At 45.1% G+C, this 144179-nt stretch overlaps 6 protein-coding genes across 12 annotated transcripts in view; 3 read left to right on the top strand and 3 right to left on the bottom strand.

Moving 5' to 3' along the window:
- LOC138769106 (E3 SUMO-protein ligase ZBED1-like) overlaps window positions 1–16487 on the bottom strand; it is a 19993-nt gene extending 3506 nt beyond the window's left edge. The window contains exons 1-6 of one of the 3 annotated variants that reach the window (XM_069947330.1): window positions 16314–16487; window positions 5852–5921; window positions 4132–4394; window positions 2927–2991; window positions 1535–1692; window positions 1–102 (exon numbers count right to left, since the gene is read on the bottom strand). The exon at window positions 1–102 is cut by the window's left edge and continues 3506 nt beyond it. In XM_069947330.1, coding sequence (XP_069803431.1) covers window positions 1–102; window positions 1535–1692; window positions 2927–2991; window positions 4132–4394; window positions 5852–5921; window positions 16314–16331 — 676 coding nt within the window. In that variant the 5' untranslated portion in view covers window positions 16332–16487. Of the gene's footprint in view, window positions 103–1534; window positions 1693–2926; window positions 2992–4131; window positions 4395–5851; window positions 5922–8650; window positions 8728–13282; window positions 13753–16313 lie in introns of those variants that run through there. The other 2 variants (XM_069947331.1, XM_069947332.1) reach the window with 2 other exon arrangements.
- An 11668-nt stretch (window positions 16488–28155) lies between these two features.
- Window positions 28156–52161, top strand: LOC138769584 (ETS homologous factor-like). Of its 3 annotated transcripts, XM_069948153.1 has the most exons (7): window positions 28156–28430; window positions 28531–28748; window positions 35410–35583; window positions 38142–38228; window positions 39827–39916; window positions 40469–40661; window positions 51190–52161. In XM_069948153.1, exons 2-7 carry the CDS (start codon window positions 28667–28669, stop codon window positions 51296–51298), a joined length of 735 nt encoding a protein of 244 aa, XP_069804254.1. In that variant the 5' UTR covers window positions 28156–28430; window positions 28531–28666; the 3' UTR covers window positions 51299–52161. The 3 variants fall into 3 exon arrangements, with proteins under 3 accessions (XP_069804254.1, XP_069804253.1, XP_069804256.1); XM_069948152.1 differs by having other exon boundaries at window positions 28156–28748; XM_069948155.1 differs by having other exon boundaries at window positions 28159–28748; window positions 39827–39907.
- Window positions 52162–55441: 3280 nt separating this feature from the next.
- On the bottom strand, window positions 55442–68288 carry EMC10 (ER membrane protein complex subunit 10). 2 transcript variants are annotated; one of them, XM_069947051.1, is made up of 8 exons: window positions 68104–68288; window positions 67486–67552; window positions 65630–65742; window positions 65437–65535; window positions 65061–65242; window positions 63471–63564; window positions 62902–62994; window positions 55663–55753 (listed from the first exon to the last, which is right to left on the bottom strand). In XM_069947051.1, exons 1-7 carry the CDS (start codon window positions 68263–68265, stop codon window positions 62911–62913), a joined length of 801 nt encoding a protein of 266 aa, XP_069803152.1. In that variant the 5' UTR covers window positions 68266–68288; the 3' UTR covers window positions 55663–55753; window positions 62902–62910. The 2 variants fall into 2 exon arrangements, with proteins under 2 accessions (XP_069803151.1, XP_069803152.1); XM_069947050.1 differs by lacking the exon at window positions 62902–62994 and having other exon boundaries at window positions 55442–55753; window positions 68104–68287.
- An 8295-nt stretch (window positions 68289–76583) lies between these two features.
- Window positions 76584–81442, top strand: LOC138768745 (prolactin-like). Its single transcript, XM_069946700.1, has 5 exons — window positions 76584–76614; window positions 77707–77876; window positions 78517–78624; window positions 80804–80965; window positions 81260–81442. Exons 1-5 carry the CDS (start codon window positions 76584–76586, stop codon window positions 81440–81442), a joined length of 654 nt encoding a protein of 217 aa, XP_069802801.1.
- Window positions 81443–85353: 3911 nt separating this feature from the next.
- Window positions 85354–97679, bottom strand: PIH1D1 (PIH1 domain containing 1). Of its 2 annotated transcripts, XM_069948813.1 has the most exons (11): window positions 97413–97677; window positions 95476–95610; window positions 94550–94616; window positions 92959–93144; window positions 92318–92379; window positions 90895–90976; window positions 90068–90164; window positions 88798–88845; window positions 88604–88694; window positions 87909–88052; window positions 85354–85531 (listed from the first exon to the last, which is right to left on the bottom strand). In XM_069948813.1, exons 2-11 carry the CDS (start codon window positions 95554–95556, stop codon window positions 85496–85498), a joined length of 894 nt encoding a protein of 297 aa, XP_069804914.1. In that variant the 5' UTR covers window positions 95557–95610; window positions 97413–97677; the 3' UTR covers window positions 85354–85495. The 2 variants fall into 2 exon arrangements, with proteins under 2 accessions (XP_069804914.1, XP_069804915.1); XM_069948814.1 differs by lacking the exon at window positions 87909–88052 and having other exon boundaries at window positions 97413–97679.
- ALDH16A1 (aldehyde dehydrogenase 16 family member A1) lies at window positions 97326–143811 on the top strand. Its single transcript, XM_069948811.1, has 17 exons — window positions 97326–97860; window positions 102670–102772; window positions 108403–108529; window positions 109269–109447; window positions 109529–109606; window positions 111672–111856; window positions 112983–113135; window positions 116573–116770; window positions 117040–117138; window positions 117228–117364; window positions 118111–118216; window positions 124458–124627; window positions 129300–129467; window positions 132882–133086; window positions 133611–133796; window positions 138157–138282; window positions 143012–143811. The coding sequence occupies exons 1-17, from the start codon at window positions 97696–97698 to the stop codon at window positions 143183–143185; spliced, it is 2559 nt and encodes an 852-aa protein (XP_069804912.1). The 5' UTR covers window positions 97326–97695; the 3' UTR covers window positions 143186–143811.
- Window positions 143812–144179: the final 368 nt, after the last annotated feature.

Here is a 144179-nt window from a genome sequence, read left to right as displayed (position 1 = left end):
GCGATACGTGATTCGGCAAAGAATCGGGAGTCTTCAGATGGAGGTCTTGGAAAAGTTTCATTAGAAGTTCCTTCTCACCAAACTCATATTTAAAATGCTCACCTGAGGATAAAGGAGAACAATGTCAGTATAATCTGTGCACCTGTGTACTGAAGACTGAGGACATCTAGGGGTAAGTGGCAGGAAATCCACCATGTATCCTGACACAAATCCATACAGAATCAACTGCAGGGGTGTTATAGTACCTCTGAGGATTTCACCTCTTGTTGCGAGAATGTCACAGGCTCCATCTACAGGAAGAATAGCAAAGAGTGCACAACTACTCTCATGCAATGCAAGTCTATGGAACTTCAAGCAACTCTGCTGGCCCGGAGTTGCTGGGAAGTCTGATGCATATCCTGATGCTGCAGCTGTATAGTTACACTTTATACACCACACCATTTTGGATCGGCACCTAGTATTCGGTCTTATGTGTCTCCATGGTAACAGACTACAAACAACAAATCCTGTGCAGTCTAGTACTGCAGTCATGTGCTACTTTACCTTCTCTTCTTGTTACTCTACAGGAGGTAAGTAAGGAAGCAGATAACTAGAGTAACACAACTGAAGTATCAGGCTACACATGATGTGCTTTCTATTCATAAAAAATCATGCATATCCACTATGTTTCTTTAAGTCCCATAGACTCTAAGAGTGACCACTTCCCTATTCATTCTCATTCTGGAGGAGTTTAGTGCCGGCTGCCTAATCTCACGGAACTGCAAGTTAATGATGAGCGAATTTGCTCGGCATTTGACTCCCGGCATCTGGAGAAGTGAGATGCAGCCCTAGGGCTGCCAGAAAACATGGATACAGCCTATGGCTCCCTAGTCTGAACATGAACACTTGGTATTTGACTCACAGCAGCTGGAGAATCAGCTCTAAGGAGTCTTGGAAAACATGAATACCACTATATTCATGTTTTCCAGAACTCCCTAGGGCGGCACCCAACTTCTCCAGATGCCAGGAGTCCAATCCCGAGCGTTTAGGTTTAGACGAATGTTGCCGAACCAGAACTTTTGGCAAGTTTACTCATCACTACTGCCAGTAGGTAAATGTCCAGGGTAAGATCCTGTGATCTAGTACATGCCTAATAAATTTTGGCTGGCAGGAACACTCACTGCTTATAACTGTCCAGTGCAAAAGGACCAGTGATCGGCCAATGATCAGGATATCTCTTATTTGTCGGTTGATCTCATCTTTTGAGCGGCCATTTAAATCATCGTTAGTCAGCCGCCCATCTTCCTGTGTAAATGATGAAGTTAATTGGCAGCATGAATGGTTCAGCACTCATTGGTGCAGCCCATCCTCACAAATGATTGGGCCTTGTTGGTTCTGCAAACAAGCACTGATCTCACCAATGGGCACTCAGTGTTGGGCTGTGTACAATGGTCCACTTACAGTACATGAACAGCCACCAATTAATGATTTTCCTTTCAAAGTCTATCTGCTCCTTGTGTTCCTAACATCATAGTGACAATGCGGTTACATTTACCTAGCTTGAGTCCTAGGGTCCTAGCGTACTCCTCCCCGATCCAAACCAGCAGCTCGGAGCCTGAAGGAATAGGCTGACATGCACGATAGTAAATTTTCCCCCGGTACTGGAACACTGTCAGGTTGTGTTCCTCCTCTGTTGATGCACAAGCCACATACCTAGGAGGAAGGGATGAAGCAAATGTTATGCACACTGTCCTCTAGAAGAGATGGCGGGTAACAAAATGGGATTATAATAGTTTAGTTGTGTAACAAAGACAATAAAATAAATAAATCAGAATGTGGCATTAAAGTTATAGTTAGAAATTGGGGGTTGGCTTTTATGGGGAGCAACTCATTCACTAAAGTTTTTTTCTCGTTAGAGCAGTAGTGATGGACAGCATCTTAGGTCGTGTTTATCTAAGGCCTTATTCACACGGCCGCATAGGTTCTCAGTATTTGCGGATCCGCAAATATAGAGTACTTTGTAACCTATTTATTCCTATTGTGCAATTCCTCCATTTTTGTGGATTTGTAATTTGCAATGTAAAAAATTACTGTGTTCCCCCCCCCCAAAAGACTATGTTTTATATTATTTTTTGCCCCCAAAGATGCGCTAGGTCTTGCAGGGGATGTCTCATTTTTCCATGAAGAATTGACAAGTCACATGCACAACAGGGACAGAGAGTACAATATGGCGGCTTCCGGGCACAGAGGGAGCTCACCACAGCACACTCGTACAGCACAGCAGGGACAGCGTACAGTATAGTGGCAGGCGACAGGATAATGGCCGACTGTGTGCAGCTCTACATCTGGCAGAAGGAAACATCAGGGGTTGGCGGCTGGTTATGGTATTCATGTCCTGCGTACAGCTGCTCTGCAACGGACGGTGAAGGTAGAGGACAATGGCAGCGGGATGAAAAGAATCACAGCTGCATGCCCTGGTGTTCTGTTCGGCGGGAATGCTTCTAAACAAAAACTACTAGGTCTTATTTTCGGGGAAACAGGGTAGGACAGGTTGTAATGCGGTCCGCTATTGTGGTACAGACACTCCAATAGAAGTCTATGGGAGCCTATGCATTTTGCGGAGAATACCTTAGTACTCCACAGAACTATGCACAATTGTGTTCTGGTATTCTGTGACATCTCCAATAAAGCTCCCCCTGGCTGGTTCGGACGGCTAGTGGCGTCATTTTAAGGCATCCCCTTTTTACGGATAGCGATAAGTAGCACAATATGGATGCATTACGGACGATATTTTGCGGATTGCGGAGGAAAAATGCTGATCATGAATTTTTATCTTTGAAAATATAGTGACGTGTGACTGAAGCCTCAGAGCCAATAACATGTGCACGGGAATACAGAGCATGCTGCAATAGGAGATAGTAGTTCCCTCCTCTACATCAGGGCTTACCTCATCCAGCTGCTTTTGGAGTCATCACTGGCATCAATATAAAAATAGGAGCCATTGTCTCTAATCTGCAGGAGCAATAATAATAATCTATTAGAGGGAAAACTATTGATTTCTGATATCCAGACTGGTTACATATCAGATATGGAGTCACAGCAGGTAATATTATATCATATCACCCTTCTCCCTGTATGCCCTTCATAGATGTCAACACCCTCCAAAGAGAGGTGATGACATCACTACTTTACAAACTGTGGTGATGATATCATTCATCTCAAAATATAATATGCAGTTCATGGCAATGATATTACTACTCTACACAGACAATACGTATACTTCATATTTATCACCACTTTCCAAAAAGTATTTTGTACAATGTAGCGTAGCGTCACTATTATCTATAATACAAAGGCTACTTTCCAGTCATTAAAAGAGAGAGCAATGGCGTCACTAGTCTCCCATTGGGTGGGTTGGCCACTTTATAATAAAATAGTGTATAGTAATAGTAACTGTACTCACTGTATATACTGACAGCAGTTCCCTGTGTACTCACTGTATATACTGACAGCAGCTCCCTGTGTGTCTTATATAACTAATATCACACTCCCCTCCTCCAGGCTGTGCTGCCCTGCTCTGTGGTGAGTCTGACCATAAGATGGCCGACATGGAGGAACAAGTTGCCATGCCCTGCCCCAGTGTCCTCCATAGGCATAGTGGTGGACACTGGGGGGAGGGGCATGGTCACATGCTCCTCCATGTCGACCATCTTATGGACAGAATCACCACAGAGCAGGACAGCACAGCCTGGAGTCTGTTTTTAGCTCCGAGGTACACAGGAAGTTGCTGTCAGTAAGTGCAGTGAGAACTTGGCCAACCCCTTTAAGGATGATGACATCACCACACCTCAAGCACAAGCTGTTGTTCACGTGGATGTTCTCTGAATTCAAATAATGACATCACTATTAGTAGAGTACAAGTGATGACATCATTATTCCTCAAATAAGACTGATGACATCACCACCCTCCATATATCAGCACTGACTACTTTTAGGCTTTCTGGCCTTGTGCATTTTGTAACACTGGTCTAATATTAGCACAGTGCGACCCCTGCACCACCCCTCCCCCATACTATTCATGATATTAGTGAGATGTAGAAAAGAATATTCCTTAAAAAAATGTAGTAATAAAGAGATAAGAAGACGCCATACCGCCCAGGAGTAGACGGTACATTCGCTCCTATCTGCTAATATGTCGCCTTCATATGGGCCAAAGATACAGCCCCGAGGAATGATGGGAATGGTGCACCATACACCAAAGCCTCCTTGAGATCTCTCTTTGACTACCAGTCCTTCTGGTAGAGAAAGTAAAGCGCGAGACGGTACATTTTCCGGAACTGGTGTGTCCAATATAAAAGTTGGCGCTCCGTGTTGTGGACAGGAGTCTCGGAAGTACAAGCGGCAATCTTCACAAACTACAATGAAAGACAAGAAAGGGAGAAACTATATAACTGAGCTTACATTACATTACAGAGGTCATGACGCATACAAAACTTACGAGGAGCTGTTTGGTGGTGGGCTCATACTGCACAAATGCTTAAAGGGGTACTCCAGAGGGAAAAAAGAATGCTTTTAAATCAACTGGTGTCACAAAGTTATACAGATTTGTAAATGACTTCTATTTAAAAATCCCAAGTCTTCCAGTACTTATCGGTTGCTGTATGTCCTGTAGGAAGTGGAGTATTCTTTCAGGTCGGACACAGTGCTCCCTGCTGCCACCTCTGTCCATGTCAGGAATTGTCTAGAGCAAGAGAGGTTTTCTATGGGGATTTGCTGCTCTGGACAGTTCCTGACATGGACAGAGGTGGCAGCAGAGAGCACTGTGTAAGACTGGAAAGAATACACCACTTCCTGCAGGACATACAGCAGCTGATAAGTACTGGAAGACTGCAGATTTTTAAACTTACATTTACGAATGTGTATATCTTTCTGACATCAGTTGATTTAAAAAAATAAATAAAAAATCACGTGTCACATGCACAGAGGCAACAACATCAGCGTTGCAGTTTGAGACTACCACCACTAGACCCTATCTACCTGGACTCCTGGGACTGAACCTAGGTATACTGGATTTTGTGAATACAGTACAATCATAGACTGTATGATATGGATGTATAAGTGAATATGAGCACAGCCCCTACCTAACCTCTCAGAGGAGTTACTGTAGGTTAAACTTAAAGTGACACTGTCAGCCCCTTTTTGCATTATGACTTCCCTACACAGGTGTAAAGGGTAAATTTAGCAGTTTTCATACCTTATTTTATATCATACGTCATGGTGCTTGTTCCAGTAAAAGTGATCTTTTATCATCTGTGGATTGGGCTATCTGGGTGGCCCACAACAGCGCCGTAAACCCACTCCAGTCAAAGGCCCCGCCCTTAGACAGCCATTGGAATGGGCCAGCCTAAAGGTCTAAGCTCCACCCCCTCTAGGTTGGCCCATACCAATGGCCGCAGAGGGTAGGGGCCTATGCGCTAATGACTTCACGGAGGAGGGGGGGCCTATAGTGGCATTGTGGGCGAGGCTAAGTGACGCTGCAACGGTGAAGCACAATCCACAGATGATAAAAGATCACTTTTTGCTGGAACAAGCACCATGACGTATGATATAAAATAAGGTATGAAAACTGCTAAATTTACCCATTACACCTGTGTAGAGAAGTCAGAATGCACAAAGGGGGTGACAGTGTCACTTTAATGAACTCTTGTCTTTTTTCCACCCTACTGACTATGTAACTATATGTACAACTTTTTTTTTTTTGCTGCTTATAAAACTTTTGGAGGAGAGAGATCACTGCCACCCATATAGGAGAGTTCCATTTTAGGCAGTGTTCTTGCTATGATTGACATGAGAAATAACAGTATGGACTCACATAGTAACTCATCCTCCAGCTGGGCACAGGCCTCCTCCGCGGCCTGCATTGTCTGCTGACGTCCAGGCACCTGAGGAAGTAAGAAAAGACAACTGTATACAGTCCTGTGCATGAAACAGCGGCCATTGTGTGAGACAAACGCCAATCAGACCGAGGATGAGAATCACAAGCCTGGTGATTGCCACACAATTGTCTATTGTTTCCCTCAATGCGCAGCAGCCACAAAGCGACACCCAATGCTGAAAATGTGATGTGTTAATGGGCTTATTAATGATCGGCTTTGTGGTGATACGTGCTGAGGACTACACCATGTGTCAGATGTTCATAGAAAGAAATATTTGAAGAGGAACCGTTCTATTATGGGATATGCCCGAGTCGGCAAACCTACTTCTTTTCTAACATCTGCAATGAAATAAAGTAACTTCATTATTAAAGGGGGTTTTGGGGGGAGGGTAAAGAAAATGAAGACACAGGCCTGGAGGTTGTGTAAACGTAATGAAGTAGTAATACTCACACACCCTGGTTCCAACAGCTGCCATGCCAATGCTGCCAATGACCTTGAATCCGCAATTTCCTGGGTTTTGGTGACACAACCAATCAGATTCCACCTTTCATTTTCCAAAGGGTCTGTGCGGAATGAAAGGTGGAATCTGATTGGTTGCTAGGGGCAACTGCGCCAGTTTCACTTTACACCATGTTTGATAAATCTCCCCCATAGTGCCCACTCAGCCAATCACTGCCCGTAGCTGTGCCCACCTCAGTCAGCGATTGGCTAAGTTGGCGCTCCTTATAGGAACCAGGAAGTTGTGGAGATGAGTTGGGACTGGAGACTGGTGCAGTAGCGGGGGATCAGGGTAGGTGAGTAAGGGTAGGTGAGTATTACTAATTTTTTTTTTTTTACAAAACTCCCAGGAATATATCAAAAATCTGATTAATGGGGGTTTGATAGCTGAGACTCCCACCAATCAAGAGAATGGAGGTCAGATTTCCTCTGAATGAATAAATAGTACGGCAGTGCTCATGCGTGACCAATACGCCACTCATTCTTTTTGAGGTTCTGAACACTGCCCGTAGCTGTGCCCATCTCAGTCAGTGAATGGCTAAGCAGGTGTTCCTTATAGGAACCAGGAAGTTGTGGAGAAGAGTTGGGACTGGAGACTGGTGCAGCATCAGGGAATCAGGGTAGGTGAGTATTACCACTTTTCTTTTTTTTTACACAACTCCCAAGAATATATAAAAATCTGATAAATGGCTGATTAATGGGTTTGATGGCGGAGAATCCCACCAATCATAAGAACGAAGGTCAGACATCCTCTGAATGAACAGTACGCCATTCATTCTTTTCGAGGTTCTGAACATTGCTGATCTTGGGAGCCCCATAGAGAATGAATGAATGAAACGCTGGCTGCACATGGGGACTGCAGCTCTATTCATTTAGAGGAGAGCTGTTCTCGGGATTGGATGTGCTCCTGTGGATAAGGGATAACCCCTTTAAGCATACAAGGGGATAAGCATCATATATGGCAGGAGGGTACAATAAACAATAAGAAATGTGAGTATTAACAACGATGATGAGAATACTCCTTTAATAGGGCTAAAGTACGATCATGAGCCTGTGTTAGCGGCATGGTGGTTCAGTCATTTCTATACAGCGCTATGGAATATACTGGCACTATATAAGCAGCACAAAAATACAAAAAAACAACTAAAGTTAACAAAAAATGATTCAGCTGGCAACCAATCAGATTCCAGTGCTCCTTCTGCCAGTGACGGCTTAGAGGGTTGTTAGCGGGTCTATACAGAACACTGCACACAGAGCACGCTTTGTATTCTTCCCATCATCATTGCCTTAGCAGATGTAACAAACTCCAGCGGATAAAAAACCAAAATAAGTTTTACTGTTTCCCTTAAACTCTCCAAATTTCTCTTGGACCATAATAAGTCAATGAGTCCAGTTCTCCTGCCGTCTTCAAGGAGTACTTGGCAAATGACACTATGTTTATGGTATACCAGTGATATAGTAGCCAGAGACAGTGCTACTCCTCACAGGAACTGAAAAGTTGCCTGAAGGTGCAGGTACGCTTCAATTGTGACATCACGAACAGCTCGGCAACCTATAAATTACTTTGGATTTACATTTCTAAATCGTTGTGAAATCTGGTTTGTTGTCGGTTAATGGGAAGATTCCTGCTTACTCCCAGTTATAAGAACTCCATGAATAAACTTTATTTGTATGCACCATCCAGGATTGTTCCACCATGTAAGTCTTAAAGGGAATCTGTGTGAGAGTCCAATACAGAGAGGTCTAGGAGAGGAGAATAATGATTCCTTGTGTGTCAGTCATGTAACCTGCATGGAGGAGAAAAACAGTGATATCCTGGCTGCCGCTACAGCAACTGTCCAGGGGGCGGGGTCTTATTACTAGGAGGCGGACTCTTATTAGTAGGAGGCGGGCTCTTATTACTAGGAGGCAAGCTCTTATTACTAGGAGGCGGGCTCTTATTATTAGGAGAAGGGCACTTATTACTAGGAGGCGGGCTCTTATTACTAGGAGGCGGGCTCTTATTACTAGGAGGCGGGCTCTTATTACTAGGAGGCGGGCTCTTATTATTAGGAGGCGGGCTCTTATTACTAGGGGAAGGGCCCTAAAGGGGTAGTGCGGCGCTAAGCAATTATTCACTAAATAACACACATTACAAAGTTATACAACTTTGTAATGTATGTTATGTTAATGAATGTCCCCCTTCCCCATGTCCCACCACCCACGCTAGACCCGGAAGTGTATTGCTTTATACTCACCTGATCCGTGTCAACCCCCGTCCGCCATCTTTCGACAATGAAGTCATCTTCGGGCGGGCGGCCAAACCGCTCCGACCGTCACTAGTGCCGGACGCCCTCTGCCGCGTCATCAGCTGCTCAGCCACGATTGGCTGAGCACAGTTATGCTCAGCCAATCATGGCTGAGCAGCTGATGACAGTGAAGAGTCTATCGGTAAACTGTTCAACTTGGTTAAGAACTGGACTCTGTGTTTACTCAACCCTCGCACCTGCACCTGTTCTACCTGTACAAATCCTAAGTTTGCTCCTAGTTCCCCGCTCGCTGCCGCCGCTATGCAACATGGCAGTAGCGAGCGGGTGAGTGCGGGAGGGGCGGCGGGGAGCTGCCCGGGTGATCGCTGATCGTCCGGGCAGCACATAGGATACAGCAGAGTCTGCTGCCGATGCTCCTATTCAACGGAGCGACGGCAGAAGATCGTTGCTGTATCAGTCGCTTGTTTTTCAACATGTTGAAAAACAAGCGACTGCAACGATCAGCCAACATGAACGATGTCGGCTGATCGTTGCACTCAATTCCACGGGACGATTTTCGTCCGTAGCGGCCGATATCGGCCGAATACGGACGATAATCGTTCCGTGGAATAGGGCCTTTAGTATGTTTACCCGAGGGGGTCTGATCTGGCTCTGGCTCCCATAGAAAAATGTCCACCAAGTATAAAGTGACTATTACTGTTGAGTGAATCTAATCTATAGTAGGATTTTCCACATCCAATTCATTTAGACTTGATAAGATTCAAGTGTTCTGCTTCCTAGAGAAGACCACTAGGGGGCAGCCCAGAGTCTTATTTCACACTACCCAGAGGAGGCAGAACGCTTCTAGATTAAACTTATCAACATCTGATATTAGAATCAGGTCCAGTGACACCCCCCCTCCACACACACACACACACACACACACACACACTGGTTTAGCACCACAATACTCTCCAGATCTGACAGTATGTAAGTAATTATGTTATGCTAAGTGCGGGGCTGGTGTATATATATATTATGCAAACTGCAGAGTGCATGGCTGGTATATATATTATGCAGATTATATATACATTATGCAGAGTACAGGGCTGGTGTATATAATGCAGAGTGCAGGGCTGGTGTATACATATACAGAGTGCAGTGCTGAGATATAGATATTATGCAGAGTGTATACATATACTATGCAGAGAGCACTACGGGTATATATATATATAGTGGTGCCTTGGATTACGAGCATAATTTGTTCCGGGACTGTGATCCAAATCACTCTTAAACTAAAGCACATTTTCTTATAATAAATCACTGAAATGCAGACAATTGGTCCCACACCCCAGAGAACATTTTTAATTCTGAATAACAGGTAAAACAAATGAAACAAATATTTAGAAACAGCAGAATCTGTGATATTATAAGTCACTGTACAGTATAGCAATCAGCCTGTGGAGTATAATGTATAGTAACTGCATAACCCTGATAATACAGCAGCAGTTTATAGATACAGGATGGAGCCGCAGATAATGAAGTAGCGTAGTACAACAGAGGTCTGAGTGATCACATGACAGCAATGGGGGAAGGAGGAGCATGGACCAATCAGGAAGTGAGAATCAGTGCAGGCACAGTATAGCAGAGGTGTGTATAGCAGGCACATAATAGCAGGAATGGAAAGGATGGGAAACACAAGGGCTGTGAGCATATGTGAACCCCAGCCTGACGTGGATCTGCTATGATTTGGAAGGTGAGGGAGACTTCCTGGGTCAGAGTACAGGGCTGTAGACCACTCTAAGGGCCCTATTCTACAGTAACGATAATCGGCCGGATCAGACCCATTTGGACGATTATCGTTCGGTGAAATAGAGAGAACGATCAGCCGATGATTGTGTCATTGGCTGATCGTTCATTTAGGGCCAGAGCTAAAATCATCGTTCCCCCACCGTGCATCGCTACGGTGGAATAGCGGTGCACGGCGGGCGACCGACGATTTGATAGCAGCATCATCATACATTACCTGTCCGGGCTTCTTCTCCGTGCTGTCTTCCTCCCCGGGTCCCGCGCGCTCTATCTTCTGAATGGCCGGTCAGCTGACGGAGCGCTCAGCCAATCACAGGCTGGGACCACCACGGCCTGTGATTGGCTGAGTGTGGCCTGTCAGCTGACCGGCCATTCTGAAGATAGAGCGCGCGGGACCCGGGAAGACAGTGCGGAGAAGAAGCCCGGACAGGTAATGTATGATGCTGCAATCGGTAACGATGTCCCTGCAGCCCTTGCTTAACGAGCATCGGGCCGTGGAATAGGAACCTAAGAAGACCATGCCCCTCCTCCACCCGCCCAGTACAGGGAGCTCTTAAAGTGACTGTACCACCAGGCCCAGGCTGAAGCACTGGAGGCGGCCCGACCCACCCATAGTGGGAGGAAACCCCCGCCCCTCTATGATAGGGTTCCATTGATTCTAATGGAGTCACGTCATGGAGGGGCTGGGGTTTCTTCCCACTGGGGGTGGGTCAGGCCGCCTCCAGTGCTTCAGCCTGGGCCTGGTGGTACAGTCACTTTAAGCCAAAGCAATGCTCTTACACCAAGTCACAATTTTGAAAAACTGAGCTCTTAAACCAAAACGCTCTTAATCCAAGTTACTCTTAAACCAAGGTACAGCTATGTGTATATATATATATATATATATATATATATGACAGAGTGCAGTTCTGGTATATATATTATGCAGAGTGTAGTGCTGGTATATATATATATATATATATATATATATATATATATATATATATAGTGCAGAGAATATATTATGCAGAGTGTAGTGCTGGTATATATATTATGCAGAGTGATGGCTGGTGTGTGTATATACATTATGCAGCATATATATTATGCAGAGAGTCAGGCTGGTGTGTGTGTATATATTATGCAGAGTGCCGGGCTGGTATATATACATTATGCAGAGTGCCGGGCTGGTGTATATATATATATATATATATATATATATATATATATACACATTATGCAGAGTATATATTATGCAGAGTGCCGGGCTGGTGTATATATATATATATATATATATATATATATATATATATTATGCAGAGTGCCGGGCTGGTGTATATATATAATGCAGAGTGCCGGGCTGGTGTATATACATTATGCAGAGTGCCGGGCTGGTGTGTATACATTATGCAGAGTGCCGGGCTGGAATATATACATTATGCAGAGTGCCGGGCTGGTATATATATACATTATGCAGAGTGCCGGGCTGGTATATACATTATGCAGAGTGCCGGGCTGGTATATACATTATGCAGAGTGCCGGGCTGGTGTGTATACATTATGCAGAGTGCCGGGCTGGTATATAAATATATACATTATGTAGAGTGCCAGGCTGGTATATACATTATGCATAGTGCCGGGCTGGAGTGTATACATTATGCAGAGTGCCGGGCTGGTATATATATATATATATATATATATATATATATATACATTATGCAGAGTGCCTGGCTGGTGTATATACATTATGCAGAGTGCCGGGCTGGTATATATACATTATGCAGAATGCCGGGCTGGTATATATATATATATATACATTATGCAGAGTGCCGGGCTGATGTATATACATTATGCAGAGTGCCGGGCTGGAGTGTATACATTATGCAGAGTGCCGGGCAGGTATATATATATATATATATATATATATATATATATATATATTATGCAGAGTGCCGGGCTGGTATATATATATTATGCAGAGTGCCGGGCTGGTATATATATACATTATGCAGAGTGCCGGGCTGGTATATATATACATTATGCAGAGTGCCGGGCTGGTATATATATATACATTATGCAGAGTGCCGGGCTGGTATATGCATTATGCAGAGTGCCGGGCTGGAGTATATACATTATGCAGAGTGCCGGGCTGGAGTGTATACATTATGCAGAGTGCCGGGCTGGAGTGTATACATTATGCAGAGTGCCGGGCTGGTATATATATATATATATATATATATATATATATATATATACATTATGCAGAGTGCCGGGCTGGTGTGTACACATTATGCAGAGTGCCGGGCTGGTGTATATACATTATGCAGAGTGCCGGGCTGGTGTATATACATTATGCAGAGTGCCGGGCTGGTGTATATACATTATGCAGTGTCGGGCTGGTATATATATATATATATATATATATATATATTATGCAGAGTGCCGGGCTGGTATATATATATATATATATATATATATATATATATACATTATGCAGAGTGCCGGGCTGGTATATATATACATTATGCAGAGTGCCGGGCTGGTATATATATACATTATGCAGAGTGCCGGGCTGGTATATATATACATTATGCAGAGTGCCGGGCTGGTATATATATATACATTATGCAGAGTGCCGGGCTGGTGTATATACACTATGCAGAGTGCCGGGCCGGCCTGTGTTGCTGCAGTACCGCAGTATACTCCCAGCACTGATGATGAGTCACACCTCTGGACCTGACATGCGCCGTGACAGCTGCTTCCCGTCACACTTCCATTGCGATATATCGATTAGTTGCGAAATCATCGCGATTCCCCTGGCTTGCCGCCACACCTGACCCCCCCGCCCCGCCTCACCTCTAATATCGGTGATAATCGGTGATGTTCGTTCCGATTGTTCCTTCGATCCGGGGCCGACCGTGTTGTCCGGCAGCACTGAAGGTCAGACCGGCAGGCTTCGGTCACCTCACCCCCCTCGTTTTCCTGAGGTATCGGTATAAAATCGGCAAGTATCGGCTAGCTCGAAGCGATATGAGCGCCGATCACCAAGCGACTCCCGAGCATGTGAGCGTTTATTCGCAATCCAAATACGTATAATTCCTGTGATATTTCGATTTTCCTTTGCTGTACTGTGAATCTGATACCGCGGGTCCAAGCCCCGCCCCCGCGGCCTTTACCGATTGGACATATCGATTGGTAATCACATGGTGAAGGACAGTATGAGGAGCCAATCGGTGTGCGCCGCTGTCTTGGTTTCCGCCTCCTAATACTTTGATGGATAGGTTTCTAACCAATCAGCGCATAGCGCTCTCCGCCAGTTGGTAACGCCTACTTCTCGGGGATATTGATGGACAGTGTCGCTAGGCAATGGTCGCTAAGAAGGGCACAATGAGGATGGACTAGTATAAATGACTTGGGTCATCCAATCAGAGGCGGAACTTTGTTTAAGCCCCGCCCTTACGAGCTGACTGATGTCCTGACTGACCAATGGCAGGGCAGCGGCTACATAGTAATTAGATAGCCAGTCAGGCGTCTCGGACAGACAGTGGCTGCTGGCTCAGTGTGAGGGGGGAAGGTGCAGCCATTGTCCTGCATGGAGGGATTAGCCAGCAGCCATTGTGTGTGCTGAGGGGACACTGCACGCTGGATTATGTGCTAATGACAAAGTATACAATAAAGTTTATTCCTCTGATATCAATAAGTCATCTGTTAAATAGTGATGATATGTAGGAAAGCTAGGTGACAACAAACATGGCTGCCACCACAGCCCCTATAGGCGCATTCAGTCCATATACTAACACTCCAAAACAGGGGTAGGGAACCATGGCTTTCCAGCTGTTGAACAACTACAGCTCCCATCATGCCTGGACAGCCAAAGCTTTAGCTTTCCCAGGAGCAAATAACCAAGCGTTTCAGCACTTAACAGAAGAGAAAGTGGCCACACTGCTTCAAAACTACAACTCCCAGCATGCCCTGACAGCCTGATAAGTACAAATGTCCCCCATAGCAACAGTCTCTAACCTATGTCTCTAACTATAACAAAACTACAACTCCCAGCATGCCCTGACAGCCTAAGTACAAATGTTCCGCATAGCAACAGTATCTAACCTATGTCTCTAACTCTAACAAAACTACAACTCCCAGCATGCCCTGACAGCCTGATAAATACAAATGTTCTGCATAGCAACAGTCTCTAGCCTGCTGCTCTTTAACTATAATAAAACTACAATTCCCAGCATGTCCTGACAGCCTGACAAGTACTAATGTTCTGCATAGCAACAGTCTCTAACTTGCAGCTCTCTAACTATAACAAAACTACAACTCCCAGCATGTCCTGACAGCCTGACAAGTACTAATGCTCTGCATAGCAACAGTCTCTACCTTATGGCTGTCTAACTATAACAAAACTACAACTCCCAGCATGTCCTGACAGCCTGACAAGTACTAATGTTCTGCATAGCAAAAGTCTCTATGGCTATGGCTGGCCCTCTGCATGCGACCCAACAATTGCATGGAATCCATCTTGGATAAATATTTTGCAACCACAGGGTCATAGTTGTGGCCACTTGTGAATTGCAAGTGTAGGGGGACTACCTACATGGGGGATGCCTACATGTGGGATATTGTGTATCAAGGGGGGGGGGGTGTAGCTACAGAGAGGATATTACCTACTGGGGGCCTAATTACTATATAAATGCAGAGTGGGCCTAACTGCAATGTGGGGGCACAGGGGGGCCTTATACTATATAGGGACACAGAAAATGCCTATGGATGCAAATATGAGACCTAACTACTAAATGGGGGCACAAATGGAACCTACTGTAACTACTCTATAGTGGCACAGAGGAATCCTGACTGCTATATTAGGCCACAAAGGGACTTAAAGGGAACCAATCACCCAGAAAATCAATGTAAAGACAAGGATATGTGCTGATAGATCACCCAGCACACTTCCCAAATATGCCCCTGTAACCTCTGTGCCCCCCTCAATTAGACAGTAATCTTACTTTGTTCAGGTCACGCGCTGTATGTAAATTTTTGCTAAGTAGTCCTGGTGGGCGTATGTAGTCCTGGTGGGCGTATGTAGTCACGGTCCGGGGGCGTATCTAGTCACGGTCCGGGGGCGTATGTAGTCACGGTCCGGGGCTGTAATCACGCCCAGAGGGGCGTGATTCGGAGGCTTGCGGTCCAGTGACGTCATCCGGCGGCTTGCGTTCCGCGTCGCGGCCGCGCTGACGTGTTCGGGAACCCGCGCATGCGCAGTACGGCGGGAGACGACGCTGACGTATGCGCGGGTTCCCGAACACGTCAGCGCGGCCGCGACGCGGAACGCAAGCCGCCGGATGACGTCACTGGACCGCAAGCCTCCGAATCACGCCCCTCTGGGCGTGATTACAGCCCCGGACCGTGACTACATACGCCCCCGGACCGTGACTAGATACGCCCCCGGACCGTGACTACATACGCCCACCAGGACTACATACGCCCACCAGGACTACTTAGCACAAATTTACATACAGCGCGTGACCTGAACAAAGTAAGATTACTGTCTAATTGAGGGGGGCACAGAGGTTACAGGGGCATATTTGGGAAGTGTGCTGGGTGATCTATCAGCACATATCCTTGTCTTTACATTGATTTTCTGGGTGATTGGTTCCCTTTAACTACTATATTGGGGCACAGAGGGGCCTAACAAAAATATACAACGTTTCAACTCTATAACAGAGTCTTTCTCAAGTCTCGTATTTTGACTTGTGTCACTGTTGTTTTAAAAACATTTTGACATGTCAAAAGTTTTGATCACTCCATGTCTGAGTAGACTCGTGCCAATCGTGAGAACGAGCGGGAAGAGGACCACGCTGCTCCCCAATCTGTGCCTTAGACTTACATTAGGAGCCTGACTCATCACATGACACACAGACGGGCCGATAAACAACTCTTCAACCTGCTGGCACTCAGCTATCCCAGAATCCTAAAAGGGTTTTGCTTCTCTGTTGTTATAATATCTATCTAGCCTTCATGCTTTCACCATCTCATATAAGGGCAGTGCTAACAGCACAAGTGGCCATGTTTGTTGTGGCAGCATCACCATGACAACCACAGACGCTGCATGCTGTGCAGTCACTGACAGTTGTAGGACGTGTGCAGGTTGTGTCACTGTAGTGTAGTGACCATATGTATCCCTATTTAGTTGTCCAAAAAGTTGTGAGCTATGTGCTGGTTACAGGGCTGGTCTCATCTGTATCTCATCTCTAAGCTTTATATTCAGTGTTCTTACTGCCCGAACCATAAGCTGCTTGGTCACAGGTGTATTTAATAACCTCTATAGTAAAATGAATTACTAGTCATTTAAGGTTTAATAAGTCAGATCCCTCTGGGCACCTGTAGTCACCATGGCAACCAGGAGCTGTGAGGTCACTAGATAATGTCATAAAGAATGATCCCTAAAAGAAAGGCACACTACCTCGATCACGGCCACCTTGCATGTGCCAGAGGACCTTGAGCTTGACTACGTTACTCTCCTCTACCCTTGATGTATTTTGGAGGTTCTAGCAAGGAAAATAGGAATATGACTTTGCGCTCCTCGGTCCATGCTGGGCGGTCGAGGAAGCGCTGAGCTTGTCTGTGTTTTTCTTTTTTTACTCTGTCTGAATTGTGTTGTATTTGCCAGCCACACCCGCTTTTCCTGGCAGACTCCTGGCAGTGCAGGGGTTACTGCTCTGCTCGATCTTCTCAGCTGAACTTGCTGCTGGGATCAGGGCTGGTCCAATCATCTGCTGGACTTATGGTGGTTTTACACGGAACGATGTATCGTTCGAATTTGCCCAATAACGGTCGAATTGGAACGATAATCGTACGTGTAAACGCAGCGAACGATCAAGCGACGAGTGAAAAATCGTTCATTTTGATCTTTCAACAAGTTCTCAAATCGTCGTTGATCGTTCGCAAAAAATTCGCAGATTGTTCAGTGTAAACATTCTTTCAACGATTTCCCCTATGTCTGAGATAGGCTTAAGCGATCGCAAAACGAATATTCCGTACGATCTATCGTTCCGTGTAAACGCCGATCGTTAGAGAAAAAAAATTGTTCATTCAAAATCGTTAATCGTGCGATTGGGCGAATTCGCTCCGTGTAAAACCACCATTAGTCTCTGATCCTAGATAAAAAGCAGCAAGTTTCTCTCTTCCCTGCTGACTATTAGAGTTCACTCACCTGCTCAGCTCCCTGTTTAGTTACTCTGATCTCTGTATTCTGGACCTTCTGCATCTGACCTCGACTATTCTCCTGTTTGCTGTTTTTGTACTTTGCCGCCCGACTGTTGCTGACCTGGTTTGTCTGACACCTCTTATTGGGTTTTGTTTGTCTGTCCGTGCTCTGTGTGTCGCACCTATTCAGTGTAGGGACCGACTCTGTGGTTGTCCGGGCCGTTTAGGGCCGTCCGTGGCAATTAGGCAGGGTCAGTGGGTGGGGTCAGCTCAGGGCTCACTGTCCGTGTCTTGTCAGACTGCCTTTGCCATACTAACCATAACAGAATAGTCAGCCCAAAAAATTTGTTGGGGTAACCTAGCATTATGGACGCCATGAAGACTCTGGTGAACCAGATGCAAGGTCTGAACACGCTGGTTCAGAACCTTGCTGAGCGCATCCAGGAACAAGAGACTGCACCCTGACAGGTGACCATGACCACCCCTTTATTTCCGGAACCTCCTGTGCAGCTCCCTAAAAAGTTTAAGGGAGACAGGAAGCATTTCCGAACATTTAGAGAGGGGTGCAAGTTGTTTTTTTCGTTTGTGCCCCCGCTCCTCTGGAGATGAGGACCAAAGGGTGGGCATTATTATGTCCCTCTTGCATCAGTTGACCTCCTTGGATCAATTTTTTGCTGCCCTAGGACTCCTGTATGACGATCCAGACTTAGTAGCTGAAGCTGAACGCCAACTGACTTCCATGAAACAGGGAAAGAGACCGGTGGAGGAGTACTGTGTGGAATTCAGACAGTGGTGTGTGTCATCTGGCTGGAATGACCCCGCACTGCGGTGCCAGTTCCGGATGGGGTTGACGGACCAGCTTAAAGACCTATTAGTGGTATACCCTACCCCCGACACCTTAAAAGAAACAATGACTTTGGCGATTAGGGTTGACAGGCGACTCAGAGACAGACATAGGGAAAACGGAACTTCTGAGTCTTCTAGTTCTCTTCCTGTCATTGACTCTGTTTCTCAGCCTCCTCCTTTTGTTCCTCTGTCACAAGAAGAACCCATGCAGCTTGGAGCCTCAGATGCCAAGACCCGACCAGCCTTCCGCCTGCAACACAACCTCTGCCTATACTGTGGTAAACTCGGTCATCGTGTGAGGTCCTGTCCTGCTAGACCTGACCAGCCAGCTGAAAGACTCCAGCGCCTGAGTGACCATCGAGGGGGTCATTCAGGCGCACAGGTATCCCTTGAACATAAAAACAAATTATTGGTACCTATCTCACTTTGTTTGGGGGACAAATTGGTCTCGGGTTTTGCTCATGTGGATTCTGGGGCCTCCGCCAATTTCATTAGCTCCGGTTTTTGGTCACGTTTAGAGGCATGTCCGCTTTTGCTCAATAATCCGTTAACCATCACTGGTGCAGATTCTACCCCTTTGGCCCGGGGTAGAGTCTGCTATGTCACTCCGTCTATGAAGGTGCAGGTTGGGTCGATTCACCAAGAAATGCTTGACTTTTTAATCATGGACAATTTATCTACTGATGTTATTCTGGGTTTACCTTGGTTGAGTAAACATAATCCTGTTTTTGATTGGTCCACTCGTGAATTGGTAAAATGGGGATCTGAGTGCTCTCCTCATTGTATTTCACTGAATGCCGCAGATGTCTTCCCCAAGGAGGGGGAGATCCCGGAGTTTATTTCTGATTTCTCAGATGTATTTGATGAGAAGGCTGTTGATGTGTTGCCACCTCATAGGCCATATGATTGCTCCATTGATTTGATCCCTGGTACTAAATACCCTAAAGGTAGAATTTTTAATTTGTCTAGGCCTGAGAGGGAGGCTATGCGAGAGTACATTCAGGAAAGTCTCCGCAAAGGTCACATCCGTCCCTCCAGCTCTCCCATGGGTGCAGGGTTCTTTTTTGTTGGTAAAAAGGATGGTGGTCTTAGACCGTGTATTGACTACCGAGAACTAAATAAGATCACTATCAAAAACCAGCACCCCCTTCCCCTTATTCCAGATCTCTTTAATCAGATTGTGGGTGCTCAGTGGTTCTCCAAGATAGATCTTCGTGGGGCCTACAATCTGATCAGAATAAGGGAGGGGGATGAGTGGAAGACCGCCTTCAATACCCGTGAGGGGCATTTTGAGTATCGGGTGATGCCATTTGGTCTGAGTAATGCCCCTGCAGTATTCCAGCATTTTGTGAATGACATATTCAGGGAACATCTGGGGAAATTCCTGGTGGTGTATTTGGATGATATCCTAATTTTTTCGCCAGATTGGTCTTCCCACGTAAACCATGTTCGCACTGTTATGCATTTGCTTAGAAGTAATAACTTGTTTGCCAAACTGTCCAAATGCCAATTCGGAATCCAGAAGGTCTCTTTTCTGGGGTACATAATTTCTCCCAACTCATTTAGTATGGATCCTGTCAAAGTGGCAGCCATTGAGAAATGGGAACGTCCCACTAACCTCAAGGCCTTGCAAAGATTCTTGGGATTTGCCAACTATTATAGAAAATTTATTAAGGGATTTTCCATAATTGCTAAACCCCTTACTGACCTGACCAGAAAAGGGGCTGACCTAGATAACTGGACTCCCGAGGCAATAGAGGCATTTGGACAGTTAAAAAGATGTTTCTCCAAGGCACCAGTGCTCATCCAGCCAGATCTGGAGCAACCTTTTGTTATTGAAGTTGATGCTTCAGAGGTGGGAGTTGGTGCAGTTCTTTCTCAGGGCCCTGAGAGTCTCACCAACCTCCGACCAATAGCTTACTTCTCCAGGAAATTTTCCCCAGCAGAAGGAAATTATGATATTGGTAACAGGGAATTGCTTGCCATGAAGTGGGCCTTTGACGAATGGAGGCATTTCCTTGAAGGAGCTAAACACAAGGTCAGGGTACTAACTGACCACAAAAACTTATTGTACCTTGACAAGGCCAAACGCCTAACCCCTCGTCAGGCGAGGTGGGCATTGTTCTTTACACGTTTCGATTTTGAGATAACCTATCGTCCAGGTTCTAAAAATGTCAAAGCTGATGCCCTATCGCGGAGTTTTGATGCCAGTAATGTCCTCAAAGGTGAACCAGAAAATATACTTGCGCCTGGGGTGGTCCTTGCCATCCTTCAACCTGATCTTGCCACTCAGGTGGTAGAGTCTCAGTCCCTTGCCCCTGAAAATACTCCGGAGGGAAAACTCTTTGTACCCCCCAATCTCCGGATTAGAGTCTTGGAGGAAACTCATTGTTCTGGCTGGTCACCCGGGAATTGCTGGTACCAAGTATCTCCTCTCAAGGCAATATTGGTGGCCATCTTGGTCCCAAGATGTAAAATTATTTGTTGAGGCTTGTGAGGTCTGTGCTAGGTCCAAGGTCCCTCGTAGGTTACCAGAGGGCCTCCTCTACCCTCTTCCTATACCTAGGAGACCTTGGACCCACCTCGCTATGGACTTCATCACAGATTTGCCATTGTCTAAAGGGAAAACAGTGATCTGGGTGGTGGTGGACAGATTCTCCAAAATGTGCCACCTTATTCCGTTGAAAAAACTCCCCAATGCTTGTACCTTGGCCACGCTGTTCATAAACCATATCCTAAGGTTACATGGGGTTCCTGAAAATATTGTCTCTGACAGGGGAGTTCAGTTTGTCTCCAAATTCTGGAGAGAACTATGTGGTCGTTTGGGGATTTCGTTGTCCTTTTCGTCTGCCTTTCACCCCCAGTCTAATGGGCAAACGGAGAGGATAAACCAATCTTTAGAACAATTTCTTAGATGTTTTGTATCGTGTTCTCAGGATAAATGGAAAAAACATTTGCCTCTAGCAGAGTTCGCGCTTAATAGAGAGAGTCAGTCTACCAAAATGTCGCCTTTCTTTTGCAATTATGGATATAATCCCAGGTATTCGTCGGCTCACTCTCCAGAGTCTGCAAATCCTTCAGCTGAAGTTATCTATCAAAGACTGTGCACAGTCTGGGCTCAGGCTCTTGAGAGCCTGACTAAGGCCCAGAGGTCGTCTAGCATACAAGCTAATAAAAGACGTATATCTGGCCATGAATATCAGGTAGGGGACAAGGTGTGGCTCTCCACGAGAAATCTTAAGCTCAGAGTCCCTTCTGGGAAATTAGCACCCAAATACATTGGTCCTTATCTAATTTCAGAAATCATTAATCCTGTGTCATTCCGCCTACAGTTACCCAATAATATAAGGATTCACAATGTCTTTCATAAATCATTGTTAAAAAAATATGTAGTTCCTGTGCTTCCAGCAGTCCTCCCTGCTCCTCTGGTCATTCAAGGTGAGCTGGAGTTTGAAGTGGACAAGATTTTGGACTCTCGCCAAGTTCAAAATTCCGTCCAATATCTTGTCCAGTGGAAAGGATTCGGTCCCGAGGAAAATACTTGGGTTGCCAGTAAGGACATACATGCCTCACGCCTTATCCGGCAGTTTCATACCCGTAACCCCTCTAAGCCTGGTCCTTTAAATGAGGGTCCGGTGGCCCCTCATAAGAGGGGGGGTACTGTTAGGAATATGACTTTGCGCTCCTCGGTCCATGCTGGGCGGTCGAGGAAGCGCTGAGCTTGTCTGTGTTTTTCTTTTTTTACTCTGTCTGAATTGTGTTGTATTTGCCAGCCACACCCGCTTTTCCTGGCAGACTCCTGGCAGTGCAGGGGTTACTGCTCTGCTTGATCTTCTCAGCTGAACTTGCTGCTGGGATCAGGGCTGGTCCAATCATCTGCTGGACTTAGTCTCTGATCTCAGATAAAAAGCAGCAAGTTTCTCTCTTCCCTGCTGACTATTAGAGTTCACTTGCCTGCTCAGCTCCCTGTTTAGTTACTCTGATCTCTGTATTCTGGACCTTCTGCATCTGACCTCGACTATTCTCCTGTTTGCTGTTTTTGTACTTTGCCGCCCGACTGTTGCTGACCTGGTTTGTCTGACACCTCTTATTGTGTTTTGTTTGTCTGTCCGTGCTCTGTGTGTCGCACCTATTCAGTGTAGGGACCGACTCCGTGGTTGTCCGGGCCGTTTAGGGCCGTCCGTGGCAATTAGGCAGGGTCAGTGGGTGGGGTCAGCTCAGGGCTCACTGTCCGTGTCTTGTCAGACTGCCTTTGCCATACTGACCATAACAGGGTTGTCCTGCTTTAGACTACCCCTTCAACCAAGTCTCCACCTTCTTGAGAGGTGAACCTGGATCTGTAAGGGAGAAGATGTAGCTTCCACCCAGCCATCAATAAGGTGATAGATATGGCGGCCAGATCTCCCTCATATCCAGTGTAGTATATTTATAGTCTATGTTTTTTATGATCTCTGTAAATCAGGTAAAATATACAAATTGTTTAACTATGTTATATTGGTATTTCCCTCTAAGCCAAGAGGAGGGGCGACTCTCCAGCCATGGCTCCCTTGAGGTTTCCTCCACAGGGGTTTTTTCCTCACCTGGGTGCTGGAGGGTGACTCTTCGTGAATCGGGGGTCTGCTGTTTTTAGTGTCGTGTGATTTAAAATAAAATTGTGATAATTTGACAGTCGATTACAATGTGTTGTGTCTTTATTTTGTGTTCTTTGGTTTCATTTATTTTGCTTTGGAGTTAGGAATCCATCACATATTACAGAGTCATAAAGGCAGATATATGACCGCCAATAAAAGTACCTCCTTCCATTCCATTCCATCTGCGGCAGAAGATCGGCTGGAATTGGGGATTGGGGCTAAGAGCTCATTCACTTTAGTACCTGCATGGACAGTGCCCCATGGAATCTGTTTAGGACAGATCACACCTTTATTTGTATACTTCTAGTGCATCCAATGGAGGTCTACAAAGAGTGCAACCCTGCTTTCCCAGGTGCCTGAATGTCAATATTGCCTATTTGGGCAGGAGGAATTTTTCACTGATGGTCTGGGCAGATGGGACATACGTGATGGAGTCCAAGTCTTGATCAGCTATACACACTCTCTATAAAGATAGTATTAGCTGGTATGTGAGTTACCTAGCTTCCTGAGTTCCTAAAAGGCTAATCATCCTGGAGCAAGGGGAATTTATCTAGGTAGATTTAATGCTCAGCCATCTCTATTACACCTTGTTTATTACTTAGCTTTCCCAGGACCATGAAAGGTTTGAGAAGCACTGGTCTGCAGAGCTCTTGGTCGGTAATACTACAGCTTCCAGCATGCTCATGTGTGGCTGTGGTAATACTACAGCTTTCAGCATGCTGATGTGTGGCTGTGGTAATACTACAGCTTCCAGCATGCTCATGTGTGGCTGTGGTAGAACTACAACTCTATCATCCTAAGCCACCCCCAATGCTCCTCCCCCAGACCAGAGACAGATGAGCAGTATGAGCCTCCACTCTACCTCCTTCTCATGGGCAGAGACAGTTTCATCCTCCAGCAACACACGTTTCTGACGGACCAGATATAACAGCTGCATATAGTTCGGCCCCCCATTGCTCTGAGGGACAGTGAACTGGCCCCCCTGCTATACACTATGTTGGGGCAGCCAGGAGGCTATACTGTATGTCGGGGCTATACACTGTGGGGCTACACTATGTGGGGATGTGTGGAGACTATACACTACGTGGGGGTAGCCAGGAGGCTATACTGTATGTGGGCAAAAGAACACTGCAGAGACACCATCACGTGTCTCGACGTCAGTGAACTATCCAGACCTTCCTTCGGGAAGGAGCAACCAAGCCAAGGAATGTCTCCAATTAAGGAAACTACCTAAGCAAGATATCCATCCACAGACAGCTGTTTCAGGGTTTTTCCCCTCATCAGTGTGGAGTAGGTTTCTGGCTAGTGGGAGCAATGACTAGTAAGAGCATGCAAAAGGACGCTGGTTGACCTCAGGGAGATCAACCAAAACACAGCAGAGACACCATCACGTGTCTCAACGTCAGTGTATTCTAGAACATTGCCCCCTGGGAAATCAAATATGCAAAAGAACACTGCAGAGACACCATCATGTGTCTCGACGTCAGTGAACTAGCCAGACCTTCCTCCGGGAAGGAACAACCAAGCCAAGGAATGTCTCCAATTAAGGAAACCACCTAAGCAAGATATCCATCCACAGACAGCTGTTTCGAGATTTTTGCCCCTCATCAGTGTGGAGTAGGATTCTGGCTAGTGGGAGCAATGACTAGTAAGAGCATGCAAAAGGACACTGGTTGACCTCAGGAAGATCAACCAAAACATAGCAGAGACACCATCACGTGTCTCAACGTCAGTGTATTCTAGAACATTTCCCCCTGGGCAATCAAATATGCAAAAGAACACTGCAGAGACACCATCACGTGTCTTGACATCAGTGAACTAGCCAGACCTTCCTCCTGGAAGGAACAGGGGGCAATGTTCTAGAATACACTGACGTTGAGACACGTGATGGTGTCTCTGCAGTGTTTTGGTTGATCTCCCTGAGGTCAACCAGCGTCCTTTTGCATACTGTATGTGGGGGCTATACACCGGGCCTTCTCTGTCTAGGGCACCAAAACTCCTTGTCCCGGCCTTGGTTAAGACCAGGACCCCTCAGAGTGTGGCGCTCTACTGACAGTACAACCCCTGACAGCCAGTTAGTGTACCTATAACATGATCCCGCTATACAATGGGCCACAGGGCAGCTCAGGAACATGTTAAAAGGCTCCCTGATCCTTGCAGCTTCTGGACCTTAGGGTGTCAAATATGTTAAAGGGGAATTAGGCCTGCAAAGGAGGAGACAGCTGACAGTTCAAGTCATCAGAAACTTGCGTTCATAATATAGTCGTAAAACTGCACATGTGATGCACTCACATGGAACCGGCCCATTACTGATACCGGTATTAATAAGGTTACAACTAAGAGTGGGTGTTAGTGAGAAGTAAAAGATAAATGGGAGTATGATTGCAGGATCAGACTACACAGGGTTTGCTTGTAGTCTGTAACCATGGAGACACATAGGTTTGCTTCAGAACTGTGAACACAACACGGTAGAAGATAATCACAGAGTTACTTTATGGCGATTGCGAATGTGAGGACAAAGGATTATTTATAATATAAGGTTATGAAGAGAAAAGGAAGGAGTTTTCCAAAAGTGTATACCAGGTCACACATTTTTTGTGCAACATTTAAAATTTTTTAGAAAGTGAACAAAAGAGGCATGGCCTCCGAAACCTTCCACATTGGTGCAAATTGTAGCCGAAATCTATGCCAGCTCCTAGCTTTGGCTCACAGACAGACATAGATGTGCCTCTTAAAGTGGGAGCAGATGACTCCATGTTACATAATGCTGCCCCAGAAGGTTTATATGCTTATTCAGAGCACCAGAAACTGAAATGACCCCCTGCGCACTTGTTTGCCATACATAGAATACTATTGTTAGACTCTTTTATGGTGCTTGTGTTATAGCAACGGTTTGCATGGAGTGTTATATTGTATGTTGGCTTTCACTGAGGAGGAATCTCATAAAGAAGTCTGAATGGTAAAGCATAAAGTATGAATGGTAACACAAGCTGACCATGTTGTTCATTGTCGTGGAGGACATGGCGATCACATGATGTATAAGACATAAGAGACGGCAATAAAACCTTCTTGGCCTGTCCCTTGATGGGTACCTAGAATCTTTTACAAACCTATTTTCAGTGCCACCTACATATGACTTTGTAGCGAATACAATGGTATTATTCATTGCTGCTTAAAGGGTTACTCTGACATCAGGTAAAAAAAAATACAGAAGAGGCAATACTTCCCTGTCTGTCTGCCCCACTTCTAAAATAACCAAAAATCCAATTGTTTTGTGTGTTTGTGGCTATCATCAGAAAATCATTGTGCTTCAGTACTACAATTCCTAGAATACAATGCTTTCCCTTCAGCTGTTCATAACAGTCCTTCCACCCCTCCTAACCCCCCACCCAGCACTTCTGCCAGTTTGCAGCTGCTGCAAAACATTGCTACATGTTCAAGCTGCTGTATTCACCGCCTGCTTCTCTGCCTGTGGCATTGTTCAGTGTGAGGGTATGTGCATATTATGGAATCCCAGTGGATCACCCGCTGCGGATTCAGCAGTTCACTCCTGCTCGCGAATTCTGGCAGCCGAGCGCATCTCTGCTTGTCCCATAGGCTTCATTCTATGGTTTGCAAGATTCAACCGTTAATCCGTACGGATCCATAACAACTATGAATGGAAATGACCGAGCCCCATAGAAAACTGGCTGACCACTAAGCCGTCAAGTGTAGTCATGACTGCAAACGCTCGCCGGGTGTGCTTTCAGTTAGGGGGCATTCACACGTCCGCAATTTTGCGAACATTACTGATGGGGAATAATGGATTCGTTCCCGGTCCAGCATGATGTGTCAATATCATGGCGGCAGGGAAACTCTGAATTACTGTGGCTGTGTCATTACAGTGCCGCAGCGATTCAAAGAGTTTCCCAGCTGCCAGCATGATATTGACACATCATGCCCGCTGGGGAACGAATCCATTATTCACCTTCCCCATGCGTAATGTCTGCAAATTGTGAAAGTGTGAATCCCCCCTTAAAGGGAAATTTGCAGATCCTGGGAGGCCGGCTCGGCCACCGGATGCTGCAAATGATGACAGCCTGATGTGGCTGGCCCCATATCAGCTGCTATGGCTGCTACAGTGGTAGTTACGTCGCTGGATAGAGATGGCAGCAGAGAGCACTGTATCAGACTGGGAAGAATACACCACTTCCTGCAGCACATACAGCAGCTAATAAGTACTTTATTTCTTTTAAAAAGAACTAAATTACACTTCTATATAACTTTCTAGCACCAGTTGATCTGAAAGAAAAAAAAAATCCACCGGAGTTCCCCTTTAACTTGAAGAAGCCAAGTCATGCAGTCAGGTGGCAGGTCACTTGACAGGGAATCGCCATAAAGCCTAGCCATATTGTCATAAATTGATGTCAGGCACCAGCAGTTCCTAAAGGGGTTGTCCAGTGAAAATCTTTTTCTTTCAAATCAACTGGTGTCAGAAAGTTATATAGATTTGTAATTAACTTCTGTTAAAAAATTTCAAGCCTTCCCATACTTATTAGCTGCTGTATGTCCTGCAGGAAATGTTGTTTTATTTTCAGTCTGACACAGTGCTCTCTGCTGACATCTCTGGCCGAGACAGGAACTGTCCACAGCAGGAGAGGTTTTCTATGGGGATTAATAGAAAACAGAGACAAAGTTCCTGTCTCAACCAGAGATGTCAGCAGAGAGCAGTGTGTCCGACTGAAAATAAACCAACATTTCCTGCAGGACATACAGCAGCTTATATGTAAGGGAAAACTTGAGATTTTTTAATAGAAGTAAATTACAAATCTATATAACTTTCTGACACCAGTTGATTTGAATGAAATCTGGACAACCCCTTTGATGCAGTGGTTGATCAGTGTACATAAAGTAAGCAATATGATGTCCCCTAGATGGTGCCATTGCAGTAACCTATCTACTATAACTGACCGAACAATGACCCACTCATCCTAGTGACCGCTTATTTGATCAGTGATCATGTCATTGTCCGTGTCGTCCCGTCCTCTCATTAGGGATATTTTTGTCATCGTCGTCCGTCTCTAGCCTGTAATTCTGAAGAATGCAGCCCCGTCTGTCACCCTACAGTAACTCTTTGTTTTCTCAGATAAACTTACAGGGAGTGCCCCGAAGCTAATGACAAGGTAAGAGCTGGCAGACTGCCCTGCTGCAACATTAAACTGAAACTCTGGGAAAGCAGCACTACCCGAAAAACAATGCTGAGGAGAAACCCCGATTAGGTCCCTATTCACTCCCTGACGCTCCTTGGAATAGTCGCATTGTGAAACCTGAATAGAGATCAGGTAAAGACAAAGAGCCAATGGTATGACTGGGACTTTCTAAGCCACGCTGCGTAATATACTGGTCTCCAGTAAAACTCCCTCCTCCTGTTCTGTCACTCAGGCTTGTATCTATCACGTGAAGACACAGCAATGTGGCCTCTCAGCACCTAAGGACAATGTCATTGTCTTGACTGCCTGTGATTGACTAGAACTCCATAGACCCAGGTGATCACAGGTAGTAGCGAACGCCGGCCAGGATGTACCACTCATCAGCCCTCACCCTTCTCTCCAGCCTCACGCCTGACCTGGCCAATAGTGGCAGCCAGACAGCGCTGACAGGTAAGACCGTCATTTCATCTCTAGTCTGTGCTTTGTATCTATTTATTATATGGTGGTCATAGACCCCGTGATAACTCTACCTGTCTAAAGAAGTAGTCAAACCTGTGCATCTGGAATGATCAGAATATTTTGGACCCGTTGGAATCTCTTTTATTAATTTCTCTAATATCGCATCTAATATTAAATATTTCTTGGTCGCCGGTCATTATCACAGCAGAAAAGAACTGTCATGGGGACAGAAGTTCAATGAACAGCTCCAGTTCTTACTGGTCTCACTGCCAAAACCAGCCTGTGTCTGGCGAAAACCATCTCCAGGTTGCCTCAGGAGCTGGATGGAAAGCTGGCCAGAGATTATAGTTACTGATCCAACTAGCCTCCAGTCTATAACATCAATCATTGTATCTATGGAGCTGAACACAGGGGAGTTCCAACCAATGGAAATCTGCCCAGTGGATGGAAATTTTCACACTGATCATTTTCTTGGATGTTTTTTTTTTTTTTTTTTAACAAAACTGCTTCCATTATATATAGGATTTTTTCCTATATTTTTTGCTGACTTAAGCCGGTCAATGTACGGCTAAGAGAGGACAAATGTGGAAAATATGTTTTAAAATTATACTGTATTGGTTTACATTTATGGTATCTATCTATCTATCTATCTATCTATCTCCTATCTATCAGGTTTTTAACCTCTGTATGTAACCAGGAATGCCGCCATTCAGTGTCAAGAAGCATAGATGGTGAATAAATTCATACACAACATAGGGAGGCACACCATTAGCAGAGGGCCCTCCTGACTCAGCTGGTAAATGGATGGCACATCTGATCTGTTCCTAGGCCTACCTGATACTACCCATAGCTGACTGAAACCAAGTTGTGATGTCACAGCATTTTACCTGTGTAAAACCCACTTGTGAAATACCCGACACCTGGTTATGATGTCACAGCCGATTACAAAACTGAAACCCAGATGTGATATCACAGCAGATCACCTGACTAAATATCATTTACCATAGTATTCTCTACTTGTGATGTCACAACAATGTACCATATGGAAACAACCCTGCAATATCATAGCTATGTACTTAGAAGTAGATAACAACAACGGAGCCTTCTGTGCAGGGAACATATATACTTGCTGCCAGTCGATTAATTACTGCAAATAAGCGTCCTTACATGGCCCAATATCGGTATAGGGACCTTTAGAAGGCATGACCATTTGAGTGACCGGGCTGTATGAACAATAGCATTATTCCTGCGACCATTTAAATGTATTGCTATTGGCCATACATCCCCTGCAGGCGAGAGTAATCATGAATATTAACTCCAGCTGTTGTTTGCGCTCATCTGTACAGAGTGGGAACACAGGCCAATTATTGGTGAGGGACCATTTCTAGCAACTCTCCTTGTCCATAATCAGCCAGTGTAAAAGGGGCTTAAAGCAAATGTACCACCAGGTATATCGCTGTGCTTTTTTCGCCCCTGGTGGATCGGCGCCAGCGCAGGGATATTGGTGGCAAGGTCCTTCTTTTGTATTGCCTCCTGGTTAACGTGCTCTGCGCTGGTCTTTTTTGGAGCACCGACCCACCCCAGAGCACTGGGGTAGGCCCATCACCCCCAGTGTGGCGATATCCCCTCCCTTATGTGACAAGGCTGCATTGATTCTTATGTAGCCGCATGACAGAGGGGAGGGGGTTTCATCACACTGCGGGCCTACCCCCGGTGCTCTGGGGTGGGTCGGTGCTCCCGAAAAGACAAGCGCCAAGCACAGGAACGGGGAGGCAATTCAAAGAAAGCACCGTGCCACTGGCATCCCTGTGCTGACGCCAATGCAAAAAGGTAGAAAAAGCACAGAGATATATCTTATAGTACATTAGCTTTACAGGAGAAGTCAGGCGAAAATTTTTATTTAAGTATTTTATTACCCCCCAAAAGTTATACAAATCCCCAATTAAAACTTATTACGGGAAATGCGCTCTCCAGCAGCCATAGCCCGCACAGCTTTGGAAGTCAGGTCGTGACATCACCATTTTATCCAGGAAGTGACATCACCATTTTATCCAGGAAGTGAAGCCTTGATGCAGTAGTAAGTGCAGGGAAAAAAGCACTTTGGTGGAGAGTTTCACTTTACACCATGTTTGATAAATCTCTCCCAAAGAGCTTTTTTCCCTGCACTTACTACTGCATCAAGGCTTCACTTCCTGGATAAAATGGTGATGTCACAACCCGACTTCCAGAGCTGTGCGGGCTATGGCTGCTGGAGAGTGCATTTCTCGTAATAAGTGTTAATTGGGGATTTATATAACTTTTGGGGGGGCAATACAATACTTTAATAAAAATTTTCGCCGGACTTCTCCTTTAAGGCACCGCTTCGATGTCTGTACTGCAGTAAGCCAAGCACCTGTATGAACAGGACAGATTCCTCTCCTCTACAAGAAAACAACAGAACACTTAACCCCTTTGGCCCCGCTCAAAGATTGCTGTTACTGGAAATCACATACAACATTCTGAGGCCCATCATACCAATGACCAATGTCGTAGTTGGACTTTCCTTCACCCGAGGCAAAGATTGCTCTAGATGGCACGCAGGATAGTTGTCACTAAATTCCCCCTTTACATACAGGCACAGATAACAGTGCAGGGGGAAAACCTCACTCATAGAATTGTTTTTATAGGATAGTTCTAGACAATGGAAAACAGGTAAACAGGTAACACAGTCATGTACATTTTTAAGAAAGCTTTGTTCACTTTACATTTAACTCTTGAATGCAACGTTTTTTTTTCTTTTTTTCTTCCTCACCTGCTATTTGTAAGACCAGTTATACTTTTTATAGCACCCTTTATTTTATTGTATATTGTGGATTTGCATTGGACAAACTCTGTTATATTGGGGTCATAGGGATGGTATTAAGGTCATAGAGATGGCATTGGGGCTATAGAGATGGCATTGGGGCCATAGAGATGGCATTGGGGCTTGGGGCCATAGAGATTGCATTGGGGCCAAAGAGATGGCATTGGGGCCATAGAGATGGCATTGGGGCCATAGAGATGGCATTGGGGCCTTAGAGATGGCATTAGGGCCATAGAGATTGCATTGGGGCCAAAGAGATGGCATTGGGGCCATAGAGATTGCAATGGGGCCATTGGGAACACACTTAGCATATGTGGTAGGAACATACACTGAACCTACAAACTGAACAACTCAACGCAGTGTGAACAGAACCATATACATGTTGGTAATACTGGATATCTAAAATGATTTGACTGTTCTTGGTTCTGGTAATGCAGACCAGAGAAAACAGGAAGAACAGGAATGTGCAGCTTAGAAGTTCCCGTAAGTGAGCATTAGCGAGAAATCGAAAGATTTACTGTCATATTGAACTTGTTGTCAATATCAACATGTGTATTAATAGACATAGCACGTTCAGACGAGCGTATAGTGTATATGGGTCGCCACAGGAGTAACATGCTATTAGGTACTAGGCTAAGAGTTCCTCACAAATGTGAATTTGTGGTTACTTGTGTAATCACAATAAGCTGGACTACACGAATGATCACTGTATCGATCGTGGCCATTTAAAGGTGAAGTCTGGCGAAAATTTGTATTAAAGTATTGTATTGCCCCCCAAAAGTTATACAGATCACAGATCACTTATAACGGTAAATGCTTATAAAGCGCTTTTTTCCCTGCACTTACTACTGCATCAAGGCTTCACTTCCTGGATAAAATGGTGATGTCACGACCCGACTCCCAGAGCTGTGCGGGCTGTGGCTGCTGGAGAGGATGATGGCAGGGGGACACTGAGGGACACAGGGCACTGGAGGGACACTGAGCATCCCCCTGCCATCATCCTCTCCAGCAGCCACAGCCCGCACAGCTCTGGGAGTCGGGGCATGACATCACCATGTTATCCAGGAAGTGACATCACCATTTTATCCAGGAAGTGACATCACCATGTTATCCAGGAAGTGACATCACCATGTTACCCAGGAAGTGAAGCCTTGATGCAGTAGTTAGTTCAGGGAAAAAAGCACTTTATGTACATTTACCATAATAAGTGTATATTGGGGATTTGTATAACTTTGGGGGGGGGGGGGGGGAGGGGGGGCAATACAATACTTCAATAAAAAAATTTTGCCGGAATTCTCCTTTAAGTACATTTCTCTGCACAGGGAGATGTGCGGCCGATAGCGATAAGCTTTAAAGACGTACAAAAGATGCCATCAGCCCAGGATGGGCGTTCTCCCACTCCTCAGATGATCTCTGACACTTTTACATGGAACGATTTGGCTAAGGTAACGCTCCTTGCTGATAATCATCCTGAGTATAAGGGGCTTAAAGCGAATATACCACTAGGTACATTGCTTTATATTTTTTAAATGAACAGACCGGCATGGGAATCCCTGTGGCGCAATCCTTTTTTTGAACCACTGCCCGGTTCCCGCACATGTCGCTAGTCTACTCCCGAGCACCAGCCCAACATTAGGCACTGAGGGAAGACCCGTCGGCTCCCAGTGTGGCGATCTCCCCTCCCCAGGGTTTCGTCACACTGGGTGCCGGTGGGCCTTCCCCCAGTGCTTAATGCCGGGCCAGTGCTCAGGAATAGGTAGGCGGTTCAAAAAAAGGGCCACAGCACTAGCATACCCGTGCCAGCAGCGGTCTGTTCATGTAAAAAACCCAAAGCAATGTAAGGCAAAGAAGCTGGCTGGGGCATCTTCTGGTGATACGCATTGGGGCCTATAACCCTATTACCCCTCACTACGCCTCTGCAGAGAGTAATACTGAGTTTGTGCACTCTCTGCAATTTCTTAGACACTTGAGTGAACTTGTCACTTGTCACCTGGTCCTCAAGGCAATTTTAGTTCACTATTTCAAGAGTGCGCCTTCCATTAGTGCCCCTGGGCCTCCAGCTACAAAGATGTCGTATCAACCCCTGTGATTATCTAGTCCTATATTTGAGAAGTCACATGTAACTTTCACATGAGAAAACAATCCTGGCCTTACAGCTCAAGCTTGTGGCCCTTATAACAATCTATGATTTACGGACCTGTGAAATAGCTCCCATACCTATTACAGGCCCACACTGGGTCCTCTGCATGACTCCCATAGTATCGAGGCATGCTCCATTCTGTATAAGAATGCATTCACACCACTAATGTGCTATCCATTACACATATATATGTTGGCCTCCTATCAAAATGGGATGCTGAGGTATCTGAGCACAGACAGGAACGGGCCCCATACACTGCAATAGTGTGAACATAGTCAACTAGTGATTACTTTTGAGTATTTTTCCAAGCATTTTGTTCTTAACAAAAAAAGACAGCAAAGGGTCTTGGTAAAAACATGGCACATACATTCAGAAAATGACCTGGACAGTCCTTCCATATGTCCTTCACTATAGTGACCAAAGCTGAACATGTACTTTACATAGATGCTCCTCTCTACCCTCCCACAGCCCCATCACCATGAATCATGACTGCTGTATGTTTAGACAGAGACCTGCTGTGCTGGTGTTCATTAGGAGGGCTGGGGCAGATTGGTACCATCAGATTTGGCCACAACAGGGGTCACACAACCAAAAATCACTGTGTCCCATTGCAGTGACCACAGTATATAGGGTTGTGTGGCCATGACCATTTGAGGTGGAACAGTCAGGTTGTTGTCGCAGCCATTTTGGGGTCCTGATGTGACCCTAATCCCTGACATTAGCTGCTACTCAATGTAAGGATTTTTGGTTGTGCGACTACTGTTGCTGCTAAACTTTCCATGCAACCTAGGCCATGTCCACACACAGTATAACACCGACTGTTCTGTGACCCAGCCGGATCACAGAACGGCCGGTGTTAATGAAAATCATTCTGGCCGGCCAGTCTGCTGAATTCTGATGCAGGCGCACCCGCATCCAAATTCAACGCTGCACACAATGCAGAGTGCGGCCAGAGCCACACGCTCCATTGTGTTAACTGACAGGTTCTCTGCAGCCACAGAAAACTGACATGTCAGTTTTTCCTGCAGCCAGATGGAATCCTGGCCGGAGCGTAAACTCGTGTTTTCATTAAACTGGGTTTTCATTAATTTACATACAACGGAAATTGCAACAACAGCCGTAATTTATACAACACACACGTTGTGTGAACATAGCCTTATACCCCAACAGACTTGTCCCCATATATGCTGGATATTCTGGTACCAAATCTAAAGAGTAGTCCCACCATGGCTATGTACGGCCTATCCCCAGTATAAGCTGTAAAAATCTGCCCCACCACTGGAAACTGCAGCAATATGGAAAACGGAAGTCCCCGACCCACCCGATGAGAATGTAAAGACATATACATGGCACTCATTCACTTCTATGGGAGTTACAGAAACAGCTGGCCATAATATAGCTCTATTAGGGACGAATGAAGATGATATATTCTAAACCTGGATACCTGGACCCACATAGGTGTAAATCACAGATGAGGGACCTGCATCTATAAAGCATTTATGGCATGTGGATATACTACATGTCTAAGGTGGGAATACCCCTTTAAGCAAGTATTTCACCTTAAGAACCTGGAAGCTTGAATCAATGATAAAGCCAAGTATGATATTTCCCTGTATATACTGTAATGATTAATTCTTGTCTTACGAACCTCCCTTTGGCTTTATTTGCAGAGCTTCCCACCATCCCAAATTCCTGGGACATTTCAGACTATGGCTATGATGTCAATGACATAGATTTGCCCTTTTTGGCTTATCTTACCTCCCCTGATTATTCCTCTGGTGACTCAGACATCTGTAACCTGACTGACAGCACTGGCGTCAGCGAAACGCTCCCGCACTTTACAGGTGAGTACACTGATGATAAGGATTTTATGGCTCGATTATAGATCTTACTTGATGGAAGGAAAGGGAGAGAGAAGAGAGGATGGAGAGAAGGGAAAAGGGAAACAAGAAGAGAAGAGAAGTCTATCAGCTTCATATTAAACATGGCATCCCCGGTGAATGGAGTGGCAGGTGGGTATGCTGCTGCTCCACATATGGGACTGATAGAAATAAGGGTATGTTCACACTAAGTAAAATTGGCGGAATTTGCAATAATCTAAGAGTTATCTCCTATCCAGTGGATAGGTGATAACGTATTATTACTGAAATACCCATGTAAGCCTTCATGTATCTTTAAATGGTTGACTGAATTTTCTTTAGGCTCTGAAGATTTACTTGCTCCTAGTCTTTTAGGAGTTAAAGGCGTATTCCGCTCAAACATAACTTTTCATATGTTGCTGCCCATGGTGAGCCTAACAATTCCTTACATACTTGTTATTCTCTCTTAGGTCTCCTTCCCCCAGTTCTGAGCTGCTGCTTTGTGCTGAGAACAAAAAGCTGTGTATGAGCTTTTATCTCCGTCTCCCCTTCCTCCCCCTTTCCCTTTCAACATGGCTGATGTAAACAAGTCCCTATCTGCAACTTTGTAATGCTGGGAGATTTATTCTGAGGTCAAGTTGTTGATGATCTCACTGTGATTACCCTCCCGGCATTACAAAGTTGCAGTTAGGGACTTGTTTACATCAGCTGTCTTGGAAGAGAGGGGTCGGGGAGATGGAAAGAAAAGTTCACTCACAGTTTTTTGTGTCTTCAGCAGAAAGCAGTATCTCAGAACTGGCGGAAGGAGACTGAATAAATAATAATAAATATGGAATGAACTGCTAGTCTCACTATGGACAGCAACATATGAAAAGTATGTTTGAGTGGAATACCCCTTTAAGGACTCTTCTCCCTTAATGTGTGATTACAGTAGAAGGTTTATCATACATGTCTGATCAGGCACTGTGCTTTACGGTTTGTTTGCCAATCTCCTGTTCAGTAGCCTCATAATTTTTTATAAGGTATTTACTTGAGGTGGTTCTCCTCCAGGTGTGTTCTGTATGCGCTGTTGCAGACACACAACCTGGCAGCGGCTCAGTTTATATAGGTAACTTGTAGAGCAAGATTGTCTGCCTGCAAAAGAAACAAAACACCCCCTAAAGTAATGAGTGACTGGCTAATAGAGGGTAATTGATGCCCAGGCAGCTAAACACTAGGTAAATGACCCCGCTTAATGGTGGGTCTTCCACTAATGTCGGTACATTACACAATAAACCCATTTGTCTCAAGGGGAAGAATATAACATCTATTTGCAACTGTGGTGACGCAGCACAGCAACTAAACACCCCCTTGCGTCGGGACTACAGCAGAGCCCTGAGGGTCCCAACAGTTGCTTTACTTAAAGGGGTGTTAGACAGTGTTTTAATATTGTTATTGTTATATACTGTTATATAGAAAACAAAAAAAGAGCCTATGCTTACCTCTCCTTGCTCCCCCTGTGTCCTTGTACGGTTCTCCGGTGTTCCCCGCTGCCGCCTCCACTCCTCTTGGGAGTGACAGCCTGCTCAGCCAATCACTGACTGAGACGGGACAGTGCCGCAGACTGTGATTGGCTAAGCGGGCTGTCACTCCCAAGATGAGTTCGTCTCAGAAGTGAAGGCAGCTGTGGACAGCTGGAGAAACCGGTGACCTATAGGAGGACTTGAGCAGGCTCGAGTTACGCTCTTCTCTAATTTCTAACAGCACAACCACCCTCTCATTGTTTATCTAGACACAATGACATCCATAGGATTGTGGTCATGCCAGGTACTGCAGCTTAGCAATAGCAGACACAGACATACTTAATGCAATAGCAGACACAGACATACTTAGGCCTCATTCACATCTCTGTAGTGCTGTTTGCGACTACGGACCCGTACGATGGGTGTGATGTGTAGTTGTCCACAAAGCATGGAACTATTCATTGCCGCAATTGGCGTCCGCACTAGCGCAAACCAGTATTTTTTTTTTGCGGCACAGATAACAGCCCCATAACACGTACAGATGTGTGAACCGGGCCATTCAAATCGATGGGTCTGTAGTGCTACAGACTACAGACAGAACTATGAACATGTGAATGAGACCTTAGGTTGTGCTCACACAGTTACGTTTTTAATGGCAATTTTTTGAAGCCAAAGCCAGGATCAGAATATAAATGGAGGACAAGTTTTCCAAATTTCCCAAATTTCTTAGAATTTACAACATGTACCCCTAGAATATACCAGCTGTAATTCTCCATATTATCATTATTCAATAGATTCTGCATCATTCTGCTTCCCAGTCACTCATTATAAATATTAATCAATTTATTCAGATATGGCCAAACCAATAACATAGGATAATATAAGAGACTTCCAGACAATAAGGGGTTAACCTTTGCCAAATAGCCGGTAACCCCAATGAATGGCAGCTAGTGCAGTATCGACCACAGCCGTCGCGTCTATCTAACCGTTTATGGCTTCTTCTCTCCCTTTGTTCGTGGTTAATGTGTTACCGCCCCGCAGACCTGCTGGCCACAGTGACAACACACAGAAAGAATTTGGACCAACAGGTTTTACAGGAGAAGATAAACCCTCAGATTTCAGTTCGCGGTAAGTGGAACATTTACAATAATATCAATGTATGTTTAGAAATAGCTGATCCTATACCAGCGACTAACAGACGCCACAATGTGCACATGAAGTGGTCACACAGGACCAGGGGTATTATGAGGAAGGGAATCTATGGCAAATCGGTCAGGTGATTAGACTCCATATTTATTTTAGTTCAAAGGTGGCCTGGCTGCTGGTAATGGACAGGGACCTTGTGTGTGCGACCACTTTACCCCCCCCCCCCCCCCCCCCTGGGATCCTGCATGTCAGTCTCCTGCAAAACAATTACAAAAAACCTCGTTGGAAAAGCCCCTTAGGGCTTAAATCATTGCTCGACCCCTTTGTTTTCTGAGAGATAAGCTGTTCTCTGACTACACCTTAACCCTCCCCATAGGGAACACAGGAATGTTCGGCCATGCCGAATGTTGCTCTGTATGTTGCATAGGAGGGGTGGCCGTGGCTCCAACGGCTAGGGCGCAAAGATAACTGATGGCCAAATTATTGATGTCTTTGCCCACCTAAAGATCATCATAAGACAAGGGCTATTCTTACACCTTAGCGCACTCAAGGTACTAAGTAAAGATACATAGTAGGAATTAAAGATTTGTCAGCTACAGATGGCTGATGACGAGATTTAGACAAGATTTTATTTTACCCTACATAGAGTAAAGTGGTCCTACAGATATATTAGGAAGATGAAGGATTTGAAATTTGTGGAATAGCCAAAGCTATCCATAAATCTGTTGAATGTAAACCAAGCTCTGACATATGCAGTAACCAAGGGCAGCCATGTGGTATTAGCTAGGGCAGGTACCTCTTCATCTCTTGTCACAAGGCCTGAGTGGTATGTGCAGTACCTGTATCCACGGGTATGAACATCTGCCTATTGCTGTCCATGAGCACTGATGACACAGCTTAAGGAACACAGGCCCCACCTAGTGGGTAAAGCGATCCATCGGGGACACCTATAAGGAAACCTAGCACTTTCAGCAGAATCCTTGTCTTTATTTGCTCTTGCCTAACTGCTGTCTTGAATCTTGTCGAGTTACCAGGATAAGAAGAAAGGATTGCCCCCCCCCAATCATGGATAGAATTCCCGTTTTCACGGCCTACAGCAGCCTCACCAGGCCAGGCCAGGCCTTGGAAATAGTACTTTAGCAGGAACTCTCTTGCGTGCTCTCTCACGTTTCACCCTCAGTGAGTTATCGGATAGGACAGGAAGGCATCAGGAGACACATAATGTAACCTCTGATAGGTCACAGGAGCAGAGGAGGAACTAGTGTAAGGTGACCAGCTCAGGGATTGGTTCTCCATTAGTGGAACAGTCAGTGGCATATACAGTAAATTTACACCAGGAAAGTCAGGTTCACAGTTAACACTTAGTTTGGCTTCCATTCAGCTGTGCTAGTTAAAGTGACATCTAGTGGTGGGAGTGCATACTACAGCCTTCATCCCAGAGCATATGTACACGTATCGATACCGACCTACACCTGCCATGAACAGCATTGGCACACCCGCTGTGGGACACTGCATATAGCCTGTATATTGTGCTAGGGAGGATAATGTACTTAACTATTTTCATTTTCTCTGTTGTAAAGAGGAGACCAGGATCCAAGAAACGAAACCATCACCAGTTACTCCAAAGGAGCACACTAGAAGAGCCAAAGGAAACCGAACAAGTAAGAGAGGTCTGCCTCCCTATCTTCTAATGCATCAGATTTGTTTTCAGAAACCCACCTTACCCGAATCTCTGCTGATATTTGACATTCCTGCCTCTTCTGTCAATATAAGGGTCCATTTACACAGAAAGATTATCTGACAAAGATTTTAAGCCAAAGCCAGGAATGGATTTGAAAAGAGGAGAAATCTCAGGCTTTCCTTTATGACCTGATCTCTGTTTATAGTCTTTTTCTTGCTTTGGCTTCAAATCTTGGGCAGATAATCTGTCAGATAATCTTTCTGTGTAAATGGACCCTAAATCTGCTGACAACCATGTCACCTCTCTTTGTAATGGGTGGAGTTTGCACACTGCCCATGACATGCAAGCTGCTGCATAGGGTGTAGGTTGCAAACTCTCCTGTGCAGTTTTTGTAACCCGCTGTATCTGTGCCTCCTTACCTTATAATAGGTGAACTACCTTATAATAGATGATTTTTGACACTTTAATAACTCCCACTCTATATCCTGCATGCATCATAGCTTACATGACTATATGGCATATAATAGCCTCTCCTCTACAGACCAAAGTGTGCACCTATGGGAGTTTGTACGTGATCTGCTACTGAGTCCGCAAAAGAACCAAGATGCCGTCCGCTGGGAGAACCGCAAAGAAGGGACGTTCCGTGTTGTGAAGTCTGACACCTTCGCACAGCTCTGGGGGGAGCAGAAGAAAAACAAATGTATGAATTATGAGAAGCTAAGCCGAGCTCTGAGGTAGGAGAGTAAGAAGTCTACCCCTGCACTGAATGACTGGGTGTGCCTCATTCATATCTTACCAAAAAGAGAATGTCTGAAAAAAAAAAAGTAAATAAGATGCAGTATCCAACATCATACCCAGAAACCTCACTGTATATTCGGGTTATTTAGTGGCAGACTATCGGTGGCTGTTAGATGCAACCTTAGGGAGTCCGGGAAAACATGGATATAGTCTATGGCCTATTGCTGTATCCATGTTTTCCAGGAAGCCTTAGGGCTGCATCCAACTTCTTCAGCCACCTGTGATCAAATACATGCTTGAGGTTCACTCATCCCTAGTTATCATCAGCAGACTGTAATGGGTCGTCAAGGTTTTTACATGTACAAAACTACTCTCATTTTAAGTTTAGCACTATTTTGGGAACAAGCCAGCTCAGTGGTTTTATACATGGTGCTCAATGTGCTGTACTCACCTCTCCTCACTCCTAGCATGTGTCATTTTTGTTGATTACATCACCAGGTAAGATGCCTCATTTTCAAGGGAATTGATGCCTTTCTATCCCATCTATTAAAGCAGGCAAGGTCCCCCAGACCTGACCCTTCTCTCTGCAACATCATCTATCAGGGAAGAGTTGGGGATCCACCATACACATTTGCTGGTCAGCCATTCCCGCCAAAACACATCTTGAGATGAGAACCTTTAGGGTCCTATTATACGGGCCATCTGCTAGATGGACCTATTAGATGGCTCGATAATTGGGCAATAAGGGTTGCATGGACATCGTTAGCGATGTCCATGCAGCCCTTGCCCAAACACCTGATCCCATACCTCTCATGGTCTTCTCTCCTGTGTTCCCGTTCAGCCAATCACAGGCCGGGACTATCATCTGACAGGCCGCTCAGATGCTGCAACCGCTGGAACCGGGAAGCTGTGGAGCACAGGAGAGAAGACCGGGAGAGGTAAGGTATCAGGTGCCAGCCATTGGCCATGCATTATTGCTTCGTGTAATAGAGCCCTTAGACTCTGGACCCAAGTCTAGCCTGTGCCAAACTAGGTACATGGATCTACGTTCAGATATGGGGACTGTAACACATGGGACTTTTAGCCATCATTGTACCCAGATCTATAGGATAAGACAACTGCATGCTGTGCTTTAAGGGTCTTTTTTTTTTTTTTTTTAAGAACAGCGCCACTCTTGTTTATGTCTGGTATCTGAATGTAGAAGCAAACACAGCCCATGTACAAAGGGGGCACTGTTTCTGGAATCCCAGATCTAGATTAAGTATGACTTAGGGCCTTATTCCACCGGACGATTATCGTTCAGATTATCGTCAAATCGTTTGAATCTAAACGATAATTGTTTGGTTGAAATGCAGTTAACGATTAGCGACCGAACGAGAAATCGTTGATCGCTTTATAACACCTGGACCTTTTTTTAAAGTTGCTCGTTCGCAAAACGTTCGCATTGAATAAGACGTCGTTCGTTCGTTCGCAGTAAATAAGAACGGAATAGCGAAGAAAGAACGATCGCAAATACGATCATAAGTATCGCAAACAATAATCGTCCGGTGGAATAGGGCCCTTAGGGGAATGGGTACAACCCAGCATATCAGTATCTGCTAAGTACCCTAGATAAGCGCGGAGTTGACCCAGTTTCATTGTCTCTAATAGTGGAAGATATGATGTTGCATTTCAAGAACGGTAACATTACATAGGGGTGAGTTCACCACCTCTAGGGGCAAAAACAAGCTTATTCTGTAACCTTTTCACAAGAGATATGATGACTTCATCTGGTTTCATGTGATGCAAAGTGATACAGCCCTGATAATGCTGGGAAACTTTCCACTGAGAGTTGAAGGGCAGCTCATATTGTAGCAGTGTATTAGGAGTCAGGCTCGGCAAGGTGACTAGTCGAGTGAATTCCCAGTAACAGACATGTGTAAACAGTGTGACTCAGCCCGTGAAATGTTTTCGTGCAATTGTGAAACCACAATGTCCACACGACAGGTATAAGCAGGTGTACAGTCACAGGTAGGCAGATCTATTATTAGACGTGTTGTAATCAACATTAATAATGTGGGTCATGTGCCTTACTAACTAGTCCCAATAGTATAAACATGTCCTCCTGTTGAAGGAATTGTCCAGCATTACATAGCTTAGACATACATCAGACTATGTGCAAGTATTATGGCTGGTGGTCAAGAGACTTGCATGAACACACAAACACACACACACACACACACACACACACACATAGGAACACACACAAAGACACACAAACACACACACACACACACATAGGAACACACACAAACACACACAAACACACACACACACTCAGCTAAACTTAAGATCTTTAATGTTACAGTCATAAAATTAATTGACACCGACTTCTTTTGGTTTGTTTACATCACTTTACGTAAAGTTTCTGCTATAGCTCAAAGGCCGGAAAAAATAAGTTTAAAAGTTTAAGTTTAAAAATAAGTAAAAAAAAAAAAAAGAGAGAGGGAAAAAACAGCTAAGAGTTAAAAAAAAAATTTTCGCTTGAAAACAAGATTTTTCCATCCTTCAAGGTCAAACAACATGCTGGGAAACCAACCTTAGGTTACAAACCCACTTGCCGGATCTGCAGCGAGTCTCCTTGCTGCGTTTTTGCAGGGAGACTCGCTGCAGATCCCGGCCCTATACTTTCAATAGCAGAGAAACTCTGAGATTTTGTCTGCAGCCCGCCCCATTAACCCCCCGGCCGCCGGACATTATACATTACCCGGTCCCCGTTACTGCTTTTTTCGGGGCTCCCGGTGTCTTCACGGCCCGCCCGGCCAATCAGTGCGCTGCGGCGGGGCAGCGCACTGATTGGCCGGGCGGAACGTGCCGGGAGCCGCCGAAGCAAGCAGGAGCCGGGATCAGGTAATGTATATCCTGCCCGCCCCCCTGCAGCCCCGATCGCCCCCGGCCGCACGATCGCCCCCCAGCCCCGCAGCCCCCGGCCGCACGATCGCCCCCAGCCCCGCAGCCCCCGGCCGCACGATCGCCCGCAGGCGATCGTGCGGCCGGGGGTTGCAGGGCGATCGTGCGGCCGGGGGCTGCGGGGCTGGGGGCGATCGTGCGGCCGGGGGCTGCGGGGCTGGGGGCGATCGTGCGGCCGGGGGCTGCGGGCGATCGTGCGGCCGGGGGCTGCGGGCGATCATGCGGCCGGGGGCTGCGGGCGATCGTGCGGCCGGGGGCTGCGGGGCTGGGGGCGATCGTGCGGCCGGGGGCTGCGGGCGATCGTGCGGCCGGGGGCTGGGGGCGATCGTGCGGCCGGGGGCTGCGGGGCTGGGGGTGATCATGCGGCCGGGGGCTGCAGGGCTGGGGGCGATCGTGCGGCCGGGGGCGATATACATTACCTGATCCCGGCTCCTGTTTGCTTCAGCGGCTCCCGGCACATTCCGCCTGGCCAATCAGTGCGCTGCCCCGCCGTGAAGACACCGGGAGCCCCGAAGCAAGCAGGAACGGGGACCGGGTAATGTATAATGTCCGGCGACCGGGGGGTTAATGGGGCGGGCTGCAGACAAAATCGCAGCAGGGATGTACATCCCTGCTGCGAGTTTCTCTGCTATTGAAAGTATAGGGTCAGGATCTGCAGCGAGTCTCGCTGCAAAAACGCAGCAAGGAGACTCGCTGCAGATCCGGCAAGTGGGTTTGTAACCTTAGGATCCAAATTGGCAGCATTTAAAGGGGTTATCCAGGGCTACAAAAACATGGCCACTTTCCCCCCTACTGTTGTCTCCAGTTCAGGGGCAGTTTGCAATTAAGTTCCATTTACTTCAATGGAACTGAGTTTCAAAACCCCACCCAAACTGGAGACTACAGTAGGGGGAAAGTGGCCATGTTTTTGTAGCGCTGGATAAACCCTTTAACTGTGTGTGTGTGTGTGTGTGTGTGGCTGTACCCTTAGACACGATAAGATTGGTTTGTTGTTGCCCACCACAAGTTTTTCCAAGGGGTAGTAAAAAAAAAAATCTTTTAAATCAACTGGTGCCATAAAGTGACAGAGATTTGTAATTTACTTCTATTAAAAAAATCACAAGTCCTCCAGTACTTCAGCTGCTGTATGTCCTGCAGGAAGTGGTGTATTCTTTTCAGTCTGACACAGTGCTCTCTGCTGCCACCTCTGTCCATGTCAGGAACTGCCCAGAGCAGTAGGAAATCCCCATAGAATACCTCTCCTGCTCTCTGGACTGGAAAGAATACTACTTCCTTCAGGACATACAACAGCTGATAAGTACTGGAAGAAGTTGTACAAGAAAAAAAATAACTTGTCCCCTATCCACAGGAAAGAGGACAAGTAACAGATCGTGGAGGGGTCTGAACTCCATCCCTCCCACGATCTCCGTATTGGGCCCCCAGATCCTCTGTTATTAATACACCCGCGGGTACGGCAAGTGACCTGTTGCTCTATTCATTCTTATGGAGCCGAGTGATTTTTTTTTTGAAGCCGAAGCCAGGAATGGATTTGAAAAGAGGAGAAATCTCAGTCTTTTCGTTTATGACCTCTTCTGTTTATAGTCTGTTCCTGGCTTTGGCTTCAAAGATCTGTCAGATAAATCTGCCTGTGTAAACACACCATTAGCCAGAAGTCACGTCGTACCCACAGCTGTATTTATAAGAAGAGGCAGGGGCCTGGGATCTCTTACTTGTCCTTTATCCTTTGGATGGGGGGCAAGTTATTTTTTTCCTGGACAACCACTTTAAACTTTTGATGTGTTAAATTACTTGATGGGTTGGGGTTTGGGTGTTTGGACCCCACAAAGAAGCACTTTGCTAGCGCTTCTCTCTTTGCCACCCTCACCTCTGCACAAGTCAGGATCCATAGACTTACATATCGGAAAGGCGTACGTTCTGATATTATCTGTAATGGGAACATAGGGGACACACATACTGCATAAGTAAAACAAAGCATTTCCCTACTCCCATCATTCAGTTGTGTTTAGGCTTTCTGGAATACCCAGTACACTCACCATCTTCTAGGTTAGCACAAAGTCCTATTATAGATGACAAAACAACTTACAGTAGGTGAGGTTACAGTAACAATAGCGTTCTCGTGTTCCTCGGCCTGCCAAGTTTGGTCACAAGTTCATCAGCGGCGGCCCAGCCAAAAATAACAGGTTCCCACCCTGAAACCATAGGACATGTAAACAGCATTGTGGTCAATCCATAATCCCAGTGATATGTTTATTTATCCCTATAACCTTATACTGTAACAACATAAAACCTCATGTCAGAATGGAACTGGTTGTCATACGTGGGACAGTAATATAAAGATTTCACACAACTTCTGTACTTGGTTACCATTAGCCAGCAGCCATTGGCTATCAGACATAGGGCTCTATCCTACTTATCAGCCAAAGAGACCAATATTGGTCTATAGTAATACATTGTTAAATGAAACATATCCCATATGTACAAGCATTTCTTATAATATATAGTTTAAGAGATATTAGGGGAGATTTATCAAACATGGTGTAAAGTGAAACTGGTTCAGTTGCCCCTAGCAACCAATCAGATTCCATTTTAAATTCCTCACAGACTCTTTGGAAAATGAAAGGTGGAATCTGATTGGTTGCTAGGGGCAACTGGGCCAGTTTTACTTTACACCATGTTTGATAAATCTCCCCCATAGACTCACTAATACCCCCAAGTGCTGCTTAGTTTCATAACCTGTTGCCCTCGGTAACGACCCGCCGGGCATCCACTTTCTTGGGACGCTCATGGTCAGTTCACCCCCTGTCACATGATCCGTCTGATTAGTATCAACAGCTGGTTTTCAGTTTACATGAAGCAAGGGGGATTATGGGAAAGTGTTTGCATTGTTGCATGGCAGGAGCAGGGTCACAGTTCAAAGAGTAAACCAGGAAGTGACTAGATCCATGGGGAAGAAAAATGGTACAGTGATGCAAGCTACTTTACTGAAAACAGCACATTTGTTCTCTTATACATACATTTGATACACATCTGATTTTACCTTCTTTGCTTTGTGACACCACCTCTTTGTTTATTGTCCTTTCAGAAAATGTACCCGGCGCTGCCCGGGTATAAAGTGTCAGTGTGTTAATTAGATTTGTTCTAAGGTGCCCAGGAGGCCAAGCTAAAGGTATTGTTTCATCTAAGTTAATCAGTGGAATTAGTGTATACCTGTAGTGCATAGTTGGAGGGGTTATGTATACCCACAATGTATAGTTTTTAGGGGTCTCGCATATCTGTAGTGCATAGTTGGGGGGGCTGTATACTTATAGTGTATAGTTGGGGGGGTCCTGTATACCTGTAGTGTATAGTTGAGGGAGGTCCTGTATACCTGCAGTGTACAGTTGGTGAAGGTCCTGTATACCTGTACTGTATAGTTCAGGGGTCCTGTATACCTGTAGTATATAGTTGGTGCTGTATACCTGTAATGTATAGTTGATGGAGGTATTGTATACCTGTAGTTTATAGTTTGAGGGTCCTGGATACCTGTAGTGTATAATTGGTGAAGGTCTTGTATACATGTAGTATATAGTTCGGGGGTCCTGTATACCTGTAGTGCATAGTGTGAAGGTCCTATATAACTGTAGTATAGAGTTGGTGTAGGTCCTGTATACCTGTAGTGTATAGTTTTGGGGTCCTGTATACCTGTAGTGTATAGTTTGGGGTCCTGTATACCTGTAGTATATAGTTGGTGGAGGTCCTGTATACCTGAAGTATATAGTTGGTGGAGGTCCTGTATACCTGTAGTGTATAGTTTTGGGGTCCTGTATACCTGTAGTGTATAGTTTGGGGTCCTGTATACCTGTAGTATATAGTTGGTGGAGGTCCCGTGCACTTGTAGTGTATAGTTTTGGGGTCCTGTATACCTGTAGTGTCCTGTATACCTGCAGGGTCGTATTTACCATTAGGCACCCATGGTCTGGTGCGTAGGGTAGCACCTTGCAGAGGAGCAGTACCCTCCCGTTCAGACTTGCCAGAAAATCTTTGGTCAGGTCTTGTATAGGTCTTGTGTTATCCTGTCACAGTATGGCGGTATTGGTCAGGTCTGGTATGGCAGTGTTATCCAGTCACAGTATGGCGGTATTGGTCAGGTCTGGTGTGGCGGTGTTCTCCAGTCACAGTGTGGTGGTATTGGTCAGGTCTGGTATAGTGGTGTTATCCAGTCACAGCATGGCGGTATTGGTCAGGTGTGGTATGGCAGTGTTATCCAGTCACAGTATGGCGGTATTGGTCAGGTCTGGTATGGCAGTGTTATCCAGTCACAGTATGGCGGTATTGGTCAGGTGTGGTATGACAGTGTTATCCAGTTACAGTATGGTGGTATTGGTCAGGTCAGGTATAGCAGTTTTTTCCAGTCATAATATGGTGGTATTGGTCAGGTGTGTTATGACAGTGTTATCCCGTCACAGTATGGTGGTATTGGTCAGGTCTGGTATAGCGGTGTTATCCAGTCACAGTATGGCGGTATTAGTCAGGTCTGGTATGGCAGTGTTATCCAGTCACAGTATGGCGGTATTGGTCAGGTCTGGTATGGCAGTGTTATCCAGTTACAGTATAGCGGTATTGGTCAGGTCTGGTATGGCAGTGTTATCCAGTCACAGTATGGTGGTATTGGTCAGGTCTGGTATGACAGTGTTATCCAGCACAGTATGGCGGTATTGGTCAGGTCTGGTGTGGCAGTGTTATCCAGTCACAGTATATGGCAGTATTAATCAGGTCTGGTATGGCAGTGTTATCCAGTCACAGTATGGCGGTATTGGTCAGGTCTGGTATGACAGTGTTATCGTCATAGTATGGCGATATTGGTCAGGTCTGGTGTCGCAGTGTTATCCAGTCACAGTATGGCGGTATTGGTCAGGTCTGGTATGACAGTGTTATCCAGTCATAGTATGGCGATATTGGTCAGGTCTGGTGTGGCAGTGTTATCCAGTCACAGTATATGGCAGTATTGATCAGGTCTGGTATGACAGTGTTATCCAGTCATAGTATGGCGATATTGGTCAGGTCTGGTGTGGCAGTGTTATCCAGTCACAGTATAAGGTAGTATTGATCAGGTCTGGTATGGCAGTGTTATCCAGTCACAGTATGGCGGTATTGGTTAGGTCTGGTGTGGCAGTGTTATCCAGTCACAGTATGGTGGTATTGGTCAGGTCTGGTATGGCAGTGTTATCCAGTCACAGTATGGCGGTATTGGTCAGGTCTGGTATGGCAGTGTTATCCAGTCACAGTATGGCGGTATTGGTCAGGTCTGGTATAGCAGTTTTTTCCAGTCATAGTATGGTGGTATTGGTCAGGTCTGGTATGACAGTGTTATCCAGCAGAGTATGGCGGTATTGGTCAGGTCTGGTATGACAGTGTTATCCAGCACAGTATGGCGGTATTGGTCAGGTCTGGTGTGGCAGTGTTACCCAGTCACAGTTTGCTACACCTGTAGTGCCCTGTATATACATGTACTGTATAGATGGAGTAGGGGCTCCTATATATACATGTACTGTATAGATGGAGTAGGGGCTCCTGTATATACATGTACTGTATAGATGGAGTAGGGGGTCCTGTATATACATGTCCTGTATGGATGGAGTAGGGGGCCCTGTATATACATGTACTGTATAGATGGAGTAGGGGGCCCTGTATATACATGTACTGTATAGATGGAGTAGGGGGTCCTGTATACATGTACTGTATAGATGGAGTAGGGGGGTCCTGTATATACATGTACTGTATAGATGGAGTAGGGGGTCCTGTATATACATGTACTGTATAGATGGAGTAGGGGCTCCTGTATATACATGTACTGTATAGATGGAGTAGGGGGTCCTGTATATACATGTACTGTATAGATGGAGTAGGGGGTCCTGTATATACATGTACTGTATAGATGGAGTAGGGGCTCCTGTATATACATGTACTGTATAGATGGAGTAGGGGGTCCTGTATACGTGTACTGTATAGATGGAGTAGGGGGTCCTGTATATACATGTACTGTATAGATGGAGTAGGGGGTCCTGTATATACATGTACTGTATGGATGGAGTAGGGGGTCCTGTATATACATGTACTGCCGTGTCTGCTGCAGCTAATTATATCACCTGTGTTTGCAGTGAGGAGATTTTCCCAGTCATCTCTATGGGGCGCCGCTCTTCCCCCTCCCCCTCCCCTCCTGTACATCTGGCGGGGACGGGACCTTCGCAATAACCTTCTTTGATTTTTATTATATAGATTACACTAAACGATTAAAGACCTTACTAAGCTCATAATATTTTAGTGTTATAGGACATGTTGAGGTATCACAATGTGTGCAGTGACAGCCTGCTGTACATTGGCCGTAAAATGAACTGCGGCAGCAGACTGCCACTGACTTCAATGGGCCGCCCCAACAATCTAAGAATGGTTCAGACACCCCCTCCTGTTGCTCCTTGTGTAAGTGTGTAATAGCAAAGGCAGCAAGCGGGCAACGAATGGGAATAGAGCGCTGAACTGACAAGTCGGCACTCGCTTCCCTCGGATTATCGGCCCGTCTAATAGGGCTGCGTCCACCAGTAACTATTAAGGTATATCAACCAACAGTGTTACAAAAAGTCTCCACACTATGAACTATAAGGGTAAGTTCACGCTACTGAATCCGAGCAGATAAGTTCAGGCAGATTCCGTCGCTCATACCCATTTGCGGCAGTGAGCATATCCGCCTGTGCCATAGACACCATTCTATGGCCGGGCCAATTCTGCCTTCCGCCAATAGAATAGACATGTCAGTTCTTTTGGCGGAACACGGAATCGGCTCGGCCATAGAATGGTGTCTATGACATGGTTGGATATGCACGCCGCAGCGAACGGGTATGAGCGACAGAATCTGCCAGAACTTATCTGCGCGGATTTCGTAGTCTGAACCTACCCTTACATAGTATAGTTGAAAGCAGACATGGCTACCTTAATGGACATATCACAATTTTTGGGTTGTTCTTGATTATTCAGTTAAATGAGAAGTCTGGGGGGGAACAAAAAAAAAACCCATTAAGGGCAGGGAGTGGGGAAAACTGAAAAAATAAGTTATAGTCACCTGTCACGCCACTCACACACATCACGTCCTGCTCCTGGGCCCCACGGGCTGTCTTCTCAGCTGCCAGCCCGCTACGTCTCGACGCGGCTGACAGATGCCCCAGCAGTGACTGGGGCAGGACACCGCTGCAGTCACTGATTGGCTGAGTGGGCTAAAGCCTAGCCTTTGGTGACATACCTGGGAGAAGACGACAGCCGGCGAGGTCCAGGAGCTCCATGCGGTGCAGCATGGGATCTGGGAATGGTAATCATAGTGTGTTTTTTATTCTCCACCGACCCCCTGCCCATAATGATTTTATAGTTCCCCGCCAGACTTCTTTAATATAAGGCATCATTCAAATCTGATCATTGACTGTTTAGCCATTAAAAACCTAAGAGCAGGGAGGTCCTGGTTTGACCTTTTTAATGTTTATTAGACATTTATACACAAGACACTTTATGTGATAACTGCTGCTTACTATCCATATGCCTGTTCTGTTCCAGACACTACTACAAGTCAGGGATTCTGGAGCGTGTGGATGGAAGGCTGACTTACAAATTCGGGAAGAAAGCGTATGGATGGAGAGAGGATTCACCGAAACAACTGACTTAGTTCCATCTCAGGATTGGTATAGACAATGTAATCGAAGCCCGTGGTGCTCTTCACGGTGACAGCTCAGGAGCATAGCGGCAGATAAAGCAAGTTCTCATTACGCAACACTGCTGCAATCTGGATAGTCCAGACATTCCAACATGGGATTGTTCAATTTCTTTTTTTAACCAAACGAAGCCCATTTTCGAGAAGGGACATCATCCTAGTATCAGGATTACTACAACACAAGTGAAATAAGAACCTATAAAAATATAGGTAACTAGAAACGGATCAACAGGCCAACATGGCAAGGCACAAGATCAAGATTGGCTCGGAAAATCCTGTGGCCGTCCATGTAATACTGTGCATATACCCCCTGTATCATGAATAGCAGTAGAGCCCGGAGCAGATAGTAGGTGTAGTAAGTAGGCATTATGATTAAGTGTCCTTTTATAGGCTGCCAACTTTGGTCCAGTTTTATGGGACCGCAACAGGGAAATAACAGAAGCTTCTGCCAACCAGAAGGAATGATATTGCATGAAGAGCAATGGAAATTCTGAAGAAGTAACTCTTCCCATCATCCATGATAGGCTCTGCAACCTTGAAACATGAAGAGTTTTTGCCAACAATGATACCTGGGGAGCATCTTCCCATCCTCACAGCAATCTCATTGAGATACATTCCGACAACCAGTTTTTCTCTGAAGGGACCAACAATAGCAGTGTGCCATATACAGTGCCATATGATCATGTATGAGATGCAGAGGATGGTATCATTTGGGATCTTTCCTATTGCCTATTGGTTATAATGGGGGGAATTAGTTGTAAAATTTTGTAAATTAGCTTTGTACATTAAAGACTTTACCTGGTCTTTCCTTTATACAATGTCTCCTTTACAACCTTTCTGTTTCTATAGTTTCTACCTTTGTTCCTCCTATATGGAAAGACCCAGCTGCATGATTGAGCGGCGTGTCGGCTTAATAAGGGAGAACGCCAACCACAAAGATTGGAGCTCATTAGAATTGACCACCAACAGATGATGATGGAAAATCACCCCTTGAACCCTTTGTTCAAGGAAACAGGCGTCAAACTCAGGCCCTGTAGCTGTTACAAAACTACAATTCCCATCATGCCTGGACAGTAGGAGCTTTAGCTGTCTAGGCATGATGGGAATTGTAGTTTTGCTGGAGAGCCCAAGTTTGACATCCCTGTTCTAGGAGATAAGGGTCCCATTAGACAAAGCAATTTTTAACAAAAAATGTGACTCTGTACCCACTTTGTGACACCCCCCAACTACTTATACCTTCTTGTAGCTGATGAGAAGTCCTTTCTGCTGCTATGCTTATCAATGCTGGTTGGCCGAAAATCATACTTTAGTTGAGCTGTAGCCGTTTCAAAGAGGCGTGGCCTAGAGCGATCGTGTCCTAGGACAGCACCGCCTGTGTGGTGTTGGTCACAGTCTCCCCCTGCCTCCCATTCTGCCTTCTGTTCACCTGCACAGTGTTAGCTGTAAGTGCACATGCGACGCCTCCGGAGCCCCCAGTGCCGCTGATACCACGTAGTCGGGTCCGTGCCGCCTGTGGTGTGTCCTCTCAGCGTCGTCCCCGCCCTGTGGTAGTGACGCGCATGGCCCTTCCCAGTCTCTCCTGCCTGTCACCGCCACTCCCGCATACCATGGTGTCGCCCGCTGCCGGAATCAGCTTGTCCTCTTCTTTGGACATGCGCCATTGCGTGCCAATCCCACACGGGCGCAGTGATGCGACCGGCCTCCTCCGACTAGCCTGGTGTGTCAGTGCGCCTGTGCGGGATCGGCACGCATTGGCGCTTGCCTAAAGAAAAGGGCAAGTTAAAACCGGCAGCGGGCGGCACCATGGTATGCGTGTGGGGGGGGACCGTGACAGGCGGGGAAGGTCCGTGTGCGTCACTACCATGGGGCGGGCCGACGCTAAGAGGACACACCACAGGGGCGGCACAGACCCGGCTGCGTCATTGCAGCGGCACCGGGGGATCAGGAGGCGGCACATGCGCACTTACAGCTACCACTGTGCGGGCGAACAGGGGCAGAACAGGAGGCAGGGGGAGACGGAGACCAACACCACACAGACGGTGCTGGCCTAGGGCACGATCGCTCTAGGCCACACCTCTTTGACACGGCTACAGCTCAACTAAAGTATGATTTTCAGCCTCAGGAAAGCACAACCAGCGTTGGTAAACATACCAGCAGAAAGGACTTCTCATCAGCTACAACAAGGTATAAGTAGTTGGGGGGGGGGGTCACAAAGTAGGTACAGAGTCGCTTTAACGATCGCAAACAAGATTTTTTTTTATCGTTCACCATATTACACACAACGATAGTTGTTAGTTACTACAATCGTTTACTTCATCTGATCCCAGCAAATGAAGGAACAAAGTGGAATTACACTGAATGTGGAATTACAGCAAACCATTAACGAGGATTTTGGCGTCGGCACCAACGATGAACGATTTCACGTTGGTCGTTTAATCGCTCCCTGCATTTACACTAAATGATTATCGCTTGAATTTGAAGACTATAACGATAATCGTCCCTTGTAATAAGGCCCTAAGCTGCAGCCAGCAGGACACTCTGGTTGCAGCTTAACTCTCCTCTACTCTACTATAGAAACTCACTGTCCAGTCTATATCTGCACTAAGAATTAGACATTATTGGTTAATATGGGCCACTGAGCTCATTCACCATGGCCTGATATGCCATTTTTCAGATATTTAGGCTTTTTTTTTTTTTTTGGGGGGGGGGGGGAGGGGGGGAGTGTCAATTGAATAATTGCAAATATGCCTTGTAATGCTCTGCTCACACATTTTGGAACTGGATCGTAGCAGGGATTTTGTGGCAAAGTCTCCATCTAAACCAAGAACAATCTGCATCCAATGTATGTAAGTGGGGTTTCTGCAACACCCCTTCATATGCAACTGTGAAATAAATATTGGCCATTGCACTAAATAAAGATCCACCATGGAGGGGATGAGTAGGCAGCTATGTTATCAAATGGATTTAGCACAGAAAAATTGAGGATTAGCCCCACTGAATAAACTTTGTGCAGTAGAAATCTTAGTGTCAGCTTTAGAGATCAATGTTATAGATTAAAGAGGATGTACCACCAGGTACATCTTCTTTAATCTGAACCGACAGATCGGCGCCGTCACGGGGTAGCCGGTGCTGCGGTCCTTTTTTTCAAACCGCGGCCCGGTTTCCGTGCATGGCGCCGTTCTATGCACCGGAACCGGCCAGTGCTCAAGCACTGGAGGTAGGCCGGCCCGCCCCCAGTGGGAGGGAATTCCCTCCCCTGTATGACACGGCTCCATTAGAATGAATGGAGCCACGTCATAGAGGGGAGGGAATTCCCTCCCACTGGGGGCGGCTTGGCCGGCCTCCGGTGCTTGAGCACCGTCCGGTTACGGTGCATAGAATGGCGCCGTGCACGGTTACCAGGCCACAGTCCGAAAAAAGGACCGCGGCACTGGCTTCCCCGTGACGGCGCCGTTCGATCTGTCGGTTCAGATTAAGAGGATATACCTGGTGGAACATCCTCTTTAAAACAATAAATAAACATTGCCTAATGGTATCACAGCACCAGCAGGATATACTAAAGCCCCTATTTCACGGGCCTGCAAGAGGAGCAAACGAGCGCTGTCAGCTGGCCGGACAGACGCCATGAGACTTGCGGGGGGGCAGACACCAAGAGATTCGCGGGGGGCCTGTTGAGGTTGTTGCGTGGCCGGACGGATACCAGGAAACCAGTACACTTGCGGGGGCGGATAGATTTTCACGGCCACCAGGTGCCATGTTATCCCCTATGCACAAGTTAGGGAATACGAAGCTTATCAGTGGTGGTCTAACAGCTTGGACCCCCATCAGTCACAAGAACATAGGTCAACTGTCCTGGAGTGAATGGGGTTCAGTTCTGGAGTCCCATAGCCACTACATGCATATACATTGCTCAGAGGGCAATTGACCTCCATTCTTATGATCAGTAGGGGTCCCAGCAGTCCCCATCGATCAGTTAGTTATCTGCTATCCTGTGCTGGTCCCCGTCAGACGTATCTGTTAATGCTGCACCTCATATGTCTATTTTTCCTATTTGAGAAGTAGTATTTTCTGTTAATAAAAATACAACACACCAGCATACCCAACCTACAATATAATCTTCAAACAGCCAGTGCAAATGGTTACAGGATAATAAATTAGGTTGTATTGGGTCTCTGGTACAGCAACAACTATTTGATCTTAAGAAAAAAAAAATTAAGACAAAAAAATAAATCCGTCCTCGGATGTGGCAGTCTACATGCTCCAGAAATAAGCAGATTGGATCCGGTGTTCAGCCCCCGTCCATCACCTTCCACCACCGTTGCCACCGCCTCCACCGTTTCCTCCTTGGTTACCGGCATCTGATGCTCCGGACATCATCAAAAACAGAACAACAGGAATTATGTACATCCACTGCAAAGACAAAGCAGACAGGTGTTACCCCACACAATGACCCCAGCAGCAGATGGAAAGATGGGGACGGGTGAGTGCTCCTGCTTAAAGTTTCTGAAGAGTCCCATTTAGCAAAATGGTCTATAAAAGGAAACAGAACCTGTTGCTCATGGTAAGCCTTGTTCTCTAGGCCGCTGCCAGGTCGTCTACAGACACATTAAAGGGGTTTTCTGAGACTACAATATTGAAAGGGTTATTTCCATCTGGGACATTTAGAGTATGTCTACAGGATATGCCATATACATCTAATAGATGCAGGTCCCACCTAACTCAATACCCCGGCCCCTCGGATCAGCTTGCACCCACTGGATTTGGTCAAGAACCCAAAACAGCCAAATTGCCCCTTTTACGCAGTTTGCACAAGTTTCGTTTTAAGGGGTATTCTGCTCAAAAATAAGTTTTTATATGTTGCTTCCCATAGGGATAACATAACAAACAGTGTACTCTTACCTTTTCATGCCCCCATGGTGTCCTACTACGTCATATCTTCGGGTCCCAGCTGAGTGATCCCGTCTTTATTTCCCAGACAGACTCATCTGAGGGTGACATCCCGCTCAGCCAATCACTGAGATGGGACAGTGCCGCGGCCAATGATTGGCTGACCAGGCTGTCACCCCTAGATGATTCAGTCTCTGAAGTGGAGATTGTATCATTCCGCTGGGTCCCAAAGATGACATAAGAGGACACTGTTATGTTCTCCCCATTAGAAGCAACATATGAAAACTTATTTTTAATTGGAGTACTGTTTTAAAAAAGAAGTCCGGTGAAAATTTTTATTAAAGTTTTGTATTGCCCTCCGAACATAATACAAATCACCAATATACACTTATTACAGGAAATGCTTATAAAAGTGCTTTTTCCCTTCACTTCCTGGATAAAATGGTGATGTCACTTTCTGGATAACATGGTGATGTCACTTCCTGGATAAAATGGTGATGTCACAAGTGACATCACCATGTTATCCGGGAAGTGACATCACCATGTTATCCGGGAAGTGACATCACCAGGTTATCCAGGAAGTGACATCACCAGGTTATCCAGGAAGTGACATCACCATGTTATCCAGGAAGTGACATCACCATGTTATCCAGGAAGTGACATCACCATGTTATCCAGGAAGTGAAGCCTTGATGCAGTAGTAAATACAGGGAAAAAAAGCACTTTATAATCATTTCCCGTTATAAGTGTATATTGGTGATTTGTATAACTTTTGGGGGGCAATACAATACTTTAATAGAAATTTTCGCCGGACTTCTCCTTTAAGTCGAGAGCAGTTTGGCAGAATCTCAAGCTATGCAGTTTCTATAACTTCCAAGTTAAAGACAGATTGTAGCTCAATGTTACACCGCTTACCCAACTCCCATTAACCTCTATGGAAGTTACGCAAATGGTGTAAAAAAGCCTCTTCCTCTGTTTTCAGGTTACTACCCACAAGCAAACTAGAAGAGTCCTGGATCTAGAAATGAGTGGGACCTGCACCTATCCTGTGGGTATATCACGTCCCAGATGGATACACCTTAATATAGAATTATTCGGAGTCAGATTCCAGGTCCCACACAATGATTTCAGGGTTCTGGCGAGTGCCGCATTTCCATCACTATTTTTAGGCATAGCTTATTTGATAGATCTGTGTTTTATACAGCATGAGACAGAGCTGCAGTACCAGACACAGACACTGTCAAATGTACGGTGCTGTGTCTGGTAATGAAGAAGGTATAGTGTTTGTCGCGACCTTGCAGCCCTTTTAATAAGTTTATCTGGGAAGACTGGGAATCAGCCCCCCCCCCCCCCCCCATTCTGATATTGATAGGCCTTCAATATCAAAGTCCAGGAAAACCTGAAAAATCACAAAAAATTTGCAGGATCCAACTTTAAACATGGTACGTGTACAGGTAGGAAATTCATGTGTGTAAGGGTCTAGTCACATGACACTTTGCCCACATCTCCATTATATACAGGCACAAGGGTAGGCCAACATATACTGTGACATGCACTTAGTATAATAATAATAATAATAATAATAATAATAATAATAATAATAATAATAATGTGCCCAATGTGCCAGTAATGTATGATCAGCAACCACCTGGATGTCCACTGATCATGAAAGTAAAATGGCCCTCATCCGTGCCTTCTATCTGGTATTGCAGATCAGCCCCGGCAATGAATACAGCCTTCCCATCCAGCCATCTTCTTGCCATCTCAAGACTTGCAACCTGTACTTTTCCTGAATAGGAATCGGAGACCATCACCTTTATTATCTGCTAAACTACCGCAGTGCACAAGAAGAGAGAAATGTGGAGATCCCCGCAACGACACAAAGCAGAAACTAAAGGAAAAGCCACATAGACTTGACTTGGGGGGGAGAAAACATGCATGTCTCTATGGAGGCGCACTAAAGCATTAAAAGGGTTATCCAGGCTTAGAAAAACATGGCCGCTTTCTTCCAGAAACAGCACCGCTCTTGTCCTCAGTTTCGGTGTGGGTTTGGGGTGTGGCTTAGTTTTATTGACATGAATGAAGCTGAATTGTAATGCCACACACAACCCGTGAACAGGGGTGGTGCTGTTTTTTGGGGGGGGTTTTGCAAGAAAGAAGCTGATAACCCCTTTAAAGGGTCTGTACATCTTCCCAACATTTTTATAAATTGCCCCAATAAATCTTATATAAAAATAAATCAACTTTGCAATACCCTTAACTGAAAAATGACCCACTGCCTTCTACCTACAGCTCCAATGCAGACTGTGTCTCTATGGTAACAGACAACAGACTGTGTAGTCCAGGGGTCCCCAAACTGCGGCCCCCTGAAGCCATTCATCTGGCCCCCCACCTCTCCCCCTGACACTGCAGCGTGGCACCATGCCCCAGCCCCCTTCCGATGGAGACAGACGAGTATGATCCTTCGCTGAGAGACATTGTCATCCTCCACTGCTACTGCTGTGTTGGTGACATGTATGTATCTGTGGGTGTGTGTTAGTGCTCATGTGTGGCTGTGGTAGAACTACAGCTCCCAGCATACTCCTGTGTGGCTTTGGTATAACTACAGACCCCAGTATGCTCCTGTGTGGCTGTGGTAAAACTACAACTCCCAGCATGTTCCTGTGTGGCTGTGGTAGAACTACAGCTTCCATTCTGCTCCTGTATGGCTGTGGTAGAACAAAAACTCCCAGAATGGTCCTGTGTGGCTGTGGTAGAACTACAACTCCCCCATCCTAAGCCACCCCCAAGGCTCCTTCCCTGGACCAGAGACAGATGAGTCTTATGATCCTCCACTCCACCTCCTCCTCATGGGCAGAGACAGTGTCTCCCTCCAGCTGCAGAAGCTCCCCACGGACCAAATATAGCAGCAGCATATAGTCCGGCCCTCAACCGCTCTGAGGGACAGTGAACTGGCCCCCTGTGTAAAAAGTTTGGGGACCCCTGGTGTAGATCCCTTGGAACAGTCCTCTAATTCTGCATAACATCAAATGTCCATTAGCACAAAGAAGGGGACAAATGAAAGAGAGCAGAAGCCTGCAATAGTATAGGATTACACCAAACATGTCATGTGTTACTACATAGTGACACAGTCTGCCCAGGAGCTGTAGAAACAATACCGGCAGGATATTTTTAATAAAGATTTATTGCAAAGGTGCTGTGGGACAGAAAAAAAATGTTTGTGAAGGAGTATGGAGCCTTTAGGTACTTAGACATGCTTCTCTACAAAGCGTAATCATTACACAAAGACCTCTGAGATCTGAGGCGCTGGACACGGATCAGGAGACTACTGGACACAGATCAGTATCCGTACATGGATCTGGATCAGTGTATGCCTTCGCATCTTTCCTCTCCTTCTGTGAGAATTGTAGGGACCCTCTAAATCACGGGTGTCAAATCTGTGGCCCTACACTTTATAGTTTTGCGACCCTGTGACAAAACTACAATTCCCATCATGCCTGGACAGACAAAGCTAAAGCATTAGCTATCCAGTCATGATGGGTACTGTAGTTTATCAAAAGTTGGAGGGTACTGTTCTGCACCATGGACGACCTCTGACAGATCCTGTTTTTCCACTCTTTTAACATGGGTGTTCTTAGGTAAGAAGTGGTCTACTTGTGGAAGGTTCCTGACTGCACAATACTGCCCCTTTAGTAGGACAGAGCTCCAGACTTACAGCCATTGTGCTTCGTGATCAGCACCTGCACTGCTCTGTAATGCTACACTCCAATACATGTGCAGCAATGACTGTCTGCAGGGTGATGTTACCAGGTCACGCCAACCTCCCACACACCCAGTGACGTGCAGAAGACAAAAATAGATATAATAGTTTCCCATAGGCATAGGCCGATTTTTTTTTTTTGGTGTGGATCCAAAAGAAACTAACAATGGCGATCGTGGTTTAATCATTATACAGGTATGGAGCGGAGGCTATTTATGGGTACGGAAGCACATTACAGATCTATGTTCTATGACATAAGTGGTCTAAAGGTTATGTCTATTATTGTAACTCAACTCCACTGAAGTGAATGGGACTATGCCACAATACCACACACTACTAGTGGACAGGTGTGGTGCTGCTTTAAGAAAGAAAATAGATTTGTATAGAAAACTGGCAAACTAGTAAAGTTAATAAAAAATAAAGTGAAATAAAAATAAAAAGTAATTATAAAAAAATAAAAAAAAATGTCTATTGGCACCAGATCGTGTAAGCTCTCTAGCACTAGAAGTACCAACACTTCAAATACAAGTTCTACATAGAAACAAATAAAACCACTGCCTGCTTGTCTAAATGACCAACAGCAATCATAAATCCTAAAGAGCGAGATCTGTGCACACCATTCCCTGCACATATAGCTCTATAGCACCATCTAGTGGTATACAGTCATAACAGCAACGCTATCAGACTTGCCTGTACTCTATTGCTTCTCCTTGGTCCATTTCTGACACTCAATGGTCACGAGGTTCTTAATGGGTCTTCTAACCCTTCTGCAACTACACAGCAAGCTGCAATGCCTTGTGTGCCCCGTTAACTCTCTATCATAGCCAGAAAGATTTTTTTTTTTTTTTTCACCTTTTTTTGTGCTACAAAACTTCTATGGATCAGCCTACACTCCTTACAAACATCAATCACTGGTTCACTAGTTATCCTTTCTTGGAGCACTTCTGGTAGGTATTAGTCACTTTCTATGGGGAACACCCCATATGACCTGCAGTCTGGCCCAGTCGTCTAGTAATCACAGTCTGGCCCTTGTCACAGTTTTCCAGATTTGCACACTTGCCCCTTTTTCCTGTTTCTAATACAAGTTCAATGACTGATCACCTGCTGCCCAATATATCCCACCCATTATTGCCATTGTCACAAGATAGTCAATGACTTCACCTGTCAGTAATTTAAAGCGTAACTATAATTTTAGTAGCCAAAAAATGAAATTCCTCAAATAAAAAGCCCATGTATTACCCTTTAAAAAGAGCCCTAAACTGCGTTGATAGCTTGTACGCTCGCTGAGATATCACCAGTTGTTTGGCTCAGAAGAATAAATGAATTTTTCTCCTGGCTGAGAGAAAGTGGGCGTGGCCTCTCCCTCATCTCCCTGGCTGGTCCCTCCATTCACTGAGCAGCACCTTAGCAGATGTATCACACATAGCAGGATTAGAGCCCCAGCATACAGTATCACAATGTAAGATTAGATACAGAGCCCCAGCAGATGGTATCACACACAGTGGAATTAGATACAGTCATCTGCTCTCATTACACTGTAGGATAATCTCAGCCATGGAGGTGGGGGCACCTGCTGCAGACATCTGATAGTGAGTGTTATATGTACTATGGAAGGACTACAGCTGTGTTGTGCTGGGACTTGTAGTCCTCCCCTCAGTGACTCACCCACTCTCCCTCATGCAGTACATTGGAGTGATGGTGGCATGTCCCCCCTGGGTGAAGCTCTGGAAACACTTGTCCCTCCATCCAGCTCTTCCTCTGCGCTGCTCCTCACACACACAACACCCTCAGCTCTGCTTAAGGCCCTATTCCACGGAACGATTATCGTCCGTATTCGGCCGATATTGGCCGCTACGGACGATAATCGTCCCGTGGAATAGAGTGCCACGATCAGCCGACATCGTTCATGTCGGCTGATCGTTGCAGTAGCTTGTTTTTCAACATGCTGAAAAACAAGCGACTGGTATAGCAGCGATCTGCTGCCGTCGCTCCGTTGAATAGGAGCATCGGCAGCAGACGCTGCTGTATCCTATGGGCTGCCCGGACGATCAGCGATCTCCCGGGCAGCCCCCTCGCAGCTCCCCGCCGCCCCTCCCGCACTCACCCGCTCGCTGCAGCCGCGTTGAATAGCGGCGGCAGCGAGCGGGGAACGAGGAGCAAATGAGCGCTGAGAGCGGGGAGAGGGGAGGGGGGAGAACGTGCTGCTAGGAGGGGGGAGGAGGTTTTGTTTATGTGTGTGTCAGGGCTGTTATCTGATCCTCCTGTCAGAGTACGTACACTCAGGACGGATCTCCAGGGAGGGGGCGTGTTCAGCAGGAATGCAGAAATAACTCAGAGCCAGAGAGGGCTGTAAAGGGATAATCAGCCTTATGTATTTAAAAAACTGCTCATTTTAGGTTATTAATGTATATTGCAAAAATTCTTATCATGACCTAAGCTAACTAATACTGAATGGTCAAAATATTTTATAGTTACGCTTTAAACATTATTCCTGATCAGTGTATATACACACACATTATTTCCCATTCCACATGAAGCAGCAATTGGTATCCAATGGCTCTTTAGCTGGTATAACACTACAACTCCCAAATGCCCTGGCAGCTTTATAGCTACAGACTCAAATCCATTGTCCCAATATATTAAAGTAGGATAATTAACCTACCCAACCCTTGGCTATCCAGCTACTGCCAAACTACAACTACCAGCATGCCCTGCCAGCGAGAGCCACAGGGAAACCATGACTTTCACTATAACGTTTTCATTATTGTACAAGATTTAAAAAAATAAAAATAAAAAGTTAGCACCTCCCTGTTTATTAAGATTATTAGCTTTGTCTCAGAGCTCAGAGAAAAAAGTGCAAGTGAGTAGAGGAGCATTAGAGAAGGGATAAAGTTGAGGTCAAGTATATTACTTCAGTTCCTCAGGCCTGCTGTCCTGGCTCCCTTGGTACTTTCATCGAATTGGTTAACATTAGCAACAGTGCCCCTCCTAGTATTAAATGCCACTGTGAGGAGGGAGAGACAAGACAGGAAGTCACAAAATATCCTGAACACAAAGGGTGTGAAGGAAGCTGTCTCTAATATTGCTCTATGTAGAACATTAGGGGGTTGTCTCAATAATACAATCCATTTGTAGATATCCAATGAGGGTATAAGAACATCATAGATCAGGGTCCTTGGCTCAAGACCCCGCTCTATTTACCAAAGTGGAGAGTTGCCAGCAAAAAGAGTCTCTCACTTTGTAGTGAGTGTATTATAGTACATGGTCAGGCATTCCTGTGCATGTAATACTACACTTCCCCTGTAGAGGTCACTGCAGAGGACATGGCCAGCCACAGCTATCCCCTGCTATACCAGTTGCCTGTGGACTGGCCTCAATAGAATATTGAGTTGTCTTGATGAGACAACCCACCAACATGAAGAAATCCTTATACACAGAATTTATATCACACACATGCAACACTGTCCAGGAAAAACTCACATATTTAGCAAAAAAGGATTTCTGTTCTTGGGGATTCTTGGCTTTCTGCGCTTGCTCCATCTCCAGCCGTTCGATGAAAGCCGCTGTCTCAGGCCTAAGAAAAGAAGGATAAGATCAGATCTGAGCTACTACAGCGTGATCCATATGCAAAAAGGTCTGCGGAGCCTTAGTTACGAGTCTCAAAAGACAGGACTAGCCAGATATCCCTACAGAGATGGGCCTAGCAAAGGGATGGCTCCTCTAAAACCACCATATTAAAGTGACTCTGTACCCACAATCTGACCCCCCCAAACCGCTTGTACCATCAGATAGCTGCTTTTATTCCAAGATCTGTCCTGTGGTCCATTCAGCAGGTGATGCAGTTATGGTCCTAACTGTGCTCAGTCGCGATTGGCTGAGCACAGTTATGCTCAGCCATTCTCGGCTGAGCAGCTGATGACGCGGCAGAGGGGGGCAGGCATGAGGGACGGCAGGAGTGGGTCGGCCGGCCTCCCGAAGATTACATCATTGTCAGAAGACGGCGGTCGACACGAATCAGGTATGTATGATGCACTACACTTCCGGGTCCACGGGCAAGGGTCAGGGAACACGAGGAAGGGGGCCATTCACATACATAACATACATTACAAAGTTGTATAACTTTGTAATGTGTGTTATTTTGTAAATAATTTCTTAGTGCCGCTCTACCCCTTTAAGGCACCTGTGCAATGTTCAGACAGGAGAAAATGTTCTAGGGGCATTTCTAATGATGAAGAGGGTGGGGAGGACGGACGGAGGGGTGGTGCAAGGTTAGGGCACAGATACTCTAAGCCTTCAAGTTTAAAAGTTGTTTTTTAGGACAATAACTGCATCACCAGCCAAACGGACCCCAGGACAGATCTTGGATTAAAAGCAGCTATCTGAAGGTACAAGTGGTTGGGGGGGGGTCAGATTGTTTGTACAGAGTCGCTTTAAGTGGCCCCTTCATTCAATATCCAACTCAATTACAAGTCTGATGATATGACCAGGGAAATACCTAAGCCATGTTTCCATCGACAGACAGTTATTTCGGAGTGTTGTCCCTCATAAGTGTGGAGCAGGATTCTGGTTAGGTGGGAGCAATGCCTAGTAGACCAATACAGCAAACATATCACTGATCTCAGGTAGACCAGCCATGGTCTGCTAGGCATTGCTCCCACCTAACCAGAATCCTGCTCCACACCCTGAAACAGCTGTCTGTGTATGGATACCTGGCTTTGGTATTTCCCTGGTCATATCATCAGATTTGTAACAGAGTTGGATATTGACTGAAGGGGCAACATAATATGGTGTTTTTTGTTGGAGTCCGTACAGGAGCCACCCCTTTTCTAGGCCCTTCTCTGGAGGGATATCTGGCTAGTTCCATGTTACGAGACTCGTACCTAAGGCTCTGCAGACCTTTTTGCATATTCATGTTTCCCAGGGAGCAATGCACCTAGGATTTTACTGTATTGAGCGCTTTAACCATGAGGGCGACAGTGTCTTCTTTGGCTGGTCTCCCTGAGATCAGTGATCTGTTTGCAGCATTGGACTACAGCTTGATGTGATAGATGGTAGAGGTCATGGACTCACACTGCTGCTGGGATCGGCTGCTGGATATAGACTGTGGTGTTAAATTGTTCTAAATCTACGTCTTCCACCTCTGTGCCGCTACAGGATCCAGGAAGGGTTACAATGGACACTCCCACGATATTTCCCGAAATGTCTGTATGAACGGTGATTTGATCTGAGAGGTGAGATTCCACCATGGAGCACTGGGAGGAAAGGACAAGAAAATCCATTAACAAAATCCTCAAGTCTTCTATTACCTACCATGTGACTGTGCAGATGATTTTACCTTCCTCAAGGATTTTATCACAGAAATCAAATTTTCTGCTGCAAATTTCCACACAGAAAATCCATCAGGCATTTACCGTAACAGAAAGAGCAAAGACTATACTGAACGTACCGCTCGGACAAAGGAGGTGACGTATTCATGGGAATCCTCGGTAGTGCCCAGTTTACGGGGGATTCGGATTCTATAAAGTCCATTTAGGTTTGCAATATCCTGCCAGACATAAGGCACACAATGTTACTGCACGGCTTACAAGCAGGGAAGGAGACAACCTTCCTCCGGATGTATATCTGCTATCCTGACTTACTCTTAGTTTGTTCCTTTCGTCTTCGGTCAGTTGTTTCTGTAAAATAGAGACACTCTGGTCGCCAGTGGACCCCCACATCACCACACCTCGCTTCTTAAAGTTGATGCTGTCATCTGTTTTCGAACACAAGATTTGGAATTATGTACTGTCCATTATCCATAACAAAGCAAAACCTTTCCTCCTTTTGTTTCAGAATTGCAGCCTATAGTGACAGGGCCTGGGTAAGTTTTACTTTTGCTTCCCATCCTTTATATGGAACCATCAGGGCTCAAAACTTCTGATGGGGAAGGTGTAGCGGAGCAATAATGTAAGCAGGGGTTACACCAGGGATGGGGGAACCTTTGGCACTCCAGCTATTGCACAACTACAATTCCCATCATGCCTGGACAGCCAAAGCTAAAGTTTTGGCAGTCCAGGCATGATGAGAATTGTAGTTGCGCAACAGCTGGAGGCCCGAAGGTTCCCCCATCCCTGTATTACATGGAGCGATTATCTGCTGAATCAAGCAGATTTGGGTAGAAATTGCAGAGGAGCCGATCATTGGCTGATCGTTGTCTTTTACAAATTTTAACAATCATTGGCCGAGTAATAGAGATACGTGGCAGATGGCTGATGACTGTGTAAAGAAAATAATAAAAGATTATACTTACCTGTCCAGGTTCCCTGATCTCCTGCTGCCTTTTCCTCACTTGCTGCTGAATCTTCTGAAGCAGTCTCTGCAGTGACAGGCTGCTTAGCCAATCAATGACCAAGGTGCTGTCCAGTCTTGGGCAATGATTGACTGAGCGGCCTGTCACTTCAGAGACATTTCAGAGGTATCAGCAGTGGCTGCAGTAAAAGGGGAAAAGGCAGCAGGACACCCAGGAGTGTGAACAGGCAAGTATAACTTTATTATTTGCTGTATATGCAGCAAAAGCTGCACAGACATCGAGCTGTGCGATAGGCTCAGTGAGCAAGTGCTGATCCAGCAGATCAGCGCCCACTTACACTGAGCATCGTGCCATCTAATATGGCTCCATGTAGATTGCTTTATTCTTTTTATGGGAGGGAAAAAACCCAGAGGACCCCACAACCAGTCCCCAACCTGTATCATGAAAATCCACCCTGCTGTACTTTGACGAGATTCCCTATCCCTATGGTAATAACTCCAGGCACTACTCCACCTCCCTTCTCTTTCTAGCCAGGCTGGGCCTGCGCTTTTTCCTGGCCCTCACTATTTAAAGCGAATGTGCCACCGGTACATCGCTCTATTCTGATATTTACATGGATAGAGCGGTGCCGGCGCAGGGATTCCGGTGCCGCAGTCCTTTTTTTGAATTACGGCCCAGTTGCCGCGTACAGCGCCATTCTTTTCCTGGGCACCAGCTGGGGCAAAAGCACTAGAGGTGCCCCCCCCGGTAGGAGGAAACCCCCGCCCCTCTATGACATGGTTCTATTGATTCTAATGCAGCTGCGTCATAGAGGGGAGGGAGCTACAGGAGCTTTATACTTTGCTCCAGGGAACCATATCAGCTCAATTGGTTCTCAATTGAAGCAGAAACCTCTCCTAAATCCCCACCAAGTCCCCAATATCTGTGGTCAAGAAGATCAGTCGTACAGATAGCTGCATACAGTGGAAAATACAGATGTCACGCATACAGCGGAGGCCTTGGAAGATCCCACCAGGTGACCCAAGTCGACATTTCTCAACTGCAGAACACTACTGCCTCTGTAACTCAACTTCAGACAAAATCTGTGACCGTCTACGGACACCAGGTAGTGGGCACATGTAGCAGTCACGCCTTACATCTGGTGGCCGTATGATAGAAGGTTTTAGTAGATGAACGTTCATAAGGATTTGCATATATGTCATTTACCAAGCTCGAATGAATGCTCCAGTTCCAGGTTTGCTCCACAACTCTCGGACTCTCTGCCATCACCTGCCTGCAAAAAACAAACATCAGCGTTATGCATCACCCCATTACAAGATGTATCTGTTCTGTGGGTCTCCACTGATCAATATGGGGTTAAGCTCATACGGTCAGGTGACACAGATAACCAATAACTGGCCACCGCCATGACATCACTAGGGAGGGGATATCAACGCGGTCAGAACAATAACAAAAGCTTAAAGGGAGGACAAGAGTGCCAAGGGGGACTAGGTAAGGAGAGTATACATTTTGGCCCAAAATCCTTGAAAATCCCTTTAAGACACAAGAAGCAGCTGAGTCTCCTCTTCTGGACACTACAACAGTGATCTACTCCCCAGGCATGCTGGGAGTTGTAGTTTTACAACCACTAGAGATCACTGAGATAGGTTTCTTTCAATGACAGCAAGCAGAGGGCTTACATTGTGACTGTAACATACAGTGATGCAGCCTCATGTACATAGAATCTGTATAGCCCAATATATATATATATATATATATATATATATATATATATATATATATATATATATATATATATGTGTGTGTGTGTCACTGACAGCTCACCTTCACCCTGCACACATTGCCTAGAATCCCAGAAGGTAACAGAACTGCAACGACTACAAATACAAGACAACTATATCCGGTACAGCAGGACAGCGGACTCCTGAACACCGAGGAGCCGGTCGTTTCCCCGTTCCTCCTCCGTCCTGACATGATAGCAGCCATTGAGGACAACGACAACCAATGCGCATGCGCAGTACGCTCCGGCAGCGGATCATACCATTGCTAATGGATGGGGGGGGGTGATTTAGTTAGCACTTTGTCAAAATGACGATACTACTCTTAGTATCCAAAATAGTTATGCTTAATCAATATTTTTATGCTTAGTCGCTAGAATATAAGCCCATCGGTAAGAATCAATAGATGAGTTATAACAACGTATCACATGACTTATGGTACGGCCTGATAAAAATAAAGGAGCAGGGGCTGCATACTCTCACTGGTAAGGCCTTTCTGACGTCAGGAGGTGGTCACGTGATCGGCGCAAATCACGTGACGTCCATGCTTCCTTTAGTGACGCCATTCTGGGCAGGTCGCTGGTGTGCACTGATGTGTCTGCAGCCCCGTCACCACCTGCAATAAGCTATACAGACATGGGGGGAAGTGAAACTGGCTCAGTTGCCCCTAGCAACCAATCAGATTCCACCTTTTATTTTTCAAGGAGTCTGTGAGGAATTAAAGGTGGAATCTGATTGGTTGCTAGGGGCAACTGAGCCAGTGTTACTTTACACCATGTTTGATAAATCTCCCCCATGGAGCACATCCATTATATATTATATATACTGGGGGAAGCTAGTCATTTCTATCATAAAAGGATTCTCAGTTGCTCAGAAGCCTGCAACATTTTGGAGGGTTTACATGGTGTTATAGGAGATTACAAGATTTCTGCCTGACACATAAGGGGTCTTATAAATGGGGCATCTAACCTGCTGATTGGTCCCTATAGTGCACAGGCGCTGAGGATGAAGTTTCTTACCTTCATCCTCGTCGCCGGTTTCATGTATTTTGTAGTATATCCCTTATGCTAATGAGGTGGTTTGGGGCTCTGGGGGCGGGGCTAGAGATGAATATTCATAAAGGATGCCTTCACACACACCAGATCCGCAGCGGATTCAGTTTCTGTGCATCCCTAGGAGAATACATAGTCGCAGCGGGAATGACATCCCGCTATGTGTATGTAAGTTAACCCCTCGGCGGCCAGAGCATACATCACCTCCTCCCCGCTCCGGCTTGCTCAGGGGTTCTCAGCAGGACATCCTGCTCAGCCAATCAGTGACTGCAGCGGGGCAGCACACTGATGCTGGGAACTCCGAAACAAGCCGGAGCTGGGAGCAGATAATGTATGCTCAGGCCGCCGGGGGTTAACTTACATACATGCAGCGGGATATCAATGCCGCTGCGTGGATGTATTCTCATACGGATGCACTGACACTGGATCTGCAGTGTGAAATCCGGTGTATGAAGGCATCCTAAGGGTAGCTTCACACGTAGCGAATCACAGCGGATTTCACACTGCGAGTTCCACAGCAAAATCTGCAGCGATTCTTGCTACTGTGAGTTTGAATGGGGTAACATAATCGAAGCTGAATTTTCATTCCGCGATTTCCGGCCCGCTGCCCGGAGCATACATTACCTGGTCTGTGCTCCTGCTGCATTTGGGGCTCCTGTAGGTCCCGCTCAGCCAATCAGTGCACAGCCCCGCCGCAGTCACTGATTAGCTGCGCGGGACCTCCGGGAGCCTCAGATGCCGCAGGAGCACGAACCAATGTATGTATGCTCCAGGCAGCGGCAGGTAAAGGGGACCGACATTTACGTACTTGCAGTGAAGTGAAAATTCAGCTGCGAGTACTTAATTGACCGGCTTCCTTATGTTACCCCATTAAAACTAAAAGTAGGAATCGCAGTGGATTCTGCTGCGGAACTCGCAGCAATTTCCTATGTGTAAAGCTGCCTCGTTAGCATATGGATTAAATTACAGATTACATGAATACATAGACAAGAATCTACCTTCATTTTCAGTGCCCCATGCTGAGATGGTTCTGACCTACTCCTGGTTTCCCACTTTTTATACTGGTGTCCCATATATATGTGGGTAAGCTGATGTTCTACAACCGATTATTGTGTGTAAAATCTGCAGCATATTACAATGCCAGCACTGTGAATGAGATTTTAAATGGGTTTTACAGGCAAAAGACTCCAAACTACAGAATCTGCATGGTTACGTTCCGGTGGATTCCATCGTCATACCCGCTCATGGCAGCGCACATATCTGCAGGCTCCATAGACTCAATTCTATGAAGGGGCAGATTCCGCTGAAAGAATTGACATGTCATTCTCCGTTTCTCATCCATCCTAACGCAATGGCCTTCTCCTCCGTCCTTCACACACTGTCAAACTGATGGCCGTTTTTATTGGACGACCATCATTTAACGGCAGGTAATGGCCATTGTTTTATAGCAACAGCCGTTATTATATGAACAACGTCCACTATTTGCCATTAAATTACAGCCTTCATTTTAACGGTGTGTGAACATAGGGTCCTATTACACGGAGCGATTTTTAACGATTAACGACTAACAATAAACAATCGCAAACAAGATTGTTTATCGTTAACCGGAAATCGTTCACCATATTATGGTGCGTTTACACAGACAGATTTATCTGACAGATCTTTGAAGCCAAAACCAGGAACAGACTATAAACAGGGATCAGGTCACAAAGGAAAGACTGGGATCTATCCTCTTTTCAAATCCATTCCTGGCTTTGGCTTCCAAAATCTGTCAGATAAATCTTTCTGTGTAAACGCACCTTTACACAGAACAATAGTCGTTAGTTACGATTGTTACTATGATCGTTTACTCCTGATCCCAGAAAAACTGAACAATGTGCAATTACACTGAACGATTAGTGAAAAAACGCGGAACTTAAGCGAACGAACGTGGAATTACAGCGAACGATTAGCGATTTTAGGTTCAGATCTAAATCAACGGTTAACGACATACAAACGACTTTTCAATCATTGCCTTCAATTACACAGATTATCGTTTAAATACGAACAATTTAATGATTTTTCGCACAATAATCGTCCCGTGTAATAGGGCCCTTAGTCTTACACTGACAATTAGAGGTGAGTGGGCATCTTGTTTTATTTAGGCTGTTCTAAGGCCCCCTTTACACTTACGTGGCGGTTTTTACGGTCAGGAGACACTGATCAGGAAGCCTTTCAGGAAACTGACCCACGCTGCCAAGCAATACATATGGAACCCTAGAGGTGTCTGGAATTCTGCATACCCCTTAGGCTTCTATTAAAATCTGATCTGCACAACACTTTTTGGGAAGTGGATCATGGCACAATTAAAGGACACCAGTTTGGAATCCAGAGTCGGACATTCAAGACCATTATTACCCTTTCCAGGAGCGGTCCAGGACCAACAATGGTCACACCAAGAGCAAGGCGTATAATATTCCATAAGGTCACTGTGGACTATTCTCCAAAAACCAACATTACTGCCCATCTGCAGAAGGCTTGTGGAAAGATGAAACCAAAACAGAGATTTGTGGTTTAAATGAGAAGCTTTATGTCTGGAGAAAGGGAAAGGAAAACAAATTCTTAAAGTGTCACTGTCATTTCATTTTTTTTTTTTTTTGCAGAAATCAATAGTACAGACGATTTTAAGAAACGTTGTAATTGGGTGTATTAGGCAAATAGGCCATTATCTGCATTCAAAAAGACTCCCCCCTCTCTCTCATTCACTGCTCATTATCAGGAAATCAAGACTAGTTTACATCAGTCGAGCCCTGTCTAACCTATGGAGAGGGGAGGGGGAGGAGGGAGATTAGTCAGCAGCAGAGAACAAGGGATTACACAGAGGGAACTGTGTGAAAGCTGGTATTCAAAGGTCAGAGAGGTCAGTGCTGACTTCAGAGGAGATAGCCCAGTGATGTAGCTGTAAATTAACTCTTTGTTGTCCTATTTTGGTGCCTCATCTCCCTCCACACCTCTCCATAGAGAACAATGGGGGGAGAGCTTCAAACTGCTTTTTCAAAAATGCATTTTTTTCAGCTAATAAACCCAATTACAAAGTTTCTTAAAATCTCCTGTACTATTGATTTCTGCAAAAAAAATTTAAACGACAGTGAAAAGTATCCCATAGCATGAAGAAATATCTGTAGTTACCCATGAAGATGGAGGATGGATCACAAGGTAGTCCTGCCCTTTCGGATAGGTTTCTGGCACTGCAAGTTTACAAAAACCATGGTGATTATTCTTTTCTCTCGTTCAAATTACAGAAATGAGCAGAGTAACTAGCGCCCCCCGTCATAGGCAGTAGTGATGCTGTAAGCAGGACTTAGAGCCTGAGGAACATTGTCTATGGATATTTGCTGAGATAAGTTCAGACTGTCAGTTGTCACCTTCTCCTTTCAGGTCAGGCCGCCTCTGGTTTTCTTTTGGCTTTGAGAAGACACCATTCTCCGCCATCAGTCACAAAAAAAGCTATTTCAACCTTCAGACAATTAGAAGGAAAAGTAAATGACGTGTCCAATGTCACACCTTATGTCTCTGCAATGCATGAAATGTTCTTAGTTAATCTACTGTTTGGCGTATACATGGATAACATGAGCTGCCTATACCTAGTAGGTCAGACACAATATTCATGTATGCATTAGGTAGGGCTCATATGGCATCCTGAGTCTCAGGACCAGCCGGTAATTGACTTGTATTAATCATGAGATGTCTACAACGGGAAAGTCACCACAGTCAGAGGAGATCTGTAGGTCATGTACTTCTCTTAGTTCTTATATTCTGTTATTAAGAGAGAGTGAAATATCGCTAGCCAAATTTTCCGTGTATAAGACGACCCCCAACTTTTCCAGTTAAAATATAGAGTTTGGAATATAATTGCTGTATAAAACTACCCCTCTTCCAACGCACACCAAATAAAAATTTTGAAAAAACATCAGATAGCAGTGAGATGTGAGTATTAAAGAAGGGGGTACAGTAATCCCGGTAGGATACAAGGGCGGGCCAGACGGGTTATAGAGGTGTGTCTTTCTGGGCACACCGCCACTCTACTGTTTTTGAGTGACCGCAGATTCTCCAGTACGGTTCCAAAGTTTTTCAGCGTCCGCCCTATAAGGCGACACCCGGCGTATACGACGCCGGAGGATATAGTGAAACAAAATACTTTTATTGCAACGCGTTTCGGCCTTGAAATATATAATAAAGGACTTTCTCAAGCTTGAGAAAGGCCTTTATTATATATGTCAAGGCCGAAGGCCGAAACGCGTTGCAATAAAAGTATTTTGTTTCACTATATCCTCCGCGGTTGGAATACACTGTTGAGTGAGTATATGAAGCCGTCTTAGACCGCCGTGTATATGCCACAGTACTTCTGCGCTTATTCAAGTTGTACGGGGTCCTGACTCTGGTCCTGTAACCAGTTGGTTACGCTATCTGCATATGTCCTTCCCACCCCTGGTGGTGATGCCCCGGAATAGCTGCGGAGTACCTCCATCTACGCCATTAATAGAGTTGTGCCTAATCTTGCACAATTTTTCCAGGTGAGTGGATTCTTGTAGTCATCTACTACCACACACCTGGTCTCCTCCTACTACACAAGGAAGCGCTGCTTTTCTCCCCTTTTTTCTCATACCTGTACTGGGACACTACAGTAGGAGGTGGCTGGATGGCCGAACGGTGCAGTGGGGGGCCGAGGAACACCCCCAGTGCACCTTAGGAGCTCATTTATATATTTCCTTCAGATTAAATTACAGTGGTACCTTGGTTTAAGAGTAACTTGGATTAAGAGCATTTTGCAAAAAGAGCTCACAGTTTTTCAAAATTGTAACTTGGATTAAGAGCATTGCTTTGGTTTAAGAGCTCCCAGTACTGGGTGGGAAGAGGAGTGGGGGAGGGGTATGGTCTGCATAGCGGGGTCTACAGCACTGTACTCTGACCCAGGAAGTCTCCCTCACCTTCCAAATCATAGCAGATCCACTTCAAGCTGGGGCTTGCATCAGGGGACAGGACTGTGGAGGTAATCTCTTCATAGCTGTAACCCCTCTCTCTCTGGACAGAGAGTGCTGCATTTATGTGCCCACATTTGTCCTGCTCATTCCTTCATGCTCCCTGCAGTCTCTGTCAGCCCTTGTGTTTCCCATCCTCTCCATACCTGCTATACACACTGCTGCTATAATGTGCCTGTCCTTACACTCACATTGCTGTATATAAAGTTTCTGTCACTGTTCTCCTGCACAGCTCTGTGATTCTCACTTCCTGATTGGTCCATGCTGAACACTCCCCTCTCCCCCATTGCTGTCATGTGACCACACAGACCTCTGACAGCAGCCCTGCTTCTCTATTCTAGCCTGTTGTACTACACTACTGCATTATGGGGATCTGCAGTCCCATCCTGTATCTACAAACTGCTGCTGTATTTTCAGGATTATGCAGTTACTATACATTATACTCCACATGCTGATTGCTATACTGTAAAGTAACTTATAACATTACATATTCAGCTGTTTCTTTGTTTCAGCTGTTTCTTTGTTTCATCTGTTCTACATGTTATTTAGAATAAAAAAAAAAGATTATTTTTGGGCTGTGGAACCCATTGTCTGCATATCAGTGATTTCTTATGGGAACATTTGCTTTGGTTTAGGAGTGGCTTTGGATTACAAGCACGGTCCCGAAACTAATTATGCTCGTAAGGCACCACCGAAAACGGCAGGACCTATGAAGATAACAAGAACGGTGGCAGACGAGTTAGGGGGCTACAGGGACATAGTTTCCCTTAAATTTATAAAATACACTCCTCAACAATGAAATTGCATCACCATGAAGAATCTTTAATGGAATTATAAAAATCCATAAACATGATAGAGTGGACCTTCAGGTCCTTAAGTACTAACATATTGCCCAGTCTGACACAGTGCTCTCTGCTGCCACCTCTGTCCATGTCAGGAACTGTACAGAGCAGGAGAAGTTTTTTTATGGCAATTTGGACAGAGAAAGAGAGAGCATGTCCAGGCCATTAACATGAATAGGCCTGCTGTAGTACGCTGTGTGATATGTTGGCACCTCCTTTTTTAATTTATAGCTAGTACATACTACCTTAAAGGGGTATACCAGACTCTCCAAAAACTGTGGGTAGTGAACTTTTCTTTCTTTCTTCTACAGCCTCAGTATTATATTAAAGGGAATCAATCAGCCCAATCAGGCTGATATGGTTCCCTGAACTGCTGTATACAGCTCCTGCGGCAGCTGTGGCACGTACTGGCCGTGGCTGCAGCAGTAGCTGTATACCCGAAAAAAAGGACTTTAATCTGCCTGATGCGTGACAGGCAGCAGTGGGGTAGTAGTCATCTGGGTGGCTCCCCGCCCGTATCTAGTCACCCCGCTCTGCCTGTCAGCACGCTCAGAGGGATGATTGACAGATAGAGAGGTCAGTAAAGGACTTCTCTGTCTGTCATTCATCCCCTCTGAGTGCGCTGACAGGCTGAGCACGGTGACAAGATATGGGTGGGGAGCTGCCAAAATGACTACTTCCCCGCCGCTGCCTGTCATGCGCCCGGGGGATTGAAGTCTTTTTTCCAGTTAAAGAGCTGCTGCAGCCATGGCCGGTACATGCCACGGCTGCTGCAGGAGCTGTATACAGCAGTTCAGGGAACCATATCAGTCTGATTGGGCTGATTGGTTCCCTTTAAGCTTTGACAACACTGGAATAGCCCTTTAATGCAGTGTGAACTTAGGTAGGGTCTGTGTAATAAGCCAATGGAAGAGCTGAAGCTGCAGGAATAACAACTCACAAGGTGCAGATAAAGAGCGCTCGAGACAGTGAACCAGGGGAATAGAGACCAGCTCAGACAATGAACATGTTCACCAACTCCAATGACAAGCTGAGGCTACGCCGACACAATAGGGGGATTGCAAGTGAAACAGCAGGTGGCCGAGACAAAGCTTGTGAGATAGGCATTTTATTGTGCAAACTCAAAAGATCCTGATATTTTGGGTCTTTATTTAAATAACCTTAATATTTTTTATGGGATAACCCCTCTAACCATTAAATCATCTGCCAAAATAAGTGCATCTGTTTGAATCCATGTAAATCTATCCATAGTTCTTCATGGTCCTTTTCATGGTCTGACACATGTGCCTATAGACGATACAGTATAACCACGTACCATATGCAAATCAGACCGGAGAAGTGTCATTAAATATTCATTTGTGCAAATCCTCTGTATTTAGGAGCAAATTAATGAAACTGTAGACAATAAAGATGATACCCGTAACCTTGGCCCGGCTCCTCTTCTTCATATGGATGTTGGGGAAATGAAGATTGCATGTTTCTGATTAATATGGTTACCATGTTACTGATGTCATTGGGAGGAACCAAAGTGGTCGGAAGATGGATGGTATAAAAGTCAAGGCTTCCATTCCGCTGGACATGAGCAGGTAATCCTAATGCCAAGTTATCTTAACCATGTCTACCGCCAAAGAAGCTTCATTTACAGGTAAGAACAATTTACAGAATTATTTGGCTACTCATCGATTTGGAGGGTTGTGTAAACTTTACTTAAAGTGTTACTGTCATTTGAAAACACTTTTTACGTGTCATTAAGACGTGTCAAAAGTTGAGATCGGTCCGGGTTTGAGTGTTCAGACATGTACCGATCGCCAGAACGTGTCACCACAGCACACCTCTCAGCATTTAATTACCGAAGGCTGAAGAAGTTGGATTTTGACCTAGAGAGTCCTGAAAAACATGAATACAGCCTATAGCCTAGTACATGTTTTCAAGGACTCCCTAGAGCTGCATCCAACTTCTTCAGCCACCGGTAATCAAATGCTGAGAGTTTGGGTTCAGATGAACCCAAGTGTACTTAAAGTGACTGTACCACCAGACCCAGGCTGAAGCACTGGAGGCGGGCCAACCCACCCTTAGTGGGAGGAAACCCTAGCCCCTCTATGATAGGGTTCCATTGATTGTAATGGAGTCACGTCATGGAGGGGCTGGGGTTTCTTCCCACTGGGAGTGGGTGGGCCCGCCTCCAGTGCTTCAGCCTGGGCCTGGTGGTACAGTCAATTTAAGATTCACTCATCTATCCTATCCTATATCCTATCTGTTTAAATCTGTCATGACGGAGCATGTGACCATGTCCGCCTGCAGTGTCCACCATAGGCATATACAGGCTCAGTGGTGGACACTGGGGGGCGGAGCATGGTCACATGCTCTTCCATGTCGGCCATCTTATGGACAGTCTCACCACAGAGCAGGGCAGCACAACCTGGAGGAGGGGAGTCTGATTTTAGCTCTATGAGGTACACAGGGAGCTGCTGTCAGTATATACAGTGAGTACACTGACTAATACTGTATACTGAGCAATTTTACAGTGGCCAACCCCTTTAATAGTGTTGGATTAGAGTAGCAACGGGTTCATAACAGTTACTAGGGAACGAAGACCCCCAAGCCATTTTAGGGCACTACTCTGTAGTAAAATAATACAGCAATCAGTCAGCAGCAATACACCAGCTTGTTGACAGTTTCCATAGTATGTAATACTGTTATTATTCATTTTAATAATGATTTGTTGTTCTTCACACAGGAAAGTTGCTGCTTGTGTTTCTAGTAGTGATGGGGGACGTGGTCCTCTCCAGCCCCATCTGCACGCCGGGGAGTCTCCAGTGTCAGGTTCTGCTCAGTGATCTATTTGACCGAGCCATCAGACTTTCACATTATATCCATACACTATCCACAGAGATGTTTGAAGAAATTGTAAGTATTGTAAATTATGTACATTATTATTCTGCTAACAATCCCCTGTAATCCTCTCTTCCCTCTTCCTATAGCTTATCATCACCTTCAGCAGTTCAGTACTTAGGACCGCTGCTATTTCTTTTCATCTTACAAACCCAGTGCATTAGTAACCCCTTCTCCTCCCCACATGCCATCTATAGTATTGCACTGTGTAGATCAACAAGCACAGTGCCAGCTGGTTCAGTCCAGTGCACTTTTACCAGCACTATGTCATGGCATAGCAGAGAGGAGTGTGTGCTGTGCTGTGATTGGCCAATGAAGGGAAAGGAAGCCCTGTGTGTGCACTACTAACAAACAGCCCAGCCCTGATCCAACACCCTGAAGTATGATGAATGATGAATAGATGTGCATGGAGAACAGCCTTTCAGGGGCTCTATAACAGCAGTTCTATGAAGGATTAGGATGCTGGAAAGAAGAAAAAGAAAGCTGTATTTGCCTATTACTATGGATGTAGAAAGAGATGTCGAGAAAGTATCCATACTGTTACCTGTACAACATTGCGACATTGCTGAACACATAGGTGATCTCTATTCCCCAAATTCTGTTCTTGTTTGGAGTTTCTCTTATTAAAGTCTTAATAAATTTATTTTTATTACAGGATCAGCAATATTCAGATGGACGCCAGCTTATGATTAAAGCAATGAACAATTGTCATACCTCAGCCCTAAATACCCCGGAGGGCAAAGAGCAGACACTGCAGCTGCAGGTAAGTAATAATCAGTATTATCCAGCCAATTCCAGTCATATCCATTGTATTCCAGGGTTAGAGCCCAAGCACATGGGTTATCCAGCGCTACAAAAACATGGCCACTTTTCCCCCTACTGTTGTCTCCAGTTCAGGTGTGGTTTGCAATTAAAGGGGTACTCCAGCGGGGGGCACTTTTTCGCTGGGACCGGGGAGGAGGTGGCTGAGGGAAAAGACGTCCACTCACCTACCCGGTTCCAGCGGCGGGTCCCGCATCACGGCGCTCCGGTCCCCGGCCGCTTCCTGGTGTCTGACGCAGCCTGAGACGTTACCTCAGACACCAGGAAGAGTCCGGGAACCGGAGCGCAGCGATGCGGGACCCGCCGCTGGAACCGGGGAGGTGAGTGGACGTCTTTCCCCTAAGCCACCTCCTCCCCTCTGGAGACAATAGTAGGGGAAAAGTGGCCATGTTTTTGTAGCGCTGGATAACCCCTTTAAATGGAATCTGTCAGCTGCAATTCAGGTTCCAAACTGCAGACACTATTAGATGTTGTCAGGGCTAGGAGACACATGGTACCCTTCATATATCCACCTGTGCTTCCAGAATGTAGAAAATACTTTTATTTTCTGGTGTTAAATGTCAAAGAGGCCTTTTCAAGTGTTGTGGGTTGTAACACCACCCTAACAATCCTTTTCCCGGATTGAATGTCAGACAGCTTCAGCAACCAATCACAGCTCAGCTTTCAGCTCCGGTCAAATGAAAGAGGAGCTGTGATTGGTTTGCTGTGGGCAATTTACACTAGTGTCTATTTTACACCCTTTGATATCTGGGCCACAGTGCATACAAATTGTGGTTTTAGATAAATTTCTAGTGAAACATAGGGGGGACATTTATCAAGGGCTTTGCGCCTATTTTTAGGTGAATAATAGTTTTTTTAGCCCAGTTTTTGTCTAAATTCTTTTTATGAACCAGTATTCGGCAGGTGAATATTTTTTAGATGCAACTTTTTTTTAATCTGCCTGTTTTGAGTATTCACCCAAAAGTTTGTATAATCCGGGATTAGCGCCCAATTTATCATTTGCGACTTTTTAAAAAGTCGCACAAACAGGTGCAGGGCTACGTCTGGTCAGAACCAGGTGAATATAACTGCGCAATTTTTTCATATTTGCGAGCTTTTACTTAGATACTTTTACTATGGCAGTTACAAGCTATTGGAACAAAATACGCACCAATCCTCATTAGAATAGTTGCACACTTTAGACTCCTTAATAAATGTCCCCCATAGTTCTTATGGGAATACCTCTTTAGATACACTGAATGCCTTTAAAGGGGTTATCCAGAACTAGAAAAAAAAAATCAGTTATTTTCCTGTAAAAACCGCCCTCAGGTTGTGTACGGTATTACAATTTAGCTCTATTTACTTCATTGAAATAAAGTGCAAATCTACCCACAAACTAAAGGCCCTATTACACGGGACGATTATCGTGCAAAAAATCGTTAAATCGTTCGAATTTAAACGATAATCGTTCTGTGTAATTGCAGGCAACGACCAAAAAAAAATAAAAAAATCGCTCGTATGTCATTGATCATTGATTTAGATCTGAACTTAAAACTATCATTAATCGTTCGCTGTAATTCCACGTTTGTTCACTCAAGTCCCGCATTTTTTCACTAATCGTTCAGTGTAATTGGACATTGATCATTGTTTTTCTGGGATCAGAAGGAATAAACGATCATAGTAACGATTGCAAAAACGATCATAGTAATCGTAATGATCGTAACTAACAATTATCATTCTGTGTTATTCTAATGATCGTAACTAACAATTATCATTCTGTGTTATATGGTGAACAATTTCAGGTTAACGATAAACAATCTCGTTTGGGGTTGTTTATCGTTAGTCGTTAAAAATCACTCAGTGTAATAGGACCCTAAGGATGGGAGTGGTGATGGTTTTTTTTAAAGCCTGGATAACCCCTTTAAGAGATGAACGCTCAAGCCCGATCATTCTGCATCTGATTACCTGTGTCTGAAGAAGTTGGATGCAGCCCTGGGAAGTCTTTACAGGACCCCCTAGGGCTGCTTCCAACTTCTTCAGCCAATGATCAGACTCAAACATGCCCAAGTTGTGCTCATCCCTAATGATCAATTGTGCCCTCTGTCCAAGTTCCTTTTATAGCACATTTTACTGTTTTACAGCATGAAGACTTGTTGAGCCTTGTAAATAAACTACTGCGCTCGTGGTCACAACCTCTGCAGTACTTGTCCATGGGGGCACCAAATCACATGGTGCAGAAGGTGAGAGAAGCGGAGGAACACACTAAGATTCTTCAAGGTGGAATAGACAGGATCTCTGGAAGAGTAAGCACCATTATGAACTCACTTTCTCTTCTCCTTTATGATGGATGATTGATGAAACAAGAATGGAACCAATTGTGGAAACCAGTGAAAACAGTCTACAGCACAGGTGTCAAAATTGTATAGCCCTCCAGCTGTTGCAAAACTACAATTCCCATCATACATGGCCAGCCAAAGGGAATTGTAGTTCTGCAACAGCTGGAGAGCCACAAATTTGACACAGTACTGTAGAAAACATTAGGCCCCTTTTCTCCTATAGCACGCTGTGTACTGACAATAACCTGCTGTGTATTACAGATGCTGACTGATTTAGAAGACTTGTACCCCGAGTGGTTCGGTCCTGTCGAGGTCACAGAGCCACAAGGAGACTCCTACCTGTTTCCAGTCTACCACTTATTGCACTGTTTCCGCAGGGACTCTCACAAGATTGACAGCTATTTAAAGATCCTCCGATGCCGCATGATACATGCAAACTGCTAGGGAAGAGCGTATTCTAAATTATGACAATCTTCATTTTTGCTGCCTCATAATATACATTTTAGACAGGTAAAAAAAAAAAATAAATAAAAAAAAAAAAGGGAAAAGAAAAAATAGCAACAAGTTGGGCCACAACTTTGATTTTCCTACTTGCCTAATAGAAATGAGAGCCGCTATCTAAGCCATATGGCTCTTTATGCAGTATATGTGCAAAAAGTTATGCAAAATATGTTACAGATGACCATAGCAGCTGCTAGACGATAACCCTAACTATTTAAAGGGAATTGTTATCGTAAAGCAAATCTGTAGCCACCCCAGGCCCCCTCAAAACCACCAAATATCTCTTGGAGGAATGGTGTCAAAGAGACAGGGGCCCAGGTCTAAGCCCAATCCTGAGAATGCGCCACTTGACAAGGCGTGGACCAGCACAGACACAGATGATCCCGCCCAGGGGCGTAGCAGAGAAGGGCAGAGAGGAACTCTAGACTCCGCCTCTTTGACACCAGTCCTCCATAGTAAAAGAGCGTTTTTATGAAAAGGATGGCACCCCGAGATATTTAGACCCCGTAATCGGACATGAATTGCTGATAGTGGTTGGGGATGGTGGTGGTGGGGGGGCTAGGCTTTAGGTCACACATTGTTGACAAATTTCATGCCATAAATAAAGGATCGCTAATTTTTTGTCATACACAGTGATTAAGCGGATTATTCGCATACAGTAAATTGCTTTTTTAGTGTACTTTTTGCAATAAGGCAAGTGATAGATTTATTTTTCTTATAAAAATAAAGCAATTGCAATAACAAGTCTCTCAGGTGTCTCTGTATAAAATACATTGCCTGTTAATTCCAGGGTGGTGCCCACGTGATGGAACCTAAATCAACCAGCCTCAATATCCCACAGTACGGCTATGTTCACACAATGTCAAAATGACGGCCGTCTTTGCAGATGTGAGTAATTTTAGTGCCAAATTAAAGCCGACCATCAGTATAGAATATTATATCATCATACTGTACATACAAAAGGGAAATCATAGGTGGTTTCTTTTTTCCCTGAGGAGTTATTTATATAGTAATAAGTGTACTCAACTGTCTGCAAAAACAACAAATTGTGGGATAACTACTTAAAGTAGCGTCATTCAGCTTTATTGTTCTCTATGAGGTTATTGGTAGATAAACCCCGATTTCACAAGTGAGACTGGTTCAGAGTAACCCAATCAAACATTCATTAAGGGTGCCTTCACACGTACAAGATGCGCAGCAGATTTGATGCTGCAGATATCAATGTAACTAAATGACTGAACACAGCATCAAATCTGCTGCGGATTCTGCACATGTGAACGCACCCTAAGGGTGCCTTCACACGTACCGGATCTGCAGCGGATTTCAAAATCCGCTGCGGAGGATCTGCGATGCAGATTTGACATCCCGCTGCAAGTATGTAAGTTAACCCCCCAGCGGCCGGAGCATACATCACCTGCTCAACGCTGCGGCTTGCTTCGGGGTTCCCGGCATCTGCTCGTCCCGGCCGAGAACCCCCGAAGCAAGCCGGAGCACGGAGCAGGTGATGTATGCTCCGGCCGCTGGAGGGTTAACTTACATACTCGCAGGGGGATGTCAGTCCCGCTGTGAGTATGTATTCTCATAGAGATGAACAGGCACTGGATCCGTAGCGGATTTCGCTGCAAATTTGCAGCGTGAAATCCGCTGTGAATATGGTACATGTGAAGGCACCCTAAAGGGAAACTGAGCGCTGAGAATAAAGGTAAGTCTGTTACCTTCCTCCTCTGTGCCATTCCCGTGCAGTTGGTACTTAAATCCTTATACGTCCGGTTTGAAGCACTGGGGACAGGGGTTACCGTCCCCAGAGCACTCATTCGGCCCGCTCAGTTGATTTTTATTAGGAAAGGAGAGACTGCAGTGCACCAGTACTCTGGGTACGTGGTCCCCCCCAGTGCTCCAAACCATCCAATTAGTCTAAGGCTCTAGCTACTAACTGCACAGGAACGGCACTGAGGATAAAGGTAACAGACTTACCTTCATCCTCAGAGCTCCATGCACAAAAGGAAATGTTAAATGTTACTGCAAAAAAGTTGTAATGGTAGGTACACTTTAACAGTGAAAGGGTATCCAGGTTAAGAAAAACATGGCCGCTTTCTTCCAAAAACAGGACAACTCAGTTTGGATGCAGATTTGCAACTCAACGCCACAGATTCTGAGGACAGGGGTGGAGCTGTGTTTTTTCTAATGAGTGAGTGATCATATAAAAATTAATCTAACCTGCTGATAGTTTCCCTTTAAGTCGTGTTTAATTGGATTTTCTTAGATCCAAGGGCCTTTTACACAAGTTGATTGTGCAAAAAAAATTGTTAAGCAGTTCGAATTTAAGCAATAATCTGGTATAAACGGGGCAATGATCACACGACAAACAAAAATTTTATAGTTTTTAAGCTGACCTTAAAGGGAACCTGTCACCCCCCGTGTCGGGGTGATAGGCTCCTGACCCCCCGTTAGAGCACCCTATACTCACCTAATCCCGCTTCTGGAGGTGGTCGGGTGACGGAGATCTCAGCCGCTGCAGCCTGGCGCGCGCGCTCCTCAGATGAGTCCAGCGCTCATAGAGAATGACAGGAGAGTCCAGCGCTCCGTCATTCTCTATGAGCGTTGGACTCATCTCTCAGCGCGCGCGCCGGGCTGCAGCGGCTGAGATCTCCGTCACCCGACCACCTCCAGAAGCGGGACCCGGCAGGATTAGGTAAGTATAGGGGGCTCTAACGGGGGGTCGGGAGCCTGTCACCCCGGCACGGGGGGTGACAGGTTCCATTTAAAATCATTGTTAATCGTTTTTAAGTATTTCAGTGTAAACACTCATGGTTCATAGTCTGAATATACGAATGCAATTACAATCATATTTACGATCATAATTACAATTGTATTAATGACTTTTCGTAGCGATTTACCTCCTCATCTAAATGCCTATCATTTAAAAGAAAAAAACAAAAACAAATGCTCGTTGTTTGCTAATCGAGCACTTAAGCGATTTATCTGTACGTGTAAAAGGACTCTAAGGGTACTATTACACGGAATAATAATCGGCCGAATCGGCTGATCGTTGATATAAGTTCAGACCTATAATCGTCGGGCGCCAACTGTGCACCGCTACGTGTAATAGCGGTGCGCGGCCGACGCTGACGATTAGCAAAGAAGAATACATACCTAATCCATGGTCCAGGGTTCCTCTTTCTCAGAGCTTCTTACCGGGTCCCGTGCACTCCGGCTTCTCATCGGCCTGTGTCAGCTGACAGGCCCCTCGGCCAATCACAGGCCGGAACCGCCGCAGCCAGTGATTGGCCGAGCGGCCTGTCAGCAGAGACAAGTCGCTGTGAAGCTGAAGTGCACGGACCCAGGGAGAAGTTAAGAAGAAGAGGAACTCTGGACCATGGATTAGGTATGTATACAGTTTAAACAAAGGCTGCAAGGACATCGGTAACGATGTCCCTGCAGCCCTTGTTTAACGATTATCGGCCCGTGTAATAGGCCAAGTAAATGAGCAACGATCTAGCAGATCGCTGCTCGTTTACAGGTATTATCGGGTCCCCATCGGCCCGTGTAACACCACCCTATGGCTTTCCTTATCTAGTATGTAGGAGCCAGTTCAGATATTTCTTATGCAGAGACATCTTCAGCTGAAATCATACAAGTGAACCTAGCACATTGGAAATCCAAAACAAAGTGCAATGCAATTCTTGCAAACCAGGTTTCTACAACCCATTCACATCTACTGGAAGTGCAGAAATCCTGTGATACTGTGAATGCATAAAAACATGAAAACATAAAAAGTAAAACCCACTGCACACTTTTCTTATAACTTGTCTGAATCTATTCTTAGAGGGAAGCATGGCAAGATGAGACACGTGTAATACAAGGCAAAAATTTATTTTGGTGTCATGTTGTCCTAATACAATGATTGACCTTGATGTAAACAGTGGAAAGCCGCAATGTCCATGTTGGATCCATTGGATCTATATAGAGGACTGGTTTGGAAAGTTGATTCGGCTGCTATGCTGGATGGACCGGCATTGTGATAGTCAAGACCTGAAACAAAAAACATCACACGTCACATTTTACTGCATCCTGATATCATATACAAAGCACCATTGTTATACACTAAATAGCTTTTAAAAGGGGTACTCCGGACAAATTACATAATTTAACACTGCTCTTACAAAGGAAAGTTATATAACATTGCCATTTACACTCATTAGGATAGCTGTAATGTTACCCGTTTTTCAAAGAATCAAAGTCCCACAGGAAGTTCTGTAGTTCAGGAAGAAGGAAACACATCACGTCTCAGTGCTGTTCCACAGGTGCCATATTGAGACGTGATGTATTTCCTCTCTGTCACAGGGAAACCCGCCCCTCAACACATCCTCTGCCCGCCCCACTCCTCCTCTGCCCCCCCAGTTTTACAATACATACTATATTATCTGTCGGGCTCCCTCCTCTGCATGATCTCAGTCTCCTGTGCTTCCCAGTCATTCTTGAGAAGATCGGCAGCTGCCTGCAGCATCAGATGTCACATATCTAATAGGAGGCATTTGGAACCCTTTCAATGCCAGATGCCTGCTAGGAGATCACTGGTGTCTGATGCTACAGGATTCTCCTCCAGAATGACTGAGAAGCAGAAGAGACCTCGGACACCAGATTCAGCTATAACACATAGTCCAGCAGCTGACAGCAAGCAGCAACATCTTTCTGGAGCTGAAAGGGTTTGTTTTAATGCTCCCTGGAAGATCCTGGCAGAGTTCAAGCTCCTTAAAGATGTTGCTGCTTGCTGTCAGCTGCTGGACTATGAGTTATAGCTGAATGTGGTGTCCGAGGTCTCATCTGCTTCTCAGTCATTCTGGAGGAGATCTGCAGCTGCTTGCTGTCAGCTGCTTGACTATGTGTTATAGCTGAATCTGGTGTCCGAGGTCCCTCTGCTTCTCAGTCATTCTGGAGGAGAATCCTGTAGTTTGCAGAGCTACTGTACAACCACCCGCACCATGCCATGCTGATACTTGATAATGGTGGTTCTGTTTATGCAAACTGGATTTCAACAGCTTGCATAAGCACAATCACCATCATCAAGTATCAGCATGGCATGATGGTGGAGGTGGTATGTGTGCAAGCTGGAGTTGCACAGCTTCCAGAACTACTACCACCATCATTGTCTCTTGGACAAGATGCTGGTAGATATTTTTTAAGCTGTGCAACCACAACCCTCAGCATCATGCCATATTAAAAGTAGACAATGGTGGCTGCAGTTTTTATTCACTGGACACCCATATAAGGGGGCTGGGTTGTCAGTATTTACCATTACTGCTTGTGTAGGGGACTAAAGCCCGTATTCCACGGGTCGTTGGAGGAGCAAACGAGCGCTGTAAGCGCTCGTTTGCTCCTCGTTTGCCGCTCGCTGCCGCCGCTATTCAACGCGGCGTCAGCGAGCGGGTGAGTGCGGGAGGGGGCGGCGGGGAGCTGCGGGGGGGCTAGATCGTCCGGGCAGCCCATAGGATACAGCAGCATCTGCTGCCGATGCTCCTATTCAACGGAGCGACGGCAGCAGATCGCTGCTATATCAGTCGCTTGTTTTTCAACATGTTGAAAAACAAGCGACTGCAACGATCAGCCGACATGAACGATGTCGGCTGATCGTTGCACTCTATTCCACGGAACGATTATCGTCCGTAGCGGTCGATATCGTCCGAAAACGAACGATAATCGTTCCGTGGAATAGGGCCTTAAGCTGTGCAGTGGGAGGGGAATAGATGGAGGGAGGCAGGGAATAGAGGAGCTAGGGATGAAGGGCGGGGTTGTGGGCATGTTTGTGGGTGGGAGGGGGAAGGTTTACAGAGGCAGCCCAGGGAAACAAGGCATTGTGGGGACTGTAGGAATATGCAGCACACAGGCACTGCTCCAAACAGGAAGCTGGAGATGTAATCAGCAGCAACAGAGAACAGTGCAGGGGGCAGCGAGAGCAGCCAGAGTGGGAAGAAATGTGACAGAGAGGAAGCCAGTAACCATCCCCCAGTGTGTGAGTAGTTTAGATTTTACAGGGGGTGCCTGGCCTGGAGTACTCCTTTAACTGACCGCTATCTTTCTGGACTGAGCCATATGCACGTTACGTTCAGACTGGCCTAGCGTGTACATTTATTTTAGTAGGAAGAGGTTACAAGCAATTACTGTGTCATCACAGACTTATTAGCTGGAGCTGACATGTCTCTAATGTTTATGGGCAGCATGAACATCCTAAATGCGGTCTTCACTTATGATGAAATCCTCTTTTTATCTACTATAAGGGCAAAAGCGGTAAAAAAAAAATTATTAAAATATTCTTGGATGTTTTTGACCATGAAACTGTAAAAGTGAGGTTCTTCCTTTACTTGTCCTCTGTGGGCTATAATCCTCGGCTGCTTGTGCAGTATTATCTCACCTTAGTGTCCTTGTTGAACTGAGCTCCGCTTTGCTCTTGGATAACATTATAAGGAATGAAGATGTCTAGATGATACAAATCAGGACGTCCAACTAAAACAATTCGGTCTTCCCCCAAATCTAGTACAAGAGATCTAGCAGAAGACTGGGAAGAGATAACCAAATAAGTATTATTGCTCATGTTACTAAACCTGACCTTCATATGCAGGCTAGGGCTTCACTGCAAATTAATATTTGCTTTAAAAGGGTTGTCTAGGATTAGTAAAAAACACAGCACCACCCCTGCCTTCAGGCTGCGTGGGGTATTACAATTCAGCTCCATTCACATTAATAGAAATGATTTGCAAAACTTAGTCGTGCTGTTTCTGGAAGAAAGTGGAAATGTTTTTCTAAAGCCGGATAACTTCTTTAACTGTTAAAGTGTACCTAGCATTACAACTGTTTTACAGTAACAGGATAGCAAACAGTGGCACAATCTATTACTTGACAGACTGTATTAGGGGTTGTAGCACTGCTTCCTTCAGGCAATGACAAAAGACTGCAGTAAAAGACAAGTAGCACAAGGATGGAGCTGACTTGTTAAGATAAGTCAATTAGAAATGTGTCATATATATATATATATATATATATATATATATATGTGCAATGAAGATATATGCACATAGGTTACATGATTAAACATTTGTAAGTTCTCACCACTTTAGGTAGGGAGATTTCAGCCACCAGAAAACTAGGGTGCCCTTCAGGGGGTTCTGCCACAATCGTGTAATCTGGTTTCACTGGCGAACTGAAAAATTAAAAAAGTAATTTTTATAAAACTAGTAAAAGTGAAAAAGCTAATGGATTCTAAATAATGTAACATACAGAGCAAACTGCACCACAGGACTAACCTTTCAACTTCTGAGATGAGGGGCTTGTTTACAGTGACCTGGGAGGGTCTGGAAAGCAGAAACAAAACGTATCATTGGTTGTATAGTCATTGCAATGGTTAAAGAAATCTCACTAGGACTTGTCTAGGAATAACCCCCCATAATCCTGAAAAAGACACCAGCAGTTTCCACACTGCAGACCAGTTACACAGCTCTGCCTTCCCATTCACTTCTTTCTCAATATCAGTGTAAAGATCAAATTTCCATTGATCAAAATGTGATGGCATATCCTAATGATAACCCCTTCAACTTTAATAATAATAATAATATTTATTTGTATAGCGCCAACAGATTCAACAGCGCTTTACCATGATGATTTCTTTCTAGAGAAGCAACCAACCTCCAAGAGATGCATCCTGCCATACACTGCAGCCCTTAGGGTATGTTCACACTGAATAAATCATGCAGAATCCCACCTGTCTCAGTGTGATATGTCACTTCTTTGAGCAGAGAGTGGCGGCGCACAAGCTCTCCCATGGACAGGCTATGGCACACTGAGACAGGCGGGATTCCGCCTGATTTACTCAGTGTGAACATACCCTTAAAGCGTAACTGTCATTTTTTTTTTTTATTGCAGAAATCAGTAGTATAAGCGATTTTAATAAACTCTGTAATAGGTTTTATCAGCCAAAAAAGCCTCCTTCTGTACTCAAGAAGCAATCTCCCAGCCTCCCCCCCCGACTTCTTATCTGTGCATTATCAGGCAAACACGTCTTCATTACAGAGAAGCCAGTGAAGACGGGTTCTGCTCTCTCCATTCTATCCTTATGGAGGGGGAGGGGCCGAGGGAGATGAGGGAGCAGGAAGAGGTGACATGAAGGTCAGCTGTTTGTAGACTCTCTGGGCACCTAAACTGCAGGATTCAGGGGTCAGAAAGGTCAGTGCTTATCTATGAACTTACTGAGAGAAGATTGCAGGGTGTTGTGCTGTGCAGGACTGCTCCGTGCTCAGTCACTCCTAACAGCCCCTCCCCTCTCCATAGCCACATAATGGAGACAGAAATCCTGCTTCTTCTGCAGTCAGGGGGGAGGCTGGGAGATTGCTGTTTCAGTACAGAAGGAAACTCTTTTGGTTTATAAAACCTATTACAGAGTTTCTTAAAATCGCTTGAACTGTTGATATTTAATGTTTTCAAAAAAATGACCCTGAAATGACAGTTATGCTTTAAAGGGAAATTAAGAATAACATGACACTTAAAAATGTTGTAGTCTGTGATGTGGCCAAAACCTACTTTGAGTCCATTTCCTGGATCATAGGTTTGGATTTTGTTCTGATATTCTGGTCAAATATGGAGCCCATGAACTTTCGATTTTTCAGCATTCTCCATTCTGAAAGAAAACAGTTTACTGCTAATGCTTTCCTACAGTACTTTGTTCTCCTTGTCACTTATAATAAACTTCTGACATGTGATAGGAGCATAGAAGTTTTGATGAGTGGGGGTCCAGTAGCTGACACCCGCCCCCCCCGGTCTCTAAAATTAACAGGAGGAAGTGCAAAGAGAACAGTGTATGGATTTACAGAAAGTCCAATGGATTTTGTATATGGCACTCAGATTTTTGAAGGAGAGACATGAAATGCTGAGCAGAGATAAACTGGCACAGGTTTAGGCTGGGTTCACACACAGTATATTTCAGGCAGTATTTGGTCCTCTTGTCAGATCCTCATGGCAACAAAAACCAGGAGTGGTTGAAAACACAGTAAAGCTATGTTCACACAATGTTGAAATTGAGTGGATGGCCGTCATATAACGTTAAATAACTGCCATTATTTCAATACAACGGCCGTTGTTTTAAAATAACAGCAAATATTTGCCATTAAATGACAGCCATCCACTTAATTACAACATTATGTGGACATAGCCTTTCTGTGTTTTTAATCCACTCCTGGTTTTGGTTGCTATGAGGACCTGACATGAGGACCAAATACTGTCTGAAATATACTGTGTGTGAACCCAGCCTTAAGGCGAGAGACTGCGGGGTTCTGACAGTGTTATGAAAGTGATCCTTTAATATGAGAATACACTCAAGAGGGTCAAGTAGAAAACTAGTAGTGCGTTACCTCTAGAGAGCTCCGTCTCGTACTTGTTCTCAAGTCCTTCCATTGCCACAGTAATAAAGAATTCCCTGAAAAGCTCATTATTCTAATAAAAATGAAAATAAATATATACTTTTTAAAAAAAAAGCACAGTAAAAAAATTATGTAAAAGAAAACATAAAAGTCAGAAACTTTTGGCAAGTAGTATTTCATTAAAAAGGTACTTTAAATGGGTTATCCAGGATTAGAAAAACATGGCCGCTTTCTTCCAGAAACAGCACAACTCTTGTCTCCAGTTTGGGTGTGGGTTTTGTAGCTCAGTTCCATTGAAGTGAATGGAGCTTTATTACAAAGCCACTCTCAAACTGGGAGACAGGAGTGGTTCTGTTTCTAGAAGAAAGACATTGGGGGGGATTTATCAAACTTGTGTAAATTAGAATTGTCTTAGTTGCCCCTAGCAACCAATCAGATTCCACTTTTCATTCCTCACAGATATGTGAGAAAAAAATGAAAGGTAGAATCTTAATTTTTGCATAAAGTACACTGCAAAACCAGAAAAAAATTAAATATGTGGTGAAATTTAAAATAAAATGCAATTTTTTTTATTAGGAAAGTTTTCGTGTTTACACCGTTCACCCTGGGGTAAAACTGACTGGTTATACATGTTCCTCAAGTCGGTATGATTACAATGATATATAACTTGTGTAACTTGTATTTTATCTGATGGCTTTTAAAAAATTTTAACCTTTTAAAAAAATAAATGTTCCTTAAAATTACTCTATTACCATCCTTATAGCGCATTTATCCTTTTGTCTATGGGCTTTTTGATCACTTTTTACTACAATTTCTCTGCATTTGATGCAATTTTTTATGCACTTACGCCGTTTACCAGGCGAGATCAGAAATGAAATAAATGAATAGTTCAGGCGATTACGCATGTGGCGATTATGCACGTGGCGATACCAAATACGTTTGTTTATTCACTTATGTTTATTTATAAAATGGGGAAAGGGGGGTGATTCAGACTTTTATTAGGGGAGGGGATTTATTAATAATTTTTTATTTTTTTAACACACTTACTAGAGGTCCCTCTTGGGTTAGGGTTATTCCCCCTGGGGTTAGGGTTATTCCCCCAGGGATTAGGGTTATTCCCCCTGGGGGACTTCTAGTATAACTGCTCTGATCTCTCATTGAGATCTATGCATTATACATATACTGCATAGATCAATGAGATAGGCGTTCTTTTTTTCTCGGCTGCCGCAGCCGAGAGCATTGGATTTCGGAGCCTTGCCCGCTAATAGCCCCAGTCCTGGGCTGCAGATAGCAACCAGAATCGTGGCAGGTTAGAGTGGGGTCGCTTTGCGGCCCGCCTCTGAACGCCCCTAGCATACATTTACGCCCTTTGTCCTTAAGGGGTTAAGATCCAGATATAGCATTTTATGGTTACCTTAATTTTCTCAAAGAACGTGCTATTGATCACAATGTCATAGGCCGTACAGCCGCTTCCATCTGTATGAAAAATGAATAAAGACTTTAGATACCTCCATGCCGTAAGTGGGCTACATTTTACAACACAAATCAGTACAGATATGATTGTCAATGCCGAAAGATTGTGTAGAATTCTACCAAAAAGAATTCAACACAACGATTTGATGAAAGGCTCTGTTCACATCAGCATCACTGTTTCTGCCTTAAACCATAATGTAGTGTTGGATCTATCAAACACTGCTGACCACCAAGGAACTCCACCACTGCAACACTTAGGGAGTAATGGTGGCTTTATATCAGTATGCAAAGAAAAGCCGTGAAGCCCCATTTAAGAGTCGCAAAGCACAGGACTAGCCAGATATCCCTCCGGGAAGGAGCCATCCAAGGGATGACTCCTGTAGGGAAACCACCAAAACCAGCATATTAAGTGGCCCTATAAGTCAATGTAATGACAAGGGAAAAAACAAAGGCCAGGTATCCATCCACATACAGCTGTTTTGGGGTGTTGCCCCTCATCAGAGTTGAGCAATATAACACTGAGGGAATCAGGTTTCCCGGCACTGCAATGTCTTGATTACACTACAGAAGTATAATACTTACTGTTATCAACCTCTACATGGGGCTCTCCGAGACTCATAGGCACTCGATATCCAGAGGGATCATCAGATTCCAGGATGCTGACTAACTCCTGCTCAGTCAGGTCCGGGGGTGCTGGGATCTGGTTTGATTTGCAGATGTTGATAAAAATTTTGGCATTTTTGGACGTGCGAGTTTTTATGCAGAAACCTAACTCAGTAATGAAAATAAAAAGGCATAAAAAATACAATATGTTTTGAAAACTATAGTACTACACAAAGGTCATTTATCAATGTAAATGTAAAATGCATAAACAACTGTTTGAAGGAAACCCACTGTCAATCACAGCAGAACGGGTGAAAGGCATCGGTCGCCAGTGCCAGGGAGGGGAGGGTGAAAGAAGTAACATGCTCTCACCTCCCCTGCTCCAGCGATTATGCCAGCATCCTGCAGCTACATTCCCCCGCTCCCGGCCACTTCTGTGTCTGAGAGGAGACCTGGGACATGACGCGTCATGCTCCACAGCCACTGGCCAGCTGACTGGCTGAGCGGGCCTGGCATTTCATGTCCCAGGTCCCCTTTCTTAACAGAAAGCAGCCAGGGACTCCAGCTGAGGCATGCCAGCATCAGCGATGGAGCAGGGGAGGTGAGAGCATGTTACTTCTTTTATCCATTAAGATGCCTTCACACACACCGGATCCGCAGTGGATTTCACGCTGCAGATTCTCAGGGAAATTTGATGCGGATCCAGTGTTAGTGCATCCCTATGAGAATACATACTCGCAGTGGGATTGACATCCTGCTGCAAGTATGTAAGTTAACCCCCCAGCGGCCGGAGCATACATTATCTCCTCCCTGCTCCGACTTGCTTTGGGGTTCCCGACATCTGCTCGTCCCGCTCAGCCAATCAGTGTGCTTTCCCCGCCACAACCACCGGTTGGCTGAGCGTGACGTCCTGCCGAGAACCCCGAAGCAAGCCGGAGCGGGGAGAAGGTGATGTATACTCTAGCTGTCGGGGGTTAACTTACATACTCGCAGCGGGATGTAAATCCCGCTGCGTGTATGTATTCTCATAGGGATGCATTGACACTGGATCCACAGCGGATTTTGCTGCGAATCAGCAGTGTGAAATCCGCTGCGGATCCGGTGTGTGTAAAGGGGTAAAGGGGTTAGTAAGTAAGCAGGCTTAGTAAAACACGCTTGCTTTTTTTTCTTACAAAAACAGCGCCTCGCCTGTCTTCTGTTCTGTTCAGTTCCATTGAACGGAATGAAGCTGAACTGTAATACCACACACAACCTGAGGACAGGGATGGCGCAGTTTTTACAAGAAAGTAGCTGTGTTTTTGTAACCACTTTAATTCAGCAATTCTCCACTGATAGGCTGGTAAGAGCTTGGATTGTGGAAGGAGGAAGATTAAAATGTACCCATGTTTACCCTACAGGCATTTGGCACCCTGGGTTTAAATCAAAAAACGCTCTTAGCGGAATTGCCTAATAGAAGGCCGTCCTTGGTACAGGATTCACCTGTTATATTAATCCTCCTGGGCCATAAATCTCGCCCAACCACCCTGAAGTTCACACAATGTAATCTACACAGGTAGTGGCCATGTCTCACCAGGCTGGGGTCTTATCTGGGTTGATTCTGGTAGGTCCGGCAATCTGCTCTGTATTTCTTGTTTGGCCTGCAATGAGGTGAGTAATAGGGATTAGTGAAGAACACAAACATTTCTGGCTTAAAGAATGGTAGAACCATAGGGGATGTAAAGATGGGCAGACATATTGGGAGAGATTTATCAAACATGGTGTAAAGTGAGACTGGCTCAGTTGCCCCTAGCAGCCAATCAGATTCCACATTTCATTCCTTACAGACTCTTTGGAAAATTAAAGGTGGAATCTGATTGGTTGCTAGGGGCGACTGAGCCAGTTTCACTTTACACCATGGTTGATAAATCTCCCCCATAATGCAAATGTTGGCAAACCTGGCTGTGTATACGAGTCCCTAGACTCTCTTCTGATATCAGAGGACAGAAGGATTAGGCATGCTGGATTTGATAAGGCCTGATCCTTCGCCTATAAGAGATAAACCTCTGCTAGAGGGATCTGGCAGAGATCTGTCGCCTTCCCCCTATTTAAAGGAGTTATGCAGCCATTTTATTTCTTTCAGATCAACTGGTTTCAGAAAGTTATACTGATTTGTAATTTACTTCCATTTTAAAATCGCCAGTATTGCAGTACGTATCAGCTGCCGTATGTCCTGCAGGTAGTGGTTAATTCTTTCTAGTCTGACACAGTGCTCTCTGCTGCCACCTGTGTCTGAGGCTGGAACTGTCCAGATCAGTAGCAAAGCCCCATAAAAAACCTATGTGAACCCAGCATGGTAAGTATGGCATCACCCATATGTCACCCAGATTCCCTAACTTCCTGAAAAGCGGATTCAGAAAACCGAATAACCCTTATGGGAACTGTAGTGTGACCTTACTGAATGTCCCCTACTACCCCAAACACAGAACAATAGCAGAACAGAATTCTAACATCCAGCACCTTCATCAGCATCTGCTCATACAGCGCCTCCTCCATGTCTGCGTTCAGCTCCGCAGAGAGCAGCGACTTGTCAGACGCCATCTTCTCAGGACAGAGAGCAGGAGCTCAGGGGGGTCTTCTCTCAGAGGACGGAGTCTGAAAGATAAAAACTCATGTTATCCTTTCCTGACAGCGCCACCTCCCCTCCAGACAGCTACAGAGCGTCACCCCCCTCCAGACAGCCAGAGAGCGTCACCCCCCACCAGACAGCTAGAGAGCGTCACCTCCCCACCAGACAGCTAGAGAGCGTCACCTCCCCACCAGACAGCTAGAGAGCACCCCCCCAGACAGCTAGAGAGCGCCCCCCCCAGACAGCTAGAGAGGCCCCCCCCCCCAGACAACTAGAGAGCGCCCCCCCCCCACACACCTAGAGAGGCCCCCCCCCCCCCAGACAACTAGAGAGCGCCCCCCCCCCAGACAGCTGGAGAGCGCCGGCCCCCTCAGACAGCTAGAGAGCGCCCCCCCCCAGACAGCTGGAGAGCACCCCCCCCAGACAGCTAGAGAGCACGCCCCCCCAGACAGCTAGAGAGCACGCCCCCCCAGACAGCTAGAGAGCGCCCCCCCAGACAGCTAAAGAGCGCCCCCTCCCCAAAACAGCGCCCCCCCCAGACAGCTAGGCTACGTTCACACAGAGCAAAAGGGGCGGATTACGCGAGGAAATATTTCCGCCTGAAATCAACTGACGCTGAATTCCGAGCAGAATATAAGCAGAATGTAAGCAGAATCCCTGCGTATTCCGCTAGGAAAGTGTTCAGCTTGTAATCAGCTCTTGACAAATTCAGCGCAGAATACTCGAGGAATCCGCGCTGAATCCGCATGCATTCAGCGAGTATTTGGCGAGGAAACTAGACTATACCAGAATATATACTAGAATCCTCCTCCCCCCCCTTTTATCCCCATTTCCGCTCTGATTCAGCGCGTAATTTCCGCTTGTATTACACTTGTATTCCGCGCTGAATCCGCGCTGAAACAGAAAATCAGAGCCCCATTGGTTTGTATAGGCTTCCGCTAGCGGAAGAATGAACATGTTCATTCTTCTGGTGGAAAGCGGATTAGTTCAGTGCGGAAATTCCACCGTGTGAACTGCAGAGCAGAATTTCCATTCAACACAATGGAAATTAGCTGTGCACCTATTTTAACGGCTGAAATTTCAGCGCAGAAATTCAGCTGCTTTTGCTCTGTGTGAACGAGCCCCTAGAGAGCGCCACCCCCCCCAGACAGCGCCCCCCCAGACAGCTAGAGAGCGCCCCCCCAGACAGCTAGAGAGCGCCACCCCCCCAGACAGCTAGAGAGCGCCCCCCCAGACAGCTAGAGAGCGCCCCCCACAGACAGCTAGAGAGCGCCCCCCACAGACAGCTAGAGAGCGCCCCCCACAGACAGCTAGAGAGCGCCCCCCCCCCTCAGACAGCTAGAGAGCGCCCCCCCCCTCAGACAGCTAGAGAGCGCCCCCCCCTCAGACAGCTAGAGAGCGCCCCCCCCCTCAGACAGCTAGAGAGCGCCCCCCCCCCAGACAGCTAGAGAGCGCTCCCCCCCCCAGACAGCTAGAGAGCGCTCCCCCCCCCAGACAGCTAGAGAGCGCCCCCCCCCAGACAGCTAGAGCGCCCCCCCCCAGACAGCTAGAGAGCGCCCCCCCCCACAGACAGCTATAGAGAGCGCCCCCCCCCCCCACAGACAGCTATAGAGAGCGCCCCCCCCCCCCCACAGACAGCTATAGAGAGCGCCCCCCCCCCCCCCAGACAGCTAGAGAGCGCCCCCTCCCCACACTGAACCTGCAGCCTATGGACAGCTATAACGTGCTCTCCTCTTTAGACACCTGAGAGCGCCATCCCCTCCCACAGTACAGTGTTCCCCACTTCCAGCACTGGGATCCCCTCACTCCTTACACACCGACCACTCACCTAGAAACCTACAGCATCTCACAGCTCAGCAACAGCAACAGCGCCTCACTGTCTGCGCATGCGTACACCTCCGGGCTAGCTTCTCACTTCCGCCTGACCTCTTTCCTGTAGCCCCGTCACTATTCCTGACACACAATTCTTACAGACTTCCAGGACGACACAACAAGTCGCACAATTAAACCAGAATGGCGCTTGTAACGTAGCCAAAGAGCGGTAAACAGCGGACAATACCGCGAGTACGATCTAACCATGTGACCTTCTTCCGACGGAAGTGGGGCAGCTAATGCACAGGGCTGGAGCTCCCCCTGGTGGTGGACAGCGCACTGACAGGCTGTCACTCAGTGCTGAAGTCATGGCCGCCTCTACAGGGACTGACAGACCGTCAGTCAGGGACATCTTCACCTCCATGCAGTACGGACCGGCTCCTGAGGCCGCCAATGTGGCGCAGGTGAGGAGGGAGTATGGAGACCCCATAGGATGCTGTATATGGATCATGTGGCAGGGGGAAGTCATGTGACCCATAAGGAAACTTTAGTGTCCATGTCTCATCTAGGTTATATATATATAATAGTCAAGAGGAACTGAAGCACACATGGATATATATATATATATATATATATATATATATATATATATATATATATATATATATCCATGAGGGTCACACTATGTGTCCAATATATATATATATTGAACACATAGTGTGACCCTCATGGATATATATATATATATATATATATATATATATATATATATATATATATATACACACATGTGTGCTTCAGTTCCTCTTCACTATTACACATGTCACCTTCTTCCTGGAGGCAGATAAGCAGGATAAAGCTGCCCATACCCTGTATGATTACCTCTATCTCCCCTGATGCCCATGCACACTCAGCTTGGATGAGCGTGCACTAGGATTATACCTGCAGAGTTGCTGTGGATATGTGCCATGCCATCCACACACCCAGCACTCCAATCCGCTCTTGTAAATTTACCCTGATCCCTTTTGTGGGAGGGCAAAATAGCCTATGACTTGGTTAGCAGGGTAGGCCTGGGAGACTAGAGACTAGTTATATAGTAAGCGCTAAGTGCCTGATCTCCATTCTGCACTACTACATCAAAGTCGCCGCAAATGCCATGGACGTGCCCTGAGAGAACTATAACCACCAGTGTTGTAACTGTGCTAATCCGTGTGGATCCATCTTTTCTTTTAAATCAACTGATTTCAGAAAGTTATATAGATTTGTAATTTACTTCTATTAAAAAAAATCTCAAATTATCCATTACCTGCATCTGAAGCCGGCCGGGGTCTGTGCCGTAATAGCTGCATCAGCCGAAAGCAATGGAGCCCAGATCTTATTGATCTATACAGTATAGCTATACTGCATAGATCTCAATGAGAGATCAGAGTGTATATACTAGAAGTCCCCCAGGGGGAATAACCCTAACCCCAGGGGGAATAACCCTAACCCCAGGAGGAGTAACCCCAACCCCAGGGGGGCTTCTAGTATGTGTAAAAAAATAAATAAATGTTTTATTATTAATTAGCTAAAGAAGAAAACGCAGGGCACTCACCATCTGTTGCAATTCAGACCATCTGATTTATTTCAAGGTGCAGGAGTAGCGGGGGAGACAGGAATGGGTCTTCCCCGCTACTCCTCCACCTTGAAATAAATCAGATGGTCTGATTTGCAACAGATGGTGAGTGCCCTGCGTTTTCTTCTTTAGCTATTTAGTATCTACGTGTGACTTCCAGCAGGAGCACCACCGGCATACGGTCCAGGTTACCCCAGGTGTGTCCGTTACAAGGGAGCCTAGGTAGTGGCATCTATCTCTGCATCTCTCTTTTATTATTAATACAAAGCCCCCCCCCCCCCTAATAAAAGTTTGAATCACCCCCCTTTTCCCATGTTATAAATAAATAAATAAATAAACATGTTTGGTATCGCTGCGTGCGTAGTCGCCTGAACTATTAATTTATCACGTTCCCGATCTCACACGGTAAACGGTGTAAGTGGGAAAAAAATTTAAAATGCTAAATTGCACATTTTTGGTCGCATCATATCTAGAAAAATTGTAATAAAAAGCGATCAAAAAGTTGCATATGCACAATCTAGGTACCGATAGAAAGAACACATCATGGCGCAAAAAATGACACCTGACACAGCCCCATAGACCAAAGGATAAAAGCGTTATAAGCCTGGGAATGGAGCGATTTTAAGGAACATATTTTAAAAAATTTTTAGGCAATCAAAGCAAATCAAATAAAAGTTATACATGTTACATATCGTTGTAATCGTTACAACGTGAGGAACCCGTATAACAAGTCAGTTTTACCCCAGAGCGAACGGTGTAAACCCCCCCCCCCCCCAAATAACAAATTATGTTTTTTTTTTTTTTTTTTCAATTTCACCACACATAATTTTTTTCTGGTTTCACAGCATATTTTAGGGGAAATTTGCGCCTGCCAAGTACAATTAGTGGCGCAAAAAATAAGTGCTCATCTGGGTCTCTAGTTGGAGTGTCTTCCCCTGCTGTAACATCTGTGCCTTCTCTGGGCTGTGGTATTAGAACAGGAATGGGGAACCTTGGCTCTCCAGCTGTTGCACAACTACAACTTCCATCGTGCCTGGACAGCCTTCGGCTGGAGGGCCAAAGGTTCCCCATCCCTGTATTAGGGTCCATTTACACAGAAAGATTATCTGCCAAAGATTTGAAGCCAAAGCCAGATACAGACTATAAACAGAGATCAAGTCATAAAGAAAAGACTGGGTAAGAGGAAGGATCGGCACCTCGGCCCGGTCCGGTGCATGTAGATATGGAGTCAATAGAATGCAGGAAGACTCGGCACTCGGAAGCTGCTTCACACACAGGTTTATTCAGCGTACTTAATTACAGCTGCACGTGTAGCGGCTCACACTCAACAGCTACTGACATCATAGACATAGCAGTATATATAGGCAAACAGGACTTGTTACATCAGTCACTAATTGAAACATTCTGTGTGTGTAAAATACTCAGGACTTTATCCACAACAGTTATGCAACAAAAGAAACAAACAATAATACATAATAAAATAAATGTACATAATGGTATAAATCATAAGTATTCAGATGACATCTTCATCTTGTATAAATGGACATAATTTCAGTACAGTTGGGTCTGTGAGAAAAAGAGAAAATAGTATATAATGTATAATATAATTCAAATCGCTAGCTGCATAATCTGGCATTCTCAATTTAAGCGTCTCGAATTTGCGCGATAACGATCGCATTTGAGCGATAATCGTTCCGTGTAAACACAGCGAATGATCAAGCGACGAGCGAGAAATTGTTCACTTTGATCTTTCAACATGTTCTCAAATCATCGTTGGTCGTTCGCAAAAAATTTGCAGATCGTTCCGTGTACCTGTTGGTGAAAAATGGATATAAAATTGCTTTACCTTTTAGTATATAACATTGTTTCCTCTAAAAGTAATGTTGCATTGTGTTTAGATGTTTTTACGTTTTTTCCTTTATCCTCTATTGAGGGTCTTTGGATATGTTAGTCTTTTCTAATTATGCTAATGTATTATATGTTTATGTATAAAAAGACGGTATGACGTGATGACGTTTAGGGCTGTGACAAAGCACGCTGTGACGTGCGAAACAGCTGTTGCCTATTGCTCGTCCACCGATCTCATGTGGTGCCTGGTTGTGGAATAAAGAGAAACTTACGTTTTGCTACATTTGGTGAGTGTCCCCGCTTTCTTCTCTCTGAACAAGACTATGTGTGAGATAGACTTAAGCGATCGCAAAACGATTTTTTCCTTCCAATATATCGTTTCATCTAAACGCTGATCGTTATGAAAAACACATTGTTTATTCAAAATCTTTAATCGTGCGTTCGGCGAATTATCGCTCCATGTAAAAGTACCCTAAGAAAGAGGTTTCATAGTACAGTGAATACACGATTCTCATTTTGATTCTTTCCCTAATAAGCAGCCATGTGGATGCGGTCAGCCGTCTCTTATCCTGGCATCGTGTGATTGGCTGGGGGACACGGCCTCCAGTGTATAGGGGTCTCTATACTCGGCCGTATACACGTTCACCGGACAAAGGTTCCTTTCTTGTTTGCTATTACCTGCTACATTTTAACAGGATCCTCATGTCTCCAGTCACACAGTGCAGCCCTCACCTCCCGGCTGTAACCAGTGCTGAGAAAGCCGCCCGCTCTTATAGGAAAACATCTACTGGCTACTATATCAGACGGCTACTATAAAGATATATTCATGTCACTGTTCACACAGGTGCATACAGTTAAATAGTCATAGTAAGTCACTGTGCTATTGTGCCAGGGGAGAATACACCCCCTATAGAGACCTTTATGGAGCGGTCACCATCTTATTACATGTATCTATGACATATCGGAGGATTATCATTGTGCATGTCCCCTTCACATTGCTGCAGTCAGGGGACTGTACAGTATTCTCCTATATACAAGACCCTGATCACATCACGAATGTCTCCCCCCGGACGCCATATGTAATATGTAACTTACACTGTATGTATTTGGGGCGTTGACTTATAGGGCAGCGACCTGCAGGTGGTGCCAGAGAGGAGAGCTCCATAGTTACATATGTTATTGCCCCTAGGTCCCCATACTCCAACTGGGTCAATGAGAGCTACAGAAGATATATTGGGCAGTGGGCAGAGTGGTCCCTTCAGGACTCGAGGCGATGGGTCCCATCAAGACCTGGGGCAATGAGCGGAGTGGTCCCATCAGGACCTGGGGAGTGGGCGGAGAGGTCCCATCAGGAGTCGGGACCTGGAGCAGAGAGCTCTTTGTCAGACTGAAAAGAATACTCCACATGCAGCAGCTGATAAGTATATACAAATTTTAGATTTTTAAATAGAAGCAAATTACAAATCTATATAACTTTCTGAAACCAGTAATTTTAAAAGAAAAAGATTTTCAGTGGAGAACCCCTTTAAGCTGCAGTACTAGAAACTGCTGATGCAGAATGTACATAGCCGTCCCCAGTAAACAGTGAAGAGGACCCAGCACCCACCCAAGCTCCGTGGCCCCATCGGTCAGCTGATCGGACCACTGATGACCTCTCTCATTGTGGCAGGACCTGGAGCAAGGGGTTCATGAGTGAGATCCTACCTTTCTGCAATGAAGCATCTCAGATATGCATTAGTAGTGGTCAACTGGAAGGGGGCAGATACTTTTTCTCAGATTCCAGTCATTTACAGTGTCCTGTCCCCTCTAGGCTTGGCTTGATACCCATCAACGAAGCTTTGGACATTTTATTGGCGGTAAATGGGTGAAACCAGATGGAAGGCAGACCTATGCTACAAAGAATCCCGCGACCGGTGAGTGCTCAGTGTGCATGCTCCTCCAGCTGATTTTTAGACATCCCCGCAGTCACACTTGCAGTGATCAGCTGTTCCCCCCTGGTGGCTGCAGTGATGTGATAGCTGGGGTTTCTTCCTATTAGATGGTTATATTTTTTAGGTCTCCAGTCCTGCATAAGGTCAGGGTTAAAGGAGACCTGTCACCCCCCCTGCCAGGGTGACAGGCTCCCCACCAGGGGCGTAGCTAATGTCTCCTGCGCCCTGTTGCGAGAGGCCAACTTGCCCCCCCCCCCTCCTTTCACGACCAAGTGATGCTATTGGTGTGTATATATATATATATATATATATATATATATACATACACACACACACACACACACACCAAGACAGATATTACCAATAACACCAGCATATTGGAAGAGAAAGTATTATCACCGTACATATTACTGCCATACTGTTACCGACCAAATCCTGTATACTGAGACCAATATTACCAGTAATACCAGTATATAGGAAGGAAACATTACTGCCACACCACAACCACTACCATCACCACCATATTGTTACTGACCAAATCCAGTATACTAAATCACCTCATCCAGTCATATAGAGGTGGCCCCAGCTCTACACAGGTTCTATACACCATATACATTACACTGCAGTTATATCAGGTGACTCACAGGAGACGTCTTCTCTGATCGGAGTTCTTTCCTTTTCATCTTCTCCATCCGTCCTGGGCCATTATGAGAACTTCTCCGAGCCACGAATCCACAGAATCTGCCAGACAGACATATTAGTCTCCTCACTCTGGCACCATCCTCATCTCTATACGCGCTGCACATCTGTATTGGCCCCTTTACACCCTCATTTAGTGGGTAGCCCTGACTCTATGTGACTCCCTAATAATATATGCCCCCCTCTGTGTATTCCCTCTCCCCATATGTTGCCCCCCCAAATAGATGGCCCCTCTCCCCCCATGTTGCCCTCCTTATAGATGGCCCCCTCTCCCCCCACCCTCCCTTATAGATGGCCTCCTCTCCCCCCTCCATATAGATGGCCCCCTCTACCCCCTCCCTTATAGATGGCCTCCTCTCCCCCCTCCTTATAGATGGCCCCCTCTACCCCCTCCCTTATAGACGGCCCCCTCTCTCCTCAGCCTCCCTTATGGATGGCCCCCTCTCCCCCCACCCTCCCATATAGATGGCCCCCTCTACCCCCTCCCTTATAGATGGCCTCCTCTCCCCCCTCCTTATAGATGGCCCCCTCTACCCCCTCCCTTATAGATGGCCTCCTCTCCCCCCTCCTTATGGATGGCCCCATCTCCCCCCAACCTCCCTTATAGATGGCCCCCTCTCCCCCCACCCTCCCTTATAGATGGCCCCCTCTCCCCACACCCTCCCTTATAGATGGCCCCCTCTCCCCACACCCTCCCTTATAGATGGCCCCCTCTCCCCACACCCTCCCTTATAGATGGCCCCCTTTCCCCCCCCCTCCCTTATAGATGGTCCCCTTCCCCCCCCCTCCCTTATAGATGGTCCCCTCCCCCCCCTCCCTTATAGATGGTCCCCTCCCCCCCCCTCCCTTATAGATGGTCCCCTCCCCCCCCTCCCTTATAGATGGTCCCCTCCCCCCCCTCCCTTATAGATGGTCCCCTCCCCCCCCCTCCCTTATAGATGGTCCCTCTTCCCCCCCCCACCCTCATAGATGGTGCCCTTTCCCCCCACCCTCATAGATGGTCCCCTTTCCCCCCACCCTCATAGATGGTCCCCTTCCCCCCACCCTCATAGATGGTCCCCTTCCCCCCACCCTCATAGATGCCCCCCCTCTTTCCCCCCACCCTCATAGATGCCCCCTCCTTCCCCCCACCTTCATAGATGCCCCCCACCCTCATAGATGCCCCCTCTTTCCCCCCACCCTCATAGATGCCCCCCCTCTTTCCCCTTACCCTCATAGATGCCCCCCCTCCTTCCCCCCACCCTCATAGATGCCCCCCTCTTCCCCCCCACCCTGCAGGCTGATAAAAAAACAAAACAAAACTTAACTCACCTGACAACGCGCTCCCACGGAGTGTCGCGTCTTATCCCCGGCAGCGCGCACATCCCAGAGCTCTTTGCGCGCCGGAACCGGAAGTCAGGGCCCAAGGCGCGCAGGGAGCTCTGGGATGCTCGCGCTGCCGGGGATATGACGCGACACCCCCGGCAGCCGCGCAGCAGCCAGGGGAAGACGGAGCCGGACTCTTGTGACCGCAAGCAAAACGATGCTTGCGGTCACAAGAGTGATTGATTGGGAGGGCCCCGCGGGGCCCTGGGGGTCCCCCGGGCCCCCCTTCGTGGCGGGCCCCGTCGCGGCAGTCGCTACGCCACTGCTCCCAACCCCCCGCTACAGCCCCCTATACTCACCTGATCCCGCCGGGTCCCGCTTCCTGATCCAGTCCGGTCACGGAGATATCAGCGCCCGAAGCCCGGCGCGCGTGCTCACAGGAGAGTCCGACGCTCATAGAGAATGAATGGGGAGTCCGATGCTCTGTCATTCTCTATGGGCATCGGACTCTCCTGTGAGCGCGCGCGTCGGGCTTCGGGCGCTGATATCTCTGTGACCCGACCGGATCAGGAAGCAGGACCCGGCGGGATCAGGTGAGTATAGGGGGCTGTAACCGGGGTCGGGAGCCTGTCACCCCGGCACGGAGGGTGACAGGTCCTCTTTAAGTTTCACATGTTTTGCTAAGCTCTCATACAGCACCATTCACACTAGGCAGGAGCACATTGCTATGGCTGAAACTGCAGATGCAAAAAACTCCACAAAAAATGCGACAGCTCACCGCAATGGCAAGATACAGACCCACTACAGACATGAAAATCGCTAAAAAGCAACCCCCCCCCACAACTGCTAGAAAAAAATCTCCATAAAATGAATGAGGCTCTTGGTTACCATTTTAAAATAGTGTAAACCATCCCACCACGGCATGGTGGCCTCATGTCCGGGATGGACCCTCCTGGGCTAATAATAACCCAATACTCTGGGCACACAGGGTCCAACTAATACTGACAAAAATAACCTTCCAGGGTGGGATGGCTGGAGGGCACAACCAAGTAGAGGCAGCCCTCCAGAACACAGACAAAAAGACAGATTTGGTTAGGGTACTATTAGAGGGGCCGATGGGGGCCCGATAATAAATGTAAACGAGCACCGATCTGCTAGGTCAGCGCTCGTTTACTGGGCCTGTTACGCGGCCCGATAATCGTTTAACATTGTTACTGATGTCCTTGCAGCCCTTGTTTAAACATTATACATTACCTGTCCAGGTTGCAGGGCTCCTCTTGCTCTGTGCTTCTCCCCGGGTCCCGTGCGCTCCAGCTTCAGAGTGGCCTGTCTCAGCTGAAAGGCCACTCAGGCAGTCACTGGCCGCGGCGGTCCCGGCCTGTGATTGGTTTAGCGGCCTGTCAGCTAACAGGCCACTCTGAAGCTGGAGCACACGGGACCGGGGCAGAAGTACAGAGGAAGAGGAGCCCTGCAACCTGGACAGGTAATGTATATCGCCAGTCGCCGGCCACGCACCACTATTACACGCAATGGTGCGCGGTCGGTGGCTGACAATTATAGGTCAGAATCTATATCAACGATCAGCCGATCACAACGATCATCGGCTGATCGTTGTCTTTATTACACAGAACGATAATCGGCTGAACCGGGCCGATTATCGTTCCGTGTAATAGTACCCTTAGCCCTCCTACCACAGCCAAAGCAACGTGCTTCTGCCTAGTGTGAATGGTGGTGAAGGACAGCTAAGCAAATTTCTCTTTTGTCTGCCTCTACTTGGTCGTGCACTCCACCCATCCCACCCGGGGGTGGGGTATTTTTGCCAGTCTACTTACAGTCTGGCACCCAAGAGGTTTGGTGAGAATGCATCTCGCACGTCACACATGCCTTGCTGAGAGGGGCATAGAGGTGAGATGGATGTTTTTGGCATCTTTCATACTCCGCATCAAGATCAGGATTGGAATTTTTCCCGGTGTTTTTGTGGAGCCCAGAATAAGCCACAGCAAAACAATGTGTGTGAAGCCACAACGAAACAAACTTATTGCTAATTGCAATACTCCAGTCGACCACTAGATGTCACCAAACACTATAAAATATATATACATCAAAGTATAAAGGTGTCAGAGTTTCTGCATATCAGTTTCTGGGAAAGCTGGATGACCACCAATCTAGTCACCGCTAAGTCTTGTCTGTGTCTGTGATATAATATGGAATATATTGCGTAATAACTAGACATCTAAAAAGAAAGCTGGGTGTGAGATTTGTAATAATGGCTGTTCTGGTTATCGTCTGGATTTTCCAGACATGGATAAAAATGTATGCCATTTTTTAAATTGGTTATGATATTATGAAGGGATATTGTATGGACTACCCCGTCTGTATATAAGGCTTCTCTGACCACCAGCTGTCACCAGAGCCCTTAGAGAATAGCAAATCCTGAAGACTTTGATTCTGGATCCTGTAAAATCATTGTTACCATCTCCGCAGGCTTTCTATAAAGTAATCAGGAAGATTGTGAGAAATGTAACATCCCCTGGACAGCCGCTGCCAGCGTAAGGATTAGACCGGCTGCGGGTTTATTCCAAGGTTAATCTGTAAGCAGCTGTAATGGGGAAGATGTAGGACATGGGAACCTGGAGGTGAAATCCTGGCCACAAATACATGCTAACATAATGCATAGAGTATACTACTGGAAAATAGACTCAGCCTGAGATATATTTCTGGTCAATATACAGTGTGATCATACCTGTTCTGCATGAGTGATATACAGGAAATAAGCTTCCATCCTTTATAAATCAATCATACACCACAAAGGAGTGGGGAAGGGAGGAGGTATGCATACTGCAGCTCAGCACAGCCACTATGACTGCATTTTCAACGGGATTTATAGGCAGCTTGACCTGAAATCAGCACAAACATATTGGGGAACTACATACAAGTGTTGTTTAAAATGAGAAAAAAGACATATATCTTTGTTTCTAGAAACAGCGCCCTCCTGTCCACAGGCTGCATTTATTTATTGCTAGTAAAGAAGATGCTGCAATTTCAGACATAGCCTTTAGACAAACATTGCGGAAAAAAACAACTTCTTTAAAGGGAAAGAGTCATCAGAAAATGACTACAGAATTTTACTATGTATATTTTATTTTTAAATAATCCAGCAATCTTGAGACTTCCTGTTATGTGATGATAAGAAGGAGTCTGCAGTAAAGGGATCTGTACAGCACAGTACAGTAGTGACACCGGCAGATAGAGAACACAGCATCATCTCAACCTCCTTTCCCCTCTGAACAGGGCACAGAGCATGCCCACAAAGCCACGCCATACAAAGAATAGGGTCTTGAGATGTTTATTGTGTCTATGTCCATGAGCCTTGCCATGAAGCATTTCTCTAAATGCTGTTATTGCCAATAAGGGAAGTGGGTACCCCCCTTACTTGTGCTGCTAGCCATATAATAAAAACTGTAAACTAATATAACTTTATAGTAATCTATTATTATGTTTGGTTTTCTCTTTACTGTATTGTACAGCTACGTATAGGCAGCAGATGGCTGTACGATACGTCTGTAAGTGACAGCTTGGTTTATTTGGTCTTGTCTTGGCTTCCTTAGGAGAGGTTCTGGCCTCCACCATCCAAGGAAGCGAGGAGGATGTGGATCTGGCAGTCAGCACGGCACAGAAAGCCTTTGAGAGTTGGAGCAAGCTGCCTTGTCATGTTCGGGCGCGGTACCTGTACAGGTGAGCATCCAAGGGGGTCCAGTACATAGCATGTGCCATTTTGTTCAACTAGACAACCCCTCTTACTCTTCAATTGGAAAACCCTTTAAAGCGTAACTGTCATTTCAGGGTCATTTTTCTGAAAACATTAAATATCAACAGTACAAGCGATTTTAAGAAACTCTGTAATAGGTTTTATGTACTAAAAGAGTTTCCTTCTGTAGTGAAAAAGCAATCTCCCAGCCTCCCCCCTCACATCAGATGAAGCAGGATTTCTGTCTCCATTATGTGGCTATGGAGAGGGGAGGGGCTGTTAGAAGTGACTGAGCACGGAGCAGTCCTGCACAGCACAACACCCTGCAATCTTCTCTCAGTAAGTTCATAGATAAGCACTGACCTTTCTGACACCTGAATTTAGCGTTTTAGCTGCCCAGAGAGTCTACAAACAGCTGACCTTCATGTCACCTCTTCCTGCTCCCTCATCTCCCTCAGCCCCTCCCCCTTCATAGGCTTACAATGGAGAGAGCAGAGCCCGTCTTCACTGGCTTCTCTGTAATGAAGACGTGTTTGCCTGATAATGCACAGATAAGAAGTCAGGGGGGGAGGCTGGGAGATTGCTTCTTGAGTACAGAAGGAGGCTTTTTTGGCTGATGAAACCTATTACAGAGTTTCTTAAAATCGCTTATACTACTGATTTCTGCAATAAAAAAAAACATGACAGTTACGCTTTAAGCAAAAATCTGTATATTTTTTCCCTCAGCATAGCCCGCACTATACAGAAACACCAACGGTTACTGAGCGTGCTGGAAAGCATGGACAATGGAAAGCCCATCCGAGAATCGCGAGACTGTGACGTCCCGCTGGTGGTTCGCCATTTTTATCATCATGCCGGATGGGCTCAGCTCAGGGACACTGAGATGGCAAACTGGAAGCCTCTTGGTAGGTCAGATACATTGTAGACTACTTACTATTTGCCTATTGTTTCTTTATACATTTCATGGATTTCTGTCTCTGTTACAGGTGTTGTTGCCGCCATCGTTCCCTGGAATTTTCCACTTATGTTACTGACCTGGAAGATATGTCCTGCTCTGGCTATGGGTATGACTACAGATTATCTGTGCGCTGTACATAACACCACACGCGTCAGTCACGGCTGATATATGGTGTTTATTGGAGTTCAGTTTTATTTGTTCTTTTGTCATTGTGGTTTTTTAAAGTGAAAGGGGATTTCCACCTTCAGCATGTGGCCAAATTTGGCAATTCACTTACACTGCTAAAGTGCCAGTGTTACATTAAAAATAATACCTATTTTACATGTCAAAAGTTTTGATCATTTGGGGTCTGGTAGCTGAGACCCTCACTGATGGCTAGAATGAGTCAGAAGATGCTCTCAGCTAAGCGCTTCTCTCCCCATCTCTCTCTACAGTAAGTGTGTGCAGCCAATCTTATGTCCTGTTTTGACCATTGTAAATAGAGATACCACGTTTATATATTCTATTGATAATATTAAAGGGGTATTCCACTCAGGTAAAATACATATTAAATCACCCCCACTCCTAGAGACAAACAATTTCTTGCCATTACCTTTTTTTGTCTCCTTTCCCCGGTTTTGAGCTACTGCTTTTTGCTGAAGACACAGAAAACTGTATAAGAGCTGTTCACTCCATCTTCCCCTCCTCCCCCTTCCCTTTCAAAAAGGCTCATTTACACAGTGTGACTAAGTTGGGCCTTATCTGCATTATTTCTGCTCCCTGGGAGGGTTAATCACAGTGATGTCACAAGTAAGGGTCCTTTAATATAAGTAGATTTCTCTTTGGGCCAGGGTGGAGAGACCGGCACCCACCTCAACCACACTTGGGTTTGTGCTGCTGTAAGATTTTTTTTCCTTAAGTAGATTTCTCTGCCACAGGGGCCACAAACAAGCGCCGATCAGCCAGATTAGGACATGTTTGTGGTGATATGTTTGTTTACATGGCACAAGAAATCCAGCGGCCATGCTGCACAAACAATCCTTGGATCATTCGTGCAGCCATGGAAACTGACAGCACAGATATACATATATCTGTGCTGCCAGTTTGCAGATCACACAGCAGTACATATATACCTAGTGCACTGCTTGTGGTCTGGCATCCTGCTCCTCTGGTTATCCTGTCCAGCCTCTGTGTTTTCAGGCCCTGCTTCGCCCATTGTCCAGCCTGAAGATACAGTGGCTGGACTGGAGAGCCAGAGAATAGGATGGTATGTAATGCTCTGTGATATGGAAACTGACAGCATGGATATATGCATATCTATGCTGTCAGTTTCCCCGTATGGCCATTGGCCTCACATGCCTTTTTGACACAGGATGATGTGTGGCATGCTTTAAAGAGGCAAACAGCCAGGGATCATTGTCACTTTTAAACGGGTCGATTATTGGCTGAAGGAGCATTTCTTGCAATGCTGCTGGTGTATACAAGACACTTGGCTTGATCTTAGATTAAAGGAGAAGTCCAGCCATTTTTAAGCAGGAGCAGAGGAATTTGATAATGAGTACAAACTTACCTCTTCCCGTTCCCCCACTGAGCAGCGGGACTGGCCTTGGGACGCCCGCCAGGCTCCAGGATCTCCTGGGTGTACAAGTCACGACTAGGCTGATGGACTGGCCGACTGGCACGCTGAGTCGTGACGTCATCACAACTGTGGAGAAAATGCCTTCCGGCGGGGGTCCCGAGGCTGGTCCCGCTGCTCACCGCGGGCACCCGGAGAGGTAGGTTTGTAATGCTGATCAAATTCCCCGGATTTAAGAGATAGCCAGACTTCTCTTATAACTGTCCCACCTTACAGATTGCATAATTAGCCAGCCAGGGACACTGTTTACATCAGCTCAGACACAGAAAAGCTCACACACTGTTTTCTGTGTCTTCAGCACAAAGCAGCAGCACAGACTTCCAGGAGGGGGAATGATTCAGCATGTACAGTATTTTACATGAGTGAAACACCCCTTTAGGGCATTCTAGAAAATACCTGGGAGTCCATATACCTTCTGTTATCTCTACATTGAAGTGTTGTGATGTACGTGCACCCCGTAAATGCTGGGTAGAGATTCTGATATTCTGCTGGGAAAAGAATACATCAGTGCTCACAGATCAATGGAAAAGTCCTTGTTTTCTCTCTCATATTCCAGGAAATACTGTAGTGTTGAAACCCGCCACATACACAAGGTTAACAGCACTTCTGCTGGCGGAGATATGTGCCGAGGCCGGTCTTCCTCCAGGGGTCTTCAATGTGGTGACCGGTAATGGAGCTTTTGGGGAGAAACTGGCCGTCCATCCTGATGTAGATAAAGTAGCATTTACCGGCTCCACCGAGGTAATGACCAAGACGTGTGATCATTCATAGACCCGGGGCAGTATCCACCAGTATATCAGATGTCATCTGGATGTCATGTCTAGCCCATTCTGAAGCACACTACTGTGTGCTTCTCCTGCCTGTGTCCAGCCATAAGGGTTAAGACCCCAACCAGTCTAAGCTTTCCACATTTCTGTGTGACATCACAAATGACAGTAACACGTCCCTTGTTAGATCATACAGATCCCAGTGGATTGTAAGGCTATGTATGTGTTGTCCAGAAGTTATTTGAACTTTTTCAGGCTGCAGCTTTGCCAGGGGCCGGACCAAATACTAGTTTATTATGGAGTCTTGTGGACAAGCAGAAGATACCTTACAAGCGTGACTTCAGTCTTCACTGGAGTTATCGTTTGAACTGTTTGGTGTATATACACATATACAGTCTATTAGGAAATTGCCTATACCATATAATGCATCCCTGTTATTGGTTTGTCATACTATACCATTGCAGAATTGCTATATTATATTCGTGATGGACATGATTTCCCATAGATTGTGAGATTGATTTTAGTTAAAGGGAATCTGACTGCAGTTTCATATCACCTGAACTACTGGCAGCTAAAACAGAGACAGAGATCGGGATCATGACACTCCATGATTTATTCTGACATGCCTAGGTATTTCAGAGAACTCATGGATTAAAAAGCTGCCAGGAACAGGTCACTTAGTCATCATGCCAGTCCCCATAGCTGCTGTACACCCCGGCAGCCTTAAAGGGGTCATCCAGGCTAAGAAAAACATGTCCGCTTTCCTCCAGAAACAGCAACACTCTTGTCCTCAGTTTGGGTGTGGGGGTTTTGCAGCTCAATTCTAATGAAGTGAATGGAGCTGAATTGCAATACCACACACATCCTGGGACAGGGGTGGCGCTGTTTATGCAATAAAGTTGCTGTGCTTTTTCTAACCCTGGATAACCCCTTTAAGTAATGTGTCTCTACCTATACAGAGAGAGATGTGTCATTCAAGGCTGGATGTGCAGGCAGCAACCCCTGGTACCTCTCTCCATTTAATGTTTCCCATAATCTATTTCCTTTAGATCTTTAGGTTCCTGTATATTGTGTATATATATATTGTGTTCTTTTTACAGGTTGGACGCATTTTACGTAGAGCAACAGCTGGCACTGGCAAGAAGTTGTCCCTGGAGCTTGGTGGCAAATCTCCATTTATTGTGTTTGATACAGCCGACCTAGATGGGGCAGTAGAGGGAATTGTGGACGCCATTTGGTTTAATCAGGGCCAGGTAGGTTCACATAACTAACCGTACTTCAATGAGGTAATATATATATATATATATATATATATATATATATATATATATATATATATATATGGAGAGTCCACAGCACACCAGCTCAGGTGGTACAAAAAGTGTAGTTTATTCCAAAATGGTACTTGAGAAAGATAGCGTGAGGCTATCGAAACGTTGCATATGTTTGTTCACCATTTTGGAATAAACTACACTTTTTGTACCACCTGAGCTGGTGTGCTGTGGGCTCTCCATCTTCTATTTGCAGAATCCTTGGCCTGAGGACTTATTCCCTGAGCACCCGCCACATTGGATCTGGATATGCGGCATGTTTTCTACTTTATATATATATGGTGCTGAGAGATGTTATAATCCAGATTTAAGAAGCTATTGCACTAGAGAAGCGGAAAAAAAAAGTTATTGTGTTGCTATATTCTGATGTCAATTTTCTGTCAGCTGAGCTGTATGAGGGATTGTCCTTTGCAGATTAGACTAGTTTCCACTTGTGTTAGGGCTCGTTCCCACTGAGCAAAAGCAGCTGAATTTCTGCGCTGAATCAGCGCTGAAATTTCAGCCGTTAAAATAGGTGCAGAGCTAATTTCCATTGTGTTGAATGGAAATTCTGCTCTGCAGTTCACACAGTGGAATTTCCACACTGAACTAATCCGCTTTCCGCCAGAAGAATGAACATGTTCATTCTTCCGCTAGCGGAAGCCTATACAAATCAATGGGGCTCTGATTTTCTGTTTCAGCGCGGATTCAGCGCGGATTCAGCGCGGAATACAAGCGGAATACAAGCGGAAATTACTCGCTGAATCAGCGCGGAAATGGGGAAAAGGGGGGGGGAGGAGGATTCTAGTATATGTTCTGGTATAGTCTAGTTTACTCACCAAATACTCGCTGAATTTCAGCGCTGAATGCATGCGGATTCAGCGCGGATTCCTCGAGTATTCCGCGCTGAATTTGTCAAGAGCTGATTACGAGCTGAACACTTTCCTAGCAGAATACGCAGGGATTCTGCTTGCATTCTGCTTATATTCTGCTCGGAATTCAGCGTCAGTTGATTTCAGGCGGAAATATTTCCTTGCGTAATCCGCTCCTTTTGCTCTGTGTGAACGTAGCCTTAGGGATAATAAAAATTTTCTGTTGCCTTTGGTTTTAACCCAATAAGGTGGGCCAGGCATACTCAGTTTAAATGTAATCTCCAGAAAGTACTGTGGTTGGTCTCCACTTAGTCTGCAGACAAGAGGGATTGTGGGAAACTGTGTGCATTGTTGCCCACAGGGTCACAGTTTAGAGAGGGCATAAAAAGTAATAAAATCCATGGAGGAGAAGAACAGTACAGGGATGTAAGTTACTTTACTAGAAACAGCACATTTTTTCTCCTTTGCATACAAGTATATGGTACACCTCTGATCTTACCTGCTTCGTGGTACCGCCCTTTTATTTATTAGGTTTACAAATATTGGTGGGCTCAATTGATTTGCTTTTTCTCTTTGTATAATTTTGGTGGCACCTGGTCTTAGCTTTGGGCTGTCCACACTATTATATGCTGATTGGTACATGACCTCCATCAGGGCTTTGCAGAGTAGAATGGCCACTTTATAGTAAAATAGCTCAGTATACAGTATTAGTAGGTGTACTCACTGTATATACTGACAGCAGCTACCTGTGTACCTCACTGAGCCTGTATATGCCTATGGAGGACACAGGGGCGAGGCCTGGTCACATGCTCCTCCATGTCAGCCATTTTATGGACAGAAACCAAACAAAGCAGAGCAGCCCAGCCTGGAGGAGGGAAGCCTGATTTTAGTTTTATGAGGTACACAGGGAGCTGCTGTCAGTATATACAGTAAGTACACCTACTAATACTGTATGCTGAACTATTTTACTATAAAGTGGCCAACCCCTTTAAAGAAAAGGAACATTTTTAAACGCGAGTGCTCAGACCAGGACCGATAAACAGAACGAGCCTGGTAAAGACTGCACTGCCATACGCTCCTCTCTCTACTCTATGTGTGCAACCTAGATGGACCCCCATAGATTTGCTTTGAAAGTCCATCTAAGTCACGTGACTCAAGCTGGTAATGAACACGCTGAGCACAGACTTCTGATCAGCCACGGTCTGACCACTCAGACTCCGACCAGTCTTTCAAATGATTCTCTAATATGTATCAAAGGTCTTTTTTTTGTTGTTCCCATTTATTAACTGTGGAGATGCTGAAACAATACACAACTTCTATTGAATTGTTTTATTCTTGTACTTTACAATGAATGGTTTTTATTTACTGAAACTGGAAATACCCTTTACTTTCCCCCAGTCTCCTGCAGTCATTGGTTGCTCCACAATGAAAGAGTCCATTGCAAAATGAAGCTGCCCTGTAACACACAACCCATCCGGGGCCTTCCCACGGCCGTCTGAAGGAGCAGTAGTAGCAGCAGCCGTGTGGCTTTATTGTCTGTGAAGGGTCTCTGGCTGAGCATATAGGGGGGGGGGGGGTCACAAAGTCAGAACTGTGATGAATGAAATTGCCACACTTAATCACAGATTACTTTGGTCACAGACCAGAAGTGAGGAATAGAGTTCTGCTGACTTATGTGCAACCAAAGTGATCAGTCATCCGCCCACCTCTCGTCCAGCGTCTGTTGTGTGTTATACAGAAGACTGAAATCCAGTGGGCTACATAAAGCAGGACATTACTATAAGATGTGTTTAACCCCTTATGAAGAGTAGGGATGGTGGAGACGCAGGAGCCAGTCCCACATTAGTGGGTGTCAGGTGTATATTACAGGTGACTCTTTGCTGCGATCACTGGGATTGGAGATCTCTCGGATCCTGCCAGCTTAATCCCTCAGATGTCAGAGGAAAGGTGCCCCCTCTGTCATCCTATTCAGCACTTCTACATCTTTATGGCAAGGTACTAAGAGGGTGCCAATGCGTCCAAGTCTTCTGTGTGTGCATGTGACCATTAGATCCGGCCATTTCAACTCATCCTGCAAAAAAACAAGCACTTATAAAGCCCTGTGAAGAGTAGAAGAAAAAAAAATTATTACCGTAAGTGCAGTGGTCTGAAGTCTTGGTTAGGTAATGCATGTTGATAGCGGGGTAAACCCTGTAAAGGGTGCGTTCACACATACAGGATCCGCAGCAGATTTGATGGTGCAGACATCATTGTAACTAAATAACTAAACTTAGCGCCATCAAAACTGCTCTGGATCCTGTACATGTGTACGCACCCTAAGGGGATTTCAGGATTTGGGTAAAACTAGAAGGTAAAGCGATATATGCCTATTACACCCCTACCCCACTCCGGCAGCATATTCATTTTTACATTGGGACCATAATAGCTCTTTAAGGCTTTCCTCTGATATGTGATCACCACCACCGGTGAACAGTACATTGCATGGTTACTGTCCTTCTTTTCTAACAGGTTTGCAGCGCAGGCTCCCGGCTCCTCATGCAGGAATCCATTGCTGAAGATTTGATCCGCAGACTGAAGCAGAGGATGTCACACCTGAGGGTCGGGGACAGTCTAGATAAATGCATCGACATGGGAGCGCTGGTGGATGAGACCCAGAAGAAAACCATCAGTGAGTTTGTGGAGGAGGCTCGTTCAGAAGGGGCAGAGGTGAGCGATGCTGTTGGAAAGGGCAGACGTTCTGATCCCCCCCAAAAACTTGTTTTATAACTTGTATGTATTGATTCGGAAGAGCAGCAAATGGAATACAGGGAGGAGGGGGATGCAGCTGCAGTTTCTCTTCCTAACAGTGTATACTAATCAACTGTCACCAGTAATATACTGGAAGGAGTCCATTACTGCTGTATTCTACAATATTTTAGATAGAATTGGTTCCATCTTATTGTATATATGTTATTGTCTTCTTTGGGACCCCTCAGGTTTTCCAGGCTCCTGGCCCACTCCCTAAGAAGGGATTGTACTACCTGCCGACCCTGATCACCGGTGTGAACACCACCTCTCGCTGTGTCAGAGAAGAGGTATGAATCTTGATCACTCCAGTACTACTTGTATGTTTATATGCTAGTATGTGCAGCTATATACAGACTAAATATTTTTCTTTTACTAGATTTTTGGACCTGTCTTGGTGGCAATGTCTTTTCGTACAGCTAAAGAAGCCATTTCTTTGGGGAACAACACCCCATATGGATTGGCTGCAAGTGTCTGGACAGAAAACCTACCTCTAGCTCTAGAAGTTGCCTTAAGGTGAATATTTGCGTCTTGTCATAGACTGTGAGCCCTTTATACTGGGAAAGAGGGAAGCTAGATGAACACAAAGTCATAGAAATCACATACTTTAAGTAAGTACGTGATACTTGATCTGACTTTGGTTAAAGGGGTATTCCAGCAGTAGAAAGGTGGACTGATCAGAAGGAGTCCAACCTCTGGACCCTGCACGATTGGAAACATGGATTCAACTATCGACCTGCTAAATAAAGCCATGGGTGGGCACATACTCCATTCATTCTCTATGGGAGATAGCTGAGAAAAACTTGATCCAGGGGGCTCATTTAGAGGGTCTCCAGGATGAGCACTTCGTCAATTAACTCCTTAACATCTCAGTTTCCTGGACCCCTGAAAAGGTTATGTAAAGAGAAGGAGGATACCACTATTATTTTCAGGCAGCCATAAAGTGAGACTGTCAATAAGTCCTCCCATAATTTTCAGTCAGTGTGGGCAATGCTGCGTCACACAGGGGGGTCTGGTTTTCGAGGAAGATATTTGATAGCTGTTATGTTAGGACCTTCAGACTTCCAATATTGGATTTCTATATCATCTTCCTATATGGGTCTCATATATAGTGATGTGTAATGATTGCCTGTGGTGTGACCGTCTTTTGGGATGAACCATCTAACAATGGAAAAGAGGCAGTTTACCCCTAAGACGGGTAAGGAGAGGAGGAATAAATGTCAGCGGCGGTGTTTGGACTGGCACATTGTTTCTGCTTTCAGCATTAAGGCCGGCACGGTGTGGGTAAACGGACACAATATGTTTGATGCAGCCGCTGGGTTTGGTGGATATAAAGAGAGTGGATTTGGACGTGATGGTGGAAAGGAGGTAAGATGAATGTTTCCCTTATTTTGCTAAATATCATATAGGACAACTAGCATGCCCATTAAAGGTTATCCAGGATTTGATAAAAACACAGCTACCTTTTGCAAAAACAGCACCATTCCTGTCCTCAGGTTGTGTGTGGTATTGCAATTCAGCTTCATTTACAATGGAACTGAACTGCACAACCCACACCCAAAGCAAGGACAAGAGGGGTGCTGTTTCTAGAAGAAAGTGGCCATGTTTTTTCTAAGTCTGGATAACCCCTTTAATAGTTAGTAATCCTTATGACATTGTATTCTTTCTTCTCAGCTGTTAACCAAGCAGAACAGATTTTGTATGCCATTTATTTAAATTATAAAGCAAAGAAGCAATGCAGTGGTTAAACTAGATGTGTCTAGAATTGTTTTCTACCTTATTACATTACTATTTTCCATTGTTTTACTTTACTACCTGTGTCACTTTACTGCCTGTTGCAAGCGTATTAACCCCTTAAGGACGGGGCCCATTTTCGTTTTTGCGTTTTCGGTCTTTCCTCCTTGTGTTTAAAAGGCCATAGCACTTGCATTTTTCCACCTAGAAACCCATATGAGCACTTATTTTTTGCGCCACTAATTGTACTTTGCAATGGCAGACGTAGTACACTACGAAACCAGAAAAAAATTCAAAGTGTGGTGAAATTGAAAAAAAATACGCATTTCATTTATTTGGGAGAACTGTGTTTTTACGCCATTCGCCCTGGGGTAAAACTGACTTGTTATATATGTTCCTCAAGTCGTTACGATTAAAACGATATATAACATGTATAACTTATATTGTACCTGATGGCCTATAAAAAATTCAAACCATTGTTAACAAATATACGTTCCTTAAAATCGCTCCATTCCCAGGCTTATAGCGCTTTTATCCTTTGGTCTATGGGGCTGTGTCAGGTGTCATTTTTTGCGCCATGATGTGTTCTTTCTATCGGTACCTTGATTGCGCATATTTCTGATCGCTTTTTATTACATTTTTTCTGGATTTGATGCAACCAAAAATGCGCAATTTTGCACTTTGGGATTTTTTGGCGCTGACGCCGTTTACCGTGCGAGATCAGGAATGTGATTAATTAATAGTTCGGGCGATTACGCACGCGGCGATAGCAAACATGTTTATTTATTTGTTTACTTTTATTTAAAACCTGGGAAAAGGGGGGTGATTCAGACTTTTATTGGGAGAGGGGGCTTTTTACTATAAACAACACTTTTTTTTTTTTTTTACACATATACTAGAAGCCCCCCTGGGGGACTTCTAGTATATACACTTGGATCTCTCATTGAGATCTCTGCAGCATAGATATGCTGCAGAGATCAATGAGATAGGCACTCGTTTACTTCCGGCTGCTGCAGCCGGAAGTAAACGAGTGCCGAGTCGGGGACGGCGCCATCTTGGACGAGTCCCCGGCCGGCATCAGTAACGGAGATCGCTCCTCCCGGACAACGTCCCGGAGGAGCGATCTCCCCCACTAGACACCAGGGAACGGTTGCCTCCGGTAATCGGAGGCAGCTGTCAACTTTGACAGCTGCCTCCGATTAGCTAATTAGCGGGCATGGCGATCAGACCGTGCCCACTAATAGCTGCGGTCCCGGGCTACACTCGGCACCCGGGACCGCGGCGCTTCAAAGCGAGGCCGCCGCGCGGCCCCGCTTTGAATTGCTAATGAGGACATATGACGTACCGGTACGTCATATGTCCTTTACCCCTAGACGACCCTGGACGTAGGTTTACGTCATGGAAGTCTGTCCCCAGACGACCCCTTACCGGAGCGGAGCGCGCTTCATAGCAGGTGGGGGCCGGCTGCAAACAGCAGCCGGGACCTCACCGGTAATGACACGCTGCAGCGATCGCGCTGCCGCGTGTCATTAACCCCTTAAACGCCGCGATCGCGGTGCGACCGCGGCGTTTAAGTGTAAGTGACAGGGGGAGTCCCCTGTCACTTACCGATCGGGACCCCCGCAGTGTGACTGCGGGGGTCCCGATCAGTAAAACGGACCGCCGGAGGTCTCTTACCTGCCTCCGTGCGGTCCGATCGGCGATCTGCTACACTGAGCCTGCACAGGCAGGCTCAATGAGCAGATCGCCGATAACACTTATCAATGCTATGCCTATGGCATAGCATTCATCAGTGTAGAAATCAGAGTACTGCATGTAAAAGTCCCCCAAAGGGACTTCAAAAGTGTAAAAAAAAAAAGTTCAAAACACTAACACACTACCCCAAAGCCCCTCCCCCAATAAAAGTCTAAATCACCCCCCTTTCCCATTATATAAATAAAACATATAAAAATGAATAAATAGATAAACATATAATATACCGTAGCTTGCGTAATTGTCCGATCTATTAAAATATAACAAGCGTCATTGTGATCGGTAAACGGCGTACACGAAAAGAGGGGGAAAAGTGCGCAGATTACCGATTTTATGTTACATTATATATTAAAAAAAATCTATAAAAAGTGATCAAAACGTTCGATCTTCACAAATATGGTATTAATAAAAACTAGAGATCATGGCGGAAAAAATGACACCCCATACAGCCCCGTAGGTGAAAAAATAAAACCGTTATAAGTGTCACAATAGGCCCATTTTATTAATATTTAATTGCCAAAAAAAAGGATTTCATAAAAAAAATACATATATAACATTAGAGAATCTGTGTAACCTGCATATGGTTGTGTTCGGACTGACCTATAGAATAATAGTGTCATGTCGCTGTTACCATATAGTGCATTACGTAGACACAGGAACCCCCCAAACGTTACCATATTGCATTCTTTTTTCTGATTTCACCTATTTATATCTTCATAAATAATATATTTGGGATTCCGTCATACATGTTATGGTAAAATGAACGACGCCATTACACAGTACAACTATTCCTGTAAAAAACAAGCACTTACATGGCGTGTAGATAGAAAACTGAAAGTGCTGGAGCTCTTAGAAGGGGAGGAGGGAAAAACGAAAACACTAAGATCAAAATTTGCGCGGTCCACTGGGTCATTTTGGGCCTGGTCCTCAAAGGGTTAAGAGGTTAAAGTGTCACTGTCATTTAATTTTTTTTTTTTTGCAGAAATCAATAGTCCAGTTGATTTTAAGAAACTTTGTAATTGGGTTTATTAGGCAAATATGCCATTATCTGCATTCAAAAAGACTTTCCCCAGGTCCCCCCTCCTCCCTCTTCTATCTCCTTTACTGCTCATTATCAGGAAATCTCGACTGATTTACATCAGTCGGGCCTTGTGTAACCTATGGAGAGGGGAGGGGGGAGAAGGGAGATTAGTCGCCAGCAGAGATCAAAGGATTACACAGCGGGAACTATGTGAAAGCTGCTATTCAGAGGTCAGAGAGGTCAGTGCTGACTTCAGAGGAGATAGCCTGGGGATGTAGCTGTAAATTAACTCTTTGTCCTGTTTTGGTGCCTCATCTCCCTCAACCCCTCCCCTCTCCGCAAGAGAATAATGAAGAAGAGGGGGGAGCTTCAAACTGCTTTTTCATGATAAAAATGCATTTTTCGGCTAATAAACCCAATTACAAAGTTTCTTAAAATCGCCTGTACTATTGATTTCTGCAAAAAAATTTAAGTGACACTTTAAGGTTGCTGTAAAAAGTGTGAATTCATGTAGACATCAACTAGTTTTGACATTTCCATTACTTGTAAATCCTACGAGATCTGAAAGTTGATAAACTCCAGCTCAGGTTACATTGTCTGCTGTAGATTATGTGACTAAAGAGAATACTGGAACACACAGGGGGTTTTATCCACACATGAGACCCTGATGGCTCAGCACATTCATCAGGCTGTATGCTTGACTTAATCTATTCATGGGGGGATGATACAAGAGGAAGTGTTACAGCACGTCTAGTAAACTTGTTACATAACATTAGTATTACATAATATTAGGAAGGTGGCACCACTTGTTATTTTATACAGGGATTAGAGTGCATGTATGTTTATGGCTCCCCGCCGGTATACGCAGTAGTATCTGATTGACCTCTTATGAGTGATCACAGTCCATCGTCACGCTCTTACAGCCACAGCTGTCTTCTCACACATTTATTCTTCTCCACAAGGGGTGCTAGCTCATAGATGCCAAACCAGAGTCTTCTCCATCTGTAGACAAGTGTTTCTTATTATTCACAATCGGTCATAAAGACATATACACATACTTTGTAACACATAAGCTAATACAAGAAATCTACACTATACATTGTACTCACATTATAATACAGCCCCACATGTCAATCATCAGACAAACACACCAAAGATTAAGGCGAAGAGGAGTGGGAAAGAGGGGAATCATAGGCTTTATTGAATAAAGACACACCTAATAGAGAGTGGTATCAATCCTCTTCTTTATCAGTTTTTGGACTGTCCATGATGGAATAGCAGCTTATTATGTCATATCCTTAAGGTAGGGGATAACAAGCTGATTGGTGGCTGCCGACCACTGGTACCCACAGTGACCCTGAGATTGATGGCACCACTCATTCCAGCGACCATTGTGTCCCTTTTCTCAGGATTGGTGGGTGTCTCCCAGCAGTCAGACCCCAATGATTAGTTTATTGTCTACCCAATGGACAGGGAGTAACAAGTGAAGACATAATATTCATTAAAAGACTCGAAAGTGGTATCTCAATGTGGCCATTTATATTCACAGCTGAAGTATGTTTTTTTGGTGTTTTTTTTTTTACAAAACATACCATAAAGTTATCTTGTCACAAAAATATATTTTTTAAGAGCCCAGCAGAGGTTATGATAGCAAGCAGTTTTGCAATATACTTGCTTTAAAGTGACTGTACCACCAGGCCGAAGCACTGGAGGCGGGCCGACCTACCCCCAGTGGTAAGAAACCCCAGCCCCTCCATGACGTGACTCCATTAGAATCAATATAACCCTATCATAGAGGGGCTAGGGTTTCCTCCCACTAAGGGTGGGTCGGGCCGCCTTCAGTGCTTCAGCCTGGGCCTGGTGGTACAGTCACTTTAAGTTTTCTATGTTTAAATCAACATAAAACATATGGCCACTAGGTGTCTCCCTGCACTGTGCATGTGTACAGCTGCTGTGCGTCCACTTTCATGGGGGTGCTCACATTCTATGGTCAACTCTCCTGTCACAAAGAACCCAAACCTCCATAACCACATAGTGACATTATACTGACTGAATTGTTACATAACAAAGAGCTTTGTCTCCTGGTAAGCTGTAGACCTTATAATAGAATTACCAAAAGTTAATAATATGATTAGCCTATGTTATTGCCCTCAGTTGATATACAACCTGCATGATGAACAGGGGTCTTTCCTTGTGTAAGCGCACTAAGGACTGGGACTTCCTGTGTTTGGTCTCTTTTGAACAGAGAGAAGACCGAATATTGGCACAGAGGGAGCAAGGACCACAGCTTGGCCGTGTATATAATGTTGATTTAAACATAGAAAATGTAAAAAACAAACAAACAAGTATATCGCAAAAAATTGGTTGTGATTTCTTTAAAAAAAAATAAAATAAATAGTGACAGGTACGTTTTAAGTACCTTGTGTTTATGGGATTATTAAGGTTATTTTGAATGTAATACCATACTACTGTTTTTCCCTTTTTCCTCTTTTTCTAGGGCTCTACAATGCCCATCAGTAACTGTGAGCCATAAAATATAGTTTCAAAAAGGTAGTTTCACACCATGTTAAAGGGGTTGTCCGGGCAGCAGAAAAGGTATTACCTTGCACTTCAAGAAGGGTAGATACCAAGTTGTGATCATCGTGTGTTGAAGAAATCTTGCCCATACGTGATGTGCCGTGGCGGTACAATATTGCCTAGTACGTCCATTACACTTGACATACAATGATCACAACTTGGTACTTTTCCCTTTTGGCTCGGAAGGTATACTTTTGAGATATACTTTTGCAGAGGGTGGAAGTGGAGCGCTTGAGCAAGACAGGGAAGATCTCTTCTGCTCCCCACACAGTCCCTTTAATGTAGTGTGTCCCAGATGTACATCAGATCCTGTTAAACAGGGATGCCAATATATATTGTGACATACTGCTGCGGGTCCAATTCACTTAAATGGTTTAAACATACTTAGCTAGTGACTCCATTCTGGCCCTTCTCTTTCTTACACATTTATTCATATTTTTGGTCTGTAAACTAAACCTATATACTGTAGCTACACCAAATACACAAAGTAGCCACCATATAATCTAAATAACTTGCTGTTTTCAGGGCCTTTATGAATATGTAAGACCGTCTTGGGAAACCAGAGCCAAGCCTAATCCAGGAGATGTGAACTATAAAACATTTGCTGTTACATATGGGGTCGATGTCCCTCCGATTCCTGGGCAAAAAGACATCCACGCGTCCGTCATTCAGGTCCACGATTCTCAAATCCCAAGGTAAAGCCTTATGTGGTTTGGTTCCAGCTCTGTATCATTGGGATAGTAGGCAGGATAAAAATGGAATTACATTAGGACACTACCTGAATGAGGTGCCATTTACTTTCTTTATTGAAGGCTGCATTTTAGCCAGTGAAGTCAGGGCTGTGGCTGACAACCACTAAAAAAAAAAAAAGTTGGCAGAGTTGGTAAAGTCCGAGGCTTTGGATATTTCTTCTTGTTGGCTGTTGACCGTTCATCGCTACGTGTAATAGCGAGGCACAGCTGACGATTGGCCAAACATCTGATACCTTACCTCCCCCTGCTCCCAGTCTTCTCTCCTGTGCTCCGCAGCTTCCCGGTTCCGGCGGGGATTGGCTGAACGGCCTGTCAGCTGGTAGGCCGCTTAGACGCTGTAGTCTCTGGAATCAGGAAGCTGCAGAGCACAGGAGAGAAGACAGGGAGCGGGGGGAGGTAAGGTATCAGGTGTTTGGGTAAGGGCTGCATGGACATCGCTAAAGAGAACAATACAGCCCTTACTGCCCGATTATCGGGCCATCTAATAGGTCCAGTAAACAAGCACCAATCTCTACATGGGGTGACTGGCTGCAAATAATAGGTGCCAATTTCATGGTGACTAATGATCAACTATGGTGTACAGATATTGTATCAGCCGCACATCAACTCTTTACCTCAGGGCCAATAGCGATCATTTAAATGACCGCACAAAAGATCCAATCTGCCGATGAACATGCGGCAATGAACAAACAAGAACTTTTACATGGACCAGTTATCAGAAAACAATCATTCCTAGAAACACTCACTGGCCTGGTATTCGGACTGTGTATAAAGAAGTCAACGTAAGTGACAGTTCTTTTCATTACTGCCAAAAAAGATTATTACAGGCTCCACATGTACTAAAACAATGAGGAGTTGTAAGTAAGGGTATGTTCACACTGAATAAAACTGGCGGAATTCCGTGGCGGAGCCCCCCGTCATGGAATCCCGCCTGCCTCAGTGTCTTAATGGGATGGCTGGAATTGACTTGACAATTCTTTGAGCGCAGAGCGACTGAAGGGGAGGCGTGCGAGCCATCCCATAGAGACACTGTGAGGTAGGCGGGATTCTGGAACTACACTGCTTTTACTCAGTGTGAACATACCCTAAAGGAGGAGCCAGGAGTAAGATTATACAGTATAGTGAGCTGCAGTCCTGCATAAAACATCACCACGAGCTGTCAGGGATTAGAGAACCTCAGCTCTGCTACATGTATACTTATTCTGATACACCTCCACAGCTGAGACAGAGCTGCACAGCCACAGACATCACACAGCCCCTGCTCCCCAGTAGTTCATCATAAATCATCCCTGTTATGTCTTACAGTCCATCAGCAGAGTAATAGCCATAGGGAGCTGCTTCTATCCTTATCTACACGTTTCCATCCAATCCAGCTAGCCGTCCTTCTCTTCTTGAAATGACAGAAGCTGGAGCCATTTCTCAGCTGCGATCCTGGCGACTACCGGCTGTATATCCTACCCATACTTGTATAAAGAGGTAGTGGAGGTTGGAGAAAGCATAAATTGTTAGCCGGACTAATAGAGACGTTGTATCAGCAGGATGGTGAGGGCCTTCTCTGAAGTCACAATTCATAATGGTTAAATATTTCATCACTCGATATATATATATTAGCAGAATAACAGATCTTAATATGTGACCCCTTTCATGTTCTTTATACATCACCCAGCTGTGCAGATTCCTTCAACTCTTTGTCATTTCCTTACAGCAGTAGTCTGAAGCCTGCGGACAAAAAAAAAAATGATTCTGGTTCATTCACCTTTCATACTGTGCAACATAAAGTACAAGCAGCACTGTCATGTGCAACCCACTATATAATGGCTGAGAGCCAGGTGTATTGCAGTACAATACAATCTCCAGTCTTCCCATACTTATCAGCTGCTGTATGTCCTGTGGGAGGTGGTGTATTCTTCCCAGTCTGACACAGTGCTCTCTGTTGCCTCCTCTGTCCATGTCAGGAACTGTCCAGAGCAGTAGCAAATCCCCATAAAAAACCTCTCATGCTTTGCACAGTTCCTAACATGGACAGAGGTGGCAGCAGAGAGCACTGTGTCAGACTGGAAAGAATACACCACTTCCTGCAGAACATACAGCAGCTGATAAGTGGGTATACTGGAGATTTTTAAATAGAAGTAAATTACAAATCTATATAACTTTCTGAAAACGGTTGATTAAAAAAAAAAAAAAAAAATCCGCCGGAGTACCGCTTTAAACATCCATAGTAGAGGGAGAAGATGTTAGTGACCCCTTACACTTATTAGCCTTTAGACCCCCATTTAGCATCAGTCCCAGTAGCTGTAAATAAGATTTATAGTACACTGAAGAGGAGCTGAGGGAGGGTGAAGTCTGTTTCATAGTGACATGAAAGTTCATTGTGGCTTTTTCTTATGAGTCTATTATTGTACTGCGGTCTCATAGTTGTATTCTGTCCAGACAAAGGTCAGTGTTTTTTTTGCTTTGTTTGAGTGGAAAATATATATATATTTTTTTATCTTACGAGAGCCAAAATGATGTGATATAGTGGATAAGACGCCTAGTATAGCTGTGCGGTGGGGGAGTTCTGCACAACCACACCACTCTTGTATCTAATTCTGGGTAAATATCAATGATCTTCAGCTTTCACACCTCCTACATGTCTTCTAACGGACCCAAGGGGGCAGACAGCGAGTGTAACCTGCGGGACAACATTTCCAGAAGTTCACCTTTATCTAATAAGTTACATCTGATGTTCTTACTGAGTAATGTGCTCAGGCATAAGCGCCTGGCACTCACAGATATTACTACAGAAATTCTTGGGGCCCTTCCCAGCACTAGAGATAGGGATAGTTAGGATTTATAAGCCTCTATTTGTACATTTTTGGCATTTCATAGAGAATACTTAGTATTAAATAAAGAAGACCTGTCCTAAGAGCTAACTAGACTCTTTGAAAGGATACCCATCTTATTGATTAACTTCTGAGATGCCATAGGTTTTGTTTGGAGGAGTTCCAGGTACCTTCTGTAGTTGGTAGGGGTCTCAGGATTGATAAAAACTTGAGATGAGCGAACCTTGAGCACGCTCAGGTTAATCCAAACCCTAACTCTCAGCTTTTGATTACCAGCGGCTGAAGAACTTAGATGCAGCCCTAGGGAGTCCTGTTAAAGTGGCACTGCTGATATGCCGCATTAGCAGAGGACCTCATCAGTAGATCTCTGTTAATTACATCCCTCTTCTCCCCTGAATTGTTTCTTAAATCGCTAATTGTTCTTATGCACGCACCGCCCAGCCCGCCTCCTTCCGTCCCGCCCACTATGCATATTCACATATGCCTAGTGGGCGCTATGTAATGCGGCTGCGCAGGGAAGATGTCCCATCGCAATTCATCTGGGCCACCTGACAGTGAGAAGAATCCTCCGGAGGTCACTCAAGCTGCAAATTGTATGAATGAGAGTGAGTGGTAGTGTGTGCCTGTTGAGAGAGTGTAGATGATGGGAGTGTGCGTGGTGTGGATGATCGGAGTGTGCATGATTGTGCATGGTGGGGATGATGAGACTGTGCATGGTGGGGATGATGAGAATGTGCATGGTGTGGATGATGGGAATGTGCATGGTGTGGATGATGGGAATGTGCATGGTGTGGTTGATGTTAGTTTGCATGGTGAGGATGATGGAAGTGACCATTGTGTAGACCCATCATCTGCGCCATGCACACCCCCATCATCCACACCATGCGCACACTCATCATCCACACCATGCACACTCCCATCATCCACACCATGCACACCCCCATCATCCACACCATGCACACCCCCATCATCCACACCATGCACACTCCCATCATCCACACCATGCACACTCCCATCATCCACGCCATGCGCACCCCCATCATCCACACCATGCGCACACTCATCATCCACACCATGCACACTCCCATCATCCACACCATGCACACTCCCATCATCCACACCATGCACACCCCCATCATCCACACCATGCACACCCCCATCATCCACGCCATGCACACTCCCATCATCCACGCCATGCACACCCCCATCATCCACACCATGCGCACACTCATCATCCACACCATGCACACTCCCATCATCCACACCATGCACACCCCCATCATCCACACCATGCACACCCCCATCATCCACGCCATGCACACTCCCATCATCCACGCCATGCACACCCCCATCATCCACACCATGCGCACACTCATCATCCACACCATGCACACTCCCATCATCCACACCATGCACAGGGCCTGCTGGCAATGCTACAAATGCTCTTAAGCAACGGATTTGCATAAGAGCAATTAGCGATTTAAGAAACAATGCAAGGGAGAAGAGGAATGTAATTAACAGCGATCTAATGATGAGGTCCTCTGCTAATGCGGCATATCAGCAGGTACCTATGTTTTCTAAGAAGCCTTAGGGCTGCATCCAATTTCTTCAGCCACCGGTAATGAAATGCTGAGAGTTCGGGTTCGGACAAACCCAGATGTGCTCAATATTCGCTCATCTCTTCTTCTTTCAGAAAGTCTTTTTGCAGCTCATGTGTTCACAGTACATCAGACACCTTCCGTATTTGTGAATAATGTATCTACATACTAATCCCTATTAATGTTCGTCTTCAGTGTGGACAGAACTTACAAGCTGTATTATGGCGGAGCACAAAAACGTCCAGACGGCATGTACTCCCGACCTATCTTTGGATCTGATGGCGCTGTTATAGCATACGTGGCTGATGGCAATAGGAAAGATGTGCGCAACGCTGTGGAAGCGGCTCACAAAGCGGCTCCTGGGTAAGTCATGACTGAGCTTCAGAGGGGTTCACATATTTATAGAAAAATAGAGGGCACTGTAATAGCAGATGTTATTGATGCTTATGATGTCATCTGCAGCCTGCTCCTACATACACTTAGGATACTCTGCCCTTTACTACTGTGACTTGGCGGCCACATCCATCTCTAATATCTCATTTTGTCAATGTGTGTACTTGCAGAATAGTAAAATGCTGCGAATATGTTGGCGCTATATATAAATAATAATAATAATAATAATAATTATTATTATTAACCCCTTCATGTCAGCTATATGGCTATATACGTTCCTGCTACACATACCTTGTGCAGCAAGAATGTATATAAACCTTCCTGAATGTGAAGGGGTGCAGGCCCATTTCAATGGGATCAGCCCTGCACACATTACTGTCCCCAGACCCGGGCATAATGACAGGCAGCCGAGGTCCCACAGCTGCCTGTCATTAACCCCCTTAAAGGGGGTTTTAAGGTAGTCAGTGACAGGACAAGGACCTGTCACTGACTGATTGGGACCCCCGCATCATCACTTTTACCGACAGGTGGGGGTAAGCTATTTACCTCTGTCCCATCAGATTTTTGATCTGTGCATAGTCTGCTCTCAGGCCGAAATATACTCAAATACAGATCGCAGAAAATACTGATGAATGCAAAGCTATGGCAATACTATTGCATGTAATAAATATATTAAAAGATATCAATATTGTTCCCGCACGGTGAACAGCATAAATGAAAAGCCAAAAAAAACACACCAGGATTGCTGATATTTTATAATTATATATTAGAAAAAAAAATGAAAACAAAATTTTTATCTTGCACCAATATAATACCAATTAAAAACTAGAGATCATGTCGCAAAAAATGACACCTCAACCAGCCCTGTAGGTGGAAGAATAAAAGCTATGGCGGGGAGGAACATTGCTTTAATTTGACCCGGACATCCAGGCATCAATGACTTTTAGTCATGAAGGGGTTAATTAATATTACTTGGTATCCTATGTGCCAGCATGCCACCTGCTGCCTTGGACTGCCCTGGAGAACTTAAAGAAGACATACTTATCCCTGGTATATAGAACTAGAATAATGATTCCGCTGAACTTAGTTCCACATACATTTGTAATACGCGGAGAACCATATAATGTTGTACAATGCAATACATAAGATAACAGAGAGGAACATGTAATGTTACCATAAAATCCCCTACAATGTGTGTAGTGATTGGTCTTTTCCTGTCTATGCTGTAGGTTATAGTATTAAATACTGGATATTAGATGGATATATCCTGCTTTATATGTATATATGTCAAATGACTTTGATGCATGTGACCGAATGGTCTTTTCTTATGGGGGACATAACTAGAACCTTTGGTATATAAGGCTGGGTTCACATTGCTTTTTTGCTGGCCATTTAAGAGATCCGTTTAATGGAAAAATAGACGAAAAACGAATGTATTTGTGAGCTCCAATGTTTTTGGGAAGGCAGTTTAGTTTTCTTCCCTAATTATTTCTACAGTTCAGATAGGACCCCCACCCCCACGACCTTAGGACCCAATGGCAGCTGGCGTGGTTATAGTTGCTTCCATGCTAATGGCATTATCTTAGGGCCATATTACACGGGATGATTATCGTGTGAAAAATCGTTATATCGTTCAAATTTAAACGATAATCGTTCTGTGTAATAGCAGGCAAGGATCGAAAAATCGTTTGTATGTTGTTGATCGTTGATTTAGATCTGAACCTAAAATTATCGTTAATCGTTTGCTGTAATTCCACATTCGCTCGCTCAAGTTCCGCATTTGTTCACTAATCGTTCAGTGTAACTGCACATTGTTCATTGAATGATTTCAGGTTAACGATAAACGATAAATCTCGTTTGCGATCGTTTATCGTTAGTCGTTAATCGTTAAAAATCACTCCGTGTAATAGGACCCTTAGTGTGACAAAAGTTTTTACAAACTTCTCGAGTATATAAATGGAGAGGCCAGATTAATGCTGCTCTCAGCTCTGGAGGACCCTCACTTATATGGATTCCATGTACACCATGTACATTGGGGTTCTGCCAAAAATAGGCAGTTGCAAGGACAAAGACGACCATTGAATGAGAAATATGTATTTGTTAGCTATGATCTATGTCCATACAGTCACCCCATAACCCGGCGTGAAAAGCCAGTAACGTCTTACAAGACCAGTTTTGTCTTTAAAGCAGCAAAATATTCTTCTCTAATCTTTAGGAAAAATAACCGTTTCTGCGACTTCTTGACTTTTGCTATAAGATCACATTCCAGCGTTCTCTGGCTCCCCCAGGAATGTCAGGACTTCCATCAGTGCATATTACTAGAGCATTAAATACAGGAGATGTGAAAAACATATTGTTCTTCCTCCCTTTAAGAGGAATGTGTCATCAGAAAATGACTTATTGTTTTTAATAAAATGTTACGAAACATATTTTTTAAGCTTTTTTGGTGACATTTTATTCCTAATTTTTCCTTTTTCTATCTATATTATAAAATAATCCCGATATCTTGCAGTTTTCATTCTCGCCACTGGGGATAAAACTAAGCTGAGACTTCCTGTTGTGTCCGCGGTGATAAGAGGAGGCTGCTGTAAAAGTGATCTGTATAGCATTGCAGCCACATGTGACACCAGTAGGTAGATAACATCACTACAAGACAATAGCAGCTCCCTGTGGGATGACCTCTTCATGGGTCACAGAGCATGCTGTAGTAATGTTTCACAAAGTCTGTCTATTGTCGTTTATGACCATGAGTCTTGCTGTTAAGCATATAACTAAATGCTGTTAAAAACGGCACAAGCAAAATGGCAGCCCCCACAACTATGTAAAAAATAAAAATTAAGGTAAAAAAATAGAAAAGTAGAATAAAAAAAACAAGTTTTAGTATATGATTCTAATCAGTTAAACTAAATTTGGTGACACATTCCCTTTAAGTGGTTTTGTCTAATATTAAAACTGAAACTCCGAAAGATATAAAGAACTCTCCTAAATATGTCCAAGGAGATAAGACATGCCCCTACCTTCCTCCCCCATTGTATTTCCCATTTCATTATTTCTCATGCATGTCTAGGTGTACTGTTCCTTTAAATCGGTCTCATAGTGACAATATAGGATCCTTTGGGAGATGAAAAGAACCTTTTATAGGCCATTTATGTCATGATCTGTGATCATATTGTACCTCAAAGACGTGTTTCACTCCCTGGTTGTCAATTAAACCCAATTCATTGACTCCAATAGAGTCTATGGAGCGAACAGATCTGATGTTCGTGCCAGGGAGTGGAGCGCACTTCAATGCACTAATGTATATAGATAACTGATGCCATCTGCATGGTTTCTTTATGTGAGATATCCGAATTTTTCATTAGCTTTTTATTCTCAATGTTACAGGTGGGGCAAGAGGGCGGCACATAACCGAGCGCAGATCGTATACTATATGGCAGAAAATCTTGAGCTGCGGAGGGATGAGGTAGCTCAGAGACTGAGTGCTTTGACCGGACAGTCTAAAGAGAAGGCTTTGGGAGAAGTAGACCTCAGCATCCAGCGACTCTTCTACTGGGGAGCCTATTGTGACAAATATGGTGGCACCGTACAGGTGAGGCAGGCTAGGGAAAGAAATAACATGTAATATACATATCAGTGACAACCATGGGGTGCAGAACTGAGAGTATCACATCCTGTCTTCCTTATAAATGCTGTTCTAGAAGACTACTTAACCCATACACGTACGGGAGCCATGATTAGCCATGTTTTAAGACAGGGATGGGGAACCTTCGGCCCTTCAGTTGTTGCAAAACTACAATTCTCATCATGCTTGGACAGCCAAAGCTTTGCTTTGGCTGTCCCGGCATGATGGGAATTGTAGTTTTGCAACAGCTGGAGGGCCGAAAGATCCCCGAAAGACCATCTCGCCAGCAGCTGCCATGGCGCCACTTATTCCCCAGAAGAGAATTTATAGATGATCTCTATAAACATCAGCATTTTGTCCATTACATACTGCAGCGATCTGTCATAAAGCATGCTAGGCCATATTTCAGGTCAATGAAATGTATATTATAATGAGGATGTGTAGGTGTAAATGATGGATGATATGTAACCTGGATTTATTTGTATTTTAAGGAAACTTTACTGTATGGAGCCACCGTCCTTATTCGAGAACCTATTGGAGTAGTAGGCATCGCTTGTCCTGATGAGAGTCCCCTACTAAGCTTTGTCAGCCTCTTTGCACCGCTCATTGTTCGTGGAAACGCTGTGGTGGTTGTGCCAAGTGAGAAGTTTCCCCTGCCGGCTCTAGACTTTTACCAGGTACAGTGCTTTCACTTCACTATTTTGCTCTGAATCCCAGTGAATTTCTCATTAAAGAAACTTTGCTTTAGGGTGCATTCACACATACAGGATCTGTAGCAGATTTGATGGCGCAGATTTGAAGCTGCAGATCTGCTTTGAATCTGCACCATCAAATCTACTGCAGATCCTGTACATGTAAACGCACCCTTAAAAGTCTTCTAATCTGCCAATAATGGGGCCTGGAGGGTGGAGGATTATCAAATCTTTTAGAAACACTACATTCTTATAGGGGTCTTCCCATCTCCACTAATATAATTAGTTATACTTGTAGGGGATGTCATGTTTAACATTTTTGCAAATACATTAAAGGGGTAGAGCGGCGGTAAAGAATTATTCACAGACTAACACACATTACTAAGTTATACAACTTTGTAATGTATGTTATGTCTGTGAATGGCCCCCTTCCCCGTGTCCCCCAACCCCCACCCATGTACCCGGAAGTGTAATGCGCTATACTCACCTGTCACGTGCCGACACCCGTCTCCGATCTTTAGCGAGTGACGTCTTCTTCGGGCGGCCGGCGAACAGCTCCGTCTGTTCCGAATGCCGGCCGCCCTCTGCAGCGTCATCCGATGCTCAGCCGCGATTGGCTGAGCATAACTGTCATTTTCCATAGAGTCTATGAGGAATGAAAAGTGGGATCTGATTGGTTGCTAGGGGCAACTGAGCCAGTTTCACTTTACACCATGTTTGATAAATCTCCCCCAATATATATTATAAGAGATTACAGACAAGTAGAGGTAGTGAAACTTTGAATACAGCCATTACATAAGCCTCCCAATGTATGGAAGGGAAGGAAATCTACTAAGTGTAAAAACCCATAGTTACACTGCTGCCCGTAGTACCTGCAGACTGGGAGAACCTCACATAGTAAACTCCCAAGGGGGCAAACATCACTTTTTCCCTGCAGTATGAAACTCAGCTTTTATTAATGACAAGAATAAAAAAATAAAAAAAAATAAAAAACAGAACATTTTTAGGCTATGTCTGAATCATGGCCGCCATCTTGGAAGCTGCCATATTGGATCACAGGCAAGTTTTCCCAATGGAAAAATGGTCAAGTAGCATATTAAAGAAGGCCAGAATTGTCTCAGAAATCAATTGCCGTAATTAGATTTACAATGTCTCTTGTGGTTCAAAGGTTCAGTGTGTTGTCCACGGTGCTGAACACAGCGTTAAAGGGGTTATCCAGCGCTACAAAAACATGGCCACTTTTCCCCCTACTGTTGTCTCCAGTTCAGGTGCAGTTTGCAATTAAGCTCCATTTTCTTCAATGGAACTGAGTTTCAAAACCCCACCCAAACTGGAGACAAAAGTAGGGGGAAAGTGGCCATGTTTTTGTAGCACTGGATAACACCTTTAAAGCTGAATGCTAAGCAGAGGAGAGTTAAAGGGATAATTCAGACTTATAAAATCATGTTTCTTCCGGAAGCAGCACCCTCCTGTCCTCAGTTTGGGTGTGGGTTTTTCAGCTCTGTCCCATTGAAATAAACAGAGCTAAATTTTAGAACACCACACACAAGCTGAGGGCAGGGGTGGTGCTGTTTTTGCAGGAGAGTAGCTTTTTCTAATCCTAGGTAACCTCTTTAACATATTGTCTGACAGTCAATTGTTAATTGTTTGCAAATCTTCCGGTATATGTACATTTTTTCTTATGATTGTGTGTATGTACACATTGTTTGTTGTTATGATTGTGTGTATGTACACATTGTTTGTTATTATGATTGTGTGTATGTACACATTGTTTGTTGTTATGATTGTGTGTATGTACACATTGTTATTATGATTGTGTGTATGTACACATTGTTATTATGATTGTGTGTATGTACACATTGTTGTTTGTTATGATTGCTATTGCTATTGCGATCATTGCCATTACGATCATAAATGAAGACTATCGTTCCGTGTATTATGGTGAATAATTTCAGGTAGTGCACAAAAATGTTTGTTTGTGATCGTTAATCAGAGAAAACGAAAAATCGCTTAGTTTAATCGGACCCTAAGGAATGAGATCAGGCCTTTAAAATCACTGTCAATATATCTGCTCAGTAGTCATATAGGTAGTAGAATAAATGTGTTTTTTTTATTATTGTCCTTAGTAAAATCTTATGGTTTTATACTGAAGTGAATAGAATGCTCAAGAAGCCGTGGTTGTGGTGATGTGTACATTGCAGTACTCCTACTTACAATGAACATTTTGTTCTTATGCCGTCTATGTCTAATACTTTGACATTCACTTTCATGCCACTTAACAGAATAGTTTGTGGGTTAGGTTACAGACTTCTAGTGGTTTGGGTTACAGACATTTAAACTAGAATTGCTCTTTTCTAAGTCACTGTAGCTTAAAACCACATCCAGCTTGCAATGCTACAGGAAGTGCTGATATGTAGTGTATAGGAGATCAGTAAGCAATGGTCAAATGCTTATGAATGAGGGAATAAAGGTCTCCATACACCTGCCTGGTCTCCCCATACACAGGAGCGTTTCTGTGTCCTCTATGGGGAGGGAAGGGGTAAGCCACAGCAAGAGCACGCTCTCTGCGGCTTAAATCTTTCCAAACAAAGGGGTCAGCCATGATTTTCCGTGATGGCTGACGCCTATCACCACCAACATGATCTGTCGGTGGTGGTTCCCAACAATAGTCTGAAGTGTATGGGGACCATAACATTTACTGCTCTCTACCTGTACTACATGCACTGTACTGCTCTCTATCGGTACTACATGCACTGTACTGCTCTCTACCTGTACTACATGCACTGTACTGCTCTCTACCTGTACTACATGCACTGTACTGCTTTCTACCTGTACTACATGCACTGTACTGCTCTCTATCTGTACTACATGCACTGTACTGCTCTCTACCTGTACTACATGCACTGTACTGCTTTCTACCTGTACTACATGCACTGTACTGCTCTCTATCTGTACTACATGCACTGTACTGCTCTCTATCTGTACTACATGCACTGTACTGCTCTCTACCTGTACTACATGCACTGTACTGCTCTCTACCTGTACTACATGCACTGTACTGCTCTCTACCTGTACTACATGCACTGTACTGCTCTCTACCTGTACTACATGCACTGTACTGCTCTCTACCTGTACTACATGCACTGTACTGCTCTCTACCTGTACTACATGCACTGTACTGCTCTCTATCTGTACTACATGCACTGTACTGCTTTCTACCTGTACTACATGCACTGTACTGCTTTCTACATGTACTACATGTACTGTTCGTCTCTCTAACTATACTACATGTGCATTACCGTTCTCTACCTGTACTAAATGTACTGTACTGCCTTCGATCTGTATTATATGTACTGAACTACTCTCTACCTTAACTGTACTCTACCTGTACTATATATTACATGCTGCTCGCCTCCTTTACTATATGTACTGTACCGCTATTTACCTGTACTATATGTACTAATCTGCTATCTACCTATACCACATATACTTCCCTGCTGTCTCTCTGTATTACATATACTGTACTACTCTCTATCTCCACTACTGGACATACTGCTAAGTACTTATGCTACATATACTGCACTGCTCTCTACCTATACTATGTGCTGTCTGTATGAAAATAACAGTACCGCTCTCTACTTGGACGTCATGTACTGCACCACTGTCTATATAACTATACCATCTCTACTGTACTGCTATCTGCTTGTACTATATATACTGTACAGCTATCTACCTGTACTGTATATACTGTACTACTATCTACCTATACCACATGTACTGTGCTTCTCTCTATGTGCTGGGCTGCAATCTTTCTGCACTGTATTTATAGTACCAGTCTGTACCTGTATTACATGTACTATACTGCTGTCTACCTGTACATGTGTACGGTACTGATATCTATCTGTTCTACAGATACTGTCCTACTATCTAACCATAGTACATGTACTATACTGTACTGTAATATATATCTCAGATGGGTGAAGCAATATTCGTAAAATTTTCCTTTCCTTTTCCACCCAAATGAGTCCCTTTGATCACATAGGGAAATCCGCACCCCTGTGCACATAGTGTATTTCACACACAGTTTTCCAACACGTATGTGAAATCCCTATGGAGCCATGCCATGCTCTTTGGTGCAGAGTACGAAAAGGATTTCCTTGTAAAATGAAGGATTTACCCTGTGTGACCATACCCTTTTTTTTTTATTTATATATACATTTTTTATGTTACAGTATTGTAGGTATTTTTTATATGTGATCTCACAGGATTGGGGGGGGGGGGGAGCACATTTTCATCTTCTATTAAGTTTCTAGCACTAATTGTTGTGCATTATTTTTTTCTGCAGGTATTTGACACCTCAGATCTTCCAGGCGGGGTGGTAAATATACTTACTGGTGGACGGGACCATCTGTCCAAATATCTTGTGGAGCACCAAGATGTACAAGCCATGTGGTATTTTGGATCTGAACAGGTGACAAAGCTTTTCCTTCTGTCCATTTAGTTTCCACAATGTTTTCTTTCTTCCAGTAGGGTTATGGGTTCTCTTTATAGCAGAGCCATGATATCAAGTGATGGACACAGATCTCCCCCTCCCTGCACATTGACCTCTTCACAGGTCACAGAGCATGCCCAGAACACTCAGTAATAAAAGTCAATGAGTCCTGTCCAGACTACAGGTTCCTAGGTCTATGTGTAGATACGTAAAGCATATCACTGAACACACTGTGTGCTATCTGTCTGTTCCCTCCCCAGTAACACATTGATGGCCTATATCTAGAGGGTAGCTGTAAATAGGATTTCATCCAATAACCTGCCAGTAAATGGAAATTTTTAGTTTCAGGTTTATGGATTGTACTTTGTCTATGTTTTTGCTTTTGATGTTATAAAAGTTTAGTCTTTGTTCTGAGACAATCCAGATAAGTTATTTACTGCCAATAACACATGTAATATGCCAAATACTTGTAGGGTAAGTAAGTAATGTGATATCTGGAACATCTCCAAATAACTACTCCATTATGTGGGAGCTGGTGCTGTGTCCATCTGTAGTATGCTCACAAAAACTATGGCAAGCTTTACTGTTTTCTGCCACCCCCCCCCCCCCTTTCGGTCAGTGAAACAGATATCAGCAGCAATGGGGTTATACACAGCAGATCAAAGTGTGGCCAGTAAGGAGAACACTCCCTGAGCCTAATTCATACTCTCTCAGCCTCGTATTCACACCCCCTGAGCCTAATTCATACTCTCAGCCTCGTATTCACACCCCCTGAGCCTAATTCATACTCTCTCAGCCTCGTATTCACACCCCCTGAGCCTAATTCATACTCTCTCAGCCTCATATTCACACCCTCTGAGCCTTATTCTTTCCCTTTTAGCGTCATATTCACTCCTCCGCCCCTTGCATCATATTCACAACCCCTTTAGCTTCTTATTCATACTCCATTTAGCCTGATTTATGCCCCCTTTTTTTAATTAAGTTCTTTCCCGTCTGAATATTCAAGGAAAAGTATGTAGTAGAATAGTAGTAGTAGTAAAAACCCATATCTTGGTAATAGGGAGATGCATAGCAATAAAATAAAAACTGTGTTTTCATTAGGGCAGCCAGGCCTAGAAAACCATTATACCATAATACCGTTTATACCGATCATGGGTTCTCTTAATAGCGAAAGTTAGCTATGGGGTCAGTAAAGGGTTAAAATTGACTTAAAGAACCTGTGTTTTGCACCAACTAGATTTGCATTTATTTTAAAATCTACGATAAAAAAGTGACATTTTTGGGAACTTAGTAGTTGTTTTAGAGATGTAAATGAGGTGGTACGTGTCAGGGTGGTAGCCCCGCCCCCAGTGCACTAAACCACCTCATTTACATATCTAATTAACAACAAAGTTCACGGAAAATGTCACAAAGGATCAAGGTAAAATTACCTTAATCCTCAGCGCCCTGGGACATAACAGCAGGTTAGATGCTTCTAGTTTCCCTTTTAAGTTGTTTTCTCGTTCCTTGACTCATTCCTAGGCCAGTGCTGCCTGGCAAAAGTGGCCCAATTCACTAAACACTAAGGGGGACATTTATGAAAGGTGCACCCGAGGCATACGCCAGGGAGAAGGTGCAGATTCGCCCCTTCTCCCTGGTGTATGCCTCCTGTATGCCCCGCTCGCCCGATGGGTAGGCTGGGGGAGCTTGGGGGTGCGTGACGAGACAGGGAGGAGGCGTGGCCTTCTCCCGCGCCTCATCTATCATGATTTACGCCTGCTCGCAGGCGTAAATCATGATCAAAATCTACACAAGCTGGTGTAGATTTGGTACGCCAGGCGCAGGTTTGGGCGTCTGGCCGGCCGGATTCACTAAGAGGCGTGCGCCTCTTAGTGAATCCAGCCAGGGAAAGGGGGCGGGCCTAATATAAAGCCAGCCTACTTGTATGCTGGTCTTGGCCTAAGCGTTACCCTTACATGAGCAAGTGATTGGCTACAGTGTCCCGAATGTTTGGGGTTCGTCTTACCCCGCCTTGCAGTATGGAGATGTGGCAGTGCTGAATCCGGAGTAAGCATTGGTTTGTTCTTTTAATTTCTCCTGTACTTTCCTGCTCAAGGATAATCTTGTCATAGGGGTTGGAAAATCCCTTTAAGCCTTCAGAGGCCACATTCCCAGCATGGCTATCTCTTATGAACAGTAATCCCAGTGTTTTTGGCCTCACCTGTCCATTGGAAAGTCCCAGATGTTAAAGGGCTTCATTAAAAACGTGACCTGTCCCATGTCCTGTGCCTCGGGAATGTTAGAATACTAATATTAGTCGTGGCACACACCCCAATGAATTCACCTCAAGGTGTTCTACTCCTTTTATAGCAGTTCAGAGAGAATAGAATGCATTTAAAGAATGTTGGAAAGTTTTCTTGTGTAAAGAACCGGAATCTGACTGATCGTTTTGTCGAAGAACCCATTGCAGACATACATGTGTAGCATGTTTCTACTGCGATTTTCTATAACGTTGGAAATCAGTCGTTGGTGGAAGTCCCACAGCTGACACCCCTCCATTGACTGCTGTTATTGGCTTTCATAGACAGATGTCCTAGTAGTGTGCTCATCCTACATTGAGATCAGTAAGAGTCAGCAAAACCTATATGTGCTTATGATTGGGTTTCTGGATGTCGGCACCCCACCTATCACCGTATGATAGGCTATCCCGTGATAGGCCATCAGTTGTGCCTGGTAAATAAAACATACGTGTCATTTCACAGAGACATATCAAGGTTTTGGTCCATTTGGGTTTAAGTGTTAAGACTGTGACCAATCAGAAGAACAAGCGGGAAGAAGTAGGGGCTTAGCGCGTTCACTCCCACATGACCTGGATGGACTTCCAGTCTATACGGGGTCGTCCAGGTCTCAAAGACACAGAGTAAAGTAGTATCACGTGGTTGCCGATAAGGCCAAATGAGCTGGTTTGTGGGGACAAAAAATGTCAGCCATAAGATCTCACATGTGTAGGCAGGAAAAAATACCTTTCATGTGTCCCACACCCATACTCGTATATCATTTTTCCTTTCTTTTGTGGTTATGGATATGAATAAGAAAAAAAAACTATCTGTTTCAAGCTACATAGATAAGCTGCTATAGATGAGTAATAAGCACAGAGATCAGTAACCCATATCCCTAGGGGGGACAGGATATCGAGAACAAGTATTGAACATTGAGTCTGTAGATGAGCACCAGCAAGTTTTAGCTGAATAAGATCTAAACATCCCTAGGACACGTCAAAGGCTTTCATTAGTGACAGATATACTTAAAGGACAAGTGCCATGAAAAACTTTTTCCCAGTAATTGAAGCACATTACAAAGTTATATAACTCTGTAATGTGCTTCAATCACCTATCTGCCTCCCTTCCCTGTCTTTTCCCCCCTCCACCCCCCACCAGGAAGTGTCCTAACTCACACAGACCTGATTACTGTCGTCACCGTCACCAGGCAACTCCTTCTTGTGAGGATGAGTCATCAGCAGGAGGGCTGCTCTAGGTCCTGTTACACCAGCCTCCCCCTCCCCTGCCTTGTCAGTTGACTCAGCTTGCTCAGCTCCGATTGTCACTTGCTTATCTTCTCTAGTGACATGACTCATTCATTCACTGAGTCCACGGCAGCAGAAGAGAGTATGAGGGGAGGGGGAGCTGCCTATGTGCCGGTGTCAGTCAGAGGGAAGATAAGCAAGTGACATGTGACAAGTGATGGCTTGCAGTTGTTCAGCCAATGGGAGCTGAGTAAGCTGAGTCACCTGACAAGGCAGGGGAGGGGGAGGCTGATGTAACAGGAGAAGGAGCTGAGAGAAGAGCTTGGTGACGGTGACGACAGTAATTAGGTCTGTGTGAGTCAGGACACTTCCTGGTGGGGGGTGGAGGGGAGAAAAGACAGGGGAGGGAGGCAGACAGGTGATTGAAGCACATTACAGAGTTATATAACTTTGTAATGTGCTTCAATTACTGGGAAAAAGTTTTTCATGGCACTTGTCCTTTAAAGGGGGATTTCACCCAAAAAATTCTTTTAAATCAACTCGTGTCAGAGATCTGTAATTTATTTATATTAAGAAAACATCTCCGGCCTTCCAGTACTTTTCAGCTGCTGTTTATCCTGTAGTTCAGGACTGTCACAGTGCTCTCTGCTGCCACCCCTGTCCATGTCAGGAACTGTCCAGAGCAGTAGCAAATCATCATAGAAAATTCTCTCCCGTTCTCCAGACTGGAAAGAATACACCACTTCCGACAGGACATACAGCAGTTGATAAGTACTGGAAGACTTGAGATTTTTAATAGAAGTAAATTTTGAATCTCTGGCACTTTGTGGCACCAGTACATTGGAAAGAACTTTTTTGGGGGGTGAACTACCCCTATAAACTCATCTCTCTTCATTTAGCATGAAGGTTGGGTTTGTTTGTTTGTTGTTGTTTTTCATTTATTCTTTTGTTCTTTTTTTTTCCATAGTAAAGCTACTTTTTTTATTACCTGTGCTGAACTTATAAATAAGAAATTACTTGCTCCAAAGCTTAGCTTAGAGATGATGTATCTGAGGAGCTAAGTAAAGCAACTCAAATATCCTTTCTGTAGTTTGCAGTCCTACAATTCCAATCTCATGACTGTGCTGGCAGTGAAGGGGTCGTCAACTATTCAGATCACAGTGACTCATATTCTGTGTTATTTTCTTTTATTTTCGCTTTTAACAGGGATCCAAGTTTGTTGAGTGGTCATCAGCTGAAAACTGCAAGCGGACCTGGGTAAACTATGGGCTCCCCAGAGACTGGGAAAACCCCCAGGAAGGAGAAGGAGAAGAATTCTTGTATCATGCCACCCAGTGTAAAAACATCTGGATACCCATGGGGGAAATATTTGCCAACTAAACAGCTTAAAGGGGATATCCAGGATTAAAAACAATACACCTCTTTTCTTGCAAAATCAGCACCACCCCTGCCCTCAGGTTGTGTGCGGTAGTACAGTTCAGCTCCATTCACTTCAATGGAACTAAACTGCAAAACCCACACCCAAACTGAGGAAAAGAGCGGTGGTGTTTCTGGCCAAAGCTGCCATGTTTTCTAAGCCTGGATAACCCCTTTAAGGCCTTATTGCAGTCAGGGGGACCGTATGTCTTACAGTACATTTTGTTTATACCTCAATGCATTACCAAGGACCAATAAACCCCTTAAAGATTTTGCCCCCTCTGTTTCTTAAAGGGGTTTTCTAAGACTGGAAAAACATGGCTGCTTTCTTTCACGAATAAGACTGCTTTTGTCCTTGGGTTGTTTTTAGCTCTACTGCTAAGCTCCATTCACTTGACTAAAATAAGCTGCAATACCAGATGCAGCCCATGTACCAGAGTGGCACTGTTTGGAAGAAAGCAGTCATATTTTGCTAAGCTTAAACAACTTGTTTGAAGTCGCTTTAGGTTTTTGTTAGCAAATCTATGTAGGACCTTGTTACAGGCTAATACCAGTGACCAATATATTGATTTAATGGATTAAACCAAAAATGAATATGAACAAATATAGAATGGTTTTTGGCACATAAATTTGGCCGCCACTTAGGGGAACAGTGATTTTCTGAAGCCTTACATAACCAATGCAATTGAATACCATGGAGGTGAAAATTAAAGGAGAAGTCCGGTGAAAATGTATTTAATAAATAAAGTATTGTATTGCCCCCCCCAAAAGTTATACAAATGACCAATATACACTTATTACAGGAAATGCTTATAAAGTGCTTTTTCCCTGCACTTACTACTGCATCAAGGCTTCACTTCCTGGATAACATGGTGATGTCCCTTCCTGGATAACATGGTGATGTCCCTTCCTGGATAACATGGTGATGTCACTTCCTGGATAACATGGTGATGTCACT

Source organism: Dendropsophus ebraccatus, chromosome 12 (genome assembly GCF_027789765.1).
Source record: "Dendropsophus ebraccatus isolate aDenEbr1 chromosome 12, aDenEbr1.pat, whole genome shotgun sequence".
NCBI lineage: Eukaryota > Metazoa > Chordata > Amphibia > Anura > Hylidae > Dendropsophus > Dendropsophus ebraccatus.
Note: the sequence above shows the minus strand (reverse complement) of the source record. Positions and strands in the feature narration are given on the sequence as shown.

Excerpts from the sequence above, each read along its gene's own strand:
- ALDH16A1 (XM_069948811.1), top strand. The coding sequence starts at position 97,696 with ATGCACAGGGCTGGAGCTCCCCCTGGTGGTGGACAGCGCACTGACAGG. Across the intron at positions 113,136-116,572 it reads TTTGGTTTAATCAGGGCCAG|GTTTGCAGCGCAGGCTCCCG; the intron begins GTAGGTTCACAT and ends CTTTTCTAACAG. Across the intron at positions 138,283-143,011 it reads GGTATTTTGGATCTGAACAG|GGATCCAAGTTTGTTGAGTG; the intron begins GTGACAAAGCTT and ends CGCTTTTAACAG.
- LOC138769584 (XM_069948153.1), top strand. The coding sequence starts at position 28,667 with ATGTACCACTCATCAGCCCTCACCCTTCTCTCCAGCCTCACGCCTGAC. Across the intron at positions 28,749-35,409 it reads CAGCCAGACAGCGCTGACAG|AGCTTCCCACCATCCCAAAT; the intron begins GTAAGACCGTCA and ends CTTTATTTGCAG. Across the intron at positions 40,662-51,189 it reads AAGCTAAGCCGAGCTCTGAG|ACACTACTACAAGTCAGGGA; the intron begins GTAGGAGAGTAA and ends GTTCTGTTCCAG.
- PIH1D1 (XM_069948813.1), bottom strand. The coding sequence starts at position 95,556 with ATGGCGTCTGACAAGTCGCTGCTCTCTGCGGAGCTGAACGCAGACATG. Across the intron at positions 88,846-90,067 it reads ATCCAGGAAATGGACTCAAA|ACCCTCCCAGGTCACTGTAA; the intron begins GTAGGTTTTGGC and ends TCTGCTTTCCAG. Across the intron at positions 85,532-87,908 it reads AGTTCAACAAGGACACTAAG|GTCTTGACTATCACAATGCC; the intron begins GTGAGATAATAC and ends TTTTTGTTTCAG.
- LOC138768745 (XM_069946700.1), top strand. The coding sequence starts at position 76,584 with ATGTCTACCGCCAAAGAAGCTTCATTTACAG. Across the intron at positions 76,615-77,706 it reads CAAAGAAGCTTCATTTACAG|GAAAGTTGCTGCTTGTGTTT; the intron begins GTAAGAACAATT and ends TTCTTCACACAG. Across the intron at positions 78,625-80,803 it reads AGCAGACACTGCAGCTGCAG|CATGAAGACTTGTTGAGCCT; the intron begins GTAAGTAATAAT and ends ACTGTTTTACAG.
- EMC10 (XM_069947050.1), bottom strand. The coding sequence starts at position 68,265 with ATGGCTGCTATCATGTCAGGACGGAGGAGGAACGGGGAAACGACCGGC. Across the intron at positions 67,553-68,103 it reads GCAATGTGTGCAGGGTGAAG|GCAGGTGATGGCAGAGAGTC; the intron begins GTGAGCTGTCAG and ends TGTTTTTTGCAG. Across the intron at positions 65,743-67,485 it reads GGAGCATTCATTCGAGCTTG|ATGACAGCATCAACTTTAAG; the intron begins GTAAATGACATA and ends GTTCGAAAACAG.